This window comes from Crinia signifera, chromosome 11 (genome assembly GCF_055691185.1).
Source record: "Crinia signifera chromosome 11, ASM5569118v1, whole genome shotgun sequence".
In the NCBI taxonomy this organism is placed as follows: Eukaryota; Metazoa; Chordata; class Amphibia; order Anura; family Myobatrachidae; genus Crinia; species Crinia signifera.
In genome coordinates this window covers 64,822,071-64,966,249 of record NC_139227.1, presented here as the reverse complement: position 1 = coordinate 64,966,249, position 144,179 = coordinate 64,822,071, and the positions used below count along the sequence as shown (strand labels likewise).

Sequence of the window (144,179 nt, the reverse complement as noted above, 5' to 3'; positions counted from 1 at the left end):
CATTACATAATATACCACACACCGTATTGCTTATTACACATTAGGCCAAACACCATAATGCCCCTTACATATTATGCCACACAAATGGGTTTACCTGCATGCTTGTTGCCAGGAGTTACATGCTCCTTGCCACAGGGGGTTACATGCTCATTGCCACAGGTATTACATGCTCACTTTGCCAGGGGTAGTTACATGCTAATTGCCCAGGGGGATTACTTGCTCATTTCTGGGGAAGGGGGGGAGATTACATGCTCATTTCCAGGGGATTACATGGTCAAGCCAGGTCTTCTCCTTTGCCTTGGCGCAAAGTCTCCCACTGTAGTGGCGTAAATATAGAAGACACGGGGATACGAATGCTATGGGGCCCGGGAGCTTTGGGGGCCCAAGGCAATCCCCTACACCCTCTTGAAGTTCTTTTTTATTTATATTTTCTTGTAATTGTCTAACTCCCCACCACCCTGTAATCTGTCACCTGTCAAGTGCCCCTGTAAAGGGGGAGTGGGGAGAAAGTGAGATGGGGAAGTGTGAGGACCAGAGAGACATAGGAGACTTGGAGCAGAGAGAGAGATTAATTGGTGAGAGAGGGTTGAGAAAAAAGGGTACAGGGAGAGAGGCAGAGGAGAGAGGGTGAGAAAGAGATTAGATGGGGGAGCACAGAATGGAGGAAAAAAAGGGAGAGAGACTGGGGTGAAAAGAGAAATAAAGAGGCAGGGGGAGAGAGAAACAGAGGAGATGTGTGTATGGAAGGGAAAGGCAGGGGTGGGGAAAACAGGGAGTAGGGGGAGAGCCTAATTAACCCCTTCTGCACCTGCATCCCCCTCCTCAGTACTACTGTGTTCTATTCCCTCACCAACATTAAAAGCTGTGTACCTTCAGCTCAGAGATCTGCTCCCCCGCTGATCACCGCCGCCAGGCCTCCCTCCTGTACAGCAGCAGTCGGGCCTCCTGCTTCCAGCTGACCACAGTCGCCAGGCCTCCTTATGCGCTGCCGGGTCTCTTCCCCTGTAGATTGATGCAATTGGGCCTCATGCTCTGCCGCAGGTCTCCTTCTCCTCCTATGACTTCTGCTGGGCATCCTGCATTGGCGCAGCGGGCCTCCTGCTCCATGCGATCATGATGCCACAGGGCCTCCTGCTCCGCCACTGGCCTGCTTCTCCCACATTGCCGCTGCCAGGCCTCATGCTGCCCTGCGCACTGGCACTGGCTCCCTGGTGCAGCCTGTATATTCAACCCAGCGCCGTTCTTCCTTCTGCGCCGCTGCGCAAAGTCCCCAGTTCCAGCTAATTCTACATTAACTCCTTGGGCCCCGGTGCACTGCACTGGCAGAAGTTCCACCCCTGTGTCCCCCTCTCTATGTCCAGTATCTGTCCCACCTCCTTTCTGTGCCCAGCATCTATCCCCCTTTCTCTATGCCTATCATCTGTCCTCCTATAAATTTCAGTGTGTTCCGCATTTTTCTGCCAACATCTCTGCTCTTTTATAGCACAAACATGGGCCTTATTATGCCAGTATATGGAGGTACAATAGCCAGCGGCAACACATTGCTCTGGAATATGAAAGCCACACTACAATGGGTGACATTTAATAGAATGAGAGTTTTTTTGCACTTTCAAAATCGCCCTTTCGCACTTTTTTAAAATCGCATTTTTGCAGCGGATTCGCATATTTAATGAGGTGCATGTTCCGGAAAGAAAAGTGCGATTTAGTGTGATAATGTGAGAATTTTCGCCATGAAAATGTGCAAATTTTTGCCATGAAAATGTGCAAATTTGAGGTATTGTGCGATTTTGTGTTTGTAAAAAAAAAAAAAAAACGGCGTGAGGTCCCCCCTCTTGAGCATAACCAGCCCCGGGCTCATTGAGCCGGACCTGGTTCCAAAAACACGGGGGACAAAAAGCATAGGGGTCCCCCATATTTCTGAAACCAGCCCTGGACTCTTGGACCGGTCCTGGTTCCAAAAATACGGGGGGTCCCCCGTATTTTGAAACCAGCACTGGGCTCCAACAGCCCGCAGTGTCATGCCACAGCCGGGGGACACTGTTTATGTGAGGGTACGAGGTTCCTCAATCACTCAGACACCGAGCAGATGAAACCAAAATATGGTTTATTTTTATCACAGCACACGAAAGTAGATGAAGACAGGAAAAAGAGGCAAATGGTAGCATAAAAACATCCGGGTAGCAAAGTCCTTGTAGCATCACAGTCCAAAGCACAAACTATCACTTAATCCACACAGCAGTGATAGCATATAAGTCCACACGATACCTAGACAGAGCATAACCTCTTAGTCCAGGACAGTCCATCAATTCTCCCTCCTGGCTTGTGTGCCAGTCATTTTAAAAACTTCCTATTTCCCACGCTTCTCCATACCATCAGTGGGCTTGCACTCAATCCCTATTGGTGGATTCAAGTCAGGTTTATCCCCCCTCCCAGGTACTGCTGCTGCCCCCTGCTGGGGTCGGTTCCAGAAAGTCTGGAAGTGGCCAAGATATGCATAGCAGAGTCAACACAATATACAAAACACAGTCTGATTACATTATGTGGTGGTCACCCCCTGTGGACAACCTTCCTGTTGATAGTAGGGGAATTTGATCACCCCCTGTGGTGATTGTCCTTCAGCTATCCCCCTCATGTAAACAGCAGGAACAATAATCGGCTGATTACATTATGGGCTGATCACCCCCTGTGGTGGCCGGTTCCACAAAGTCTGCTAGAGCCCAGAGGTTTACAAAGAATTGTAAACCCCCCTGTGGAGATTGCCAATGGTACAATGCTTACATGAATAAAGTCCTGGGAAATACAGACATTACATTTGAGGTGGGATTATACAGCCTAATAATATATGATCTGGAACTACACACACATATAGGGGGTATATAGACATATATGGAGAACAAGAGGGTACCGACGGACTAAAATAGTACATTAATTACTACACCTAATAAAATATAGTAATTACAGATTTACAGTGAATCTGATAACCTCACATTCCTTCCCCTACTATTGTAGTCCCGGTACCCAGCTGTTCAGGAACCAATAACAACCTGGAATAGCGGGATGCAGAGCCGAGAATCTGGGGTTTGGATATACCACCTGAGTCCCACAGGGTGACATCATACCAAACCCATCTTGTAAAAGGCGGCTGGTTTGCAGAACCAGCAAGGGCATGATTACAGTCTAAGTCATACATTGGAACTAACAAGGGATGTAGCGATTCCTCTTCTTCGGATTCTGGGTACCCCCCCTCTGCAACATTGTAACCTACTAATACTTTTGCCTCGGGCACAATGGGGCAGGGACCACTTTCCACCTCCCCCTCTTGCCCAAGGACCAGGGGCCAAACAGCAGGCCAATATAGGGGCTCTGGCCCTGGCACTTCCACCACCCCGTCATGTCCTTCCTCCCCCAAACCCAAACTAGGGGCATGGCAAATTTCAGTCCAGCATTTGGTCTCAATGTCCAGGGCTGAGGAGGGACCCTCCATCACAAACAATTCCGCTGGTGGCTGCAGGACAGGCTGTGTCAGCTCTGTCCCCTTAAAAGCCAGATGCTCACCTGCAGCTACTTCTGCGCACAGCTCCTTCTCCGCGATAGCCTCCTTCCCCAGCTGAGTATGCTGGGCAGCCCGAAACACGACATCATCTGCGACTGGTATGCTTGTGGCCTGGATGTTGTTGGATACTCCTCTAACCACGGTGATCTCCTCCTGGGCGCAGTCCTCATAGATCCCCTGGCAGTAGGTTAATAGCTCTGCATCTCCCACCTCAGCAAAAGGGAAGCAGTAGTGCAGCTCCTCCCGGGGTGCCTGGCTCAGAGGCCTCACTTCCTTCACGTTGGGGATAACCTCCCCCTGCAGAGAACCCTGAGCAGCTTCCTCCCTAGGATGGGGGAGAAGCAATTGCAAACGGTGCCTTTCATCACGCCCCCTGCGACACTGATCTTGCCATGCTGGGGTATCCAGGAGCCCCCGATCAATCGCCTCTTCCTCTGCCACCACGAAGCACTCCTCCAGACACTGCAATTGTTCCCACACACTCAACTGTGCACCGTAATGGAGGATCCATGCTCGATAATCAGCAAATGCATTTGTAGGATCTCCCTGATCGTGAAGGATCTGCTGAAGGATTTCCCCGCGAGTGCAGGATCGGATGGGTATACCTCGCAGCTGACCTTCTGCTATCAGCTCCTCCATACTCATTTCTTCAAGGGCAGTTAGGGGCCCCCCTGACAACGACCCTTCTCTTGCAGTAACACTTAATTCTGTGGCAGACCCCTCGGTTGTCTGCCCAGATTGCAGTAGCCCCCTTCTAGACCTTTCCTCTGGTTCTATCTGGGGCATCAATGTATTCTGGACTTGTCCTTCAGCCTCAGAATATTGTCCTCTTTGTAGCATCTGGGTAACTGTAGCAATCACTTCCTCTGTAAATTCTACAAACTCTGGCTCTCCCAACAGATTCCAAGAGGTGGCCTCACCTTTACAGTGCAGAAATGCATCCCCCAGGTAACACAACTTGTCCTGTATGCTGGATACTCTCCACCCGCTGACCATCTGCTGAGCGTCTTCCCAGTACTTCCAGATATAATGCATTTTCCTGACAATAAATAACAGATCCGGCTTCCCAGCCTGCCGATACACTGAAGAACCTCCATCCCTGAGCTCCTCTGCTACAGGGGTCTTGAGGCATCGATTTTCTTTCCTTGGAAACATTTTCCCTTTCCACAGGAATGACACCTGCTCACTTGCTGAACATCACCTTATTGCATTTTCCGTTTCCTTACATATGGTCTGATCCTCTGTTCTCTGCGCTTTCTGTGCTCGATGGTTGGTGTCTGAATGATCCCACTGTCGCTGCCGCCAAATGTGAGGGTACGAGGTTCCTCAATCACTCAGACACCGAGCAGATGAAACCAAAATATGGTTTATTTTTATCACAGCACACGAAAGTAGATGAAGACAGGAAAAAGAGGCAAATGGTAGCATAAAAACATCCGGGTAGCAAAGTCCTTGTAGCATCACAGTCCAAAGCACAAACTATCACTTAATCCACACAGCAGTGATAGCATATAAGTCCACACGATACCTAGACAGAGCATAACCTCTTAGTCCAGGACAGTCCATCAATTCTCCCTCCTGGCTTGTGTGCCAGTCATTTTAAAAACTTCCTATTTCCCACGCTTCTCCATACCATCAGTGGGCTTGCACTCAATCCCTATTGGTGGATTCAAGTCAGGTTTATCCCCCCTCCCAGGTACTGCTGCTGCCCATCTGCTTCTGCCCCCTGCTGGGGTCGGTTCCAGAAAGTCTGGAAGTGGCCAAGATATGCATAGCAGAGTCAACACAATATACAAAACACAGTCTGATTACATTATGTGGTGGTCACCCCCTGTGGACAACCTTCCTGTTGATAGTAGGGGAATTTGATCACCCCCTGTGGTGATTGTCCTTCAGCTATCCCCCTCATGTAAACAGCAGGAACAATAATCGGCTGATTACATTATGGGCTGATCACCCCCTGTGGTGGCCGGTTCCACAAAGTCTGCTAGAGCCCAGAGGTTTACAAAGAATTGTAAACCCCCCTGTGGAGATTGCCAATGGTACAATGCTTACATGAATAAAGTCCTGGGAAATACAGACATTACATTTGAGGTGGGATTATACAGCCTAATAATATATGATCTGGAACTACACACACATATAGGGGGTATATAGACATATATGGAGAACAAGAGGGTACCGACGGACTAAAATAGTACATTAATTACTACACCTAATAAAATATAGTAATTACAGATTTACAGTGAATCTGATAACCTCACAGTTTACATAAGGTCCCCGGCCGAAACATGACCACCGTGGCTGGTCAGCCTTGGACGGGGTACCTGGAGGAGTGGGGACCCCCCCAATAAATGGGTCCCCCCCCCAGGCTTCACCCTTCCATGGCTGAAGCCCAGGGCTGTCACCGGCGTCCATGGCCAGTGGACGCCGGCCTGATAGGGTTAACTCTGTCAATCCTAACATTGCTTATACAGGAGAACTACAAGTACCAGCAGACCTCCCCCGCAGGCTGGGACTTGGAGAACCACAAGTCCCAGCATGCGGGGCATTAATGGACCCGCTGGGACTTGTAGTCCACCTGTAAAAAGAATGTTAAAAGAAAACACACACAGAGAAGTATAACTTTATTACATACACACACACAAACCTCACTTTTACACCAACATACTTACCGATCCAGGATCCAGCGCTGGTCTCTCTCCTGCATAGACGGCTCAGCCTGCACTGACAGCGGGCTGAACCGTCTTTCTCCGGTACACATAACAGCCTGTGTAGCGCTGACTCCCTGCGCTACACAGGCTGAGAGCATCTTGGGCTTATGCGTCTCCATGGAGACGCATAGCTCAGCTAATCAGGGCTGAGCTATGCGTCTCCATGGATACGTATCGGCCAATCACGCTCTCAGCCTGTGTAGCACTGTCAGTGCGGGCTGAGCCGTCTATGCAGGAGGGAGACCAGCGCTGGATCCTGGATCGGTAAGTATGTTGGTGTAAAAGTGGTGTGTGTGTGTGTGTGTGTGTATGTAATAAATTTATACATTATGGTATGTATACTGTACTTCAACAACAGATGGAGGGCCGAAGGTTCCCCATCCATGCCATAGAGAATTGCATCCACAAACCCGCTTCTTATTGCATACTTGCTGATCAGATATGTACTTACATAGGCAATTAGTATCAAAAAGGACAACTCTCCCGATGAGACCTGTCCTCTGTGACAATGGACACATGTGCTGCAACCACAGGGGGTGCTGGGAAGGATGTGATTAGATACATTTCTGGAGAAATTGAGAAAAGAAGCCTATAGGCTTCTGTATTACAACGCCACCGAAAGATGGCATTAACCCCTTCAGTGGTGGATTTTTTTTAGAGAGCGCTCCCCACTGGGCGAGTTTTTTTGGGGGAGCGCTTCCGAAAAAAAACCACAACTGTAACCCCAGGTCCGCGCAGTGCTGCTGAACAGTCTTATCAGCCGCTGCCCGGCACTGCCCCTGGCAACCTGGTTGTGTACGGCGTGGCGTTACAAGGTCTCACCACACACACAGCTGGGGGAAGGAGGCAGGGCCGGGCAGCAGGAGCCGGGCAGTGGCATGCACAGGTGTAAACACCTCGAGTGAATGATTTTTCCTCTGTTCGGGCGCATGTGAGCGGATGTGTAAGCGCATACTTGCCTACTTTTGATAACTAGTTTGAGGGAGATTATTGTTGGAAATAGAATTTTGCACAGCGCCTTATTGAGGGGGCGTGTCATGCTCCACCCAAAGGGCGTGTCTAGTTCGATATATGGAGAGATTGTGAAAAGAGATTGTGAATGTGGCACCTAGAAGCGTGGGTGTGTACTGTTACATCTGAGATGAATCTTTTAAAATTATTTCTATTCAAATGTAGATGAGCCCCAATGAAGTTAGTAAGAGACTATACTTGCTAAAGTGCTGGGAAATGGTGCTGATGATTCAATGTAAATGTATCTATCTCTCATTCCTTTTTCCCAAAAAAAATGTATCAGTGTAATGTGGGCTAGGTGAAATGAGGGAGATTTCTAGACTAATGAGGGAGAGGGGGAGATTGCTGCTATTTCAGGGAGTCTCCTGCAGAATGCAGGAGGGTAGGCAACTATGCTTATATGTTGTCCATGTCGACATAGACACCAAAAGGTTAAAAAATCATGTTAACCATTTTACAGTCGACCTATTCCATGTCGACATATTGCTTGTAAAGACCTTTTTTGGACATAAGGCACATTGACCTTTTTCATGTGTCGACCTATGGCCTGTCAATCAATAGTGGTCAACCTATGACCCATACTCAGGTGACCCAGAGTATTTCATTTGATTGGATTTTCTTGCAAATGATTTGCTGCTGCCAGCTGAAGTATCGTCACCTTTAGTCTTATTTTAGCAGAGATAGCAATATTCTATTTTGTTAATTCTACTGGTCAGTAATAGGAAGCAGAACTAAAAAAAAAATCACTGAAGTAAAATAACACTTGCAAAATAAAAATGTCCAAAAGTGAACGACGAGGATGGGATTCGAACCCACGCGTGCAGAGCACAATGGATTAGCAGTCCATCGCCTTAACCACTCGGCCACCTCGTCATGTACATACAGCATCTCAGTGCTTTCTTATATACCCTGATCAGACCGATCCATGGAGAACGGAGAAATAATGTTTAAACTCGTATAGCTAAAATGTGTACTGCAGGGTCTGTGCGTTCTATATTCCAATCCAAGATAATTAAATCTATATACATTACATGCATTCACGGCCACTGCTGTGGAAATGTGCTCTTCCAGGGCTGCAGATGGCGCTGTGAGTGTGCTGCATTGTCTTCCCTGGCGGGCACTTAGCATTTCCACAGCTGAGCTTTCTGTTGCGTTTCATGAAGGGTTATGGGAAATAATGTAGGTAGGCGTCATCATGGCAGGTAGTGTGTGCCTGAGAAATGCGAATCCTGGACGCGTACACCGCTGCCTAGCCGCTACAGTCTGCGTTAGCCGTGTATGGGATTACTAGCCTCTACTTACACCTCGCCACTGGGTGTATGCGGGTCAAATGCTGATTATTGCACTAAGCAGGGTTACAGTAGCTGTTCTCTGTATAATAGGTGATGTCAGGGGAAGAATATTCACCATTAGGTGATGGGCATAGAGTGCAAGCTCTGTTGTGACCAGGATTATTCCTATTAGCAGCTGTACAGAGCATAGCTCAGCACTTCCCATTGAAAACATGATGCGGATGGATATTGTTCAGTTTATACAAGTAGTGTGTAAATAGAATTCTTATGAAGATTTTATGTGTGTGTGTATTTATATATCATATATGTATGCATATAATTGTCATGTTTTACATTTATAATAGAAATATAAACTTGGCAAAGCATTTTAAGGATTGTAAAGCCTACTTTGCTATTTGTACATATTTATCGTTATACTGTAATTGTTACTGCATTTTAATGGCTTTCATGCTGTTTTCTTTCAGACCCTGTTTAATAAAGCCCCACAAATGCAAAGGATAGGACCGGACAATACATAGGGGGCTGGAAACAGCGATTAGCGTCAGGCAATGCCCACTGCAGTGCGTTGCTCGTTTTTCCGCGTGGTCCTTGTCGCCCTCCTCCTTGTCGCTCTTCTGCAGCTCCTCTATCTATCGCTTCTCTCCAGCCTACATGGACAACAACAGCAAAGGTCAGCACATCCAGTGCTTGATGGCACTCCTCATACAGAGCCGCGATGGCAGAGGGAGCTGAAGGACTACCTCAAATCCATGTTGGCTACTGGTGGCATACTAGATGCAAGTGGACAGTATCGGCTTTACCGTAATCTACTGGCACATGAAGAGGGGCAGTCGAAACATCTGGATGTGTTATTGGCTTCCCATGCTAGCCTTAGTAACCTGTGGCATCTGCAGGAACTAGTACAACGTTGGGATGGAAGGATTTCATTGGCGCTCTTTGCCTCTAGTGCTGCTCAAGCAAAGCTTGCCACAGTGTTAACCTATAGTCTTGCCCAGCTGTGTCCAGCTGTGAGGCAGAGGGTATCCTTTCATCTTGTGTGCCAATCCGGAGATATGGCAATTTTTCCTGAACTAGAAGACCGTGCAGAGTATGCCCGTCTGCGTACATGCCAGGCTGTGTTTGCAAAGGCAGCAGGCATGGGCACAAATATAGTCAACTATGCTGGTAATGCTTCTTACCCCAACAACTTACTGAGGAATGTGGCTAGGTCAGGTATTGGAAGTGCCGCCTTTGCGCTAGTGGTGGACATTGATATGGTACCTAGTGAAGGACTCCGGTCAGGATTTTTGGATTTGGTTGCTCGAGGTGTAGATCCACATATGGTATTTGTGGTACCTGCCTTTGAAATTAGACACACTCGCCGACTGCCTGGCACCAAAGAGGAACTGCTCCGATTGTATCAGGTCGGGGAGGTGCGAGCATTCTATGAAGAATTATGTCCACGGTGCCAAGCACCTACTAATTATTCAGTATGGCTAAACTTGCCAGACAAGGAGAACTCTGGCAGACTGGAAGTTGCTTACATTGTGGAGTGGAGAGCTCCATGGGAACCTTTTTATATTGGGAATAAAAAAGTGCCAGCCTTTGATGAGAGGTTCAAGCAGTATGGATATAATAGAATCAGCCAGGTAAAGACTAACACATTTTTGTATGGATCCAAACATGTATAATGTTAAACAGATGCAAGGGCTAATCTTATAATGCATTGAGAACTTACTAATGGTGCTCATACACTTAGGCGATCAGATGTGCTCGGACATCGCAATGCCCAGTGTAGCACCTGATGTTGCATGCCATCTGAGATGGACATCAGGTGCTGGAAGAGGGGTGGCGTGGCGGCTGTGTAGCAGGGACTGGAGTGGTGGAGTTTTCAGACGGCAGGACTCAGCAGAAGCAGCAGATGACTTTGAAACACTGGATGGCCCTCTGATTGGCTGAGGCCTCTGAGAAAGAGCTCTCTCAGTCAATCAGCTGCCTCACATTCAGGCGGCAACTGATTGGCTGAGAGAGCTCTCTCTCTCAGCGGCCTCAGCCAATCAGAGAGCCGTCCAGTGTTTTATTGTCATCTGCTGCTGCTGCTGAGTCCCGCTACCTGAAAGCGCTTCTTCACACCCTCCACCGCAGTCCCCAGCTCCACGGCCAGTCAGGTACGTACCTGCTCCCCGCCACCAGCTCCGGTCCCCGAACCCGGCGCTGATTGCATTCAAGCTATCGCATGTGGTTAAAGACCACATGCGATTGCTCATGCAATTCGATGCAACATTTGACGGCGTGCCTGCGCATCGCGTCAAATGTCCCCTTTAAAAATGCATGCAATCATTCGATTTATCGGCCAGATGTGGCCGAATTCGAATGATTGCATGCAATATCTCACATATGTATGCGCAGTATTTCTGCAGTTTCAGATACATGATTTGAAGTGTAAATAATGCTATAACATAATGGGTGATGGCTTTGTAAGTGAGTGGGAGGAGCTTGAATTGTATTCTGAAGGGGAAGGTGAGCCAATGTAGGGGTTGTAAGAGAGGGCAGATGGACATAGTACGTTTGGAGAGGAAGATGAGCCGGGCAGCAGCATTGAGGATTGATTGGAGAGGAAAGAGGTATTTTACAGGGTGGCCAGAAAGTAGGAGATGACAGTAGTCAAGGAATGTCCAGAATGATTTACATGCTGCAGCGTTTGGGGGGTGGACCAGCAACCAGGTCCATTCAACAAAACAGGGGGGCTTCTTATACATAGTTTGCATCTTCCTGGTCCTGGCTGATCCAGTCCCTTATGCAGACATTCCATGGGCTGTGTGTTTGCAATGGGTATGTCATAAAGTAATGATGTCGACAGTTCAAAAAGTTGACACGTGGAAAAGGGCAACGTGCTTATAGTCAAAAGGTCAACACAAGCAATAGTTTTTGATGTTGGTTTTTTAGTGTCTGTCAACATGGACATCGTAAAAGTGTTTCACGTCCCCTCGCGTGGATCGCTTCATTTGCCATGCTTCGTGCACACTATTATAATCTCACTCTAAAACCAACTTTTTTTAAAACCCATGTTGACCTTTTTCGTGTGTTCACTTTTTACTGTCGACCAAAAGTGTTTGATCGAATTACTATTGACCGCATCCTGTTTGCGATAGTGCTGCATCTTCATGTATTGCTCAGAAGCTGGAAACATCTGAATCAGGCCCCATGTCTGTGATTGCATTGTTGCGCGGTAGTAAAAGGCTCTTCAGCATGTGCTTGCTGATACGATTGAGGATTACATGTGTAATTTAGGTATTACAGAAACAATATCCTCTAATATATTGTTTTCATTGTTTTCCCATTTAGGCTTGTGAGGTGAACATGGCTGGCTTCTCATTTGCAGTCTTGGACTCTGCATTTCTGCTGCATAAGGGCCACAAACTACCTGGAGACTTCCACAGTCAGAAAGAAGAAGAGAACAAAAGGAACCGTCTAATTTACAGAGGCTTCAAGGAAGAACTGAAAATGAAGTACCCCGAATCCACAAGACGCTGTTAGTGACTCCAGTCCTTACCTGTACCAGAGCCAGAACTATTAAAGAAGGGACACTGCACATGTTTTCCTAGGTTAATGAAGGTTAGTATCTCTAGGAATAGTCACCTAAGGACATGACACAAGGACATATGGGCAACAAATCTACAACTAGTTGCAGCATAGAATAAAATGTAATTTAATATATCTATTTATTGTTGTGTGACTATTAAAACATTGACACTGTATCCATCTGCTCTGAGCTGCCTGATCATTTATTAGTCACCTGACCAACTTTATTCCTGTAACACTGTCCTGTCCGGATGTTATAGTTCAGCAACAGTGTTAATACATGTTAAGAGAATCCTGGAATGACTAGAGTGCCAATGAGAAAAGATCATAGAGAAGTACATGAAAACGAGCTGGGATGATTTAGAAAACTTCAATATTAAATGAATAGTATAATGGGAAACAATTTAATTTAGAATACAGATAGCTGTCTGCATCAGATCACATCTAGTCTCCCCAAGTCTGGGTACAAACCTACAAACCTAAATGATGAATTGGCCAGCTGCCTGATAGGCCAATCAATCAGATGATTTCGACTTTGTTTTGTAAGCAATATCATTTGGACTGTTTCCTGTGGCCAGCATATCGGTCCGTTGTCTGTTACAGTCAGATGGAACCATGCTGCACAGCTGACACACTATGGGAGGTATTCAATCCAGGATCACGGCTGCCGATCTCTCCCGACAGCCGTGATCCTGGCCCATTTGGGTCTGATCGACTTCAGAACAACAGGGGATCAGCGCAAAGGGGGCATGGTCGGGAAAACGGCCGTGGATTGATGATCTGCGGCTGGGATCATGACAATCCACGGCCATTATCGACAGAACGGGCCCGACAGCTTCTAAAGTCAGACCCATACTGCCGTGATCTTGCTTCAATGCTGTCGCTAAAGGCAGCATTGAATAGGGAGCCGCCACTATTTCCCTCGTCGGCAATAGCAGTGGCAGATTTTATACCCCCCTATATCTGTAAATTTATTTATTTATTTATTTATTTACTTACAGTTTCTTATATAGCGCAGCAGATTCCGTTGCACTTTACAATAGTAGACAGTGATAAGACAAACTGGGTAACAAAAGACAGACTTGGGGGTTAGAGGGCCCTGCTGCAAGCTTACAATCTATAGGGATATAGGGGGGAAACATAAGGACAGGCATCAGTAATAGCATAGCAGTCCCACCAAGTTACAAGTCCAGAAGGGAAGCTATATAATACATAAATGACATTGTTCACAAACATATCTGGTGTACACATGAGCCGGCAGCCGGGACGATACATCGTTAGTCGGCTGTACAATTAATATATTGCCAGGTGTGTACCCAGTAGAATGGAAACAAATATATATCTGTCAATCTGTATTTCAGGTCTTACAATTCTCTTAAGGAAGGAGAAGTGTAGTGCACTACTTCTATTGTATCAAAATATACCAAGAGGAAAAGCAAAAATAAAGACTATCCAATTGGAAGCACTCAGTCTATTTCTGTATTCCCCCCCCCCCCCAATGTTTTACTTATTTAATTTTCTGTTGGAATGTCCGGACAGTCGGAATCCGGGTTGTTTTCTCCTGATTCGACAGTAACTTGACAGTCGCAATTCAATGTTCCAACTGTTGAGTGTCAAAGTCCATACATTTAATATACAAAGATACAGGAACCTAAGAGAAAGAACAGCAGTGGCTGGAGTTCTACTGTAATGTAATATACTCAGAGCCCTAGGGGGATGCTTACTAAAATGTGGGTTTTAAGAAGTGGAGATGTTTCCATAGCAACCAATCATATTCTACTTTTCTAAAACCTTCAAGAACAGGGGTGGAGTGTTGGTAGATCTTTTAAGATCATATTTTCCAAAACACTTAGCTGGTGCCCAAGTGTTGCCAATACTATTCCACAGGTGGCCTGTCAAATATTAACTGTCGGTAGCTCTGGAGGACTGGTTTGGCCACTTCCGTTCTAGAACATAATAGCTGGAATCTAATTTGTTGCTATGGAAAACATCTCCACTTCTAAAATTGCACACTTTAGTAAATATACCCCCTGATCTCTGTAAGGCCATGTGTGTTATAACTGTGTACTTTATCCTTTAGTGCAGGGGTTCCCAATCTTTTTCTAATCATGGCACCCTAGAGTATCAGAATTTTTCCAAGGCACCCCTAGGCCCCCAAAAATTATATATATCAAATTAAGTAGACTGTGTTTATATGTGCTTCTTAGGTTCAGTTATGTGGTAAAGAGCAGGATTTGGTTCTGATTGTACACATTTTATGATTGGCAGCCACCAGCACTGGTTTTGTCCAGAAATAATTGATCATAAATAATTTCAATTGGTCCTGGACAACCAACCCGAGGCACCCCTGCAAGTGTCCCAAGGCACCCCAGGGAGCCTAGGCGCATAGTTTGGGAACCACTGCTTTAGTGGCATCCTGCATTTCCTGTTCTGCAATTGGCGTTTCTATAATCACCTACTCACATGTATCGGTAAGCCTATTTCCTGGGTGTAGGCACATTGGATTATTTATATTGATATACCTCATTTACTTGTACATGTTGCATTATTTTCCTTTTTTACCTTTTCCTGTTTCCTCCTTTTCTGTTGTACTAAAAAGAAGCAGTATCTGAAACTGGAATAAAATGTGCCACCCTGCTTTACTAGCATTCTTTTATTTAGTATGAATGAAACGTCTCTGTAATGTAGCACCTTCTGATGGTAAGATAGGGAACCTCTTTTTTTTTTTTTAATTAAGTATTCTTTATTGAGATTTTTGAAAAAGAAAAAGAAAAAGACAAAACAAAACTCCCAGAGCCAGTATGGGGAGAATCAGACACATATTGCAAGTACGTATCACAATTGACACAGTCATAGACAATTAGGATAGCATGGTAGATACCAAAGTATTAAGGGTATTAACACTGTATTAAGAAGTGGTCATGGATTGAGCGACCGAAGGCGCCATTCTGAGTCACCCAACCCACCCCCAATGTTAGGAGAATAGCCATAGAAGTGACAGGATCGTACATCAGCATTACAATTGCTATTAAATATATATATTGTCAATTAGAGAGAAAGATACAAGGATATATACCATAATGGTGTCTGATCAGTCGGATAGAAGAATAAAAATAGAGTTAAATAAAATCAAACTTCCCAACACAAACCACCCCAGAACCCCCCACCCTGTATGGCCTAACCCAACCCTAGGCATACTTGGATCCCAATAAACTGCACCCTTCCCCAAACCTATATTAAACTACACTAACTTGAGAGGGATTAGATTAGTGGCCATCAGCTAAAAATTAAGCTAATCACGCCAAATAACTAACCTACCCCTCCCACCCCACCCACCCTTTCACCCGGCTATGTAAATATGGAAGGATATATAAAGGATAACTAACGGGGGTTAAGCTAATGGCCGTAATAAGGCCAGGATAAATTTTGGAGCCTAAACAATATGGGCCGCCAGGGGCAGCCGACTCGTAGTATATAATAGGGCAGACCTAAGCCTCGTGGAACAAACAGGAGAGTAATCAAATATTGCCCTGTTACACAAAAGCATAAAGCACAAATGTACCAGCATAAAATTAAGGGAATACACATGGGTATATAAGATGTAGCAGACGGATCAGGTTCTCAGTAGCAACAAGTCCATATACGTATATTCGTACACTAATCTGGCCAACGTCCAGCATAAGTATAGGAGAAAAACAGAAAGTCAGTAGTGACCCATTTTACATGAGAAGAAGCAGGAGAGCAATCAGCACATGGTTTATCTTGCGCCCGAGGATATATACATGGATTTCGGAGGTAGGCAGAGAAAGACACCTGGAAAAGGAAATCATCTTGAGCAGTCACACAAAAGGGGCCTGGAGCTTTCATAGGAGATGGTGGCCAGATATTCAGTGAAAGGATTTCAGGTATAGGGGTGTATCCATCCAGTGTACTGGATAGCCTCTGAGACGCCACCATTGTAGGAGATCTGGAGACAGCGTCCAGAGCATCTGAGGTTGCAGGTAGCATAGCATCAATCTTAGTGGATGTCACAACCTGAGCAGGCCATGCGTGTAGTATGGGGATTTCAGGTTCAGGAGAATATCCATCTTGCATGCTGGATACGTTTTGCATATTTGTAGTATTCAAGTCATTTGTAGGAGCCGTCATTATAGTATCAAGTTTAGTGATAAGTCTCTCAGTGGAGGCAGCGATAGCCTGAAGTATCTGCTGCATAAAGCAAGCCATCTGGAAGCTATTTAGCCAGCAATGCAGACTCTGCAGCACAGTATTAAGGGTGACAGCACCAATTGGTGGTGTAATACACAAGCAAAGTCCAGCACAATAATCAGACACCACTGTAGGAGTAATTCAGGGCATGTTGACGGTGGCTAGCACACCGCCAGAAACAGTAGGATGGTAGTGATGCAAATCATAGAAGCTGTATGTCAGGCCAGACCTGTGTGCAGATTCAGCCTCAGCAGCGTTATAGACATTTACTGCCACCAGGCAAAGTAGCAAGCGCGATTCTTAGATGAGGGGAGATATAAGATGGCGCCCAGCACCCTTCCAGCCACAACAGCAACTCAGTGGGCACCAGGTGTTTCCCTCCGCGCCGTTCAGCAGGAGTCTCCCGTCGGGCAGATGAGCGCTCCCCAGCAGGTGGTCGTACAGCGTCCACCACACCCGCCGCCTCACTCACCAGACAGCACCGCAGCGGGGGAGCAGGGAGATGACAGGAGGCAGGATGGCGCCCAGCAACCCGGAGCGCGGCAGGCCGGCGCGGCAAAGCAGCACACGGAGGGATCTGAGGAGACCAGCGGGCAGCACAAGTGACGCAGCACAGGCTCCAGAAGGTAGCGGGCGAGAGGCAAGTCACCGGGGTCCCTGGGGCAGGAGTATAAATAAGGATTTTTGCGGAGCTCACCCCAGTCGTGTCCTCTCACCTAGCAGGCCAAGCCATGCCCCCCTCTAGGGAACCCCTTTAGCAGCTTCCTAACATACTAGCTGGTTTATAAGGTTCTTAAACTTTGGCCAGGTACATTGCTGTATGCAAGGATAGCCAGAATATAATGACGCTGTTATAGATCTTTGGCAGATCTCTAACAGTAATTGCATCTGCTAAAATGTATGCTTATGTTTTTACCTGTCGTTATCATTACTGGAGTAATAGATTAGAATGTTAAAAATGTCCCTGTAGCGCCACCTATAGGGTTCAGCTCTAGTAACAAAAATAAAACTTTTCAAAAGTTTCAACGAATACAATAAACAACAAGAATTTTTTTTTTTCCACACTGAGCGAAGCCACATAACAAACCGTGAGAAGAAAGACTGAACATCCTTGCTTTCATATATATTCTGTATGGAAGACGTATTTCTAACTTCAATCTAAAAAATAACTAAAAAGAGAACCATAGCGCAGATGGTAAGACACCTTTATTAATGGATCCACTCACATGATATGTGAAATAAATAGCATATAATGGACACTGCAGTCCTGCATATGGATCTCTCACGTTTTCAGACCCAGAAGGTCCTTCATCAGAAGCTTCTGATGAAGGACCTTAAGGACACCATCTCACTGGACCCCGTGGAGAATCCTTGCTGTTTTATGTCCAGCTACCTGGAGGAGCCGGCATCCTGCTTCTAGCGGTCAGCAAGTATTTACCTGGGCAATCACCGGCAACTTTACACCTGTGTGGTGTTACATGCTTTTTGTTGTGTTTTTTTAATGTGAGTGCAATAAATCCCCCTGTTTTTAAATCTACAGTAAATCTACAGTATTGCACTATCGCATATCATTTGCAGGAAATTGGTAGGAATCTTGCAGTGATAACGGGAGAGATCCATGCAGGACCGCAGTGTCCATTATATGCTATTTATTTCATATATCATGTGAGTGGATCCATTAATACATTTATAAAGGTGTCTTTTACCATCTGCGCTATGGTTCTCTCTTTAGTTATTTTTTAAATTGATTTCATGAAGTTAGAAATACATCTTCCATACAGAATTTATATGTAAGCAAGGATTTTCAGTCATTCTTCTCACTGTTTGTTATGTGGCTTTTCTATTCTGTTTGGATCTACTTTTTTCATTTATGTTTTTTGTCTCCTGTTTAAAACTCTTTTCCTCTTCCTCACTGACTATTTTACAAGGATCAGAGTGCATCCAGTAGGGAACTAGGTACACACTTATACATTCAGACTCGAGAAGCGATTCTTCATACAATTAACAAATTACACTTGCGATCGAAAGTTCATACGAACATGTAGATTCATGTGTACACACTATTACAAGCTTCTATGTGATCTTCATCTCTAGAAACCATCTGACTGCAGCACGTAGAAACTTGGTACATTACATCTGTGAATGGGGCCCTTAGTACAGTTTTCTCAGTTGAGTGGAAGGAATGATCTGTTTTCTCTAGCAGTCCAGACGCTATGTGTGTCACCATGGCACCATGCATGCAGTCATAAATCTAGTAAAATTGCCAGTGTTCTCACCAGAGAACACTGGTCCACACAGATCTCTCAGGACACATCGCTGGTGCATCGCATGTGTGTCAGTGATGTGTGCTTGAGCGCATCGCTCAGCATGAGGCTCCCATCACATAATGTGTACAGGGATTAAAGTGCATATATGGATGCAGGAGTTCATCATAAAGAGAGAATGTTCCATCCGCAATCAGGATAGTTAAGCAGTTTATGAATTGTCTGTGCTTTATAATGCTTTGGGCACTATTATATTCTCACTCGATGTCCACTTGGATAGTAAAGTATGAACCAAGTTGAAAAGATTTTAGCAATAGGTATAACCGTGCCTGTACAGACTGCTGCACTGTATATCACCTAGGGATACCAACCCCAAATACAAGCAGCAAAAAAACATAAGCTGAGGTGTTTATGGTTCAGCGAGGAGCAGGAAACTACCTTTCTGTTTTTATTGCTTTTTAATACCTTTTATGTAATCTGGATCTTGTGGAATAAAAACTTTTTACTTGTTATCGTGGCTGGACCTGGACCAATTCATTTGGGGATCGGCACAACCTGGAGCGAAAAGAAACAGGTCAGTTGAAGGAGATATCTCTTTAACTAATTATCATTTAGTGAAATTATTATTGATTTGCTTCTTTCTGTTTTCCATCTTCATTGCGGATACCCACTCGTGGAGATTATATCCAAGCAGAAGCAAAGTTACAATTAGAGATAGCGCACCAGTGTTCACCATTCTTTGTTTTTTTCTATGAACCAAGTCGGTCTACACCAAAAAAAGTGAAAAACTTGTGTCGACCTTTTGACTGTCAACCTTAAGCTTGTGTCGGCATGTCAATGCCGACCTATAGTATGTCAACCATTTTCAGGTGTTGACCTAGTCAATGTCGACCATTAGTGGTTAACCTAGTGACTGGCCCCGTAGGCAGTGTCACTCCAGGGACTGTATACCACAGTGAGTACTGCAGCGATATACTTCTGCTAGCTTCCTCTGAATATACGGTATCTTATGAGTCTTTAAACTCCTATTTCCTTGCAACCTTTCCTGCCTCTCTTTACTCACACTCTATAAACTTTGTATTGTGCCCAAGATGGCTGCCTTGCCTTGTACACCTGTGGGTGGGATGAAATAAACGTTGTTCTGATGGCTATGTAAGGGCTCTTTTTCTAGACGTAGTACACTGCTACTTCCCTATTTGGTGTTTTCTCTTCTAGACAATGCCGGTTCCACGCAGGGAAACCTATGTAGTGCCTGCAAAAAGGTTGAACTATAACTTTCGTGGGTGTTCTATCCTTCCCATGGAATTTATTAACCAAAATGGCAGGTGATGGAGCGTCAGCCAGGATTCTGACGGCCAGTACACTGACATTGGAATCCCGACTGTAAAATGCCCGACAGTCGGTATCTCGACTGAGGGGCTATTCTCCCTCATTGGGGTCCACGAGCCCCATAGCAGGAGAATAGAACCTGTGGCAAGTGCAGCGAGCCCGCAAGGGGCTTCATTGCGCTGGCCCCCTGTCTGAGTACCGGCAGTCAGGATTCCGATGTCGGTACACTGACTGTTGCAATCCCGACCATCGACCAGGCATACCACGCCCTAAAATGGCTGCATTATATTGTTTGCGAATTCTGTTCATTGTTTTCAATTTGTTTCTTGCTTTCTGTAACACCAAAAATGTTTGTGATGCTTGTAAAGCATCGTTGGAGAACTGCTGGTGAAAAGGCTATATAAATAAAATTATTCTTCTATATTTCATAACACATTCCAGTAACATCCAGTACTAAAACTGGATCGACGTTTAATAAGATGAATTTTAGCTCTAAGGCTGAGTTGCAACATAAATATTCATGACCCTGTGCTTTAGACACCCATAGCATGAGCAAATAGTTTGCATGCCAACAAATCTTGTTTAGTTCCAGCACTCTGTGATCTGGGTGATACACCATAATACATACCAGAATGGCATAACAGCCACATAATGTGCCATTAGCAGTAATTGTACTACTGTAGCTAAAGGAACTAGATCATACGGGCAGGCTTGGCATACTAAACTTGGCAGAGCTGCCACAGACTGGTCATAATAAAATCCGAATCTGATAGCCTGCAGCTTATCCACAACACAGTTGTGTGCATTTTTGTTATCTAGATCAGCGGTTCTCAAACTGTGGGTCCTGACCCCAAAGTGGGTCCCAACCTTCTCAGCTTGGGGTCGCGACTCTATGTTGCTGACCATCAGGCTGATGATTTCTAATTTCAGGAAGTTATTTAAAGAGTCTGAAAAATCTGTTGAGTTGTCTGTTATTTTAAACTCCTCATATTATTTTGTGCTTTCACAATGCTGCCATGTATGTGCTGTCTGCTGACTACACTTGTGATGTGATGACCTTCTGCAGTAACTTGCTGGGGTCCTGCCATTATTTATATTGTTTGATGGGGTCCCAGAGAAAAATAGTTTGAGGAACCCTGATCTAGATCACCGGCTCTCAAATTTGTTTATTAGGACCCCACACAATTGGGGATATGCAGTGCTCCTGCCAGCTGACCTGTAAAAGTGAGCTGTGCGGACTGAGGACCTATGGTTGTGAACCAATTATCTAGTTTCCTAATTCCGGTCCTCATGTACATGCTCCCCCAACAACTTTAGTTTTTTCAGCATTTTGGTCTATGGAAACAGCTAGCATAACCCAGCCAATTACAGTGAGTCGCCTGTGCCTAATTAAATAATTCCTGAGAACATGAGGATTCTAGTTAGGAAATTCTGATCTACTGTGGATTGATTCACATAACCTGTCCAACATTGCCTGGAGAATTAAAAAACATGGGAATTGTTGGGGGTATTAGTTAAACCAGGCATGTCCAAACTATGACCCTCCAGCTGTTGTGAAACTACCCATCCCAGCATTCCCTAATAGCAAAACTGTGGCAAGGCATGATGGGACTTGTAGTTTCACAACAGCTGGAGGGTCATAGTTTGGCCATGCCTGATTTAAACAAAACAAAAAAAACATTAGGTCCTGCTTTAGGGCAATCCTCTTCATTCATGCATTCTTCATAAAATGAGAATTTTTCATACTGACAAGTTTTCTCTTTGAGAACCGCTGCAAATACAGTTTAAACAAACCTTGTCTATAGTTATTTGTCTTGCTATTTTGTTATGTTTCTGTCATTAGTAACATTTGCCTACATCCGACGGTGATTGGTCAAGGCTTCTTGACCATATACAAAAAAATATATGGGCCCCTTTATCAATGCATGAAAAACTCATTGTGAATGCTAAAACTCAATGGGCGGTATTCAATGACCTGAATCGTTGGTCACAGTGATTCAGATTTTACATTCGCCAGCCATTCACCGTTTTTTTACGTCGATTCGCCAAGCGTAGGGAGTCGCCGGGACTAGCTGTGTCACCCTATTCAACGTGGCTGAGAATCGCCGCCCCCAACGGCGATTCTCAGCCAATCCGGCGTTTCCCTAAACAGCTTCAGTACTGTTAGAAATTGCAGTGAAATGCAAGAAAAATGCAAATTACCCTGAAAAAACGATTCCAATACAGCAGACTGCAAAAGCTGTGTAATCTCCTCAAAGGCCAAACGAAGGAGTGAGGTGGGGAGGAGAATCATGGGTAAGTGAGGTGCACCATGGGTAAGAACAGTGCGTTGTGGGAGGAAAAAAAAATACCAGAAAAAATTAAATATATATTTGTATAGCACTTCTACGACCATCACATCACACAAGGGCAGCAAATAATAATACATTACACTTGCAGAGTTAAATTGAACACTTAAAACCAATTATTTCACAGGTTCCGATAAAAGTTCACCACAAAAAGATGACGAGGGACACTCGGTGAGGAACGGCGATATGAAACAAGAAATAAGAATCGCCAACTTCTCATTGAATACACTTTTGGCGATTCCCGTCGACTACCGGCGAATCCCCATGAAAATCCCTATACACAAAAAACGGCGATTTGTAGAGAATAACATTTGGCGATTGGTGCTTCATTCACCGGTCGTCATCGGCGATTAGAAGACGTTGAATAGGGTGATTCGCTTTTTCAGCTCAAAAAATCGCCGGCACACATGAAAAAAACACAGAATCGCCATAAAACTTGGCGATTCTGCCTCATTGAATACCGCCCATTGTGTAAGATTAATGGTACTCCAGCCAATTAGCTCTTGTCTTTTTTTCACATGACCCATACAAGGAGCTTATTGGATGGAGCAGCATTTTTCATATGCAATAAATTTTTGTCATTCACAAATTTATCACTGATAAATGAGCCCTTTAGTGTGCTACTGAATCGTCAGATTTACCATTGTTAATACACTTGCAATGTGTATACATGACTATCACCAAACTAGAAATACACTTGCAGGAGGCCACATTACTAAGGGCCTGATTCAGACCCACTCTGCCTGCATGCAAATGGGTGTGTCGCCGACCATCCAATTATAATTTTTTACCTGTTCACAAAGATTTTTATTTGCCTCGGATATGGCTGAAATATGAAGTGGGAGCAGATGTCATGTGAGTCAAGCGACACCCACTTTGCAGGCATTTGCATGGGTACGCCCAGTGTTTATCTGGACGCACACATGGTTTTGTGTGGGCACGCCCAGGAAATGCTGAGCAATACCACGCGACAGCTCCCTGCCCGCCACCTACATACCCATGCGAATGTATCTGCGAGTGTCATACTCGCCGAAGGCGTTTGCACAGCGGGTTTGAACATGTGTACTTTCACCGATACGGATGTGCAGACCCGCACCATCGGTTCCCGGAATGAATTCCCAAACAAGCGATCAAACCGGAATCACCCCTAAATTCCATTAATCTTTTTCTTCCCTGCACTATTTACTCCCGATCAGTGAGCTGGGACAATCTCCTCCCATGGAATAATAACCTGTCCTTGGCTGATTGCTGAACTTAAATCACCTTTTTATTTCTATGATTTCTCTTAATCGCTGGGGGCACCTTTAGGGCTATTTGAAATGGTTTGGCACATAGCTGCCTACCCTCCTGCATTCTGCAGGAGACTCCCTGAAATAGCAGCAATCTCCCTCATTAGTCTAGCAATCGCCCTCATTTCACCTAACCCATATTACACTGTTACATTTTTGGGGTAAAAAGGAAAGAGATAGATTTACATTGAATCATCAGCACCATTTCCCAGCACTTTACCAAGTACAGCAGCTCTTACTAACTACTTTGGGGATCATCTACTTTTGTATATGTCATTTTTAAAGATTCCTCTCAGATGTAGCAGTACACAGCCACGCTTCTAGGTGCCACGTTCACAATATCTTTTCACAATCTATCCATATATGGAACTAGACATGCCCTTTGGTTGGGGCATGACACACCCCCTCAATGGGGCGCTTTACAAAATTCTATTACCAACTATAATCTCCCTGAAACTAGTTTTCAAAAGTAGGCAAGTATGGTTTGGCATCACCAGGATTTCCACGCTAACCAATGGATTGAAGTGTAATTTTTGGACTGAACTACCAACAGCTAAACTTCAATTATGTTATATTCAACTCTTGCAATGATAGCAGGAGTCGGCTTCATTGGTTTAATACTAAAATGCTTTAAAATTTGGGGTTAAATTTAATGTGTGGAAGTAGCTAAGGTAAAAGTAATGAAAAACAGGTCTATTACACATTTATAATACTGACATTCACTGGACTATGGAAACAGTTTTTTTAATCAAATATGGGTACTTATGTATTATCTGGGCTCCCATGTTAAATGCACCCCATTTTTTCATACCCCTACAATCCAACTACGCATGGAGTTGATTTTATATAGTGTGGCGAGCGCATTATATAGTGTGGGGACGCGGTCTCATAAGAAAAACAAGAGCCCAGATATTACATAAATACCCAAATATGTTTTGGAAGGGTTGTACATCATAGGGTCAACAGTAATTGTGTTGACAGTATCAGGGTTAAACCCACAAGGTTGACGCATGGAAAAAAAATCGACATACATTTTCACTTTTATGTGTCAATTTGTAGATTTGAGCACATGGACCCCAAATTAGTGTACCACTGCACTCGCCATGCTTTGTTCCAAATCATACTACAAAAGTAAAGGGGAAAAAAAGGTAAACTCATGTCGACATGACATTGTTAACCTTTTGCTTGTGTTGACATAATGCATGTTTACCAACGGTGGTCCACCTATTGACTGTTGACTTAACCTTTTGAGTGGTATGGCCTGATATTTTCCGTGTTCAGCTGCGTTGCCGCAGCGGGCTGTCCTGGAATATTTCCAGGCATACTACCAATATGCAGGTGTGCGCCAGTGGTGCCTGCCTCCATTCACTACTTTGAGCATGTGCCTGTGGCAGGCCCTGCTCGGGAAAATTCTGGGCTACTCGAAAGTTCGGGTGCACGAGCTGCCCCGAACATCCCTGAGGGCAGCGGCAGGGGAACTCTGGCACAAGATCACCAGAATGGGGGAGGGGGGGGGGGGACCGTCTGCCCCGCCTGTGATGGGTATTTCTGGGGCTGGTCATACCAGCCCTGGTAGGTATGTCCTGCTGCAGATATATCCACCACTCAAGGGGTTAATGCAGTGGCGTAACAAAAAATGCACCTCAGTTAAGAGACAAGACCCCCTCGAGGAGCTGGCAGGAGGGTCTGTGTGGCGCGGGGGTACCTGTGGTCATAGAGGTCCCTGCGGTGCTAAGTATTAAATTGGCGGGTCCCTGCAATGACCTGGAAATAACTAGCGCTATCTGCCGGGCAGGGGAAGCGTGCGGCCAGTGCTTTCAAAATCAGAAGCGCTTCCCACTGCACCCACAAGGAGGGGGGAGTAACAATAGTGCCCGCAGACCCCCCGGCACCTCCCCGCCGTGGGTCGGCTAAAAGACCAGATTCCTTAGGAAGAGTTAAAAAATTATAAAAGGTGAAAAATGTAATCCCTTTCTGATCATCTGAGGTGCAAACCGGCCAATCACTGCTGCCAGAGAATGGTTATATGTAGGAATGGAGCTGGAACTTTTCTCGGACATTGCACAAATCCTCCAATCCATAGACTTCAGATTACATTTTTATATTGTATTAATAGTAACAAATGACAGTAGTTTTATATTTACACGGGGTTTACAATGCTTACTGTGTAACAGGCACTGTAATACAGGAATGCTATGTTACAGCAGCATTTACATACTTTAATATTTTAAACATTAAACATTACTTAAAGAAAAAACAAGTGCCAGCTGCATGTCGCACCTCGAATGCATACAGCTTGTGTACTTGTGCTATTAAATGTTTAATATGTGTTTTACATTACGTTGATAGGTATTTGACATGCTCATAGATCTGATGATGTGATCTATGAATGGCATTTTATCTCAATAACATATTCATCTCAGTAGGGTTTTGAGGGTGGGTGTTACATGTTAAAATACAAAAATTAATGGTAAAGTTCTAGTATAAGGTGAATTAGGGGCAGATTGGCAATGAATGTCGCAGAGAAGATTTCAGGTGGGAGAGGGTGACTCAGTGCCGGCCCTAGCCTAAATGACACCCTAGGCAAGATTTTGGCTGGTGCCGCCTAGCACCGCCACTAGTTCTGCCTCTGACCCTGCTCCCCTTTCCCAGCACCATCGAGCCTCATCATAGCAGTCATAATTTTGGTGCTCCTACCCCCAATATTTTAAATAGAAACAGTGCACACATTCGGTGCGCAGCCCAATCAGGGGTGTGTTCTTGCTGGGAAGGGTCATGGCCACACAATAGTACCCCCAATTCAAATTATGCCACACAGTAGTGCAACTTTATTCACATTATATCATGCGATGGTGTCCCTTATTCACGTTACATCACACAGTAGTACCACTTTAGTATATAAATACATTACTCCTCACATTATACCCTTAGAAAAAAATCCTGAGAAAATATTGTATTTTAAGCACCTCCATGGCCACACTGCAACCCAGCACAAAGCAGTGTGTGCTGAGCAGAGGAGAAAAGCTGCAGCTGATGCTGTCACTTAAGGGGAGGGGGCGCGGGGCCCCCACTGGGCCCTTCCATCAGACTTTGGCCTGGGTGATTTGTACCCCCTACCCCTTTCTCTCGGCACCCCTGATAATACCACACAGTAATGCCCCTTACACATGACACACATTATGAATGTCCTTATAAACATAATGCCCCTTAACATATGCCAACATTTATTTATGCCCGTCATACACATAATGACACACATAATGCCCCTTACACATATGTTGCACATTATTAATACCCTAATACACATGACACACATAATGCCTGTTACACATATGTCGCACATTATTAATGCATTTATACATGACACACATAATGCTCGTTACACATATGTCGAACACTATTGCACAACCAACCCACCCGCAGACAACACTAGCACACAGCCGCTAACACTGTGACCTTTGCCTCGGCTTGGCTCAGCTCCTGGCCAGGTCTGCTAACGTTGGGTGCCTTTTTTGCTGAAAATTCATCTTATTTGTATTGCTATGTGACCAGAACACATAAGGAGCTTCCGATGATTATGATATGCGGCATGCCTATATTCTGTGTGCGACTGTGGCTGTACCTGCATACGGAATGCTATGTTACAGTGACTTCCATGAATACACTATTGCAGATACAGCCTCACTCACACACAGAATATAGGCATGCTGCATATCATTTTAATCAGCAGAAGCTGCAGGTGCCCCTAGGAGTGCCAAACACCCTAGTCATTTGCCTAGTTCGCCTATGCCTATGGCCGGCTCTGGGTGACTGGTGGGGTGGGTGTGTTAGGATAGGGGTAGCTGAACATTTTCGTAATCTACCTGAGTGGAACAAAAAGCAGGCATGACCTCACTGCATTGGGTGTCGGGACAGTCTCACCAATCACACATTACCCCACACAGGAAAAAAACCTCAAGCATATTGCCCTCCACTGCAGTGAACTACATTGCCCCACACAAGAGCAAAACATAAACCATTGCCCGTTACACAAAAATGTAAAACCTGTATTGAATTGCCCCAGCCAGACTGACCAATCAGAGAGGAGCTCCCAAGTCCAGAAACAGCCTCAGGACGGCAGCCAGCTGCAGTTATTGCCATGCTCACCAGTCTTGTTTCCAGCATTGGCAGCACTCTTAACTTCGCTGGCTCTGCACCCAAATCAAACCAGCTCTCCACCTGCATCACACATGAAAGCCTCAGCTAATAGGAAAAAGGCTATTGCTGTCACAGTGACCCCTTGTGCATAACAGCATAAAATACCCCTCTGTGGAGAATCCCACCCTCCATGGAAGATGAAGCTGGAAATTGCCTGCGTCTCTACGGGTTGCGGTCTGATCATCCCTGTGAAGTCTGGACCTCGATTTTCGGCCAGGAAGTGGGGCACTCTCCCATGTCAGATGCCATGATTTTTTTCAGGTGTTACTCAAATTAGCCTAATGTCTATCACCTTTACACATCATAATTACAGTACTCTCTCCTCCCTTTCTATCTACCTGGCCTCCTTTTTCCTTTAAAAACATTTCAATAAATTGCTTATGCTGGTTATTTGTGTATGTTACACATAGTTGCCTACCCTCCTGCATACTGCAGGAGACTCCCTGAAATAGCAGCAATCTCCCTCTCTCCCTGATTAGTCTAGTAATATCTCTCATTTCATCAGCACCATTTCCCATTTTACCAAGTATAGTAGCTCTTGCTAACTCAGGGTTGCCGACCCTCCCGGAATTTCCGGGAGTCTCCCGAAAATCGGGTCCCCCTCCCGGCCCCCCGGAAGGGTGGGCAACCCTCCCGGATTCAGGGGGGACCCCCGCTGTCCCCCGGATCGCGGCATTAAAATGCCGCAATCCTCGGGTCTCAGAGGAGGGGGTGGAGCTAAAATGGCACAATCGCGTCATTTTAGCCCCGCCCCCTCCACGGAGATCCGTGAATTTGCTGGTTTAACATTATGGGGGCGGAGCTTAGTGATGTCACTCTTAAGCCCCCGCCCCCTGAGAGGCTGCTGAAACTCTCCTCTCCGGGCTTCTCCCGGAGAGGAGAATAATAAAGTCGGCAACCCTGTGCTAACTGCTTTGGGGCTCATCTATATTTAAATATAAGTCATTTTAAAAGATTCCTCTCAGATGTAGCAGTACAGACCCACACTTCTAGGTGCCACATTCACAATCTCTTGTTACAATCTCTCCATACATGTAACTAGACACGCCCTTTGGGTGGAGCATGACACACCCCCTCAATGGGGCGCTGTGTAAAATTCTATTACCAACTATAATCTCCTTGAAACTATTTTTCAAAAGTAGGCAAGTATGATGTTACATACATACTGTTCTATTAGTTTTCTACCGTTATATTATATTGTTCTTTTAAGACTTTTGATATAACTTTACGATTAAAAAAAAATTCTAATTATGGCACAAGTATGGACAGAAATGGGTATGATTACATACAACAGGGGTTCCCAATCTTTTTTGATTCACGGCACCCTAGAGAATCAGAATTTTTTTCACGGCACCCCTAGGTCCCAAAAAAATTAAGTAGATTGGGTTTATATGCGATTCTTAGCGGCAGTTATGTGGTAAAGGGCAGGATTTGCTTCTGTTTGTACACATTCTATGATTGGCAGCCACCAGCACTGGTTTTGCTCATAAATAATTAACCATTAATAATTTGAGTTGGTCCTGGACCACCAACCCGCGGCACCCCTGCATGTGTCCCAAGGCACCCCAGGGAGCCGCGGCACACAGTTTGGGAACCACTGACATACAATAAGACATTTCATTCTATTTCATTCTATCCTAAATGCAGGTCTGGTACAATTTTTAAGGCGTAAGCTGCATGTATTAAAATTAGAACTATAAACTGGTACATGAAAAAATATCTTAATCATTTAATATGGATTTATAATAATGTCATCATTATATGCACACAGCATGAAGAAAGTTGGTTAATGCTAAAATATAGTGACGTCACATCACTAGGAAAACAGGTAACAGGGCAGATTATTAAAACCTACAACGTTGCTTGGAAATTAGGGACAGCAGAATTTATTAAAATACCAATACAAAACATCAGTATAAATCATTCCCAGCAACCAATGCGCAGGAGGACTGGAGTAGTACAGTGATTAATCCCACAATTCATTGCTCGGCTTCGCACTTGACTCCAATATGTCCGCTTATGTCCAACTCTATCATTACCAAGAAGCTGATTGGTCTTACTGTTGGTCTAGCAACAGTTTCTATGGTAGTTGTCCCACCCCTAGAGGCTGTTTCTATAGTAATGTAACTTCTGATTGGCCCAGCCCACATCATGATCTGTCAGTTCTGAGCTATCGGAGGGAGGTCCTAAGGCGTCATTCGAAGTGGAGGAAGCGAAAGGGAGAAAACAAATAAAAAGTGAATGAGCTAAGCCGGAGTCCCGGGAGGCGGGAGATAGCGGCCGGCAAAGGGTTAATATACATTGTTGCTGATGCTGGGGTATGAAAGAGCTTTCTGCTGGCGAACGGGGCGTGTGTACTGCATGTATAAGTGCGACTTGTATGAAGTGTTCTAACTATGGTAGTGATTGCATACTAGTGTGTGTGTGTGTGTGTGTGTGTGTGTGTTTATAAATAAATATATATAACTAGTAAGCTCGCTTGAAGCAAATGCTTTGAAAGCTGGTCTGCTGTGATTGCCTCTGTGTTTCTGTATGTGTGATTGCCTCTGTTTTCGGTATGTGTGAAAGAGATGTAGTTTCACTCGTCGCCAGCGGATGGCAGGTTTTTTTGGAGACACACGAACTGAAACTAGACCTATATATAGATCAGTGGTCAGGGAACTCGGTCCTTATTACCCCACACAGTGCATGTTTTGCTGGTAACCCAGCAGATGCACAGGTGTACTAATTACTCACAGACACATTTTATAAGGTCCGCAGGTGGAGTTAATTATTTCACTTGTGAATCTGTGAGGAGACCTGCAAAACATGCACTGTGTGGGGTAATGAGGACCGAGCTCCCTGACCACTGATAAAGATGATCACAGTAATGTCCAGCACTCCAAATGATAAACAATAGTTAGTCCAGGAGAGGTGCTCTTCCACCATAAGAGAAAGCATAGGTATGTGCAACAGGCTGGCACTCCAGAACAAACCCCTAATAAACAGCCACAACATTTTGTGGAAGGTGCAGTACAGATAGACCCACATGGCCCATCAATCTGTCCTTTAGGGTGTTAAAGGTAGGATGCAATATTTCTTTAAATGTGTAGTATTACTTGCGTTAGAAGTTTTTTGTATCACTTCTCTAGGTTAATGAGTTAACCTGTGCAGGTTGCCTGTCGCTCAGTTGATATTATGAGATACCTATTTTGTATAAGAATGTAGCATCATTTATACATCAGTTTACTTTATTGCCTTTCTTTCACTGTCTCTAGAACCACGTCCTCCACAATGGAGGTTGAAGCAGATTCCGCTGCAGAGATGAATGGTCAGGAAGAGGCAGACAGTGATGGGGAAGACAGCGTTAGTCAGTCTGACTCTGAGGAGGAGAGCTCTGGTTTGTTGCTTTTTGATACTTATGTCTCTTAAATTCTGTATAGCTGACATATTCCTCTTCCGCTTGGTTCTGCAGCAGTGCACATCTGTCAGAGCTTGCTTGCAGGGACATCAGAACATATGGATTTAAGGAGTAGTTACCCAAGGTTTTTGGGAGGCAGTAGAAAATCCTGCCTGGTGCTTTCCATCAATCAGAGTCCAATATTCTCTGCTTCCCAGCCTGCAGCCAAACAGTGAATAGCTATCAGAATGCTGAGTAGTGGATGTCTGTCGCTCAGACAATTTTAAAATTGTATGACATTGTACATGGCATACAATGCCATACAATGCGATGCGACGCAACGCGATTAAACACTGTATAAGCACCCTAATGGGTGCTTACAATGTGAAATGCACCCCCACGCCACCCCCCCCCCCCCACTATAAACGTGAACCCAGCAGCGAGCCCGCGAGGGGCGGCGGTGGTACCCGTCCTCCGACCTTTTAATACCCCCACTATCCACGTCGGCGTGGAGTTGAGAATAGAAAGTGTGGCGAGCGCAGCAAGCCACCGAGCCCGAAGCGTGACGAGGGGACGCGGATACCTGTGAAGCCCCCGAGGGGACTCCGATACCTGTGAAGGTATCCGCGTCCCCTCGCGGGGCTCGCCATGCTTTGGGCTCGGTGGCTCGCTGCGCTCGCCACACTTTCTATTCTCAACTCCACGCCGATGTGGATTGTGGGGGTATGAAAAGGTCGGAGGACGCGTACCGCCGCCCCTCGCCACGCTTTGGGTTCACGTTTATAGTGGGGGGGGGTGGCGTGGGGGTGCATTTCACATTGTAAGCACCTATTAGGGTGCTTAAAAGCACCCTTTATGGTGCTTATACGATCTTTCATCGCATAGGGGGCAAAAATCGCGTCGCATCGCATGCCATGCGATTAAAACATTGCGCGATGCACATCGGGGGCGCCGCTATAATACACAAGTACCCAATTTTTACATCAATATTGAGGCCTCTTGAGCACAAAAACCTTATCTCCTTGTTATTTTTTTCCCCAGTTGCTGGTTTGTTTCATGAACAGGTTCTCAAACTCGGCCCTCAGGATCCCACACACTGCATGTCTTGCAGGTCTCTCATAGAATCACAAGTGAAATAATTAGCTCCACCTGTGATCATTTAAAATGTGTCAGTGAGTAATGAGTGCACCTATGCACCTGCCGGGTGACCTGAAAACCGTGAATATTGTGGGGTTCTGTGGACCAGGTTTCAGAACTACTGATCTAATGCATTGCTGCAACACCCCTTATCCCTTTATTGTGTCTTATTTCCAAGCTTTTGTTTTCAACCTTTGCTGTTACTTAAAAACAGCTCAGGTTCTGAGTTGGATTTAAGTGGGTGAAGAAAAGGCCTGAGATATTTCTGTGCTTGATTTGACTTTGCAGTGTCTGATCATCTATTTTATTGGTTATATATTAAGCATAATCTATCTCTAAAATATAATTCCTTTATGCATTTTGGCAGAGATGGATGACCTTGATTGTGAGCGTCGCAGAAATGAGTGTCTCGATGAGATGTGTCACTTGGAAAAGCAGTTTTCAGAGCTGAAAGAAAAGTGAGTATTGCAATCCCCTGCCCCCTTTTTTATTTTTTATGTATTTTCCAGTGTTCTCTCATGTGTGGAGTAGCATCCAATGCAGTTGCCAGACTTGATGCAAATTGACATTATCATGGGTCACTGCTTCCATGGTGATTGGTTAATAGCACCTGAACTGGGGCAATAATTTTGAGTTGTTTGTCTTATTCAATAAGGTAAGGGAGGGGAACACAAGTAAGGAAATCTTTTTAACAATGTAGCAAGATCAAAATGATTAGAAGGGGGGCACGGAGGAGAGTAAGTGAAAGAGAGAGTAGAAAGATAAGAGAAAATAACAAAAGCTCTGGGCCAATGTATAGTCAAGTGGACAAGAAAGAAGTCTTCTCTCTTCACTTGGCCAACCCGTGAACGAACACACACACCAAGGAATAGGTGAGAACAATCATGAAGGATACTGATTAGAGTCTCCATTTTATATATACAATTCATACTTGAGGTTCATGAGATAATAACATATTGGACTTCATGAAGAAAGTTATTATCTTGAGGCACGACAAGCAGATATGTGTCATAGGGCCTGGAGAGCCACCATTTAACCAAGGCAACTTTGTTGTAGAACAGTAGATAATATGGAGTCTTGTGGGCACCATGTACCAACAAATCAACAGTTTATACAAGTCGTCTGGTTTGTGTACAAACTGAAGACCTGGTGAGCACCTCAATTAATGCCCATGGCTGTATGTCCATGGTTTCCTCAATGTTTTTTTTCTCAGTGAACTTACTGGGGGCTTTGACCAGTAGTGAAGAGTTTATATAGTAGATATGAGGACCCCGGAGACGACCAGTGAAGTCAGGAGGTTTCAAGAGTTATCCTGTCAGATGGTAGCTGGTGATCATGTCAACACCACAATCCACAATGCTTACTTGAAAGCTTGAGTGATAGCGCTGTTGCGTTATGCATCAGGACACGTCTCTTATAAACAAATGCCTCTTGCTTCAGTAGTTATCTGACACCGCATGGGATCACTGGCCTCAACCATCCAGCAGGATGGTGCTGCAGAAGCCAACTGTATGATAGCCCAGGTCATCTCCAACAGCGGAGATCCCTGGCCTCTTCCCTCCAACTATATGAATTTGACTTGCCTTCATTTTCACAAATGGAGGCAGTCGCCGATCACCAAGCAGAAGCAGACTGTCCTCATGTGTTGCAGGACAAATCTGCGTATGCACAGAGCAGGTTCAGCCTTTTCTGTGTGGAAATTGAGTTGGTGTAACACTTATGGTATTAGATTTACAGTGTCTTAGTCTATAGTGGAAAGGTTGACGTACATTAGGTCGACCTGGTCAAAAGATCGACAGTCAAAGGGTCGACATGAGTTTTTTTCTTTTTTTGTTGTTGTCTATGTCAACATAGGTTGTACTGCCTGCTCGCCATGCTTCGGGCACTGTGCCTCGCTGAGCACGGCACACTATTATAATCTAACGTTATGCCCACGAGGATGGTACAGTATGAATTAGTCAGTTTTTTACCCCCCCCAAAAAATGCACGAAAAACCCATGTTGACCTTTTGTCCATGTCGACCAATAGTTGTCAACCTATATTCCTCAGATAATATGATGGAGAAAACCGTTTTGGGAGTTTATTTACAGTTAAATTATTTGTGTTTTTGATATTCCTCTGCTTTCTGTATAATTTTGGTCTTTGTTATTGGAAACTGGGGAGGGAATGGTGAGGAATTCAGGGCTAACCTTTTCAAGTGCTGGGAACAACGGTTATTATACTATGTATAAACACCAATGAGCGCTCAACTCATCAATTGCTTAAAAGCTCAAATTAAGGAAACCACATTTTATATAGATTGTGCCATATAATATACCTTATTAAATGTTACTTTTTAAGTATAATTGATTCACCCTCTCTTATCATTTGAGCGCTGCTATTTGTTTTTGTTTTTAACCCTGTCAAGTGCCTATCTCATATGGAGAAATGAGGCTAATGGGGAGTACCAATAATACACTTTCCTTTTTTGAAGGTTATTTAAGGAAAGATTAACTCAGCTGAAAGCCAAACTAGAAGAAGTGGCGTCTGGTAGAGCCTTGGAATATATCAACCCTTTAACAGACCTACAGAAGAACATGAAAATCCGTATTGAAGTTGCAGGTAACCTTATCTCAGACACTAGGCTATTACTGAAGTTCAGAGTTTCTAAATATTAAATTGTTATATTACCTCAAAAAATCAACTAAGGGCACACTCTTTAGTAAACATGCGGATTGTATTTATGTCTTTTGCCAGCTCATTCCATTATGCCAAATCGAAAAGGACATACAGCCCAGATCCCAGATAGGTGATTCATGGAGCCCAAAAACAAATGTTTTGGTCACAACAAGACTATTGTTTTGCCCAATGTTGGCTGTTCTTCAGGGGGGATGCAGTTAAGATCCCGGCGGTCGGGATCCCGGCGTTCAGAATCCCGACGGCGGAATCCCGACCGCCGAAATGCCAACACTTTCTCCCTCCTGGGGTGTCCACGACACCCCTGGAGGGAGAATAAATTAGTGTGCCGAGCGTAGCGAGGCACCGGGCCCGCTGCGTAGCGAGCCCGCAAGGGGGGGCGATCCACGTCCCCCCCTTGTCGGCATTTCGGCTGTCGGGATTCCGGCGTCGGGATTCTGAACGCCGGGATCCCGACCGCCGGGATTCAATGCTGAATCCTTTCAGGGCAACCTTTTTCTGTTGTGTTGTGCAAAAACATAATGAGAGAGAGAAGTATTTGTCTTGGTGTGGTGCACCAGAGAGAAAATATAGTTTTCTTATTAAAGTATTCAGATTAACATACGTGGCTATGTTAGGTGCGGCAGGTGCGGGCTAGCAGCACCTGGGAGACAGTCTCGGAACCACGCGGCTGTCACTCTATAACTCTATTGCATATATTATACCGCAGTGTGCTACTAAAACTGCAATGCAAATTTATATAAATTGTAAAAAGAGCTATATAGCCACATATGTTAATCTGAATTAGTGGGTCCCTGCAAATACCCATATGCTATACACAGAGGTCACCTGCTTCAGCTTTATCTAATAGGTCCCCGATGACTGTACTACAATCAGCATTCTTATGGGGCCTACACACGGGAAGATTTAAGGGCATTTTCTAATTGGTCTGACTTAATTTGACTAGATTGCTGAGAAAATGGCCCTTCATCGCACCGTGTGTAGGGGCCATAGATCGTTCGGCACAATCTCTACATGTGTAGGCCCCATTCCTTTGCACAGTTCTAAATGTTTTAAATATTTTGATTGTCAAAATAAAACCTGCATCTGTTCCTTCCAGGTATTTATAAGGGATTTTGTCTAGATGTTATAAAAAACCGTTACGACTGTGAGCTGCAGGGTGCTAAGCAGCATTTGGAGGTAAGTGGCACTTTCTTCTATTCTGGAATCCACATCTTTCCTCTGTAGAGTGAGCCATCCTGACTTAGCTTTGTCTGTATCCAATTGTTTCATTTTTTTTCTTGAATGCTATATGTCATTTCATTTGGGACATGTAACCCCAGAATCTGCATTAGTATGCTGTTCTACTAAGGATGCATCTCCTCCCTGCTATTCTGTGCTCACTTCACAAATGGGGACATGCAAGAGATGAAAGATGCTTAAGCTGGGCACACATTATTACAACCATCATATAGTGTGTACCCTCAAATTCCCCAAATTGATTGATGATCTGGGTAGTTGTCCCATCTGATGTGCTGCACGTCCAATGGGACAAAGCTGCGGACAATGCAGTGTTGCTACATTATGCATGCAACGATAGATTGTGTTGCTGGGTTACAGGCAATTCAGGTGTGAGTCACATGCAAGTTGGTAATGCCTGTGATTTAACACACTGTTTAGTGTACTTTTGCTTTTGACAGTTGATCCAAGATTTCGGTATTATAAGGAATATTATCCATTTCAGACATAAACAAAAACCCAGGTATTTTCCAGGGCATGGCGATTTGACGGGTCCTGGTTATGTCTGAAAGGGTCAGACCCGGGTTGGCAGTCCCAGGTCCAATACCCTGCAGTCAACCAGGGTTATTCCCAGGACCCACAGCCCAGGTGAGTGGCCTGGTTTATGTGTAAAAGGCTCGGGTCTTGTTGACAAGGGCCATTCCTAAATGAAGTTTATTGGCAGCCACAGTAGCACTTGGAGATGACATCATCTCCAAGCATCCAATACTAGACCGAGGACCTGAGTCACTGGAAGACCCGTGTACAGTATCAAGGTTGGCAAATCGGGAATAACCCTGGTCCATCGTTCAGCTGGGAATGGGGGGCAGTGTTCGAGAAAACCCAAAAAAAGTGGGTCCCGGGGATCCTTCACTTCTAAAAATTGGGGCCCTTCCTGACCTTTTCTGGGTCCCAATAGATATTAAGTTTCTGTTTCATCTAACAACTTAAACAGAAATAAAGAAAGAAAGGTAAACAGTTTTGTAAGGCTTTATTACAATAAATGTCAACATGACACAGTTACATAAAGCAACAACATCCAAGTTTACAGGTGGGGTTATTCAGGTTCATTTGCATGATTGATTGTCTAATGGACCAAACCATGTGCACTGCAGGTGGGGGCAGATGTAATGTGCAGAAAGAGTTATACTGGGTAAACACCTACAGATTTTTCTGTCTAATCTTTCTGGTGGGAACAAAAATCTGGAAATATATAGGAGAGAATGACAATCAAAAATGTTCTCCTAAACACTGGAAAATAGACAATGGTCATTCAGACAAATTGGTTAAATCAATCTGATAACAAATTTATTCAAACAATTGTTTTCTCTTTTCCAGCATTTGGGAGCAAATGTTTATTGTCATATGCTCCCATACATTTCCAGATTTTTTGTCCCACCAGACAGATTGGACAGATAAATCTTTAGGTGTGTCCCCAGCCTTAAGGCCCCCATACACTACAAAGATATATCTGACATTGAAATTGGAGGCAATTTCCCCTGAACTCCCCCTGGACTTTTCTGGGAGTGATTCCAGATGATTTTGTACTTTGGTGTCATTTTTGCATAAGATAAATCTCATGCGATTAATTAAAGGCCCCCATCCACTATGCGATTTGGTCCCGATTTTCATCCGATTCAGATGGATCGGGCAGTGAAATTGGGCCAAATCGCATTTCTAGACACCCCGTCCGACCCGATGCGCGGTCCCGTGTGCATCGGAGTCAGGAGGTCGGACCGGCTGCACATAAGATTTGCAAAATCTTATGTGCAGCAGGGCAGGGGACGCTGCGAGGCGGGCAGGGGTTGCGGACACTGTGAGGTGGCTGGCGGGGGACGCTGCATGGAGAGAAGGCGCGGGGGACACAGAGGTGGCGGCGGACGCTGGCGAGGGTAACGAAGAGCCGGGCAGGGAGCTGTCAGTGCTGCCAGAAAAAAAAAAGCCCATACAAATGAATGGGCAGCCTGTGATTGGCTGAGCGCTCTCAAAGTGAAAGTGGTCAAAGGTGGCTATCATTGGTGCTGAACCTCATTAAAATAATGCAACCTATCATCTATAGTCTGTTATCCCATCACATAGGGGACTTTAGTCTGCAACTCACAGAGTAGATATCCTCGTTTCCAATCATTTAGATTTTTTGAAAAACTGTTAATACAGCATATATTTGATCTGTAGGGCGTAGGTAATAGTTGGGACTGGCCTTACATCAGTAACCAGGATTATTGTTGGTAGTCAATAATGGCTGATTAACAATATATTCTAAAATATGCCTTATTTGTTTGATACTGTAGAAATCCTACTAATATCTGCATGTAGATTTCTCTAGATTTGTTTAATGTGTAGTTTAGGTCTTTCTTTATAGTTACTCTGTATGCCCTATGTGAGATGTGAGATAACCCTTTGTATTCTCCCAATTGACTGCTGTGTCCACTCACCTTTTTAGTAAAGGGATATACAGGCCAATTGTCACAGTTTCTAGGGTCTTTGCTGCTGTTCTACTAATACCCCTTCCAAGCATACGCTAACATTTTCTACATGAATGCGCATCAACCCGAGTCTAGCATATGTCTGAAAGGGTCTACCCTGGATTTCACTCCTGGATCCCAAGCACCTGCAATTGACCCGGGTCTCTAAAATCCCAGGATTGAACCCGGGAGTAAATTTCCGGGTAGTGTGTCTGAAAGGGGTATAAGAGGATTAACTTTTGTGATTTTGAATACAGGCTTTCCCTCTCCAAAATGATGTGTGAAGTATTAGCTAGATGTATTTGTAAATCCAACACAACATTGCCCAAAAACATATTACATGGGGCAGGAATATGCTGGCATGAAAACCGTACCTTGTTGAATGGTTGTATCACACTAAAGGTCCATATACACTGGGTGGTTTTTTTCCAGTGTGTATGCTGACCAATGATGGGGAAAATTGCTGGCCTAAAAAATGAGCAATACACACTTTCGCCCGTTTCAGCAATTTTTTTTTTTTCCTTGGGGGTGGATGACTTTTTTTTTAGCAGGACACTATGGAAAACCATCCATCCCCTTGCTCATCTGCGGGTAATAGCAGCAGATGAGCGGCCGGGCCAGCGATGATGGGGGCTGCACATCACCGCTCATCGCTGCCCCATACACACTGAAAGCAGATGAAACCAGTAAACTGAGCGGCTTTCAGATCAAAGTCGCCCAGTGGTACTCCTTTCACCCTAATTCTTTCTTACTTTTTCACATCAAGGAAAGAGGACTATTATAAAACTTATCACGAACGCAATATTTATTTATATAAATATGAAGCCTCCACAGTGGAATATTTGTTAGCAGCTATTCTTCCTGTAGGATCTCGGCTGTGTGTACAAGTAGGTCTGGCTGCAGAGTGTCACTGTTGTCTCCTTTTTGCAGAGTGAGAAGGTCCTTCTATTTGACAATATGCAGTGTGAACTCCTGGAGCGTATCCAAAGACTGGAGGAGGATCGTCAGAGCATAGACATCTCCTCTGGTATGAGTGCACCTGATAAAATAAATAGTTTACTTTGTGATACAATAGTAACTATGGATAGCCTGAATTTAAATACCTACCTCTAGTGCATGTATGTTATGTACAATACTCTTAACTCTGTGGGTGGGTGTGTGTGTATATGTATATGTGTATGTATGTATGTATGTATGTATGTATGTATGTATGTATATATGTATGTATATATGTATGTATATATATATATATGTGTATGTGTGTGTGTATATATGTATATATATACACACGCACACACAGTTGTGCTCATAAGTTTACATACCCTGGCAGAATTTGTGATTTTCTGGCCATTTGTCAGAGAATATGAATGATAACTCACAAACTTTGTCACAACTGTGTTTTTACTCTTTTTAAATCATAATGACAACAGAAGCTACCCAAATGATCCTGATCAAAAGTTTACATACCACAGTTCTTAATACCGTGTATTGCCCCCTTTAACATCAATGACAGCTTGAAGTCTTTTGTGGTAGTTGTGGATGAGGCTCTTTATTTTCTCAGATGGTAAAGCTGCCCTTTCTTGGCAAAAAGCCTCCAGTTCCTGTAAATTCTTGGGCTGTCTTGCATCAACTGCACGTTTCGGATCTGCCCAGAGTGGCTCAATGATATTGAGGTCAGGAGACTGAGATGGTCATTCCAGAACCTTCACCTTATTCTGCTGTAGCCAATGACCAGTCGACTGGGCCTTGTGTTTTGGATCATTGTCATGTTTGAACACCCAAGTACGTCCCATGCGTAGCTTCCGGGCTGATGAGTGCAAATTTTCCTCCAGTATTTTCTGATAACATGCTGCATTCATCTTGCCATCAATTTTGACCAAGTTTCCAGTGCCTTTGTAGCTCACACATCCCCAAAACATCAGCCATCCACCTCTGTGTTTCACAGTAGGAATGGTGTACCTTTCCTCATAGGTTTTGTTGACTTCTCTCCAAATGTAACGTTTATGGTTGTGACCAAAAAGTTCATGTCACACCAGGGGGCTTAGTCGACAAGACTGAGACCTCTGGTGGGGACCTGGACCGGTACCTGAACCGGGGAGGTTGGAGAGGACCCTTGCGCATAGATTGCGCGACAGTGCACCCAGAGCCAATAAGCAGTCAGAGGTAAAATACAACCGGAGTTTATTTGCAGATGGTTGTAATAATAACAGACAGTAAAGTATGCAGGAGTAATGACAGTTCATAAAGATTGCAATACTTTACAGATATGATGAATGGTATCGATGGTGGAACATCGGATCCGGATATCGGATATGGAGATGACTGTGGGTCCGGAATGACGGACGGAAGATGACTGTGGGTCCGGAATGACGGACGGGAGATGACTGTGGGTCCGGAATGACGGACGGAAGCAGGCGATCCGGAATATCGGATTTAACGATGAGACATCGATGGTGGATGATGCTGGAGCATCGGAAGGACCAGAGTCCCGGAGCTAGGCTTGGTCGCTGGGCTGAGAGGCAGGATCACAGGCGGTGGAATAACCTGGACTTCACAGGAGATGGAACAACCTGGAACACACTGCAGCATGGAAGACAACACCAGCAGATAAACACACTTGTACGGAGACAAGGACAGCTGACCATACACTGGAGACAACTGAAGCACTAGCAATGGTTCTGAGAGCTCCCAGCATACTTATCCCCACTGGGTGGCCAGGATTGGCCGAGGAAGTATGACAGGGAGATCAGAACCAACAGGATTGGACAGCACAGACATGTGACTGGGAAGAACATGGCAGCCCCCATGTCTGCTATGGCGGGAAAGTGTGTTTGTGCACACCATGCTGGATACTGGGAGCAATGGCGGCGGACAGGTGGATTGCCGTGCACTGGGGACTGTCACTGGGAGACAGGACGCCGGCAGAGATGACGTCTGGACCGCAAGCTGAACCTGCGGAGGCACTTAGCTGGTAAGAAAGTCTGTCTGAGAGCTCGGATCGTGACAGCACCCCCCCTTTAAGGGTGGCCCCAGGACACCTTTTAGGCTTGCGGGGAAACTTGGAGTGGAACGCCCGGATGAGTCTGGGAGCATGGACATCTATGGCATTGGTCCATGATCGCTCTTCGGGGCCGTAGCCCTTCCAATCGATCAGATATTGCAGACGACCATATCGGATGCGAGAGTCCAAGATCTTACTGACCTCATATTCTGTTCCACGCTGGGTGCAAACCTTAGGAGCCTTGGGGAGCTTGGAATGAAAGCGATTCAAGACCAGCGGCTTGAGCAGCGAAATGTGGAATGTAGCTGGCACTTTCAAATAGGGCGGCAACTTGAGCTTGTAAGCTACTGGATTGACGACTCGCTCAACTGGGAAAGGACCAATATATCGGGGAGCGAACTTCATCGATGGCACTCTCAATCGAAGATTCTTAGTTGACAACCAGACACGATCTCCTGGACGGAGGGCTGGCACAGCTCTGCGTTTCCTGTCGGCAAATTTTTTGTACCTGCTTGAAGCCTTCAGAAGTGAAGAACGAATGAGCTTCCAGGATTTGACGAATTGCCGGATGGTCGTGTCGACCGCTGGAACAGAGGACACAGGTTGCAGAGTGAAGTCAGGAACTCGAGGATGAAACCCATAATTGGCAAGGAATGGAGTGACATTTGATGAAGAATGATATTGGTTATTATGGCAGAACTCTGCCCATGGAAGGAGTTGAGCCCAGTCATCTTGGGAAGAAGAGACATATGTGCGGAGAAATGCTTCAAGGTCCTGATTCACCCTCTCCGTTTGGCCATTGGTTTGAGGGTGGTAGGCTGTGGAAAACTTTAACTTGATTTGAAGCAGGGAGCACAGGCTTCGCCAGAACTTGGCTACGAATTGGACTCCTCTATCGGAGATGATTTCAAGAGGCAGCCCATGGAGCTTGAATATCTCTTTGATGAAGAGCTGGGACAGCTTGGAAGCTGACGGAAGACCGGTGAGGGGAACGAAGTGAGCCATCTTGGTGAACCGATCAACAATCACCCAGATGGTGGTGAACTTGTCAGACTCTGGAAGATCAGTTACAAAGTCCATAGAGATATGCGTCCAAGGACGATGTGGCACTGACAGTGGCATCAATTGCCCAGGAGGAGACTGACGACTGGTCTTGTGCTGAGCACATTTAGCACAAGAGGAAACAAAGTCCTGTACGTCCTGTTTGAGGGACGGCCACCAGTAGGACCTGGTGATAAACTCGTAAGTTTTCTGAATGCCTGCATGGCCAGCGAATTTTGAAGAATGCGCCCAACAGAGCAACTTCTTTCTTAGAGCTGGCTTTACATATCTTTTCCCTGTAGGGGGCGTGAGATTTGAAACTCTCGTTGCGGAGAATGCCACTGGATCAATAATAAAGTGTTGATGTGTGGACTTAGACTCACTTTCTTGCTCCCATGAGCGGGAAAGGGCATCAGCTTTTCGGTTTTGTGTCCCTGGACAGAACGACAGCTTGAAACGGAACCTGGAAAAGAAAAGTGTCCATCTGGCTTGACGGGGATTTAAACATTGAGCAGACTTGAGATACAGAAGATTCTTGTGGTCTGTGATAATTGTGATCTCATGAACAGCGCCCTCTAGAAGATATCTCCATTCTTCTAATGCCAACTTGATGGCGAGGAGCTCTTGATCGCCGATGGCATAGTTACGCTCTGCAGGCAGGAACTTACGGGAGTAGAACCCACAGGGATGAAAACGACCATCGGGCGCTTTCTGCGAGAGGACTGCCCCGACACCCACGGAGGAGGCATCAACCTCGAGAATAAAGGGCAAGGTGGTATCAGGTTGTCTTAAAACAGGAGCGGAAGTGAACCTCTGTTTCAACAGATGGAAGGCTTCGATGGCTTCTGCCGGCCACTTCGCTGGATTAGACCCCTTTTTAGTCAAGGCAGAGATGGGAGCCACAATAGAAGAGAAGTTACGAATGAATTTTCTGTAATAATTGGCAAAACCCAGGAAACGTTGAATACCTTTCAGCGAAGAGGGAATTGGCCAATCTTGGATGGCCTGCAGTTTTCCTGGATCCATTTGAAGACCGGAACCGGAGACAATGTACCCTAGGAAGGGTATAGACTTCACCTCGAAGACACACTTCTCCAGTTTACAGTAGAGATGATTAGCTCGCAGCCGGGACAGAACCTCTTTGACCCAATAACGATGTTCTGTGATGTTATTGGCGTAGATTAAAATGTCATCGAGATATACAACTACATGACGATACAGAATGTCCCGAAAAATCTCATTGACGTAGTGTTGGAACACGGCTGGGGCATTGCTGAGCCCAAAGGGCATGACGAGGTACTCATAGTGGCCGTCTCTGGTATTAAACGCTGTCTTCCACTCGTCTCCCTCTCGTATGCGGATGAGATTGTATGCACCCCTCAGATCGAGTTTCGTAAAGATGGTTGCACCGCTGACACGGTCAAACAGCTCGGTGATGAGGGGCAACGGATATCGGTTCTTTACTGTAATGTCATTGAGGCCGCGATAATCAATGCAGGGACGTAGGCCTCCATCCTTCTTCTTGACGAAGAAGAATCCTGCGCCAGCAGGAGAAGTCGAAGGACGGATGAATCCCTTTGCCAGATTTTCCTTGATGTAATTGGTCATGGCTTGATTCTCTGGAAGAGAGAGAGGATAGGTTCTACCTCTGGGTGGTTCTTTGCCTGGGATAAGTTCAATAGGGCAATCCCACGGTCTGTGAGGAGGTAGGACATCAGCGCCAGACTTGCTGAATACATCTGAGTACTCTTGGTAGGGAAGAGGCGGAAGGTCTGCTGCATCGGCTGAAGAATGACGAGCAGGGAGTACCTTTTGGAGACAGGTACCAGAGCAGGAAGGATCCCAGGAAAGGATTTCCGATGTCTTCCAATCAAGATGAGGATTGTGAAGACGGAGCCAGGGTAAACCCAGAACCAGAGCATGAGTGGCTCGGGGTAAAACCAGGAAGGACAAAAGTTCAGTGTGCAGGACTCCCACTTTTACTGTAAGTGGCAAAGTTCTGCGGGAGACTGTCGCATCAGGAATCCTACTGCCATCCACAGCAGTAAGGAAGACAGTCTTGGAAAGACTTTCAGTGGGCAACCCCCACTTGCGGACCAGTTCTGCAGTAACGAAGTTGCCAGCGGCACCGGAATCAAGAAGTGCGGAGACAGTCTTGAAATGCTGACCAACTTGTAGGGAAACTGGAAGAACACAATCAGTTGCTGATGGAGAGGACTTAATTACTCCTAGCCTACCCTCTCCTTGACGGGCTAGGAGGAGGAGTTTTCCTGACGCTTTGGGCATGCAGAAATTTGATGTGCAGGATCGGCACAATACAGGCAGAGTTGTGCCAACCGTCGACGTCGACGTTCTCCTGGAGACAAACGGAAGCGGTTTATCTCCATTGGTTCTTCTTTGGAATGGACCGCAGGAGCAGTGGGTAAAGAAGGCGGAGGAGTTGGCACTTTAACTGGAGCGCTCTTGTGACGTTCTACAGCCCTTTCTCGGAAGCGTAGGTCTACTTTGATACACAATGAAATAAGGTCACTTAGACCTGGGGGTAAGTCTCTGGTAGCGAGTTCATCCTTGATACGATCGGATAGGCCATGCCAGAAAGCTGCGTATAAGGCCCCATCACACCAAGAGAGTTCAGACGCCAGAATCTGGAACTGGACCAGATATTGCCCGACGGAGCGGGATCCCTGTCTGAGACGGAGGAGTTCAGTGGAGGCAGATGCTGATCGCCCAGGCTCATCGAAGATACGCCGGAATGTTGACACGAAGTCCTTGTAATTGGACAGGATGGCATCAGATCTTTCCCATAAGGGAGACGCCCACTCTAATGCTGCTCCACACAGGAGGGAGATGATATAGGCGATCTTGACCCTTTCAGTAGGGAAGTTGCTGGGTTGCAGCTCGAAGTGAATCTCACACTGATTGAGAAAACCTCGACAGGTCTTGGGGTTCCCATCATACTTGGTGGGGACAGATAGATGAAGGCGAGGTGCAGCAGCCATTACAGGAGGATGAACGGGACTTGGAAGTTCTCTGACAGGCTCAGGGCCACTGAGAGTGGTCTGTAGCTTATCCAGCCGGGAAGACAGATCTTGCAGACAATGGATCACTTGGCTCTGCGCAGCCTCTTGCTGATCCAAGCGAACAGCCAGTTGCTGTACAGGGCTGGGTGGAGAAGCTTGGTTTGCGGCTGGATCCATTTGGCTAGTGCTTACTGTCACACCAGGGGGCTTAGTCGACAAGACTGAGACCTCTGGTGGGGACCTGGACCGGTACCTGAACCGGGGAGGTTGGAGAGGACCCTTGCGCATAGATTGCGCGACAGTGCACCCAGAGCCAATAAGCAGTCAGAGGTAAAATACAACCGGAGTTTATTTGCAGATGGTTGTAATAATGACAGACAGTAAAGTATGCAGGAGTAATGACAGTTCATGCAGATTGCAATACTTTACAGATATGATGAATGGTATCGATGGTGGAACATCGGATCCGGATATCGGATATGACTGTGGGTCCGGAATGACGGACGGGAGATGACTGTGGGTCCGGAATGACGGACGGAAGCAGGAGATCCGGAATATCGGATTTAACGATGAGACATCGATGGTGGATGATGCTGGAGCATCGGAAGGACCAGAGTCCCGGAGCTAGGCTTGGTCGCTGGGCTGAGAGGCAGGATCACAGGTGGTGGAATAACCTGGACTTCACAGGAGATGGAACAACCTGGAACACACTGCAGCATGGAAGACAACACCAGCAAATAAACACACTTGTACGGAGACAAGGACAGCTGACCATACACTGGAGACAACTGAAGCACTAAGCAATGGTTCTGAGAGCTCCCAGCATACTTATCCCCACTGGGTGGCCAGGATTGGCCGAGGAAGTATGACAGGGAGATCAGAACCAACAGGATTGGACAGCACAGACATGTGACTGGGAAGAACATGGCAGCCCCCATGTCTGCTATGGCGGGAAAGTGTGTTTGTGCACACCATGCTGGATACTGGGAGCAATGGCGGCGGACAGGTGGATTGCCGTGCACTGGGGACTGTCACTGGGAGACAGGACGCCGGCAGAGATGACGTCTGGACCGCAAGCTGAACCTGCGGAGGCACTTAGCCGGTAAGAAAGTCTGTCTGAGAGCTCGGATCGTGACAGTTCAATTTTGGTCTCATCACTCCAAATGACTTTGTTCCAGAAGTTTTGAGGCTTGTCTCTGTGCTGTTTGGAATATTGTACGTGGGATGCTTTGTGGCATTTGCGTAGTAATTGCTTTCTTCTGGCAACTCGACCATGCAGCCCATTTTTTTTTCAAATGCTTTCTTATTGTGCTTCTTGAAACAACCACACCACTTTTTTTCAGAGTCCTGTATTTCAGCTGAAGTTAATTGTGCATTTTTCTTTGCATCCCGAACGATTTTCCTGGCAGTTGTGGCTGAAATTTTTGTTGGTCTACCCGCCCGTGATTTGGTTTCCACAAAATCCCTAATTTCTTCTTCCTACTTCATGGCAGCCACAGAATAGGTTCATCCCTCTCTCCCTTGTGTAGTAGACAGGTAGTTTTTCCCTAGGACACGCCCTCTCTTCTCACTCTCCTATATGAGCCAGCTCCTCCCCTTTGACACTATAAGATAGGTCATGTAGTTTTTTTTTTTCCCCCTTACTAGTAGGCGTTATGCTGCTGGTCCTGGGCAGTGAAGGGATGGTGGTGCCTATATCCCTCATGGAAGTCCTAGTCTGTGGTGTGGATATGGAGTGAAACCCCTTTCCAATCTGTGGTGTCCCCCTCCCATGTGGCCGGGTGCCGGTGAGTGTCCAGCGGCGGGTCCGTGCGGCAGCATGGCGCTTGCGCGGGTAGCGTGTGTCTATCCTTACACATGCTGTGCCAAGTGCTGGAAGGTGGGTGGGCGCATGGCTATGACGCACCTCTCACCCTTTCTGGTGCAGAGGGGGGTGCGCTGCGCATTCCAAAAGGCGGACGTTCCCTATATAATGCGCCTGGAGGGTGTTACAGGCGCTGGCAGAGCTGGTCTGTGTTAATAGCAGTGGTTGGTTCCTATTACCGGTGGCCATGGAGAATACCTCTCAAAAAGCAACAGTATCGCTGCCCATAGTTAGTAGTTTCTCTTGTTTATTGTAGTTTGCCTTCTGCTACTAAGAAGAAAGCAAAGAAAAAGACAGCTAACACATGTCTGGCCTGTGATAAATCCTTTTTGTGGGTGAAGAGTCACTTTGTCAGGATTGTGTTAAAGAGTCCACTACTACTGCTGGCACTTCATCACAATTGACTGAACTTATGGCATGGATGAAGAGGAACTTTGTCAGAAAGGAAGAGTTTCAGTATGATAAGAGGTCTAGGTCACAGACAAGTTTGGAGTATGATATAGAATTTGATTCCAAGGAGGTAGGCTCTGATGAGGAAGGCTCCTATGTTTCTAGTGTGAAATCAGGTGAACTGGTTGAGGAAGAGTGTCTCTTTAATTTGGAGCTCATGGAAATTGTTCTTAAAGATCTTTAGAAGACCTTAAATTACAAGCAACCAGTAAAATCTGAGTATGATGCCCTATTTGAAGATAGGTCTAAGAAGGGGAGATGTTTCCCTGTCCATAAAGTGGTGAAGGAAAAATGGGCCAATGCAGATAAGCGAATTGTCTCAGCCAAGTGGGTGGATCGCATGTACCCTATTTGATAACCAGGAATTCCTTAAGTGGTGTAATATTCCCAAAATTGATGTGGCACAACCAGGAGGACCATTCCCTTGGAGGATGGCGCCTCACTAAAAGAGGCCATGGACCAGCGATGGGGAGTGTGTTGAAGAGACTACACATCTCCAGCTCGGTTTCCATGAAATCAGGAGTTGCTATTGCTTCCTCAGCTAGAGCACTTAGAATTTGGTGTGCATCTCTACAGGAAGACCTACAAGAGAAAGTGGCCAGAGAGCAGATAAGCAAAAATTTGGCGCAGATACAATTGGCAGTAGATTATATCTGCGAGGCCTCACTAGATGTGCTGGACTATTCGGCTAAATCTTTGACTTCAGGAGTGGTGGCAAGGAGAGCCCTGTGGCTCAAGTCCTGGGCAGCAGACTCCCACTCCAAGAACAAGCTCGCCACTCTCCCATTTGACCTTTTTGGGAGTAAACTAGACCAGATGATACAGCGAATGTCTGGAGGCAAATCTGTGAGACTACCACAGTATAGAAGAAGAGCGGCAAATTATTTCCCGAGGCAAAGCTTTAGACAAGCTAGGTCATATAGGCCTGGCAGGCCATTTAGGGAGAGATATGCGTCTGGCACATCTAGAGTGTTTTTTCGCCAATCTGTTAAGCGAGGCACCCAAAAACAGCGACAGTCTATATCCTGTGCTAAGGTCCCAGTAGCAGACTGCTGAAGTTTGCTCAAATTGGAGGCAGACTGTTCGGGACAAATGGGTGTTGGAGGTGGTCTCCAGGGGTTATCGGTTGGAATTTCTTTAAAAAACAGTTTCAAGGCTCCCCAGCCCAGGGGCAGAGAGGGAAGCTCCAAAGTTAAGCATAAAGAACCTAGTAGACTCAGGAGCAGTCAAAGTGGTTCCAGAAGCAGAGAGAGGTCTAGGCTTCTACTCACGTCTATTTGTCATAAGAAAAAGTTCTGAAGGACTCAGAACCATCCTAGACTTAAGGTATCAGAATGACAGAATTTGGAAAACGAAAGTTTCACATGGAAACAGCCAAGTCCATTCTAATGGGCCTAAGAAGGAATGATTATCTCATTTCCATAGACCTAAAAGACGCATACAGTAGTTCCATGTCCCTATTGGAGTGCAAGACAGAAAGTACTTACGTTTTTGCGTGAGAAGAAGCCATTTTCAGTTCACCTGCCTTCCATTTGGACTCATGTCCTCACCAAGTGTGTTTACAAAGGTTCTGGTAGTATTAATCGAATGTTTTAAGACAGCAAGGTGTCGCAATATGGGCCTTTCTGGATGATCTTCTAATCTCGGCACAATCAGAAAGCGAAGCTGTCGCCGCAACAGAGGTCGTTATATAATTTCTCCAAGATCATGGCTGGCTGGTCAATTGGGAAAAGAGCCATCTGGTCCCCATGCAAAGAATCCAGTTTTTAGGTATAGTCATAGACACAGTGAGATTCCAGATTTCCCTAACGGAGCAAAGATGCAAGAAGATTCAGCAGCTGGTTTGCAAGGTACAAGAGGATGGAAGAGTGTCGCTCAGAATGGCGATGAGTTTACTAAGGATGATGTCATCGACAGTAGAGGTCGTTCCTTGGGCCAGGTGGAATATGAGGGCATTGCAGTGGCATCTCCTAGAATACACCAAAAACCAAGTACGGTTACAACGTCAAATCAGACTGCCACAGTCCGTAAAAGATTCCCTGTATTGGTGGTGAAGTGGTCAGCTGGTGGCCAGAACATTGTCCTTGTCAAGCCCACACTACATAGTAGTTACAACAGACGCAAGTGCTATAGTTTGGGGGCACATTGCCTGGGCAAGTCAGGTCAAGGTGGCTGGTCCCCTCAGGAAGCACAGCTATCCTCAAACCACAGAGAACTGAAGGCGGTTCGTATGGTAATAAGAGTCTGCAGTACAGATATTGTGAGATCTCACCTTCGGTATTTTCGGACAATGCAACCACAGTCTCATCTATCAACAGGCAAGGAGGGACAAGAAATTGGCCTCTGCTGGAGGAAGTACGGAGCATCATGCTATGGGCAGAAGAGCATATCTTGTCAATCTCTGCTCTCCATGTACCAGGGGAGGACAATCAGCTGGCAGACTTTCTAAGTCGAAATCGCATTCTGCCTGGAGAGTGGGAGCTGGAAGACTCCGTTTTTTTCAGCTGGTGGTTTGCAGGTTCGGCCAACCACAAATATATATCATGGCAACAGCAGCCAACAAGAAAACCCTTCAGTTCTTCTCCTGGTTTCCAGCTCGAGGTTCCTTAGGAGTAGATGCCCTGTCTCACAGTTGGCAGTTCAACCTGGCATATGTCTTCCCACCATTTTTACTCATTCAGAGTATTATGGAAGATCAGAACAGACACAGGTGATAGTCATCCTGCCATATTGGCCCAGAAGAGCTTGGTTCCCCATGGTGAGGAGCATGGCAGTAGCAGAGTCGTGGTTTATTCCAGTGTCTCCAAACCTGTTGAGACAAGGACCAGTAAAAGACCCTCGAAAATTGTGATTAGTGGCTTGGAAGTTGAACATAAGCAATTGAGTGATAAAGGTCTTTCGCAAGTGGTCATTGACATTCTTCTACAGGCGAGAAAGAAGGTATCCTCAGATATCTATCATAGGATCTGGAAGATCTTCGCTGTATGGTCTGAGGGCAAATTCGAATTTCCAAAAGCCAGCATCTCGCATGTCCTTCAGTTTCTTTGTGAAGGTTTCAACAAAGGTCCGGCAGTGGCTACTTTGATGGTTCACATTTCCGCATTAAGTGCCTTATTGGATGAGAGACTGACTGAGCACAGTTTGATAAAAAGATTTTGTCAAGCAAATAAAAGAATCAGACCATGGGTCAGGTCGGTGATTCTCCAATAGGATCTCAATTTAGTACTGAATGGACTCATGTCGGCCCTGTTTGAACCTTTAGACAGGGCCAACCTAAAATTCCTAAGCCTGAAGACGCAGTGCAGAACGCTGCACACTGCGTCCTGCTTACCGCCAGGCAGACTGAGCAGAGCAAGTGTAGCGGTGCACCTTCGCCGCTGTCACTCATAGCAGATAAGCCGCGGCGGCTTATGCTTATTGCTGCTCTCCCCGCCGAACACTGAGCAACCCAGGCTCACGGCAGTATAAGGAGAACAGAACAATACACTTACTCCACTGCCGCCACCAACAGTATGCACCTCTCTTCCACACTTGTATCTGCAATAAAACCATTCCCGGATCCGAGATGCCAATTTACTGTGTTAACACTGCCATATACCGATAGGGTTAGAATAGCAGTCCAATACATCTATTAACAACCAATAAATTCTGAAGGGAGACATACCCTGGGGCCCCACGGTGTGAGGATTCTTTATCCTTTTGATTTTTTCACTGTTTTGTTTCATGTATATGTGTTTTATATTTCATTTTTTTTTTTTTTTAAAGATAATTGAATAAAAGTGAAATTTTACTATTCTCTAAGTGCACCACACAGAGACATTCTTTTCTCTTTTTTGTGCCAGTAACTCATTGTGTCCTGTGGTAACACACCCCCAATCAGGTATACGTCACGTTGACCAAAACTAATTCATAAGGGATCCACCATTAATTAACCCCAGATATTGTCTGTGCGACTAGTCACCCCCCGAAAAACCCTTTGTCTATCTTTTTTTATATCCCTTTCCTGTTTTATACAGTTCAATTGCCTTTTCCCGCAGATCCTTTGACAATTCTTTTGCTTTCCTCATGACTCAGAATCCAGACGCGTCAGTGCAGCACTGGATGAAAGATGGAAGGCTCTTTCAGGAGACCATAAATTCACTGACAATTTATATACACACACACACACACACACACACACACACACACACACTGATTACAAGCAAACAGATCACAGGTGAGGATGGTTACCTTTTAGTAGCCATTTAAACGCATTTGTGTCAACTTGTGTGCATGTTATCAGGCCAAATTTCCAGGGTATGTAAACTTTTGGGTAGTTTCTGTTGTCATTATGATTTAAAAAGAGTAAACACATTTGTTTGGAATGGTCATTGTTACATTTTTGAAAAGGGGCACTTAATCCTTGCTGTGTTACCTTGGTTTACTGTTGCGCTCAGTCTACAGACATTTACAACAATGGACTTAAGGGGAGTATTCAATCCCTTGCCGTTATTAGCGACAGGGGAAATAGCGTTGGGTGCCTATTGAATGCTGTCTTTCTTGGCACCATTAAAGAGGCATCTCAGCAGAACGGACCTGATTTTAGAAGCAGTCGGGTCCGTTTTGCCTAAAACGGCCATGGATTGTCATGATCATGTCCGTTTCTCACGGACACACCCCCTTTTGGGTATTCGGCAGACGGGACATTGAATTCCTCCTGCCGAATAACGCGCTGAGAACGGGCCAGGGTCACGACTGTCGGGACATCCCGACAGTCGTGACCTGGGATTGAATACCCCCCTTAGTACGGTTTTGGGGTAATATAGTTTGTTCACACTTTTGTTTATATATTCTAAATAAATGTTATTCTCTAAATACAGTATGTCCTCCATAACTGTGCCCCAGTGAATGGTTTTATTCCCCCTGTTACTAATTATTTCCTTTATTAGAATGGTGGGATGAAGAATTAAGATCCAAACGAAACCGCAAAAAGTGGGATCCGTTCCGATCTGAGAAGAAGAGGAGAGTCCCCTTGGTTTCTGGTATCCTATGAAACATGCACAATGATAGTGAGCTGTATGGCTCACTGCTACTGCTCATACACCAGTTACAAAGCTTCTTGGGGAGTAGTCTTGTTAACATACTGTAGATACATAGAATTTAACGGCAGGAACCATTTGGCCCATCTTGCTCTTGTTATAAAGTTTTTATGGGGGGGGGGGGTATTTATTTTCCTCTATACATTGTACTAGCCTCCTTCAAATTAATCCATCCAATCTCTTTATAACTCTAATGGTGTGTACACACTGTGAAATTTACCTTTCAATTTTGACTGTATAGTCAACATTGAATCAGGATCGCATATACATCGAATGGAGATCGAACATGGTTTTAAGCTTTCGATCCCAATTCGATGTGGATGCGTGTTCGTGTTCAGATGAAATCGAAAAGCCAAATAGACAGTGCAGCAATGACTATATAGTGCAAATTAAATGTAGATAGTATGGATTGAATGTAAATAGCACATGAGTTAGCAACAATTAAATAGCAATAGAATCTTCGTGAAATAGCAAAGGAATCTCACCATTACCCTGTAATGCAGGGGGTCGGCAAACTGGCCCTCGAGAACAACCAACAGCTCATGTTTTCCAGGCCACTTGTTGATTTGTAGAATTGTGTCCGTTAGGAATTTACTGCACAACATTTGAAAATGTGACAGTTAGTAGTGACGGTATTCTGATGGCTCACAGATAATATTTAGGTAGACAGCCAATAGGTCAACATGCACTAGGTTGGCGAGTTTGTAAACCCTGTAAGGGGTTTGCCTGTACTTGACCGAAATTGAATGTATTTCTCCACACAGATGAAAAGTATTTCCTCTGCCTCCGCCATGGCAGCCATCAAGAATGGGGTATCTCCCTGCTGGGTAGTGCTTTGGAAAGGAAAAAAAGACCTCTGGCTCCTATAAGAAGGCTCCTCCTCCGAACACCAGTGTCTTTTTTTCCTTTCCGGGTAGTGCAGTGCATGTGGACACCAGCTCACCTTTAGGTAGACTGTCGCTCCCTGCAGCAGCTCTGGCTTCATGCAGAGGAGGAAGGAGTGTAAGCTCCGTGATGCCGAATGCGGGCCCCATGGGGTAGCTATGCGGCGGCGTCCGGGGGGAAGGAGACGGTGGCAGGCACGGTGGTTGTCGGCACACGCTTCCCCTGCCCCAGCTCTGTGCTAAGGGCGGGCGCCGAGTAGTGCGCGCGGCGTGTACACAGAGGAGGCGCGTCATTAGGGCGCGACTTCCGGTACGCGTCAGGTCTTAGGGAACAGCCGGCGTTGTGCCACGCTGATCTGAGGTCTCGGCAGCAGGAGAAAGCGTCTAGCAGAGCGGGCGTGGGGAAGTATTGCTGCAAGGAGGTGAGTGGCAGCGGCCGGTGTCTTGGCTCAGCGCGGTTATTGTTGAAGCAATGGTAGTACATAGGTGAAGGTGTTGGCTAAAATAGCAGTATTCTAATAGATTGAATATATTGTTCCAGAGGCGCACTACTCATAAATGGAGGAAGACAGACAGTCTGGTACAAAAACAGGGTGAGCAGTATGTGGTGTAGGGTGTCCACAGGGTGTGATGTTGCGTAGTAATTGTAGTGACTGATTGATATTTTTTTAGGTCAGAGTCTAGTAAGGATAAAGGGAAGAGCAAGCAGAAGAAGGTGGTGCTCAGCAAATGTACAGCATGCGATAAAACGCTGCCGGATAAGCATATAGGAACTGTATGTGAAGGCTGTAAGGGGTCTCAGATGTTTTCCCCGGCTCAAATGTCGAGCTTAGTACAAATGCTGAAAACAGCCCTGGCTGATACATTTGCACCTAAGGAGGATACGGGCAAGACGCCCATCAAACGGAAAAGTTTTGTGTTAAATGAGGATACTGAGGATTTACCGGGTCAGGCGGCCGGCCCTAGTATACTTGGAGGGGGCTTGGATGATGAAGAGGAGGAGGATCCAGGTCTGGACAGGTCTGAATCAGACTTTAATGCCGACATGGTCGACAACCTTTTGGTCCGGATTTATAAGGCATTAGATATTGAGGACAAGCAAGAGGATGTGAGCTTGCAGGAGATGCTTTTTAAAGATAAAAAGCAGAAAACTAAAACTTTTCCCCTGTCTCAAACTCTGAGGGACATAATAACTGAGGAATGGAAGCAGCCGGACAAAAGAGTGGCTATTCCGGGGAAGGTTAACAAAATGTACCCCTTTGACAAGGCGCAGGTACTCTCATGGGAGGAAGCACCGAAGATAGATGCAGCAGTGGCGAGGCTGTCAAAGAAAACGACACTGCCACTAGAAGAGGCCAACGCCTTTAAAGATCCAATGGATCGTAAAATCGAGTTGGGCCTAAGGAAGCAACATCTAATTTCGGGGGCTTCTCTAAAAGCAGCGTCAGCAATGGCGGTAACTTCCAGGATAGTAAGAGGTTGGTGTCAGCAACTCGAGGGAGATATTTTAGATGAACTGGCAAGTTCTGAACTGTTAAAGGTGGTACAGGATGTGCAGCTGGCAGTGGAATTCATTTGTGAAGCGTCTATGGACGCGGTAAGACTGTCAGCCAGAGCAGGGGCAGCGACAGCTGCTACAAGAAGGGCCCTATGGTTAAAACCATGGGCAGCGGACGTGCAGTCCAAGAATAAACTCCTGTCCATGCCATTTCAAGGGGACTACTTGTTCGGCAAACAATTGGACGAGCTTGTGGCTAAAATATCAGGAGGGAAGTCGGTTTGGCTTCCTCAAGATAAAGGAGGCAGACGAGTACCTCCAGCCAAGTTCGGGAGATTTCAGCCTCAAGACTATAGAGAGTCACGGGCTTATAGGCCAGGGAGACCCTATAGAAGGGGATCCTGGGTATCAAGGGGCAATTTTCGTGCCCAAAGAAATAGAGACAAATTCTCCTCCAAGAAGGAGTCACAGTGACGTCAGGTCACAAACAGTAGGGGCCAGGTTGCTGAAATTTGCAAGCGTCTGGTCCGGGACCACTGGAGACAAGTGGGTCCAAGAGATAATATCCTCCGGGTACAAAGTGGAGTTCAACAGAGTTCCCGGAGAGTTTTTTGTTCAGTCTCCAATTCCCAAAAACAGGGAGGAGAGAAAAGCCTTATTGACAAGTTTGCAAGAAATGCTGGAACAGGAAGTGATCAGCATTGTGCCAGAAGGGCAGGAATTTCGGGGATGTTTCTCCCGTTTTTTTGTAGTAAAAAAAGCAACAGGAGGATTTCGTACCATACTAGATCTGAGACGACTCAATCAGTTCATAGAGGTGAAATCTTTCAAAATGGACAGTATCAAGTCAGTAATTCTGGATTTAAGTCGAAAGGACTTCATGACGTCGATAGATCTCAAAGACGCCTATTTGCACGTCCCAATTTGCATAAGCCATCGAAAATATCTGAGGTTCAGGCTGATGGGCAAGAGTTACCAGTTCAACGCCCTACCATTCGGGCTGGCAACATCCCCAAGAACATTCTCCAAGGTGATAGTTGTGTTGATAGCCGCACTAAGGCAGAGCGGGATAAGATTAGTTCCTTATCTCGACGACATTCTAATAGTCGCAGATTCCGAGGAGAAGGCCCAGGAACACACAGACAGAGTGGTGCAGTGTCTGGTGGAACACGGATGGCTGGTGAATTACAAAAAGAGCCAACTAATCCCCACTCAAGAAATAACATACTTGGGAGTAGTAATAAATACAAGGGAGCAGAAAATCTCCTTAACAGAGGTCAGAAGAGAAAAGCTAATTCACCAAATAAAAAACCTAAAAAGAAGACGCGTTGCATCCTCACGAGATTGCATGGAGGTGCTAGGCCTCATGGCATCAGCAATAGAGGTAGTTCCTTGGGCAAGATTCCATACAAGGAAACTGCAGAACTGTTTTCTTCTACAGTGGAACAAAAATTCAAAAGATTTGTCCCAAAAAATAATCCTGTCGACAAGGGCCAGACAAGACTTGGACTGGTGGACAGCAGAAAGCAGGCTGACAGCAGGAAGATATTTTGGCACAAGGCCACAGGTTATGCTGACCACGGACGCCAGCGAAACAGGCTGGGGAGCAACCTGCAATTATCAGGTGGCCCAAGGAAAGTGGCAACAGAACTGGAAAGAAGCTCACTCCAATCTGCGAGAAATGGAGGCAGTGGTCAGAGCCTGCAGGTGGTTCCAAAATCAACTACAAGGTGCAGAACTAATCGTGAGGACCGACAACCAGGCGGTAGTGGCCTATGTGAATCGACAGGGAGGTACACGAAGCAGAGCATTGATGGAGGTGGCCACCAAACTGTTCGAGTGGGCAGAAACATGGGTTCTGAGCATCACGGCAGTTTACCTAGCAGGAAAAGAAAACGTGGTGGCAGACCAATTAAGCAGGGTGGAATGTCTGCCAGGAGAGTGGGGTCTCAACCAAAAGGTGTTCGAAGATCTGGTGCAAAGGTGGGGACGTCCACAGGTAGACCTTATGGCGACGGCAAGAAACAAAAAAGTACCCAGATTTTTTGCCAGGTTCTGGGAGCCGCTGGCGGAACAAGTAGACGCCCTGTCGGTGCCCTGGGACATAGAGAGGGCTTATGTTTTTCCCCCGATACCAATAATTCAGAAATTACTAAAGAAACTGCAGAGGGAAAAGATCGAGGTAATAGCGATCCTACCGTATTGGCCTCGCAGAGCTTGGTTCAATACAGTCCAGAAGTTGGAAATAGACGATCCGTGGAGGTTACCCTCAACCAAGGACCTACTAGTACAAGGAGAGGTATGCAAGGAGCAGCCGGAATCGTGGAAACTGACGGCTTGGCTGCTGAAATCAGGGGTCTGAAAGCGAAAGGCTTCAGTGAAGGAGTAGTGGAAACCTTGCTGAAGGCAAGAAAGCCGGTAACCATGAAGATATACTATAGGGTTTGGAAGAAGTATGCGTATTGGGCAAAGGAGAATAAGAAGAATCCTCGCAGTGTGGTCACCATACTTTCTTTCCTGCAAGAAGGGTTACGGATGAACCTCTCCCCAAGTACTCTGAAGGTGCAGGTCTCAGCCATGTCATGCATACTGGATTGGGACATAGCCAAGAACAGATATGTACAAAGATTCATGCAGGCTGTAAAGAGAATTAAGCCGAAGGTAAGAAGTCCGGTACCCTTGTGGGACTTGAATCTAGTACTAGGGGTACTAACAGAATCTCCGTTTGAACCACTACAAGAAGTAGCCTTAAAGTTTCTGTCGTGGAAAGTGTTATTCCTAGTGGCCATGACCTCAGCTCGTAGAATTTCAGAACTCCAAGCATTGTGGATAAAAGAGCCGTTTTTCAAAATGTATACGGATAAAGTAGTCTTAAGGACAAACCCGTCGTTTGTACCAAAGGTGGCGTCGGAGTTTCATATCAATCAAGAGATTGTACTGCCCACGTTCTGCGCAAATCCGGCGAACAGTAAAGAAAGCAGGTTACACTGTCTGGATCTGGTCAGAGCCCTGTCCATTTACAAGCAAAGGACAGCAGAATTCCGTAAAACCGACAATTTATTTATATTACCAGAGGGAGAAAGAAAGGGGCAAAGAGCCTCTAAACAGACTTTATCAAGGTGGATTAAAAGCTGTGTTCGACAAGCATATGTCGTAAGACAACAAGAGCCACCAGAAGGTTTTAAAGCACACTCAACGCGGTCAATGGCGTCGTCATGGGCAGAGAAAGGATCTGCATCACTGACAGAAATTTGCAAAGCCGCAGGGTGGTCCTCAGCGCACACGTTTACACAACATTACAGAGTAGACGTTTGGTCTTCCGCAGATGCTAAGTTTGGGAGGAAGATCCTGAGCGCAGCAGTAGATTGAAACATGAAGAAACGTTTTATTGAGTTATGCATTATATGGCCGGTGGCCTGTTCCTAAGTTATACGTGAGTATGCCCTCCCTAGGAAATACAATACTGCTTGGGTATGACCCATTCTTGATGGCTGCCATGGCGGAGGCAGAGGAAATACCGGATTATTACCTGGTAATGGGTTTTCCTCTACTCCGCCATGGCAGCGGTATTTCCCTCCCTTGAGTTGAACGCTCAGGAAAGGGGGGGTGTATGTGGAATAATGATGTTCGTTTGTTTTAAAGCTGAAGAATATAAGACACTGGTGTTCGGAGGAGGAGCCTTCTTATAGGAGCCAGAGGTCTTTTTTTCCTTTCCAAAGCACTACCCAGCAGGGAGATACCCCATTCTTGATGGCTGCCATGGCGGAGTAGAGGAAAACCCATTACCAGGTAATAATCCGGTATTTTATTGTACTTTTAAGAAAATTTTGTATTAAAAACTGTTGAACAGTGATTTAATTGTCTGCTATTTTGGTGGTGAATAAATCCGACTAGGGGCGCACTTTGTTTCTTACTATCTATTCCTTCCCTTCTCCCCCACTAACAGGGGGGACTAACTTAGTTGCTGCCCACCTACTACATCATAGCGAATTGAAAGGGTATCCCCTCTCCATATCTATCTATCTATCTATCTATACATACATACATACATACATACATACATACATACATACATACATACACGTCAATAGCAGTGCAGACCCCTGGGCATAGCAATGTATTGGGGCTCCTACCGAACCTCCAGCGTTAGGGGTGGGGGAAACTTTGATGTCCTGTGGGTGGTATGGGTAATATCAACCGCTCCAGCATGTGGGGCCTGGATCAGTAATTTCCACTAATTACCCCTTTACTGCACAGTTGGTGGGAGATGAAGTGAGAGAAGGGGGCATTGGGCTGAATGAAGGGGTCCTGATACATAACTTCTAGGGTGGTAGACAATGTTTAATATGCAGAGGAGGGGTGTATAGTGGAGTGGGCTTATTATTCATAATTTTCTGCTGGGAGGACAGCTTGCTTGACTGCAGATATCTCCAGTTCCCAGAAATAGATTTCTTAGATTTTAATGGAATTAAAAACTAGAGAATCCCACCTACCAAATGGTATTGTGGACTAGGGGATCAGAGTTCAGGAGGCAGAGCAATCTGCCAACGAGTATATACAACTACATACCAGGAGTGTGGAGCTGGAGCAGTAACCAGCTGCTGGAAGGCTGATATCTCTGTACCCATGGAAAGAGGGGACCCTCAGCTTTCAGCCCTTAGGCTCCTGGGGGGGTTTCTGTGTACTCAGAACACCCCCCCCCCCCCCCCCCCCCCTCCCTGCGTGCGCCACTGAGAATACAATCTATTTGTCTGTCTGTGTGCTATAATACTTATCACTAATGCTCGATGTCTGTGTTGCTGGGGTTGTGATCGTTTGGTCTAGAGTATGTTGGTCGATATGCATTAGGTCGGCACCATTAGGTCGACATGGGTTTAGGTCGACGGGACATTAGGTCGACACAAGCATTAGGTTGAAAGTCAAAAGGTCGAAATGGGGTTTTTCACTTCTTTATTTTTTTACCGAATGTCTACATGGACACAGTTTAAAATGCACCGCATCCCCTTGCTTTGCTCGCAGTGCTTCGGGCACACTATTTTATTCTCCCACCACGCGCCTATGGGTATGGTAGGGCATGAAATACCGGCTGTCTGCACAAAAAAAGAGTGAAAAACCCCATGTCAACCTAGAACCATGTCAACCTAATGGTGTTGACCCAATGCTTGTCGACCAACATACTGTAGACCAAATGACCGTATACTGTATTGATGTACCTCATTACCATTTTGAAGTATTCACACACAACTTCCAAAACAGACCCACTGTATTTCTACTAAGTCATCCTTAACATAGTTGTAGGTCCATATATTGTGTACATGTTGCGGGATTTGGATATCCTAGAAGACTGGACTGCTATTAAGAAGGTAATTAAAAAGTGATTTCTTATATCTGTAATTTAGAGGTTGTATGTGTGTTAGGAGGGGATCTGATTCTTAGCGGTAAACTAAAGGTGCCCACACACTAGAACGATTTTTGGGCCGATTTCCGATAAATCAGTGATATATCGTCCTATGTTTACCGATAATCGGTCGAAAATCGGCCCGATGTGCGCTCCCGTGGATCTTTAGCTGAATCTTCTGATCTTACGTGCTGCACGAAAGATCAGAAGATTTAACAAAAGTTCCATAGGAATGCACACGGGATCTTAAGAAAAATCTTTGGTAAAGATGTGCGCTTGCCTGAAATCTTTTGTCCAGGACGGATATAAGATTTCAAGGCTAATTTATGCGCACATCTTACGATCGCAGATCTTTCTAGTGTGTGGGCACCTTAAGTAAGGTCGGAGTTTTTAGACATACGGGATGTTGCCCCTTGCAACCAGTCATATTCCACTTATATATCTAGCACCTTCTTGAGGACATTTTGCTAGAATCTAATTGGTTGCTATAGGCGACATCTCACACTTCTAAAAACTCCCACCTTAGTATATTTACCCCATACTCTCCAGAAGTACCACATTTTAAAATACTTTTATTAAAAAAGTAGATTCATTTGTGTGACTGGTGTTTTCTTTTAATTGCATTTACTTGTCTGTTGGTGTTTTGCTACCTTGTAATAGATACTGCTAAATAGTATTTAAACACAGAGTATGTTTTCTTTCCCGTTTTGTTACTGCAGGCAAAAGCATCAGTTTCTCCACAGAAACGGAAATCAGAGGGTGAGTTGTTTTGGGGAAGGGGAAATCTTTCTGAGCTTATCATGCCTTACTCTGCATTTTTCAGCCTTAATCTATCCACCTTATCACTTTGTGTTAGCATTTGTCTCCTTTTGATTCAGATCATTTGCCCTGTCCAGGTATTAAAGTTGAGAAGCAACACTTCAGTGCTCGCTGTGAAGATGGCTGTCTATACTATGAAGGAGAAAGCTTCACCAAAGGAGAGGCCATCATTCTAGACATGAAAGATGAACCACCATCACAGTAAGGATATCCACATTTCTCTTTTGTACATGAGTTCCCCTGGTACCACACTTTTCTATGATCTCTTAAACCAACTCAATTTTTCTTTTTTTCTTTAATGGATACTAATATTTCCTGCTTTTTTATGCTTGTAACAGGGGAATATATGTACTGAACATAGATTTGTTATACTCCCCATCGCCTGCTGGGAACCTCTGTTTTCATAGTGCCAGGCCGATTTGGTCTCTCTTTCATGCCTGATATTGGCAGCTGTTCTTTTGTATTTACTTCTTTACTTTCAATGGCCACAGGTAGTGACCAGGATCTGACACCTGGTAAACCAGAGCCCTGAGGGAGCTATGTTTTCCTTCTTTCTTTCCTCAGGCAAAGTGAGGAGCTTGACTTCCATAAGACAGGCCCAGGCTCCTCAGGAAAATGGAAAACCGGCTTAGGCAGCTAATCTTCATGCCGTTGGTTTGGTAGACTGGCTGGCTACCTTGAAACCCTCAGTCAGTGCCTACTTCTATTCTGGAACTGGGCGTTTAATTTCACTTTGCACATTTCCAGTCTGTGAAGTTCAATTTCAAGTTACTGTTGCACATGGAATAAGTCATTATCTGATCAGTAATGTGTTCAGATTATCTCCAAAGGTCTCTCTATTGGTGGCTGAAAGGTGACACCTTCAGAACAGGTCATCACTTTAGTGCTTCTAAATAGACAATTGCTACATTCATACTTTAGTACTGCAGACAGGGTCTTTGTCATTGGTTTGACAACAAGCGTTCCCTTCACATTATAGAGACCTGCAGTGTACAGTAGGTCGATATTCAATCCATATTTATGGTGTTCATTCCCATTGTGGAAATCTGGGTAGGTTTTCTCAGTAAACAGGCATTCACCTCAAGGAATAGTCCCTTCATCTGAAAAGTCTTTCCACAGATTGTTGACAAAAGGTTCATTCAAATAACATCTTGGTGAATTTACAACACATAGAATTTCTAATTCAAGTTACAGCCAAAGTAAGGTTTATTTTGACCATTTTTCAGACCATGCTCTAGCCCAGGAAGCCATGTTTAACTAAAAATTACCAAGAAGGACCTGAATCTTGTGTAAAATGAAGATGTTTCCTTTCTTTTTGTCTGACTCGCATGCTGCTGGTCTTGCACATGAGTTCCGAATGGGCATTTGAAACAGAGCTCTCTGTTTTCTTTCAGATAAAACCGTATTTTACTGGTAGTGCAGACCTTAGTTATACACGTACAGACCTGAAATCTTACCATTTGTTGTGTGCTTCCAGACAATTGAATCCAGATAAGTTTTTAGTGCTACCCGCTTGTTGGCATTTTTGCAATCGAGCCTGGCCTCAAATTGTCGACTCTTAAAGTCCACATCTCTGCACTTTCTGTTCTTCATGTTCAACATCCTGCTGTACAGCCGGAGTATAGAGGTGGAAGTAGTTAAAATGTCAACATTTATTTAAATGTCGATAGGCAACATGTCAACAGTTGTAGAATGTGTGCTAATAAAAACTATTTTTATATCGTTTACAGCCTGTCTAAATCACAGAACAACATATCTGTAATGTCAGCGCCGATGGCAGTGTGCAAACAAATATAACAACACTTGAATTACTCTGTCAGATGCCATAAGGTGGCTGTCAGAGCTTACAAAACTTGAATCCCCCCCCCCCATAGAGGGGGTGAGCAGCGTTAGCCTTTTATTGTATAGGATTCTAAACCTTTCACTGCACCTATACAGTTTAAAAAGTCCATGTCTTTCATTGAGTATTGTTTTTTGTCTGCAGGGCTGTGATCACTGCAGTGAGCACAGGGGAAGTTTGGCTGAGGCGGGGAGACAGCAGCAAAACGAAGATTTATGTTTCACAACTACAGAAAGGCAAATATTCAGTGAGAAGAGCAGGGAAATAAATGCATCTGGATGGAAGGTCTCTACACAGCCCCTGTGATAAAATAATATAGAATGCTATTTGTACAGTGATAAATCTGGATGATGAGTGTATGTGTGAGCAGCGCAGCACATGGTGCTTGCTGTTGCTGTGTGTGTTTGCTTGGGAATTGTAAATTAAATGCTTTAGGTTGGTATAGAGAAATATGAAATGCAGAGAGGAGGCTTGAATTTAGTATAGAAGGTGAACATTTTCTTCACATAGTATATAATTATTTTCCTATATTTTTAATTTTTTTGCACAGATTCAAATAATGTATTTTTATAACCAGTAACTTCATAGACAATAAAGTATTTTATTTGGGTCTGCACAGTTGCATGTCTATGTTTATTCAGATGATGAGACAACCTCTTCAAAAAATGCTGTTTGTCTATGTCTTGTGGGTATTATCAGACAGGGATTGTTTTTTATTTTTTAATCTTCCGTTCAGCTTAAAAATAAACGATTGGTGGCCAGTCCGAAAACCTCACATGATTCCATCTGCAGGAGTCCGTGGCTTGGTGACTGAACTTCTTGATCTGTATTAATTGAAGACAAAATCCTGTCTGACCTTGCTGAAAGATCAGTTAGGCCAGCCAGTGTGATCTGTAAATAACCCTGCATTACGGGCCAAATTCATGCTTGTGTGGAACTATGGGGAAGATTTATTAAGCTCGGTGAAGGGATAAAGCGTCTGGTTTTTATCACCGGCCAATCAGCTCCTACTTGTCATTTTTTAAACATAGTCTGTAACTTCACAGTTAGGAACTGATTGGCCGGTGATAAAAAACAGACACTTTATCACTTCACCGAGCTTAATAAATCTGCCCCTATATGTGCAGCTGCGTTATTTTAGGTTACGGAACTGCTAATCATTACAAGGAAAGAAGATCTACACTCACTGAATATAATAAGGAAAAATAAACCTAAGTTTGACCTATGGCTGCGCAGACTGGCTACAGCAGTAGCGACACTAGCACCATGACACTTTGGGTCAAAAGAGTTAGGAAAAACACAAGGAAAAGAAAGCCAGTGTGGTTTGCGAAAGATGTATCAAGTATTGTGAAAGCAAAAAAGTTGGCCTTTAGGAAATATAAGCAGACACAGAATAATAAAGACAAAGAGGTGTATCTTGTTAGACAGAAGGAGGTTATGGAGGTAATCAGATGTGCCCAAACACAGGCAAAAATGGCCCAGTCAGTGGGTAAAAGGGGGTCAAACTTTTTAGGTATGTAAGTGGAAATCTTTTTGAGGGAAACCATATAATAGCAGTGTCAGGACTCCCAGGTTTTGTGAGTCCGTTTGCTTATCAGGAGCTAAGGGGCACACTGAGGGACAAAAGATAGCAGGCTTGATATAAGTCTTTCTCATAAGAAATGGTAGAAATGTACCTGGTGGCAATGTATCACAGTCTCGAAGGAACAAGTGCCTGGAAGTATGGAACGAGAGTCTAGTGGTTCAGGTACCTGGAAGTACGGGGTTGTAGCCACAGGGAACAGGTTCCTGGAAGCACGGAGTAGGATCATTGGAGCACAGGTGCTGGAAGCACGGAGTGGGATCACTTGAGCACAGGTGCCCGAATCACAGAGTAGGATCACTTGAGCACAGGTGCCCGAATCACAGAGTAGGATCACTGGAGCACAGGTGCCCAAAGCACAGAGTAGGATCACTGGTGCAGGTACTCACTGGGAAATATCAGGAGCAACAGTCTTGGAAGCACGCAGGTGTGGGAACACTGGTGCAGGTACTCACTGGGAAGCACGCAGGTATGGAGACGCTGGTGCCGGAACACTGGGAGATATCAGGAACAACCGTCTTGGAAGCACTCAGGTATGGAGACGCTGGTGCAGATACACACTGGAGAGCACAGGTCGCAGGTTACCTCCTTGGAAGTGATAGCGAAGCATTGGCATCTACTTAGAGTCAGGTGAGGGATAAAATCCCCCGGGCATGTCCCTGATTGGACGAGCTGGGAAGTCTGAGTGAAATCCATTGGGTAGCCACGGAAATATGGCAGCGCCCTGTAGGACACAGGACCATACCAACATGGCGCCTGGGAGTGGAGGCCAGCAACACTAGGTAGGAGAGGATAGGCGCGGCCGATGTCAGGACAGCAGGACCCCTCCGGCCGGTACCAACATGGAGGGAACGGAGGCCCTGCCAGCGGAACGGGACCGGTAAGTGCCGCTTGTATCCAATGGTCGTGACAAGCAGATCATATAAATAATTATTTCTGCTCAGTATTCACTAGTGAAAGACCGGGGAAGAGGCCACAGTTAAGTTGCAAGTATATTCAGAAAAAGAGGAAAAAACAAGTATGTTTACAGAGGAAAAAGTCCTAACAGAACTTTTAAAACAGAAAGTGGATAAATCAATGGGGCCAGATGGGATACATCCAAGGATACTCAAAGAGCTTAAAAGGGTGCTGGTACAACTATTAACAGAATTATTCAACCAGTCACTAGCTACTGGAGTAATGCCAGAGGACTGGAAAAAAGCAAATGTAGTCCCACTGCACAAAAGTGGAAGTAAGGAAGATGTTAGCAACTACCGACCAGTGAGCCTACATCAGTAGTAGGGAAATTGATGGAAACAATCTTAAAACAAAGAGTTGTAGAATATCAGCATGGATTCACTGAGGGGGTGATCAGAATCGGCTTTATTGGACAGGTATACTTGCGTATACTAGGAATTTGGTTTGGATTGCTGTGCAACAGCCAGGGTGGGAACAAGTAAAACAGTGACAGTACAGATATATATCACCCGTACAGAGATGCACTAAATGTATCCTGATGAGGAACATACTGTATATTTAGTGAGCTGTACAGCACCCAGGCAGCCATTCAACAGCACCACTTGGTGATTGCAACAGCCAGATAGGTAGACCGTAAAACAGGACAGATATAGTACACGTACAGATAAGCACTAGGTGTATCCTGATGAGGGACACTGACATGGGGAACATATATTTACTGGGCTGTACAGCACCTAGATAGCCACTCAGTGATTGCAACAGCCAGATAGGTGGCAAGTAGAAAAAACGTACAGATATAGAACACAACAGGGGAGACATAGGGTATATATTTTGGCTAGCGGCACAGATCCTAGGGTAGCCTCAGCTGGGGGTTGGGGGTGTCAGTGCTTCCATTCCAAATCTCATTGACTTTTTTGACTGGGTGACTAAAGTAATAGATCGAGGGTGGGCCATAGAGGTAGCTTATCTAAACTTTAGTAAGGCTTTTGACACTATCCCGCATTGCAGACTGTTAAATAAACTTGAAAGCTTGGGATTGAATTCTTAGATAGTTAAATAGATAATATATTGTTTGCAGGATAGAAAACAGAGTGTTGTTGTAAATGGAGTGCTGTCACAGGAAGGAACGGTTACCAGTGGAGTACCCCAGGGATATGTACTTGGACCAGTGCTTTTTAATATCCTTTTTGTTGACATTGCAAATTGGATTGAGGGTAAAATATTCCTTTTGCAGATGACACATAGGTACGCAACAGGGTAGACACCAGGAGGGGTAAAACAGATGATTGATTATCTAGGTAGATTAGAGGAATAGTCAAGAGTATGGCAACTACAGTTTAATGCCAAAAAATATTCAAATTCGTGCACATGGGTCTCAAAAATCCAAAAACTAAATATAGTATAAATGGCACTATAATGGAAACTACTGAGGAGAGGGATCTAGGTGTCACTATTACAGGTGACTTAAAGGCAGGTAGGCAATGTAACAAAGCAATGAAGAAGGCAAGTCAGATGCTTGGCAGCATAGGGAGAGGTACCAGCAATAGAAAGAAAGTAATAATGCCACTGTATTGGTACAACCTCATCTAGAGTACTGTGTTCAGTTCTGGAGGCCATTAGAGACTGTACAAAAAAGAGCAACTAAAATGGTGCATGTCCTAAATCACAAAATGTACCCGGAAAGATTAAAATATATATATATAAAATATGTATAGTTTAGAGCAGTTAAGAGAATGGTGTGTGTGTGTGGGGGGGGGGGGGGGGGGGTGGTGCATTATAGGTACAGGAGGGAAACATTCTTCGCAGAAGAGGAGCAACAGAACACCAGGACATGCACTGAATCTAGAGGGAGGAAGATTCAGGGTAAATTTGAGGAGAAATTATTTCACAGAAAGGGTGGTGGACAAGTGGAATAGCCTCCCATCAGAGGGGTGTGGTATAACACACCGACAGTCGGGATTCCGACTGCACAGCGGGGGGGAGCGCAATGAAGCCGCTCGCCACCTATTTTATTCTCCCTCTATGGGGTCGTGGACCCCCACGAGGGAGCAGTCGGGATTCCGACGTTGGAGTAATGACTGTCGGAATCCCGACTGTCGAAGTGACGTCCGGCACCCCCATCAGAGGTGGTAGAGGCAAATACAGTAGTACAATTTAAACATGCTTGGGATAGACATAAGGATATCCATACAAAGAAATAAGGATCAAATATGGTTTGAGGTAACATGTTTAAAAAAGGGACAGACTAGATGGGCCAAGTGGTTCTTATCTGTCGTCAATTTCTATTTTTCTATGGCACAGTGCAATCCTGGCACATGTGCAATCTACTGATAATTGCAAAACATGAATTCGGCCCATAATGGTCATAAAGTCTGATCTCTCTAGTTTTACATCATTATAATAACTGAATTACCAAAATGATTCAGATGGTAGAGGTTTATTAGATGCATTAAACAGCAACTTCATAGTATACATATGATAGCGTGCTTACTGTCTATCATACTTAGAATGTAAAATGGGCATAGTGTTTTGAGAAAGCATGCCTTACTGATTGGCATACATTACTGATTAACAAATTAATAAACCCAAATGTTTTTGTAGCATCTTATGTAGACATATTTAGATGTTGGAAGCAAAGGGACTTGATGAGACAATGTGAGGAACGAAATAGGATCAAAGGATTAATACTCTCTACTGGTACTTTCCTTTGATGTTTGGAAACTATTATTTTAATCAAGACCTACGCTCTATGGTAACTGTTACTAGCTGAACCATCTCCCTCTTTCTGGGTTCTACTACTAGCTTACATATTACCTGGCCCTGCTTCTTTCCCTTGCTTGCTTATCATTTGCCAGCAAATCGGAGGCAGCAACATTGTGAAATCCATTGGTCCAAATCCATTGATGATGAAGAACATAGAGCACCTGTCTTTGTTAGTGGACCATTGATGCACAGCAGGCTTGTGTGAGTAAATTGTATTCCTGACCAGGAGAACAATGCCTTGTTAGGATCTCATCACATTGTGTGGGAGTGGAGGTAAAAACTCTACACACAGTCCCACAGGGGAATAAGGGAAACAGCCAGTGGGGGCCCACCTCTATATCTAGGCATCAGATTGTGCACTTGAACTACACATTATATATATCACCTTATACTTATATTATTTTGGTACATTATTGTGCATGCACTAGCAGTATTTACTATAATTTACCATACTTACTCTTTAATGGTTAGCCAAACTTCTTTGGAAGCTGGCCACACACCCTCTGAAGACTAGCCAGACCCTTAAACATGGGCTCCAATCACTGCATTCCCTAGTGGGCCTTTCACACCCCGGTCCGACATTGACTCTACAGGAGCAGTTCAAGTTATGTAGTGAAGGAAAGGTCTACAACCGGGCTGGCCAAACCGGTCCTCGAGATCTACCAACGGTCCACGTTTTTCAAATCACATAGCTGGTGCACAGCTGTAGTTATTACTAACTGTCACATTTTCAAACATGCTGCATTCATTCCTACTATAGATCCACAGGTTGCCTGAAAAGCATTACCTTTTTGGTAGATCTTGAGGACAGGTTTGACCACCCCTGGTCTACAATGTCAATGGAAGAAAAACTGATCAACAGTGTTGAAAGCAACAGAAAGGCCAGAAGGATGGATAATTGATTGCCACTGTGGGCATTATTCAGATCTGAGCTCAATACAAATTTGTTTGGCAAATGGGCAAAACCATGCGCACTGCAGGTGGGGCAGATGTAACATGTACAGTATAGAGAGAGTTCAATTTGGGTGGGTGTGCTGAAACTGACATCTAAATTGCAGTGTAAAAATAATGCAGCCAGTATTTACGCTGCACAGAAACAAAATAACTCACACAAATCTAACTTTCTATACATGTTACATCTGCCCCACCTGCAGTGCACATGGTTTTGCCCATTTTCCAAACAAATTTGTACTGAGCTCAGATCTGAATAAGGCCCTGTGAGTACATTGTCCCAAACATAGGGGGTTATTCTGATTCACTTGGAAAGGCACAATCCCTCTCTAATGGACAAAACCATGTGCACTGCAGGTGGGGCTGGTATTTATTGTTCTTTTATTGAAGGCTCAGTATTAAAACTATCCTTCTAAACATGATATGTCTTTTTCTTCAATTGTTTAGTATATAAAACCCAAATTATCTGTCTGATAATACAAATTGAACAAAATTGTTTATTGTATATCCCTCCACTACTGACAATATGAATGTTCTCCTTGTGTGGGATTCTTTATCTACTCTAAAACATGATAATATAACCAGTTAAATAATCTTTCTTCACACTATGAGATGTTACAATAGGCTCAACGTATACTGTAATTGACTGTATACGTTTTAAGCTAATGAAATCAAATGCTGTTTATGATGTCAATTACTTAGTCATCCTAGACTGCTGTGAAGTTTCCACCTTCCAATATTCAAAACTAAATGTAAGGACCCCCATTTACTTTCTGAACAATTTACAGTTACCAGACATAGCTCATAATATAAAAACTCTGGCATTACTTACTTTATTAAGATTTACCTTGTATTTGTTGTAATAGTATTAACAATAGAAGGCAATCCTGACCAACCTAATGAGTGGGGAATGAAAAGTCCAATTTGAGCGTTTTTGCAGATTTTAGCTAACCACACCCTGGGGGTGCAAGCTTAAAAGCCAGCAGCCAGACGCACGTGAAAGGAGTTACATTTAAACATCGGTGCCCTCTAGTGGCTGCTGGTGAGAAAAATGTGAATATGTCCACCTGTGACTTACCTTCAGACTGGCCGACCCTGCATGTGTGAGATCTCGCAAACATTACAAGATCTTGTATGCAGCAAGACCCCCATGAATACCCCTGCAGATTAACAGCTGTTAATATGAAAACAATACACCAAGTAGTTGGTTTGTAAATAATCAGGAAAGTGATTTTTCTCAGTTCTCTGCTCTCATACAAATAGTACAATGGGCCTGATTCAGTATGTGTTGCTGTTTAGCAAGGAGTTTCCAAACGACAACATACAGTGGCAGGCTGTGGGGGGCCACCCAACACAGGGCAAGGCCACCCCATATGCTGGATCCGGCCCCACAATGCACCCATAACATATTGCTGGCACATTGCTATTGTACGAGTGCTTGGCTACACAGTGCAGTGCTTGCCCTGTTTGTATAAGTGACAACTAGGGGGTAATTGTTTTATCCAATGCATTCTATAAAGTGAATCTGGTTGCTATAGGCAACATATTCACTCACTTGCTATCTTAACAAGATTTGATTAATCTCCCTCTATATGTTAATTTATTTTATATGTTTGTAATATATATACAAAACTGATAGGTCTTCTAAGAGGGCTGCAACACTGTCAGCATCCCCGGCCTCCACAACGGCTGCTTTCAGAAATTTTCTGGGCTGCTTTTCCTCCCGATCTGGCCCAGCCCATATGTGTCTCATGTCTCCACTTTGGCCCTTTCTCAGATCTGATCGCAGTACAAATTTGTTCTCAAAACGGGCAAAACCATGTGCACTGCAGGTGGGACAGATGTAACATGTATAGAGAGAGTTAGATTTGTGTGAGTTATTTTGTTTCTGTGCAGTGTCAATACTGGCTGCATTATTTTTACACTGCAATTTAGATTTCAGTTTCAACACACCCCACCCAAATGTAACACTCTCTGCACATGTTACATCTGCCCCACCTGCAGTGCACATGGTTTTGCCCACTTTGAGAACAAAGTTGTACTGCGATCAGATCTGAATAAGGGCCATACTGTAATAGTATTGGGGCCTAAATTATCAAGTGTATTGTTGCAGCTGACCCCACCTTTAGAATCCTATTTGATGGAGGTTTTGTTCCAAAAAGGGAATCCCTGCCCTATAGCTCCCTTTGCTTATGCATGTGCAGTAACAATGCTCTGTCAAACCGGGTAATGTACACTACTAATTAGCAGCAATATGGCTCATGGGGACAGCTGCTTTTTGGTACTGTTATCATTAAACACGGCGAGTCAATGCTTACATTTCATGGGAACTCCAGCACTATTAATAAATAGATCCCCTAGTGAGAAACCGCATTACAATTGTATGCAACTATTTTATCTGACTAAACATAGTAAGTCTTTGTTTGACATATGCAAACAATCATGGTGTATTATTACAGCGGTTAGAAAGCAGCAAATTACACATTTCCATAGGAAGAACTCTAAAACCACTGGATATTTAGACAAAATGCTGACTGCAGCTATACAGGGAGAGAAAAGCTCTTCTGATCCCGCAGGCCATATGTAATGTGTCTAGGCGTGTAATAAGGTATGACTCACGTGTGTACGTCAGTACGGAGTTTGTTTTATCAGTCTCAATAGGAATGGAATGTCAAACCAACCTCTCTCCCAATATCTATGTGAAAGTGAAGAAGTCTGACTGGTTTTATTTTCCAGAATGTTGATCTTGTAAATGTCAGACTTGTGCCCAGAATTTGCATGTGCGAATGCACCCAATAGACACATGCAGGGTAAACGCTGGCCAGCCAAATGCTTACACTGCACTTCTGTATATCTCAGCTGGTCTAGTCCCTGCTCCCAGCACAACTGTATATCAAGCTTAGCATTTCCTTACCCCAGCACAAAGTACTTTCTCCAGGTGTAAATCTTGTACCCAGCAGCTTGGTCAGCACTAGACATGTACAGTAGCTGCTTCTACACAGAGCTGACATACTGTACTCACTGTTGCTGCAGGCAACAGGAAATCCTATAACTGGCACTGAGCCAAAGCTGCCTGTGGCTATTATCCACAGCACCAGGCTCCTGGGTTCGCACAATACAAAAACATTTTGTAACGTTTTACAGAATGACCCATTTTTGCTTCGTGCACAATGCCCTGATGCTGCTTTCTTTCAGTGAGTCGCTAATTGTTATAGCCAGGCTCAAATTAATGAATTTCCCAAGGAGCATAGCATGACGTTTGTGGTTCTTACATACCGCCCAGAGGTAAAAACAAAAACCCATAGACATATGGCACTTTGACATAGAAGAGAGGCCTGTAGCAGTAGCACCCCATGCAGTTATAGCAAATCCACCTATGAATTTAGTTTTAGGCTGCTGTTTTGTGCACTGCTTATAGGCAATTTTTGCAGATAGACAAAACCATGCTGCACTGCTGGTGGGGAAAATGTAACGTGCAGAGAGACTAATGCCCCACAGGGCGATGGGCGGTTTGTGCTGAGCGATCTAGTTAAGCACAGATTATTACTCAGCACTAGCGATGTGTGCTGAGCGATCTGTCACTGACGTGTTCCCAATAGAGAGAACGCGGGCGATGATTAGATATTTCAAGCATGCTTGAAATATTCAGCCCGATCAATCGATATGCAGATATATCTACAGACGGATCGGGCAGTGTTTTCTCTGAACTGACATCAGAAATGGGTGGGCGCCCATTGAGCTGTCGATTGCCTGCGGCTCCCAGAGCGACTGTACGGGCAGGCAGCGAATTGCCCATACACACAGGACGATGCACCGACATATCTTTAAAAATGTCGGGTATTAGCTGTGTTGCACAGCCAATGTGATATATCTGTGAACGACGCCGTTCACAGATATATATCGCTCATACACACTGGCCGATGGTGCATTGATATATCGGCCAGGATGTATGTGTACGCACTTTAAGTCTCTCTGTATATGTTACATTTAACTCTCTCTGCACATGTTACTCTATGTATTACACTATGGGCCTAATTCAGACCCGTTGGCTGCAATTTTCTGCACATAGTTTTGTCCATATGCAAAAAAGGGTCTCCAAAAGGTGCCCATCCCTGCGGTCTGCTTTGCCTGGTAGTCTGCCCATGCGCGGTCAGTGCTAACCCGCCACTGACCGCCCATAGGCTATTATGGGCTACCACCATCTCAGAATGGCGGTAGCCCTGGGACCCACTGCGATGCTGCCCAATGTTGATACTTAGGGCAGCATCGAATCCCCCATAGAAACCTATGGGGGATGAGGCTGGTGGCGGGGCAGGAGGGATCACAGAAGAGATCAGAGATTCCTGCTGAGGTCCCTCCGTGATCAGGGGATACTTAATATTTGTAGCTAACCACCAAAAACACCCGTTTAATTAGCCGCAAATATTACGTTATAAATGGGCCCCTTATAAAGAAAGTGTATCAAAGCTTGAGTATGCTATGGCCTACCTGAGGGGAAACCTGCCCTGTGCTACATCACCTCTGTGACACTCTCATTTACATCAGTCATTTATGTAAAGGGCAATGAAAGTCAACACTAAAAAGTGAATATATAGCAAAAGTTTTGTATTATTAAGCTACTATATAGTATACAATGCAATAACTGAAATAATTATACATACTATAAATATGTCCATCACACTGTCCCTGTGCAGCAGCTTGTTCCCATGTTACATCTGACGTGCTTCTCTATGCACAGAAAAATGGCCTGTAGATGGGTGAATGCATACATTTGGGAAGGTCAGTGACGGTAACAGAAAATTAAATCCTCACCTTATGCCATCAGAAAGCTTTGGTAGACACTTCACCTTACTCTAGTAGATATAATTATTTACTTTCTAACAGAGTGAGTGAACAATAATACAGTACAAGCGTTCCCTGAAAACTCACCTCTTCAGGCAAGCCTATCATATTTAGGTACCACACACCTAACCCTCTGAGGCACTTATGTATTATATAGCTTCCCTTCTGGACTTGTAACTTGGTGGGACTGCTATGCTATTACTGGTGCCTGTTTCCCACCTATGTCCCTATAGATTGGAAGCTTGCAGCAGGGGCCTCTTACCTCCAATTCTGTCTGTTGTTATCCATTTAATTTTATCACTCTCAACAATTGTAAAGCACAACGGAATCTGCTGCGCTATATAAGAAACTGTAAATAAATAAAAAATGTTTGATTACATGCGGTTCCTTCATCATATGTGGTACAACACCGTGTATCCTGCCACTCTGGAAGCAACTTATTAGTCATTTGAAGCAGGTTAATGGATCTCTGTGAAGTGCACCCAGGTAAGAAGAATGGCTGATAACAGAAATAAAAGGCTGCTTGGAGTCTGACCAATGTTTCTGTTTCTAGGATGCAGAAAAGACAAAACCAGCCACGCAGATCTCTTTGTGTGCAGTTACCTTTACTTTATGGTTGTGTTCTCGATCACCCCAGAACTCCCTGTTTCACGTTATGGCAGAAATTGACTGTGTCAGTCCTTCTAAAGAAGATAAATGGGGGTTCTAGCTATTTATCATAATCTTCCTATCATTTATCTAGATGTGGTATGTTATGTAGACATTCAAAATTATAACATGCATATTATATTGACAATAATCATTATTAACAGTTTCTTATATAGCGCATACATATTCTGCAGCACTTTGCAGAGAATATTTTTTCACTATTTTAACCCTATCCTAACACTAACTCTACCCTAATAAACTTAGCGCTAAATCTAGAACTAAAATGTACTGTAAACATTATGTATGCCAATATCTTACAGGTCAAAATTCTGAATGATGACCATCTGGCCTGACACCATTTATGTGGTATGTTCTATGGTTGACCAGGGCAACACCGGCCCTCCAGATGTTAATGAACTACACATCCCAGGATGCTTTGCATTAGTTTTGCTATGTGGCCATGCTGAAACTAATGCAAGGCATCCTGGGATGTGTAGTTCATTAACATCTGGAGGGCCGGTGTTGCCCAGCCCTGTTCTATGGTATGAGAAACACTTCTACTGGTCCTCTGTAGAAGGTTTGTTAAATCTCCCCTATGTTCTAACTTTCTCCATCTGTCCTCTGCTCCGTCTGCCCAACATTGCTCATCCTATGTCCCGTTCACTGCTTGTTGATGGATGGAATTAAGATTGCTGATTTAGGGCCGAGTTCCAAGTGGTGCCGGATAACTGCCTGACAGTCGAGATTCTGATGGTCAGTACTCCTTCATTGGAATCCCGACTGTTTAAATGCCTGACAGTCGGCTATTCTGCCTTGTGCGGGTCCACGACCCGCATAGAGGGAGAATAGAACCTGTGTCGAGCCCGCAAGGGGCTTCTTTGCGCTTGCTCCCCTGTCGGAACACCGGCAGTCGGGATTACGATGTTGGGTTACTGACCGTCGGTATCCCGATTGTCGGACCACCATACCACAACCAGTGCCAAGATGGACACAAACCTAACATTTATGTTGTTGAGTGATTATCGTGGTCTGTGCATGCGTATCAGTCACACGGTGTCATTTTTACATTACCATCGGTGATTACAATGAGAAATTAATTACATTGTTATTGATAGTCAGGGAGCATATGTGGGAGGTAACGGGAGAGTGGTAGCTCAAATGCAGGTTTGTTCCAACCACTTTGGGGGACAGACTGTGATTGCAATACCACACTCAGACAAAATGGATCCATCGTCTCAGTTTCACCTTCCATTTGGAGTGACCAAAATTCTAACTGACCTCGATAAACAGCCATTCTGTGTCCAGTGCTGCCTCTGTATGCAATTACTTGGATTTAAAATTTTACAAATCCCAGCAGTTACGGCATTTAAATATTTTCTCACAGCAACTGCTCACACATTTACAGCAGTTGTGGCATTAGTGTTTATTTCGGAATCAGGCCATAGATATAAGTCATTGGTGGGAACATGTATGTGGGAAGGACTTGAAGGTTGCATCAGAACCTCTTGATAACATCTCTTCCCTTACTTTGGTTATTTGTTTAATCACATTTAAAAACATAACTAATAAATAACTAATAGAAATATTAACTATGGGACTATAGATATATTAATATAAATGTGCGGCAAGAGGTGTTCCTAAAATGTTCACAAGAGAAGGGCGGGACTGTGTGCTACCTCTGGTCAGCCCCTATATTTTTCCATAGTAGACTCCTGGCAAGTGCCGAACTCCATTGTCCTGGTGATTCCTGTAGTGTGAACTGCATGTGCACTCCTGAAACATTACGACTGGTGAATTCTGCAGCACTGATCTCCGGAAACATGGCACCTGCGCTATTCTCCTAGGAATACCTACAGCGCTGATGTAGTTAAGTATGAAATGGTTGCAGGGTGTGCAGCGTGTGTCATCGTCCCCCCGGTCCCAGGACCACATGTGCGCAACACACACTGCACCCCCTATAGATCCTACTCAAGTAGTGATCTAAAAAAAATAAGGCAGCCACAGAACAGCTTTGAAGTTTAACACCAGGTCCATGGGTATCGGCAGGGGTTAAAGTGGGGGGACGATGGCTGGGTGGTTATATTTTTCAGTAGGTGCTGAAAACCGTAGCACTGTCCTGGTCGTGGTCTCTGCCTAATATGTCGGTGGTGGGGTAGGGGGGTCGGGGGGGGGGGGGGGGGTACTGGCAGGGGAAGTGATTACCTCAACCTTTACAGTCCCACTTTAAGCCCTGGGTATCAGTCTGTCCAATAAGTTGATAATGAAGAGTACAATGGCCATTATAAAATACCCCACTGTTCACTGCTTTACAGTTCAACTTGTTGAAACAAAATCCTGAAGTATTTAATTCCAGAAAATCTGAGCCCAAATTGTGTTGATCCTAATAAATCACAAATACTCAAACAAGTAATGGCAAAGAGAAGTCTCGAATCATTGTGCAGAGTGGATCATGTAGTGGTACAATGCACATGTTATAGGGCTGAGTATATCTGCTAGTCCAGTTTTTTTTCACTCCTGGAATCTCCGAAGCTTCACTAATTTCACAAGTCTCTGCAGAACAGGCATGTTATGGAGACAGGCAGCGTGAGGGACTTATTCAGATGGGGAGGGGAAATGGAAACAGTGAGAGAAGGATCTGCGTATACACCTTGCAACACCCTGAAGGTTAGTCACTTGGGAACACCCACAGGGGAGGGGGAAGAAAGGGTGAGAGAGATTCTGGACTCTGTGTCCCAAGGAAGAACAAGGTAAGTGAAATATATTCATTTTATTGTCCTATATTCACGGATCACCAACATATCTGTAGTGCTGTACAGTGAACTGACTGGTAATAGAGACAATGTGTGCTGAAGAAAGCAAGTGTATTTAAGTTACAACTGATATATTATAATGCAGACCTTAAAGTCTATAGCAACGTATGTGTGTGGTATGTTACATATAACTGGGAGTACAGCTACAGAACAGTATTTATAGTTACAGCATCAGAGATCCATTTACTTACAAAACAGTCATTCTGTGTTTCGCCAAAGTTGAGCTGGGAAGTCATATAATCTTTCCTGATTTAATTGCAACGTGACACTATAATCCTTTCCTTAAATTCAGATCTAGCATCTTGTAGAAAGAAGGAAACACACCGGAATTACTGGCATGGACAGTGTTCCTGACCCCAGCACCACAAGGTACTATAATTATCTGCTTATTACTTACCCTCATTGTGTATATCATTCTAGCACATGCTCATTATCAGTGTGTTACCATATAGTGCCAATACACAGGGTAGCAGTCTATGGACGCTCAGCAGAATCTGACAAAGGTATGCTCTGAATCAACTTAGTAATGTTGCTTAGAATAATTATACAGCTACTAGTTAAAAAACCATTAAATCCTGCTGCTGGAGACTCATTCAGAGCTATTAGCACGACTGCAATTTTTACAGTTGGACAAAACCGTGGGGTAGATGGAACATGTGTAGAGAGAGTTACATTTGGGTGAGGTGTGTAGAATAAAGCAGCCAATATTTACCATGCACAGAAACAAAATGACTCCCCTAAATCTAACTCTCTTTGCAGTGGATCATTTTGTCCTTTTGCAAAAATTGTAGCCTTGCTAACAGATCTGAATCAGACCCCTGTCATGCTGCTTGTATGTTTGTAGTGTTATACACACACACACATATATTTATTTGTTTACAGTCTCTTATTTAGCGCAGCAGATTCCATTGCGCTATACAACCGCTGCGGCGGTTATGAGGGAGACAAGCCACCTGCCTTGTCTTTGGGCGTAAGCCTGCAAATATAAGTCAGTCTCCACTGACTTATATTTGCGAGCCCTGGAGAAAACATTCTATGGTCAACCATCAACCATAGCTGCCTACCCTCCTGCAGGAGACTCCCTGAAATAACAGCAATCTCCCTCTCTCCCTCATTAGTCTAGCAATCTCCCTCATTTCACCTAGCCCGCATTAATTGTTACATCTTTAGGGAAAAAGGATTGAGAGATAGATACATTTGCATGCTGCCCACCAGTGTTCTCTCACTTGCCCTGCTGCCCACCAGTTTGCACTCACGTTCCCTGCTGCCTGCCAGCTGTCTCTCACTTGCTCTGCTGTCCAAGAGCTTTTCTCTCACTTGCCCTGCTCATCAACCACTCAATGGTTGCCAGGGGATATGGCGGCACGCGGGGGGGGGGGGGGGATTCAGCAGGGCGGGCACACTGAGATTCGGTAAGCTGTGAGCTTCACAGTTTACTGAGAACCATAATCAGGCTCATAATGCCCACAGTAGTGGCGTTGCTTACACACATAGGGGGAAATTTACTAATAAAGAATCATATAAAATAGGCATATTCGTATCCAAAAATACGCCTATTTTATACATATTTGTATTTTCGGGATTTACTATTACGAAAATACCGTATATACTCGAGTATAAGCCGAGTTTTTCAGCCCTTTTTATTTGCTGAAAAACCCCCACTCAGCTTATACTCGAGTCAGTGGCTTTAATACTGTAGCCGCGGCTTAGGGAAGATGGCCGCGGCTACAGAAACATGGCCGCCGGCCTCCTGCATTGAGGACATGTATGGTGCAGGAGGCCTTGCCATTACAGAACAGAGCACGGCATCGGCGCGGCGAAGTCAGCGGCTGCCGCCGCGCACCCCCTCCCCACGTGGAGCCTGTCAGCGGCACCCTCTACCTCCCTCTTGAGCACTGCGAGCAGGGCAGCGGCAGCGGCGAGCAGGGCAGCGGCGGACACACCAGGAGGACAGCGGCGGCTGTGCACCCTCCTCCCCCGCCTCTCTGTGGAGCCAGACAGCGCGGCAGCTGCAATCCCCCCAGTACAGGGGATGGAGGTCAGTCACACTTTAAGTGAGGCTAAAAGTCTTGTGGCCTTTTACACCAGTGTCCCTACTGGCATTAATGCCAGGTGGTTGCTGTCATGTAATGTGGGTTTGGAGCCAGTGCTTGGAGATGGGATCATCTCTCAGTGCTGGCTATATTTCATTGGTGAGAATGGGCCCCGGGTTTCTGTGACCCGGGTCACCCATTTACACTGCACCGTGAGCTGGTTTGAACAATGCCTGTGGTGTCCCATGCAGGGGGAAAAACCTGTGGTGTCCCATGCAGAGGGAGAACCCTGAGGTGTCCTGTTATTATGTAGGGGGAACAGCCTGTGGTGTCCTGTTATTATGTAGGGGGAACAGCCTGTGGTGTCCTGTTATTATGTAGGGGGAGCAGCCTGTGGTGTCCTGTTATTATGTAGGGGAAGCAGCCTGTGGTGTCTTTGTATTATGAAGGGGGAGCAGCCTGTGGTGTCCTTGTATTATGTAGGGGGAGCAGCCTGTGGTGTCCTTGTATTATTATACAGGGGACTTTACCAGTAGCTGCTGCATTTCCCACCCTCGGCTTATACTCGGGTCACTAAGTTTTCCCAGTTTTTTTAGGTAAAATTAGGTGCCTCGGCTTATATTCGGATCGACTTATACTCAAGTATATACGGTACGTCAATTCCTATTCATGGCACATTCATACTTGTATTTACAAATACGAATGTATACGCCTTTGAAAAGAATACGAATAGGAATCACCATTCAAAAGAATGGTGATTCCTAATTTACTAAGCGGCCGTATTGAAAATAGAATATAAAAAAATTGAATATAATTATTGTTGTCAGTGTGTTTATTTTACTATTTGTATTGCTGTGGAACTACAAGTTCCAGTGGGCCCTTTAATGCCCCGTATGCTGGGACTTGTGGTTCTCCAAGTACTTGCATGCGGAGGAGGCTTGCTGGGACTCATAGTTCCACAGCAATATACAATAGATTAATCTTTCTTTTACACTACAATCAGCCCGGTACCCACAGCCCAGGGGTACCAGGGACAGCCCTATGCTTCAGCCTGGGAGAAGAAAGGTGGGTGGGGTGCAAAGTGTCCCGAGAGGGCGCCTAGAATGGGTGGCTTTGCTAGAGCTGCGGTCTCGTGAGTTTTGGGAGTCAGGCCCAAACAAAAAATATGGAAAGAAAGAGGTGTGAAACCGCGCTTTTACCTAATAACATGCAACAGGTGAAGATAAAAAATAAATTTAATAAAAATATACACTTTAAAATATATCATGTAGACATGGCATTGCTGTACTGATAATAATATAATGGAGCCAAGATAGTCACCCAGTTTTCCCAAGGATTATTGTCTCAGTGTCCGTTCCTAGAAACGCTTCCTGGTAATGTCCCAAGTGAATTTTGCCGGTAGTGGTAGGACTGTTTAGGAGTGATGTTATCCTCCAGCCCAGGGAGCACCAGATGGTATAGGGCTCGACCTGGTTTGTTGTTGATACAATGTCCTGGTTGTGTACGGCTACTGGGATTTGCTCTGGAAGCTGGTCCGGTCACAGTGGGAAGGCTGAGTCTGGGTTCCAATGGTGGGTGTCTGGGCTCCAACACACCAACGCGTTTCGCTCTTAAGGCTTTTTCAAAGTGATGTCTAGTGTACCTTGTACCAGTATTTTATACCCTCGGTAATAAGGGGGATGGTTAGCACCTGTTGCATGTGATTGTCAATTAATTGTCAAAATAAAAAAAAAAAGGTATTGGCTTATATATTATAAAATAGGAAACAGAACTGTACATAATCAATAAGTTTTTATCCAACCTACTGCCACCCCAAACACCAAAGTCCCTATTTGAACTTTGAACAATGGTGCAGCCCCACCTCTGCAAGTGGCACTGGCAAGGAAGTCCAGGAGCAGAGCATTTTGTGGCCCCTGGAATGGGTCATGTTGGTACTGTAGGTCCTGTACAGTATGCCACATGTTTGATAGTCAATATGCAATGTTCTGTACTATACTGTACTTTAACTGCACCAAGAATACTGTACTGTACTTACAGTGGCGGTGACGCCTCTCCTGCGCCATCATCCTGCTGATCCCTGGAAAAATAAGAAACAGTACAGTATAATGACTATTTGAAGAGTCCTCTCAGATGTACAGTACTGTAGCAGTACACACCCACGCAGGGCCGCCAAGAGAAATCCTGGGCCCCGGTACAACAATTTCCTGTGGCCCCCACAGACAGAGCTCCTCTGAGGACCTGTTGTTACGCCACTGCTTCCAAGGTGGATACAGGGACACAAATTTACGCCGTAATGCCTATTACAGTACACATATCACACATCCATTACATATTATACCACATGCCATAATGCTCATTACACGCTACTGTATGCCATACACATAATACCTACAGTATTACATATTTTACCACATGCCATAATGTCCATTACACATTATTCCACACACCATAATGCTCATTGCATATTAGGGGGTTAACATGCTCGTTGCCATGGGATTAACCTGCTCTGCCAGGTGTTACATGCTCTGCCAGGGGGTAACATGCTCATTGCCAAGGATTTACAGTACATGCTCTGCAAGGGGTTAAGATGCAGACATCCAGAGTTAGATCTCAGCCCCAGCAGCATGCAGGGAGGCAGCAGACACAGATAAGCCAGCCACCCACCTTCCACCCACCTTCCACAGTGACCTGGACATGGGTTGGGAACCGGGGCTGCTGGGATGGGAATGTGGGGAGTGGGGTGGGCTGAATTCTGCGGAGTGGGTGGTATTAACGCAGGAGTTGGCCTCTCTCTGACCCAGCTCCTCCCAGCACCCAGAGACTCCCAAGTCACGTGGCAGGCCCTGGAGATGGAGAGCGGAACAACGCTCAGAAGGACCTCTGTGATACGGCTGCCCCCACATCTGCACTCCCAATGCCACTGCTGAACAGCTGACTCTGGTGCACTCAGACCCGGCGCACTCACCAACAATTTTTTTTTAAAAACCTCTGTGTCCAGATCAGGGCACCCCTGACAGGTCCAGGCACGGATAAATTGTACCTGCTCCCCCTGCCTCTCGGCACCCCTGCACCCACGCTTCTACTGTAGGTGCCACATTCACAATATCTTTTCACAATATCTCCATATACAGTACAGTATGGAACTAGACACGCCTGTGCAAAATTCTACTAGCAACTACTGTATAATCTCCCTGAAACTCATTTTCAAAAGGAGGCAAGTACAGTATGCTGTACAATAATCAGCACATTAAAAACAAAAATGAAATGGCAACAAGTAGAAAATATACAGTAGCACTCAACATTGTACAGTACTTACTTTCCCTTAGGGAGTCCAGTAGTTGGGGCTCCCGACGAACCAGGTCGCTCAACCTGCGCTGGAGGCTCCTGACAGGCCTGTCCCTCCGGAATCTTTCCCTGATGGCCTGGCTTGCCCCCTGGTAGGCCTCCACAACCTCACGATTGGAGACCAGGGGCCTGTCCCGCCAAGCCACCAGGGTGAGGAGCTCCCCTGTCCCGAAGGGCCTCGCTCTCTGCCTGCGGTCCGCCATAGTGCAGCAATAACCACTGTAACGGCGCTCTGCCCACGTGCGTCCTGTGCGCCGTGTGTCCTGTGCGGAACAGCGTCGCATTTCTGTGCGCCCGCAAGAGCAGTGAGTACAGTAGTTTATCACTGGCCAGTGATAAACTACAGTACTTTATGAACAGTACAGCTTGCCGGACGCAGCATTATTGTATTAAAGTACAGTATTATACTGTATATTGTAAAAGAACTTTAGAACACTATACTGTACTGAGACGTATTAGCGTCCGTGCCGCTCCGGTATACACCACAAGCGCCCATGACCAGTACAGCTTGCTGGACGCAGCACTATTGTATAAAAGTATTATATATTGTAAAAGCATTATATTTTATATAATACTTATACAATATACTGTAAACTGTAATACTATAATATAAAAAGTTTGACGCCGTAATCGAACACGGGTCTCCATCATGAAGAGCCGTGCAGGTATCAACTACACTACACAACAGTGCTGTGTCCTTCAAAGTAAAATGATCGCTATACGAATCAGTAACTTACAGTACTGTGAATGTCATACTGCAACACCATACTGTATTGTGGGTAACTTTAGAACAATATACTGAGACGCATTAGCGTCCGTGCCGCTCAAGTATACACCACAAGCGTCCATGTACAGTATATTTACGACTAGGGTTGGCTGTACACTATCTACAGAATACTGTAGTACAGCTTGCTGGACGCAGCACTATTGCATAAAAGTCTTATACTGAATATTGTAAAAGAATTACAGTATACTGTTTATTAGTGAACTCAGTGACTCTGTTTATTAGGTGATTATTTCCCTGGAGCGTCAGAGATGCTCCTGCGAAACAAATAAAATGCAGCTCCTCTCCGTCAGCATGATGCACTCTCCGCCAAAGAGACGGGATAACGCTCGTGCTGGCGGCGTAAGAGAGGTGCTGACTAGGCTTGCAAGGGATAATAAAGTTCCTGTACAGTAGTTCCTGCGCCTCATGCACGCGCTGCAGCACAAATTTTACGCATGCGCAAATGAGGTTTTCAAAAGTGACATCTGGTGGTTAATCTGTGGTATTGCACGCCACGGCGAATCGACAAAATTTTAAAAGATATTGCGAATGCCGAGCGCCACGGCGGCCATGGCGGAAAAAATCGCCATAGGCGGCAACGATGAGACCCGCTACATCTTTACTTTCTTGTGACTCTCAAGGTCGAATGTCTTGAGCAACATATGATTATATTAAACCGGTGCAAAAAAGGAAAGGAAAGGAAAAACTTCTCAGTGTTAATGATAATATGTAGAATTAATCCAGCCGTGCCAAATCTGGTTAAATTTAACTGACGTGTTTACATCTTAAATATAGATACCTTTCCTGTTTAATAGTGTAATTAACCAGTGACTTCCAACTATTATAGTCCGGGGGGTCCTTGGACATCCAAGTTCTTCCCACAATCACTTTTGCCAGTGAGCATAAGTCATTAATGTATATTTTTTCACTGCCCGTTGCTTTATCTCCTACTATCCCTAACAGACAACATCTTGGGGTTAAGAGGTCAATAGAGATCCCTGTATCTACTATAGTACATTTAACTTTTTCCCAGAATTCTGCTACTCTGTAACAGTTCCAAATTAGGTGAAAAAAAGTTCCAGAGTGGTCATCACATTTGGGACAATTTGTTTCAGAACTCCCAGAGAATTTCGCTAAGATTGTGACTGAGAGATATGATCTATGTAGAATGTACAGTTGTGTCAATTGAACACGTAGCAAATTTGTGGCTTTGGTTATTGCTAATTTAGCCCTTCTCCATTCCTCATTATTTATACCCCCCAGATGTTCTTCCCATTTTTCTTTTAATCCCCTTAATCCATCATTATATATATTTTTGCCTAGTATTTTATATAGTCTTGATGTTAACTTTGATTTATTACTTGATTTCAATATTAATTTTATTGGAGACTCTCCAAATGATGGGATTTTATTTTCATTTTTGGCCTGTATCGCACTTCTTAACTGGAGATAGCGAAAAAAAAGGGTCTGCGGTAGATCAAATTCCTCTTTCAGCTATGTAAATTATTTGAGTCCTACTAGGCCAAAAATTTGGCTCAGTTTAGTCACCGCATGGGGGTACCATGCTTCTTTAATTTGCAGAGTCTCCAACTCACTATTTGTAAAATAGTCTGCCAAAAAATAGTCTATATCCATAAATTCTATTTCTAATAATTTATTTTCTTCTTGCCATATTCTAATTGCTTGGACTATTAAGGGGGGGTCTGTCTTGATCTTTTTTCCCTGTAAAATTCTCTGCATTGGGCTAATCCCTGGAGTCGAAAAGGAGATTAAAGTATCTACTATTTCTCTGCCTTGTTCTTCTTGACAAAGCCATGGCCTAAAATGTGATAACTGAGCCGCTATGTAGTACCTCCTAAGATCAGGTAGGCCCAATCCCCCATCTCCTCTTTCCCTCATCAAATTACTCATTTTAATTTTTGGGCGGGTGTTATTCCAAATAAATGAGGCCAAAATACTGTTTAATTTTCTAAATAATGGTTTTACAAGGTAGATAGGTGATTGATTAATTACGTACAGAAATTTAGGACCACCAATTTTACCAGGTTTATTCTTCCCGTTACTATCAAAGGAAGTCTCCTCCATGATTTTATTTTTTTACCTAGCCAATCAAACAGCGGTTGAATATTGAGCTTCACAAAATCCTTAGGTTCCCAAGACACTATAATACCCAAATATTTAAAAGATGTAACCCCACTTTATCGGGGGACCTGCCGGAAAGATAACAGATTTGGTCTGATTAATTCTAAATCCGGAGAAGTTCCCAAACTCCTCAATTAAATCCAGCGTCTCCATAAGAGATTTTGAATAATCTGATAAATAGATCAAAAGATCATCGGCATATAATGAAATCCCATCTCTCCGCTTTCCAGAAGGCACATCAGCGGCTTTTATATATTGTCTCACTTTACACGCCAATGGCTCAATCGCCAGGGCAAACAAGGCAGGGGAGAGTGGGCACCCCTGCCTAGTTCCCCTAGTAAGGGAAAATGCCGGCGAGGTCCATCCATTAACAGTGACCCGTGCACTCTGGGTGGTATATAAAAGTTGAATCTATTTAATATAGTTTGGTCCCAGCCCGAATGATCTTAACACCGCCCATAAATATGACCATTCTACAGTGTCGAAGGCTTTAATTGCGTCAATTGATACCACCACCGAACTGTTATCGTCCTTCCCACCTGTCTGTAAATAAGTATACAGTCGTCGTATATTTATAGAGGTTTCTTTCCCGGGCATAAAGCCAGACTGGTCCGGGTGTACTAACTTATAGATATACCGATTCAGCCTATTCGCCAAGATTTCGGCCAATATTTTTGCTTCGGAGGGAATCAAAGAAATTGGTCTATACGAGTCCAGTTCCTTAACGTTTTTTCCTGTTTTTGGTATTACCACTATTTTGGCCTCTGTCATTGTCAATGGAACAACACCCTCCTCAAATGAATTTTCAAAAGTCTCTAAAAGCAGAGGAGCTAACGTTTTAATGTATTTTTTGTAAATCTCTATTGGGATCCCGTCTACTCCCGGGGCCTTACCAGTGGGGGAATCTTTATTAGCTTGAACTATTTCTTCAATTTTTAATGGGGCCTCCAGGTCTGTATATGCCTCTCTTAATGGGAGATGAATCGATTTGAGATATTCCTCGATTTCTATAGGGCTTTTATAAGAGTGGGTAGTATATATCTTAGAAAAATATGACCTGAAGGCTTCTCCTATCTCGAGAGTCTTATATACCACTTCCCCTTCGTCTTTTGTGATCATACTAATGGTTTTGGATATTTGTTCTACTTGTACCAGGAAGGCAAGGTGTTTACCTGATCTATCCGAGCTACAGTAATTTACCTGTGATTTATGTTGCATAATCTTTAGATTTTCCATTTTTGTTGCGTCTAGCCAGTCTTTTTGTGCCTTTTGCCAAACCTGGTAGGATTGATCAGTATTCTTTTCCAAGAATTCTTTTTCCTTAACTAAGCTGTTATCCGCCATTTCCTGTATCTTGGCTCGGCTCTCTCTTTTTAGTTCAGCGATACTTTTCCTGAGGGTACCCCGGAGATAGGCCTTGAAGGCATCCCATAATATGGGTGCCTTCACTGACCCCTTATTTAATTCCCAAAATTCTATCCACTGTTCCTCCAAGTCCATTTTCGCCCCAACTATGTTTAACCAATTTGCATTAAAGCTCCAAAATCTACATCCTCGATCACAGTCCAGGGAAATTTCCAAGTATACCGGCGAGTGATCCGATATGCCCCTTGGTTTATACTCTATCTTCTGGACTTGAGGGATGAGGCCCTTGGAGACTAAAATAAAATCATTCCTAGAAAAAGCCTGGTAGGATGTGGAGAAACATGAGAATTGCCGAGTGGAGGGATTTCGTAACCTCCATGGATCTACCAAACCTATATAAAATGTACAAAATCCTTGTTGCTCCTAGGTTTACCCGTTCCACCACTGCTCCATCTATCTAATTCATGGTCTAAGATGTTGTTAAAATCACCCATACATATAACCGAAGCATTGGGGGACGTAGCCATGAACTCTGCAGCTTTTACCAAAATGTTAAATGAGAAAGGAGGAGGGATATATATTGACAGAATTATAAATTGTACTGCATGAATTACGCAATCAATAAAAATATAAAAACCATTTGGATCTACCCAACTTCTATTACAGATAAAGGACAGAGATTTTTTTATCAATAATGATACCCCTCTTGCAGAGGAGGAAAAGGAGGCGTGGCAGGCATATCCGACCCATGGTCTTTTCAATGCCATCTGTTTCCCACCTTTCAAGTGGGTTTCTGTGAGCGAGATAATGTCTGGCCCATATTTTCTTAATTGATTTATTACTAAGGACCGTTTTATTTTTTCATTTAACCCCCGGACGTTCCAGGTTAATACCTTCACTGTCATCTTTCAATTAGGGGACACCACCCAACCTCCCCCTTCTCTGCAGGAAAGATCGTCCACAGATTACCACCAGTAGACAGGCTTAGCAGCTTTGTGCACTCAATCAATGGTAACTCATCAAATAACAGACAACAAAGAAAAACATATCCCCCTCCCCGTATACCTCCCCAACCTAGGCATACTTTTGCCCCAAATCCGCCCCAGCCCACACACTTAAAAAAAAAAAAAGGTCACACTCCACACACTCCCCTAGGGGCGTAATGAAGTTAAAAAAAAGGTAACTTCCAGCCACCAATGTGCGGGGGAGCTCCCTGGTTAAATATATCATAATTCACAAAAAAGCCTAGCCATCCGCCACTGACCGTGGCCCTGGAATATGCTTGTCTAGCCACATAGCAGCTTCATGCGGGGTTTGAAAAAATAGGGATTCATTGTTGTATACCACCTTAAATTTGGATGGAAATATCATAGAATATTTCAAGTACTTCGCTTGAAGGCGTTTTTTAATTTCCAGATATTTTGATCTATCATTCTGAACTTCCAATGCAAAGTCCGGGAAGACAGAAATTGTAGTCCCGTTGTATTCTAATGGGCCATTTGTGCGCAGTAGGCGCAGTGTTGCATCCCTGTCTTGATAGTTTAAAAATGTAATAATTAGAGTCCGATGGGCTGAGCCGGGGGGGAATGGCCTAGCTGGAACTCTGTGCGCACGTTCTATTGCGAATTGTTTTGAGAAGGCATCTTGTCCAAATTTACCAATCAACCACTCCATTACAAACTTAGGCACATCTGTTCCCTCTGCTTTTTCCGGGATGCCAACAAAATGCAAATTGTTTCTTCTGGTTCGCCCTTCAATATCCAACATTTTGGCCTTTAAATCAACTATTTGTTGAGACATTTTATTCACTTTTGTGATCCAATGAGTGTTACTGTCCTCCAATGCAGAGATACGTGTCTCAACAGTGATGATTCTCCCTATTGTACTCTTAAGATCTGTCTTAATGGTGCATATATCAGATTGAATCCCTGTTATTTGTTCTGATAACCTCTGTTCTGAGATATTTATCGCCTCTAGGATCTGCTGGAGTGTGGGATCGGGAGTTGCTGAAGGCTGTTTACTTTTCATTGGGGTATTTTGTGGGGTAGTGACTGGGGATTGTTGGGTATTCCCTCCTTGTGCCCGTGCATATTTCTCCAACCGAGTGGCTGCTGAGGAGTTGTTTGTTTTTCCCATATTGTAAGGTGGGGACCGGGGCAGCTGCCTACTAGTATTTTTCCCACAGATATGGCCGTCTTATAAATTCCCAATTTGCAGACAGGATATCGCAAGAGTGTTAACAACTCTGTTTTAAACCCTCTGTGCTGCTGCTGCTCAGATGTATTACCAATTGAAAGCAAGGATAGTATAGTCCGGGTGAGATTTAATAGGATGAGAGATTCAGAAAGTGAGAGATTTGGTGAGAAATCTCCAGTTTTTTTAAAGCGGCAATCATTTACCCTGCAAGATCAAACTGATTTTGCAGTGTAAATGATTGCCGCTTTAAAAAAACTGGAGATTTCTCACCAAATCTCTCACTTTCTGAATCTCTCATCCTATTAAATCTCAACCTCCACTTCTACTCTTTTATTTGTGTGGTTCTCTTGGGCGGTATGGATGGGCTGGAGGACACAAATAAATTAAAGAAATATAAATTGAAGAAATATAAATTGAAGAAATATTGTAAATAAAAGAAACAAGGACCAAACTTAAATAGACTAACAGGGTGGGGAGTGGTGGAACTAGCGATTCGTAGGCCCAGGTGCAAGCTGGTGTGGTATGACACACCGACAGTTGGGATTCCGACAGTAATTTCTCCGACGTCGGAATCCCAAATGCACAGCGGGGGGAGCGCAATGAAGCCACTTGCGGGCTCGCTGCGCTCGCCACGCTGCGGGCATGGTTATTCTCCCTCTATGGGGGTCATGGACCCCCACGAGGGAGCAGTCGGGATTCCGACGTCGAAGCACTGACTGTCGGAATCCCGACTGTCGGGGAGCCGTCAGGCACCCATGCAATCATATGCATTGGGCCCCTAGCAACCCATACCGCACAACTTCTAATCCACAGCAGGAGAGACATCCCCACCTTCCCCGTCTCCAATATGTTCACTGTGCCCTGAGCTGTCTCTTACCTCCTCCTCCTAGACAGGGCCTGTGCTGGGCGTGCTGCACAGCTAGCTGGAGTCTGGACTCAGAGCCGCAGGGTGCTGCTGCTGCGGGCAGGTGTGTGTAGCAGCTCCCACGTGGCTATTATATTATGTGCATGTTATAGTTTAAGCCCAAGAAAGGAACAGATCGCGTCCGCAGCAATGTTATTAAGGGCAATAAAGGAGGACATAAAGGAGGACACTTGTTGAGGGAGGACAGAACTTACAAAGGAAGGACTGTCCTCCCTAAAGGAGGAAGGGTTGACACCTTACTATAATGTTAGGGACCTGTCCGTCGAGGTTACCTTGACGATTGATGGGCAGGCTAATAATATTGGAAAATTTTATGCAAAAACCTCATATGGCATATCATAAATTATTAACATTGTAATAGCTGTATAGTACCTGCTCTCTTGTCTCTAGACTTACGCATTATGCCCACAGTAGTGCTCCTTATACATAATGCCAACACAGTAATAGTGCTGCTTACACATGATGCCCACAGTAGTGCTCCTTATACATAATGCCCACACAGTAATAGTGCTGCTTACACATGATGCCCACAGTAGTGCTCCTTATACATAATGCCAACACAGTAATAGTGCTGCTTACACATGATGCCCACAGTAGTGCTCCTTATACATAATGCCAACACAGTAATAGTGCTGCTTACACATGATGCCCACAGTAGTGCTCCTTATACATAATGCCAACACAGTAATAGTGCTGCTTACACATGATGCCCACAGTAGTGCTCCTTATACATAATGCCAACACAGTAATAGTGCTGGTTACACATGATGCCCACAGTAGTGCTCCTTATACATAATGCCAACACAGTAATAGTGCTGGTTACACATGATGCCCACAGTAGTGCTGCTTATACATAATGCCAACACAGTAATAGTGCTGGTTACACATGATGCCCACAGTAGTGCTCCTTATACATAATGCCAACACAGTAATAGTGCTGGTTACACATGATGCCCACAGTAGTGCTCCTTATACATAATGCCAACACAGTAATAGTGCTGGTTACACATGATGCCCACAGTAGTGCTCCTTATACATAATGCCAACACAGTAATGGTGCTGCTTACACATGATGCCCACAGTAGTGCTCCTTATACATAATGCCAACACAGTAATGGTGCTGCTTCCACATGATGCCCTCAGTAGTGCTGCTTATACATAATGCCAACACAGTAATGGTGCTGGTTACACATGATGCCCACAGTAGTGCTCCTTATACATAATGCCAACACAGTAATAGTGCTGCTTCCACATGATGCCCTCAGTAGTGCTGCTTATACATAATGCCAACACAGTAATAGTGCTGCTTCCACATGATGCCCACAGTAGTGCTCCTTATACAAAATGCCCACACAGTAATAGTGCTGCTTACACATGATGCCCACAGTAGTGCTCCTTATACATAATGCCAACACAGTAATAGTGCTGCTTACACATGATGCCCACAGTAGTGCTCCTTATACATAATGCCAACACAGTAATAGTGCTGGTTACACATGATGCCCACAGTAGTGCTCCTTATACATAATGCCAACACAGTAATAGTGCTGGTTACACATGATACCCACAGTAGTGCTGCTTATACATAATGCCAACACAGTAATAGTGCTGCTTCCACATGATGCCCTCAGTAGTGCTGCTTATACATAATGCCAACACAGTAATAGTGCTGCTTCCACATGATGCCCACAGTAGTGCTGCTTATACATAATGCCAACACAGTAATAGTGCTGCTTCCACATGATGCCCACAGTAGTGCTCCTTATACAAAATGCCCACACAGTAATAGTGCTGCTTACACATGATGCCCACAGTAGTGCTCCTTATACATAATGCCCACACAGTAATAGTGCTGCTTACACATGATGCCCACAGTAGTGCTCCTTATACATAATGCCAACACAGTAATAGTGCTGGTTACACATGATGCCCACAGTAGTGCTGCTTATACATAATTCCAACACAGTAATAGTGCTGCTTCCACATGATGCCCACAGTAGTGCTGCTTATACATAATGCCAACACAGTAATAGTGCTGCTTCCACATGATGCCCACAGTAGTGCTGCTTATACATAATGCCAACACAGTAATAGTGCTGCTTCCACATGATGCCCACAGTAGTGCTGCTTATACAAAATGCCCACACAGTAATAGTGCTGCTTCCACATGATGCCCACAGTAGTGCTCCTTATACATAATGCCAACACAGTAATAGTGCTGCTTACACATGATGCCCACAGTAGTGCTCCTTATACATAATGCCAACACAGTAATAGTGCTGGTTACACATGATGCCCACAGTAGTGCTCCTTATACATAATGCCAACACAGTAATAGTGCTGGTTACACATGATGCCCACAGTAGTGCTGTTTATACATAATGCCAACACAGTAATAGTGCTGCTTCCACATGATGCCCACAGTAGTGCTGCTTATACATAATGCCAACACAGTAATAGTGCTGCTTCCACATGATGCCCACAGTAGTGCTGCTTATACATAATGCCAACACAGTAATAGTGCTGCTTCCACATGATGCCCACAGTAGTGCTCCTTATACAAAATGCCCACACAGCAATAGTGCTGCTTCCACATGATGCCCACAGTAGTGCTCCTTATACATAATGCCCACACAGTAATAGTGCTGCTTACACATGATGCCCACAGTAGTGCTCCTTATACATAATGCCAACACAGTAATAGTGCTGCTTACACATGATGCCCACAGTAGTGCTCCTTATACATAATGCCAACACAGTAATAGTGCTGGTTACACATGATGCCCACAGTAGTGCTGCTTATACATAATGCCAACACAGTAATAGTGCTGCTTCCACATGATGCCCTCAGTAGTGCTGCTTATACATAATGCCAACACAGTAATAGTGCTGCTTCCACATGATGCCCACAGTAGTGCTGCTTATACATAATGCCAACACAGTAATAGTGCTGCTTCCACATGATGTCCACAGTAGTGCTCCTTATACAAAATGCCCACACAGTAATAGTGCTGCTTACACATGATGCCCACAGTAGTGCTCCTTATACATAATGCCAACACAGTAATAGTGCTGGTTACACATGATGCCCACAGTAGTGCTCCTTATACATAATGCCAACACAGTAATAGTGCTGGTTACACATGATGCCCACAGTAGTGCTCCTTATACATAATGCCAACACAGTAATAGTGCTGGTTACACATGATGCCCACAGTAGTGCTCCTTATACATAATGCCAACACAGTAATAGTGCTGGTTACACATGAGGCCCACAGTAGTGCTGCTTATACATAATGCCAACACAGTAATAGTGCTGCTTACACATGATGCCCACAGTAGTGCTCCTCGGTGGCTCGCTGCGCTCGCCACACTTTATATTCTCGACTCCACGCCGACGTGGATAGTAGGGGTATGAAAAGGTCGGAGGACGCGTACCGCCGCCCATCGCGGGCTCGCTACGCTCGCCACGCTTCGGGTTGGCGTCAATCGTGGGGTGCCGTTCACAATGGGGCCATTTGGGGTCTGGGGACAATTTTACATTGAATCCAATGTAAAATAGGGTCCCAGGGACCCTATTCACATTTCATTAAATGCAAAAATCGGGTCCATCGCGTCGGTCGCATCGCATGCGATTTTGTAGCATGCGATCCGACCGATGCGATTTTTCCGACCCGATCAAAATCGGTGTGGCCGTTCTAGGAAAAGAGTACCGTGCTCCTTATATATATATATATATTATATGTATAATGCCAAACATGATGCCCACAGTAGTGCTCCTTATACATAATGCCAACACAGTAATAGTGCTGGTTACACATGATACCCTTGGTAGTACTGCTTATACATAATGCCAACACAGTAATAGTGCTGCTTACACATGATGCCCACAGTAGTGCTCCTTATATAAAATGCCCACACAGTAGTAGTGCCGCTTATACACGTAATGCCCACAATCTCTCTGAACATGTTACATCTGCCCCACCCAGGGGCGTAACTAGAACTTAGAACTTAGTCCCGGCGGCTGTCAGTGTCCCCGGCGTCTCCCCCCCCCCCCTGCAGCCGGATGTCCTCCCGGCTGGGACACCTGCTGGGGGAGGAGGAGATTGATGGAGGAAGGGAGGGGGGGTCGCGCGGGCAGCGGGCGGCGATAGAAGCCCATAGGCTTCTATAGGGTATCCACCCACCCAGCGGAGACGGGGCAGACAGGTAATGGTACATAGGATAATGCGGTAAAAATTTACTCACTGCTTTATCTGATTGCTTGTTCTGTGGCCGGGACTGGCGTCAGCAGGTCCTGGGTCCTTGCAGTGCAGGTCAGTGCCAGGGGTGCATGCACCTTCCCCTGAGCAGCAGTCAGGGAGACCTCCACTGGTTTACAGGAGCGGCTAAGCTGGGGAGAGGCGCGCGGCGAGTAGGTGCTGAAAGCGGGCACTTGAAGCAGGAATCTCTCTGCTGCTCCCGCGCGGCCGCCGCTGCATAGATTCCTGCTGTCGTGAGATGATGATGTCACCATCATCTCACGAGTGTCTCCCGTCCCCTGTCTCCACTAGGCTCCGGTTGGGCACAGTCACAATGAGTTCAGCCTGTTCAGGGACCAGGCGATACCCCCTTCCTCTTATTATCCCCTATCACTACTGGCGCAACTATGGAAGTGCGGTGCAGTGGGGGACTGGGCCCCAAGTGGTCGGGCCCCATAGCAGCTGCACCCTCCATAGTTACGCCACTGGCCCCACCTGCAGTGCACATTATTTTGCCCATTTTGAGAACAAATTTGTACTGTGATCAGATCTGAATAAGGCCCATAGAGTGAGAATAGAATAGTTAGCCCAAAGCATGGCAAGCAAAGCGGTACACTTATACAGTGTCCATTTCTGGTTGAAGGGGATGCACGTGCGTCTCATGTGCGCGCATCCTCTTCTGGCAGCTGGCGGGGGCTGGTCACTGGCGGATCTACCGCCAGCCCCTGCCTGAATGAGCAGCCCTCCATCTGTATAAAGAAAAATAACATAAGTGTCCAGTGCTTCTGGTGTCCCAAACAACAAGCACCAAATGTGGGAAATATGACCATATAGGTAGATCGTCCCTTTATGACCATCCAGTTTATCCTATATATAGGATGGATTCCTGAAGTAGCTAGGCGATATGTATCCTCTCCTTATAAGGCATGTAACGACAATATAAAACAAAACTGCAATAGTCTTGATGGTCTTGTATAGGTGAAATGTAATAAAGATGTACACTTACAATAAAGAGAAGATTAAAAATGCAGGGCGACAGTCTGGGGGTGGTTCGGGTGTCTTTTTTTATATGAAACACTGATGTACAGTAGCAGAAGAAGCCTCTCTTTCCACACTGAAGTATATGCAGGGCAGTGGCTGAGTTGACCCTTAGGTGTAGCCAGACACTGTACACCAGTCTAGTTATGGTCCTGTATACAGTGCAGGTTTCCTTTGATAAAGCTGTACCTTGATACAGCGAAACGTGTCAGGAGCAGACCCCTTGGCACCTCTCAAAGCTATTATCGCTACCATTTGGCCCAGACCAGCCGCCTCCAGAACAGATCACTTGGTATATTAATTTCCGCACTAATATTCGGGACTCCATCCGACCACCTGAAGACTCCAGCATTTGCTCTTCCTCACCAAGGATTAATTATCTTCTTGTGGACACTTCCCTGCGGTAATTATACCCACTTTGTATTCTGGACACTTTATTGGATCCAATTTTTTGGCGGTGTACTAGGAATGGACCAACATTAGTTAATAGGTGCCTAGCCCATTGCATATGCATTATTAATCATTTCTTGTGCTTTTTTATTGTGTGTAATAAACCTTGTATAATTTTTTATCTGATATTGTCTAGCGCTACTATCTTCTTTTTGTATCTTTGTTTTCCTCTAGGGGCTCTCACCCCCTTCCCTAGTAGCAGCTCCACAAAACATCCCACCACAGGCGCCTAATAGGTTGGCCCCACAACCACCCTTTTTCAGCTGTATACAGTGCACACAGACCGAAGCAAGGCAATATTGCCCTGTGGGCCAGACCAGAACCCTCATATGTGATGTCATGGAAAGGGGGCGGGACTTCTGGGACCAGGCTCAGGAATGATTGCCTGTAATGTCTTTTTAGTACAGTTTGTTTGCCAGGACCAATGTTTATTTTCTACATGTTGATACAGATGGCAAGCGCTGAATGTTGGGACTATGTAAATACCGGACCCCGAAAAGACCCCGGACCGCTGGGCCGGACATCAAAATCTGCAGTCTGGAGCTTGTAGTGTCCGGTCTGGGGGGTGTCCTGTCCAGGGTTGTCTTGTTCGGGGGGATGCCTGTGATAGCTTTCCCCAGGGACGTGAGGAAGGGGAGATTACAGCCTCCCCGTGTGGTCCGGACCATCCAGTTATTTTCTACATGCCCAGACCATACAGGAATGCTTTATTCTCCCCCTCCTCCTCTCCCTGGTGACAGCTGTCTCACGTAAAGCCCCCATGGACCGGACACTACAAGCTCCGGACTGCAGATTTTGATGTCCGGCGGTCCGAGGTCTTGTCTGGGTCCGGTTTTTACCCATACCCCTGAATGTCTTATAGGCACATATTGTATGCTACTGACTGGCTTTGCAGTGTACAGTGCATGTAAGGACTCTCAGTAGTATTATACTGTATTATCATCTAGCTACAGCAGTATCATGTGGACTCATTGTGATACATTGTGTCTCTCTTTCTAGCACGACAGAACCTGTGTATGATTATCCATTACAAGAAACCGCCCATTCTCCTTCTTTCAGAGGCTCCCCAACCTCGGTTAGCATCTCAGAGAGGCTTCTTCTCACCCAGAGTGTCTGGCTACACCTAAGGGTCAACTCAGCCACTGCCCTTCATATACTGCAGAGGGAGCCACCTGGGGTAAGTGCCTTCCCAAGTGAAAGCTCAAGAGGTTATAAAGGAGAGTGCTTAGTAGCTCTAGGACCCACTGAACATTGAGCTGTTGTACCAATTACAGTAAGTAAGGATGGATGTCTTACAGCAGGCCCAGATTGGCATCACTTATATAAATAAAGGCTAATGCTTCTCCTCACATATATGGGGGGAATTCAATTGTTTTATGCACAGGCACCACTAGATGGAGCTGAAATGAGCATTACTGTTATGTTGTGCCATAATTTCTATGTACAGTACATATGAGTCGGCAGCTTTTGGGGAATAAAATACACATTCATCTTGGAAGAGGGCCCTGTATTTTATCATCTATAGTGGCTGGGGCTTATATGGGTTACCTGATGCCCTTCTGCATGTGTGGTCCTCTAAGCTTCAAATAGTGCCACAGACTGCTGGTAATCTCTGACTAAGATCTTGGCCCACATGTTAAACTATCCGGATTTCACTCTACTCAAACTTTAACTGCTATCCGGCACTCACTGCACACAAATAGTAATTGCTATCCAGTACTCACTGTACTCAAACTTTAACTGTTATCCGGCACTCACTGTACACAAACAGTAAGGAACCAATAGTATTCACCACAGTGCGCAACAAGCAGCAATATCATAAAAACAGTACAGTATAAAATTCCATTAACACATCAAAAAGTAGGCATACAAGTACAAAGTGACTGCGTGCATAAGCTCTAGAGAAAGTAATTACCAGATGGATATGAACTGTTAGGTGTACACCTTGATAAAAGATCCAGAGAAGGGATCCGAAACGTGTTGGTGGACGGACTGGCAGACGCCGCAGAGAGGAACTTGCCAACAGACTGTGGTAACACTTGCGTGACCCGGGATCCGTTTTGTGTGATTTTCACATGCCTGTTTGAACTGTTGTTCACCTAACAGTTCATATCCATCTGGTAATTACCTTCTCTAGAGCTTACTCTTTGTACTTGTATGCCTACTTTTTGATGTGTTAATCGATTTTATACTGTACTGTTTTTATGGATATTGTGTCACATTAAATACGATTTTATGCAATGATATTCCGCATTTATATCCTTACATGTACCATCCTTCTGGCAATGTGATACAGATTTTTCTTGGGAGGAGATAAGAAAGAAATCTGCATAAGGAAATCCTAAGATGGAAAGTAATTGTGCATTTCTAATACTAGCGCTGGTTGAGGAACTGTTTCACCTTTTTGTCACATATTGTACACAAACAGTAATTGCTATCCTCCACTCACTGTATGCAAATAGTAATAGCTATCTGGCACTCACTGTACACAAACAGTAATTCCTATCCAGCACTTACTGTATTCAAACTTTAATTGCTATCCGGCACTCACTGTACATGAACAGCAATTGCTATCCGCCACTCAATGTACACAAACCGTAATTGCTATCTGGCACTCACTGTACTCAAACTTTAATTGCTATCCGCCACTCACTGTACACAAACAGTAATTGCTATCTGGCACTCACTGTACTCAAACTTTTAATTGGTATCTGCCACTCAACAAACTTTAATTGCTATCCGACACTCACTGTACATGAACAGCACTTACTATCCACCACTCACTGTCACAAACAGTAATTGCTATCTGGCACTCACTGTACTCAAACTTTTAATTGGTATCTGACACTCATTGTACACAGTTAATCTTTTTCACAGAAAATGTGATTCACCCGATTCAATGTTCACTGTTCGCCGAAAGCAAACCGTGAATATCGGCCAGTTCTCAGTTTCATGCTCGCTGTAATTCACTGGTGTATTTCAATGGGGTTTTCACTATGTTTCGCCGAGAGAGTATTCAATGCTAGGATGGAGAACTGCTTTCTCCCTGATTTTTTCCATGATTCACCGTTTCGCATTCGACATCTTTTTAAGGTGACCTGTAAAGTGATCTTTTAAAATAAAGTTTTAAACATATATAGGGAGGCCAGATTAAAAAAAAACAAAAAAAAACAAATATATAGATATATCTAGCTAGCTAATATCTAATGGTTAAACAGGGTTGGTGTAGCGCTAAAGTTACCTGTGCGCGAAGGGGCTGCAGACCTAGAGTGGTCCAGACTCTGTTTACAAGTGGTTTGCAGATGGGGAGGTACTGCGCTCACCTTCTGGGTGTTTGTATGGTGTGAATTAAATACTATGCGAAGTCCCAGATTATTTGAAAATGACACTGTAATTGATTTATGCTTAGACACTAAGTGGTGACTACTGACACCTAAGTACAATGATGAGAGGAAAAAGCAGATGTGTGCAAATACATTTATTGTAAAAAACAGGGAATTGGGGCTGACCACCATGCAACTTCCACTCAGTGAGTGGTGTCCGTTTGCAGGTGGATGTGGGGGCCACAGGTGGGGCAGCAATGTCCTGTGGTGGGTAGGGAAAAGGGTGGGCGGGTGGGTGAATGTAACAATTGCAATGAGTAGTCCCGAAAAAAGAGTCCAGAACCAATGCGGTATGTGGATGTCACCGGAGGTTGGCGTCCCAAGACACCCCAGTGGTGCATCCAGACATACCTTGAATCTGCCGCTTTGCGGGTGTTGTTGCAGGTGCATCCACCACAGGACATCGCTGCCCCACCTGTGGTGGTGGTCAGCCCCAGCCCCAATTCCCTGTTTTTTACAAAAAATGTATTTGCACACATCTGCTTTTTCCTCTCATCATTGTACTTAGGTGTCAGTAGTTACCACTTAGTGTCTAAGCATAAATCAATTACAGTGTCATTTTCAAATAATCTGGGACCTCGCATAGTATTTAATTCACACCATACAAACACCCAGAAGGTGAGCGCAGTACCTCCCCATCTGCAAACCATAGCTAATATCTAGCTAATATCTATATATCTAGTTTCATTCATAGAATTCATAAATGTCATGTCACAGGGTTGGCTTTACCTAAACGGGAGCTTTATCTTTATTTGGTAATGTTTTTGAAAGCACAGGTAATAAATAATTTCCCTCTCTCTCAGTATGTGACTCTACCCACTTGATGGATCAGCGATGTCTAGATGTTCAATCTCGAGGTCTACCACTAATGGTTGAATGCGTCAAGTTAGATGCCTAAAGATGGTTGACAGAGTCTAGATCGGCATCAACAGAAGATCGGCGCAAGCATAAGTTTGACAGGAATGTGGTCGACAGTGACAAAGTTGACACGAGTTGTGAATTTTTTTGTTTTAACCGACTTGTTCATACTTTCATACTTTAGCATCCCAGTGGACATAGACATAAAGGGAGAACAAAATAGTGTGCCAATTGCAGTGAGCCATGCAAGGGGACGTGGTACAATTATGCAATGTCCATATCGACTTGTGTTGACATAGACAACAAAAAGCATGAAAAACGTTTTCTTGCGTCGATCTTTGTTACTGTCAAATGCTGCCGACTATATTTAGGCGTCTAACTAGACGTGTTCGACCATTAGTGGTCAACCACGTGATTGTAAATTATCATCAATCTATTATACCATAACTGTATGTGACACATAGACCTAAAGCACACAACTATTTCACTTTTTGCAGACATTCCTGGTAAGAAGATCGAACACCCGGCAGCAGCTGGTCCTCTGTGTGCGCTTATCAGATGACTGTGTGCCAAGCTTCATTCATCAGTCATACATACATGATGAGCCTTCAGGTAAGCTACCAAGAAAGGTTTCAAAATTGTCAGATCAAAAATACTACACAAGATCATTTGCATTGCTAGCCACACATATAATTACGTTAGTACTTTATTGCTATGGAAGAATCAGATACATAATTCTTAGGCTTATTGCATATATATATATATATATATATATATATATATATATATATATATATATATATATAGCAAGGGTTGGGGTCCGGCACTCCACCAAAGTATAAATTGCCGCGGTGCCTTCCACAAAGTAGTTAATAGCAGATGTATGTACCGAGGTACTGGGGCGGCACTCGTCGGGCTTCACTCAGAGTGAAAGAACTGCACACCACAATGCAGTGAGTTCTAACGTTTCGATAATTTAATATCGTTTTCAAAGACCGTTTTCAAAGTCCGAAGCATGGCGAGCGGCCGTGCATTACTTCACAGGTATACGCGTCCCCTCGCGGGGCCCCCTGCGCTCGCCACGCTTCGCGCTCGCCACACTTTATAAAATCAACTCCATACCGACGTGGATAGTGGGGGACGTGTACCGCCGCCCCTCACGGGCTCGCTGCGCTCGCCACGCTTCGGGTTGGCGTTCATAGTGGGGTGGCGTTAACAATGGGGGGGCATTTCACATACTCATGACCCATGAGGGTGGGTATACAATTAAAAACTGGGTGTGGGGGGCATTTAACATGGTAATAAGGCATCTGGGTGCCTGTACAATTAGAAATCGTGTGAAATTGCGTCGCATCGCATGCGATGCGATTTTTCATCGTACAATGCCCTGCGATGGAAATCGTGGGCGCCGTGATAATACACAAGTACCCGGGATTTTAATTGTAGGTAAATTGACCGCATCCCAGCAGAGCATTGTGTCCCTCCTGGACAGGGTCATGTTGGGAGGTATGTAGTTTCCCTCTCAGTAGTTCCCCTTAAGCAACCCCCATTAAGTTAGTCATTCTCCGTTAGTCCCCCCTTAGTTTGTCCCCCCTTAGTTTGTCCCCCATTAGTGTTATTTTGTCCACCATAGCTTTCCCCGCTTTGCAGATAGCATGGACACATCCGTGCTGTCTGAATTTCACATGCAAAATGAAGATGGCGCTGGAAGCCGGGACTTATATAGAGTTCCGGTCTTGTGAGAATCCAACAGCGGGAAGATTCCATTCAACCTCGTTTTTTACTCAGATTATTGGCGGTATGGAAGTGATCAGCTCGGGAATGCCTCGGATGAGGTAAGTTCAGGGGTGTTCGGATCTCTAGGATCCAAACGCACTCATCCCTTATTATTATAACCGCAGAGATTTATCAGTACGCACAGACTGTGCTTGTAGACATGTACTTATCTTATAGACTTTACTACCACTTCCAGTTATACAGGCTCTGTATGGTAAGGTTCACTGTTGCAGTGCACCCTACCCCCTTCCACCATCCAAGAAAATATATTTCATTTATACACCTAACCAGGGACACAAAAGTAATGATTGCACTTATGTTTATGGAACAGTGGTAAACTATTTTCTTTTCCTCATGCAGGTCTCTCTCTGGAACACTCAGAATTTACCTTTCCAGATCTTATAAGACTTGTGTCATACTACAGCACCGAGAGGTGATTATAACAAACACATCTATCTATCTATCTATCTATCTATCTATCTATCTATCTATCTATCTACCTATCTATCTACCCATACCCTCCAACATATGCAGATAAGAAATCGGTACACATTCAGTAAGGGGGCGTGGCCATGAACAAATGGGCGTGTGCATGGGAAAAGGGGTGTAACCACACCCCCTTTCCGAATGTGTACTGTCACTGTGCACCAACTACTACATATCATGCAGCTCATGTCACATGGTGGCTTGGTGGGCCATGTGACATGAGCTGCAGCCTGCAGCAGGTGCACATATGGCACACTATGGATACTGGTTAAGTGAGGAGATAATACATTTTATTATTCAAACTGCAGCTTGAGCCACCTACTTGCTGCATAAGACTCTTATGTGAAAGTGACAGGCTCCAAACATCACCTGTCACACGCGCCCGCCGCCGGGGCTAGCCACTGCACTCCCTCTCAGCCCTCAGGCAGCGCAGATTTCGCATACACAGTTACAGTCTGCGCATGTGGAGGGTCAATGTCCTTGGAGTGCACATGACGTCATGACGTCATGAAGCACGGGGTCGGTCCGCAATGCACTCTTGGGAATGGGGGAGAGGGGAGAGCTGGCGCAGGGAGAGAGGAGAGCTGGCACAGCTCAGACGGAGCCAGGAGGATTTTAAGATTGAGCACAGTGGGTAATAACTGATGGCTGCGGGGAAAATCGGTACATTCGGTACGATTTTAATTTGCCGGTACAGACTGTTAAAAAACGGTACTGTACCGGCAAATTCGGTACAGTTGGAGGGTATGTCTACCCATCCATCCATCCAGTGGTGTAGCTTGGTGCCACGGTGCCCGGAGCAAGGGCATGTTTTCATGCCCCCCCCCCCCCATTTGTAGTAGGTGGGGCTCTTGCACTGCAAAAAGGGTGTGTGGCCTAACATTATACCACACCGTAATGCCCATTGCACATTTTAGCGAACTTTGTAATACCCATTATACACATAAAGCCACATGCCGTAATGCCAATTACATATAAGGCCACACATGATGCCCATTACATACTATATAACAAACCGTAATGCCCATTACATACTATATAACAAACCGTAATGCCCATTACGCATTTGACACATTAGTGCTTATTTGTTATATTTATTTATAAAAGCTAAGCAATCATTACTTGTATAAATTGTAATACCAATGTATTTTACTACCTGGACTTCCATAAAAAAGGATGCTTTACACTGTAATATGGTTCAGCGCAGCAATGTTATTTAAGGCTTACATCTCACTATGACAAATGCTCATTTCAAAGCATGTCCACAGTCCTAGATACACTTAAAAATAATTGTCTTTTATAAGCATTGATGCTTTGTATTCGCTATGTATACCAAGATTTATTGGTGGTGTACCAATTTGTTTTTAATTACATGTGCTTTGATTTTCACATATGCATTTTTAACATTTAAGGCTTGTATAAATTTGATTAATGATTGTGTTTGGAGTCCCTGCATCATTGCCTACAATCCAGGGCCGGATTTAGGGGTCAGGCCGCCCCTAGGCACAATATTTTTGTCTGGCCCCTGTACCCGGATGGAGGACCCGAAAGCTTGGCTCAGTAGTGCGGTTTGCACACACAATGCCCACAACAGTAGTAGTACCGCTCACACACAATGCCTACAGTAGTGCTGCTTATACACATAATAACCACAACAACAGTGCAGTTTATACAAAGAATGCCCACCACAGTGAAGTACTGCTTGCATACATAACGCCCACAGTAGTGCAGCTTATACATAAGACCCCCAATAGTTCCGCTTATACACATAACACCCGCACTAGTGCCGGTTGTACACAAAAGAGCACCCCAATAGTGCCACTTATACACAAAATGTCTTTAGTAGTGCTGGTTACACAAATAACAACCCCAGTAGTGCCACTTATACACATAAGACCGCCAAATAGTGCCACTTATACACACAACACGCACAGAAGTGCCGGTTATACACATAATGGTCATAGTTGAGCCCCTTATACATGTTATGTCACAGTAGAATCCTTTTTACACATATGCCATGGTACATTAAACACGTGATTCCAATTTAGAGCCCCTCTCCCTCATGCCTCCATTCATCATTCCACCTCCCAGGAATCATGTTCCTGCAAACGCTGCAGAAGACAGGGAGAGGCGGAGTGCATGGGGTAGGCAACTGCAGCATTGCCAGTGTAATGTATAGTATATTAGCATCAGTGCATTTTGGCATAAAAGTTGGGTGCACCACTATTATAATATAATGCATTGCAGTGATGGCAGTGGAGACTATATTTATACCCATGAATAAAAAACAATTAGGCAGATCTACAGTATGGCAATGGCCTGATACAAGTACTCACCATCCTGTCATCCTGCTCTTCTACTATTGATGAGGTTCCCGGCTGTTTCTTACTGCGGAACGCCTTTATTAGGAGATGTCTTTTCCCTCCAACAGTCTGGTGCAGACTGCTTAAAGGCAGCTGCACTGGTGCGGACTGGGTGGCAGATGTCACGCTGCTACCACCCTGAACAGCCTTCCACAGATTTTCAAAGGGAGCCATGGTCCGTGAGAGGGGGCAGAGCCTTCGCTACTAGCTGGCTGCAGGTCAGTCAGCACAGCGTGGACATAAGGAGGCCGGGTCGGGTGCCCTCACCTCCGCAGGAGTCACGGTATGGGGCTGCTGCTCCCAGTTAGCAGCACAATGAAGCTGCATAGTTTCGGCTAGTGCAGGGCTGGGCAATTGCGGCCCTCCAGATGTTGAGGAACTACACATCCCAGGATGCTTTGCATTATTTTTGCTATGTGGCCATGCTGAAACTGATGCAAGGCATGCTGGGATGTGTAGTTCCTCAACATCTGGAGGGCCGCAATTGCCCAGCCCTGGGCTAGTGCGTACGGCTGCGGACAGCAGTGTGAGCAGGCCCAGCGAATGATGTAAAGCATGGGCTGATTTAAAGGGAGTGGGGGGGGGGGGGGCCCTGTCCATTATGAGATATATATTTTTATTTACTTTTAATTTTATGAAGGCAGCTGCACAGTCAGGGTCCAGCTGGATGAGGCTGCTATTGTCAGCTTCAGCGCCAGCGCTGACCAACGATGCTGGGCTGCATGTCTTACATGGCAGCAGGAGGCAGGTAGGGAGAAATCTCCATGCTCTTTGACACCCTCCCCCCCCCCAAACATGAAGAGGTGCTGATAAAGAGAAGTGGAGGAACGGTGCGCGGCTACATAAAAAAAAAAAACAAAAAAAAAACATACACCACTGTCTTTAGTTATTCCACAATCATCTGAACCGGCACCAGATCCCCATCGGAAGGAGAACTAGCATCTCTGGTTGCTCGGCAACCAGAGATGTGGCGCGGGCTGACAGGAGCCCTCTGTCAGCCTCCGCAATAGCCTGTGCCGCTGCCTGCGGCTTACACAGCGGGAGGACTCGCAGCAGGGAGTGGGCGAGCTGGGGGAGTAGGGGGGCGGGCGAGCAGGGCGGAGGAGCCAGCGCCAGAGCTCAAGCTGCACGGCTCCGGCGCCCTGTGATATTCCGTCGCCCGGAGCTTGGGCTCCACCCTCCCTACGCCCCTGCATCCATCTATCCATCCATCCATCCATCTATCTACACATAGAAGGTTTATGGCACTGTACAATGTGAAAAAAGCTTAGGGACCATATTGAGCCTGAAACCTTGTAAAACATTTGGGGTTATTCATCTATATCAAGAGTGCAATTTCTGTCCTACCTGTATGTATGAATTCATACATCCCAACATGACCCTCTCCAGGAGGGACACAATGCTCTGCTCCTGGACTTCCCTCTTTATGTATGATTACCCTCATTTGTGTTGAACAGGTAAATTGCTAAGAAAGGTGCTTCAACACAGGTGATGGCAATTATAAATTAAGAGGGAAGTCCAGAAGCAGAGCAATGTGTCCCTCCTGGAGAGGGTCATATTGGGAGGTATGATGAATAACAAAATACCCTAAGAAAAACATTGGCCCTGTGTCTACCTGCTTCATTAATTTCAGTGAGTTCAGCCTGGGACAACTAAAAGCTTGTAATTAACCAACCAGAGCATCGGTGAAGAGCTCCTTTTTAAAGGCATCAATGTGTTTGCCTGTCACTTTGAAAAGGGTGAGTGGTGCCAAGGAAATGGGGTGTTTTTGCCAGCTGCTCACACAAAGGGGAAGGTAAACCCCCAACAACAAAATTTTAGAGGAAAAAGGTGATAAGTGGAGCGCTCATATAAAGATTAGATCAATTGGGTATCACATTACTAGTAAAATACGGATTTATTATGAATTTAAATATTCAATAAAAAATAAACATATATATAATTAATGCCTATGCTTTGTTATAATAACATACAATCACATTAAAAACTTCTTTGAGAGAATTGGGATAGAAAAAAAAATTGTGAAATATACTTATTGCAGTCCGCTTGTTCCTATTGTTTTTCCTTGATTGAGTTTGACAATCCCCAAAAAGATGGCATACCTCCCAACATGACCCTCTCCAGGAGGGACACATTGCTCTGCTCCTGGACTTTCCTCTTAATGTAGGATTGCCATCACTTGTGTTGAACAGGTTAAATGGTAAGAAAGGTGCTTTACCACAGGTGATGGCAATCATACATTAAGAGGCTAGTGCAGGAGCAGAACAATATGTCCCTCCTGGAGTGGGTCATGTTGGGAAGTATGAGATGGTGTCCAGAATTAGAGGTGCTGGATTGGTAGGGTGTCCGTAAACCTGACTGGGTGAGGGCGGTTGTATTGTAACATCCACAGTTGGAGGAAGGCTCTCTTCTTTGCTGGAGTCCCAAAAATAAGCAGGTAATGGTTTCCCAGGTGTTGATTATCCAGATAGACCAATGGAATGGGGGTGGAAGATCAAGGTAGAAGCTGGTTCAAGGCGGGTAAAGTATTGTAAAAGTTCCCAAGTTCTGTCAAGTGAAGTGAAACTAATGCGTTTCATTGCCCCCTGACAACTTTTTCAAAGGTGCCAGTGAAAAAGTTGTCAGGGAACAACGAAACGCATTAGTACACTCCACTTGACAGAATTTGGGAACTTTTACAATACTTTACCCGCCTTGGACCAGCTTTCACCTTGATCTTCCACCCCCAGTCCATTGGTCTATGTGGGGGTCTCGGCCAGGTCCAGTTTTTTACCCATACCCTATAAAAAGACTGGGGAGATTTCTATTGATGACAGATGCCAGAAGTTCTAAACCTGCTGCTGCAGACTGCAAAGGATTTGCTTAAGGTGCCCATATACGGTACAATTAACGGGTGCAATGCGATGCGCGCCCCTGTGGACATCACATCACACAGCACAAAAAGTGGGTACTGCACATACTTTTTGAACTAGATCGCATCGCACCTCTCGCCACAATATATATTAATTCACCATATGTCACTTCAGAATAATAAAAGTTTTTAGAAATGTTTCAGGGTGCTAGACCCTGTCCTCCAGTGTCATAAGGCCCTAAAACGAGGTTCAGAATCCCAAAATGTTCCTAATAAATAATAAGCAGAGAAAATCCTGAAAACTCCCAGTGATTTTCCCAACCCTCAGTGGGTCTGTTACTACAGTTAGATATACATTATGGTAATGACAATAAAGAGGATGTACGATCTATCTAATGGGATAACACACATGGCAGGGTGTGAGTATGAGGTCAACAAACATAAGCTCAACAGTGAATAGGTCGCCCACATGTCGATGTTTTCCATGTCAACCTTTTCCTTGTTTTGACCTTTTGACCATGTCGACCTAATGTATGTCTACCTTTTTGATGTGTCGACCTAGACACTGTCTACCCAATGACCATATGTTGTGTCACCTCAGTCTCAGCCCCATAATGCCTTATCCTATGGCAGGCCCATCTCAGCCCTGTAATAATACCTGAAGCTCAGTCCTGACGATTAATGTCAACTCAATATATATATAAAACCAAGGCAAGTTTTCCAGTATTTATAACATGTGTTTTATTTATGCTGAGCAGCCACACCGACATCTGCAGAAGGTTCCGCTTAGAGTAGAATCCATGGTTTCCAGTCATCATTTTTTTTGTCTCTGTAACCATTCGTCTATACCAGGCATGTCCAAACTATGGCCCTCCAGCTGTTGTGAAACTATCATCATGCCTTGCTACAGTTTTGCTATTAGGGATTGCTAAAACTATGGCAAGGCATGCTGGGATGTGTAGTTTTACAACAGCTGGAGGGCCACAGTTTGGACATACCTGATCTATACTACAGTATATTTACATTAGAGAGCACATTTGTCACTATGCTTTCCCTGGTGGTGTTCTTCATCATCTTAGTACTACTTGCATTCATGCTTCTCGTGACATTAATTCCTGTCTTTATTTCGCAGAGATGTTCTCCCTTATATGCTCAGACTTCCTGCTGCTATAGAAAAAGTCACTTCTAGAAAAGAGCTGGAGGCCATTTCCCATTTAGGACATGGTAATTAAAAGTGTTTTATTTTTACATTTGCATACTTGCAGGGACACCTTTATGCACTTTTTGTCTTTCAGTATCTGTAGGAGGCTAGGGGAATTTTTTGGGAATTATGACTTCTTCAAGCTCACTTTTATTACTTAAAATATATTTCTCTTTTTCCTACTCTTTAGAGTTCTGGAATTCTTCCCTCAATGCCAGAGACACTACATTAGCCCCAGCTACTACTCCCTCTTTTGCACTTTCGCTGACACCACCACCATCTGACCTACCAGACTATATTAGCCCTTCTCAGCTACCTATACTGAAAACTCGTAGTCCTGAAGAAGTTTCCTTAGGTGGAAAAGATGGAGCACTCTTCTTTTTAAATCCTCTCTTCAAACCCATAGATTCTGGTGCACTCAAGCGTTCTCACTTCCAGAAAAGCATCAAAGTCAGGGTATCTACAGAGAATTCCGGCTCCCTCTCACCTCCTCTAAACCCACCTCCACCTGTACCATCTGAGGAATCTGTAAAAGAAGAAGACGAGATGGTGCCAGTGGAGGCATCAGACCAGCCTGAGTCTGGACAAACCCAAGAAATGTTAGAAAACCTAGAGTACAGAAAACCTCGGTCATCTCTAAGACAACGTCTGAGAAAGAGCCTTAGCAAAGGCAGCCGTGATTTTGGACTAAAATTATCACCAATGCGCTCCAAAGATGTAGAAGATTACAATGTTCCTATCTCGGCAAAAAAAACACAAGATGTAAAAGATGGAAATGAGAATTTTATTAATGGCGTGTCTTCTTTGGATGATCAGGATAGTGGGACCAATAGCAGTGTTGAAGATGGGACATCAGAGGATGGTGGAAAGTCTTCTCCTCAGCTTACTAGAAGGAAGAAGAAAAGTGGCCGATCCTCATTCCGGGCAGTTAGTGGAGCGTTCTTGTCACTTTTATCCCCAGAGCGAAAGATGATTGTATTCATAGAGGAAATGGGCAAAGATGTGTCTACAGAATTTGGGAAAGAGCTGAAAACTTTTCTTCAAAAAGTGGAAGATGTTAAAACGTTTGATGTAAAGTATAAAGGAGAGGAAGAAGGAAAATCGTACAAGAGTTTATTAAAGAAAGTCAGAGACTTTATGGATAATCTGAAGCAAATGCTGAGGGAAAGTGCTAAAATACATCTGAAAACACTTACATCTGATGAAGAGGGTGAGTGGACCAGCAGAACATCTATGGAGAGTAACCCTTCTAGAATGTGCATAGAATACATGTTCTTTCTGTTATGTTGGTTTTCTGTACATTACATACGGTGGATGGGATGCAACAACATCAAGGGGGGCATTTATCAATGAGTTTTAGCTATTCAAAACTCCTCCTATATGATAAAGGGTGCCCCAGCTATTTAGCTCCCAACTATCATTTTTCAAACACATGACAGTAGGAAGCTGATTGGCTTGAGCACCATATATATCATACGCAAAGAGTTTTATATAGTTAAAACGCATTGATAAATGGGCACCTAAATATGACAATCCTGTTTTCTGACGTTTGATTGCATTCTTCATATGCAAGGTGCTAGGTTCTGACATAAAACATTTCAGAGCTTGCACCCAATAGCCTATGGGCTTCTCTCCACAGCATTCCCTGAAAGGGATCTAACCGAAACCTTACCAGTGTCCCCCACAACTTATGCAGGTACTGCCCACTAGCCATGCATCTGCAGAAGGACTCCCAGGTATCCTGGAAGCCTACAAACCACAGAGGACAGCTCTTATTTATTACCAGTTTCTTATATAGCGCACACAGATTCCGCAGCGCTTTACAGAGAATATTTGAACACTCACATCAGTCCCTGCTCCAGTGGAGCTTACAATCTATATTCCCTACCACATCGACATGCACACACATTCATTCTAGGGTTAATTTTGATGTGAGCTAATTAACCTACCAGTATAACTTTGGATTGTGGGAGGAAACCGGAGTACCCGGAGGAAACCCACGCAAGCACTGGGAGAATATACAAACTTCGCACAGTTAGGGCTGTGGTGGGAATCGGTCCCATGACCACAGTGTTGTGCGGCAGTAATGCTAACCATTACAACATCTGTACTGGTGTAAAGGAGATCTGTCCTTTACTGAAGTCTACGAGCATACAGAGTTAATAAATGCTGTTATTCATGAGATCGCTGACAGAATATATCCCATTCATGATGCATCCCACCCTCTAAAATGTACTTTCAATTTACTCATGAATATGGGGTCCCCCTGGTGGTGTGTAGCGAACACATATCAATCTACAAACATCCTGTACGACTAGATTCATACAGTACCTGTTCATTAGTGAGGGAACTCTGCCTCTCTGCCATAGGGGCCCAGATATTGGGGATGCAACTATTTAGTATCACCTAAATGTAAGGGAGCAGCAAATACAGAGATGTACACTACTGACCCATAGTAACTTGAAGGTACAGGTGCACACATTGAGGGTTCAGTGCTTTAGCTAACATCTGTCTTTATTACTAGAACCAAAAATCACACAATTTATTAATACAATTAAAACATATATGGCCTTGCAGTGGTGAATATATTACACCTCAATAAATATTTAGTTCCCAACACAGTTGCTCTTCCTATAGTGCCCTCATGTATGGTATGATGGATAGGAGATTTTATATAGAAGTCTTGAATGAAAGTTGATGAGGCCAGAGTATAGTTACCAATTGGAAGGTACTGGTGTTAGAGTTATGTGGGGTACACACCAGGACGATATGGCCCAAAACAAGCCAATTTAGATACAATCTCAACCGATTGTATGTAAATTGGCCATGTTTTGGGCCATTTCGCTGCCCTTTTTGATGCGATCCAATTCCGATGCACGGCCCCGCGGGTCATTAGGTCTTTTCTGAGATCCTACCTGCTGCAGGTAGGATCTCAGAAACGACCATTGTAGTGGGTGTGGGTCGCGATCGGATCGCAATCACATCAGGTTTTTTTTTTTTGCCGGTCGGCGGCCTGTCGGCGGCTCCTTCAAGTCGTGAGCGGGTCGTACGTTCCTGTGACGACCCGCTCACGGGCAGGATCCTCCTGGTCTGTACTCAGCATTAATCCAGTGCTGTGTGGCTTGGAATAAGGAGCACTGTTGGCTTGTGTCCTCTTCCTCAGTAGTCCACTAGGGGGAACCCGGATGTTGCAAATCCTCCAAGGCTGTTTGGATTGTAGGTTTTATTGTGCTGAAGCAATTGCTGATCTCCTGATGTTTTGATAGCTTTATGGATTTCAGTTGAGGGCTGGGCCAGACACTGGTGGGATAAACAGACTTTGGGTGCAGGTTGATCCTTCCTTTAAAAAAGCTGCCATAGGATGCAGTGAAATGCATCACAGGTGGTTACTCCATGGACCAACCTGTCCTGCACCCAAAGAACGTTTATCCCACCAGTGTCTGGCCCAGCCCTCAACTGAAATCCATAAAGCTATCAGAACATCAGGAGATCAGCAATTGCTTCAGGATGCTAAAACCTATGATCCAAACAGCCGAGGATTTGCAACAACCGGGTTCCCCCCAGTGGACTACTATGGGAGAGGTCACAAGCCAACAGTGCTCCTTATTCCAAGCCACACAGGACTGTATTAACTCCAAATCTAGTACCTCCCAAAAATAATTGGTTACTATGCTCTGGCCTCTTCAACTTTCATCCAAGACTTCTGTATAAAATCTCCTATCCATCATACATACCTGAGGGCACTATAGGAACAGCAGCCACTGTGTTGGGAACTAATTATTTATTGAGGTGAAATATATTCACCACTGCAAGGCCAAATCTGTGTTAATTGTATTAATAAATCGTGTGATTTTTTTTAAGGCAATCCAATGTATCAATGAATAGTTGTCATTTAACCAACTACAAAGTAACACGAATATTATTGTGTAGCACTGCTATATTTGTGATATTATGTTTTTCACATAAGTGACTCTCCTTGTTTTAGCAGCAGCTTGGTGAAAGCGCCACCTGTATTTGCTCTGGCATCTCCCTTATTGAAGCAGGAGGCGTCTTGTTTAACTAGATGCCTAGATGTCTGCTTTCATGAACCGCCTGTGCGTTTTAAGATGCACCATAAATTACTCTTCATGACTATCGGTAACCTTCAGGTTATTCAGGATGGCCATCTCTGACCTGCAGCTGTGGTCAGTAGATCTGCTAGATGCAGACACTGACCTTGGCACATTTACAAAACGGAGGTGGCAGGTCTTCACTTTGAGAAACTTCTTGGCTGCAGTGCACACAAGAAGGGATTGATTTGCGATGTCGGTTGCACCCAGGAATTAGTAGCAAATTGAGTGACTTGAAGGCAGCATTTGTTGTGATAAGGGCGAGTGGTCGCATAAACGCATACGTGTCATGGCGTTCCTGAATTAGCAGTTGCAATGTTTCTCGCTACTGGAGAGCTTTCTGCGTCCAATGAGAGCAGCTCAGCCTGCGTGTCTACAGAGGAACTCACACTCTGAGATATGACCTGATTTGCAAGAATGGTACTGATGTATCAGCAGTAGTACGCCGTTGGACAGAAATTATAATATTGCGTCCCTATGCTCAGGTTAGCTTCTGTCCATATTAGCATATATTTACTATTGCATATGGCAAACGATAACAACAGCAACCGCAATCACATCACTGCCCTTTATAATGCTTTGTAGTTTGTACATACAGTATGTGCAGCCGAGACAGAGGACAACACAAGCTAAACTTTCTCATTTCTTTTACTACAGAACGTGTCCTCGAAAAATCGCTGCACCGACTTCTCTTGAAACCATTGAGGTCTCATCTGGTTTCTGAAATTCATAAAGGACTGGAAGAAAGTGGAGAGCTGGAAAAACTTGGGAAGAACATGCAAGCGGTAAAAAAGGGAGGTTCATCTCTTCTAGGTGTGAAGCTGAAGGCTCCCGTGCCCCAAGATCTGGAGAAAATCCGTCAGAAATTACTGAGAATGCAGGAAAAATATTCACCTTGTGACAAGGTGCGCCTGCTGCTGCGTGTATGCCAGGGGGTTTACAGGAACATGGACGCACATCAAGGTAAGAAATAGACAATTCCCCCCTCCTCCTCTCGCAGCACACCCCCCGCAATTCGCGGCATCCCCAGCAACTCCCGCGGCCCCACCCCGTGACACCCCCCTCCTGCGATTCGTGGCACCCCGCGACCCCCCCCTCCAACAATTCGCGCCAACCCCCCGGGCCCCCCTCCCGCGGTTCGCGGTACCCCCCACCCCCCGCGACCCCCCCTACCGCGATTTCCCCCCCCCTGACCCCTCCCGTGATTCGCGGCAAACCCCCCGGCCCCGCGCCCCCCCCTCCCACGATTCACTGCAACCCCCCGTGCCCCCCCTCCCACGATTCGCGGCACCCACAATGGATATGGTCACCACATGTAAAGGTCAATGTGTTTTATATATGTTTATATATGTTATACATATATTCTATATACTGTATATGTTAGGTCTTTTATTTTTTGTTTTAGTAATTGTATTTTATTTATTTTGTATGTGATAGCTGTACCTGCTGTATTAAGAGACTTAGGGGTATTCAATTATTATTATTATTTTCGGCTAGCCACAAAAACACTTTCCCTATTAAATTGTGGATGCTAAATGCGAACACATCCATTTGCATGCTAGCGAGCAGGCATCCGGCGGGTGGAGTGGTACTTGTTTCCTAGCACGGCGCCGATCGCATACCATGCCATAAGGTATGTGATATTCTGGAAAATGACCCGGAATGTACAATTAAATATCGCATAGCATCGCATGCCAGCAAATGGCATGCGATGCGATTTTTAATTGTACAACCCTGATGGGTGCTTACAATGTTAAATGCACCCCCATTGTCCACGCGTCGCGAGCGGACGCGGAATACATGTTCAGTAATCCGCGTCCCCTCGCGGGGCTCGCCACGCTTCGGGCTCGGTGGCTCGCTGCGCTCGACACACTATCTAAATTCAACTCCGCACCGACGTGGATAGAGGGGTATGAAAAGGTCGGAGGACGCATACCGCTGCGCTCGCCACGCTTCGGGTTAGCATTGATAGTGGGGGTGGCGTTGACAATGGGGGTGCATTTAACATTGTAAGCACCCATCAGGGTGCTTGTACAATTAAAAATCGCATCGCATGCCGCTATATTGCATGCGATTCGATGGAAATCTGGGGCGCCGTGCTAGGAAACAAGTATCGGCGAAGTTTACCTGTTCACTAAGCTGCGAGTATATGCAGCCTAGCGAACAGGTCTGAGTCAGGCCCAATGTGTATAGCCAGCGACATCCCCTCTGATGGGATCTGGCAGAGGAGCTGGCATCGGCAAATGCATATACCTTTGCTGATTGCCAGAGCGGGCATCGTCAGTGACATTGTGTGTACACATTACACGATGTGTCCCATATGGCAGTATATGCTGATTAATTAATTGATTAAAAATCTATTAATCCAGCCATGGAGTTTGAGTGAAAAGTTTACATAGATGTGCTCCTGTATCTTCCAGACGATGCGTGTGGTGCTGATGAGTTTCTGCCTGCATTGTGTTATGTGCTGGCGCTGTGCGAGCAGCCCCATCTACTGATAGATCTACATTACACTACAGAACTACTGCCTCATGAGGCGCTCATGGGAGAAGGTAAGAAGACCAGTCTCTGGCTAGTATGCTGCGGTCTTATGTGATATTACCCATTATTAGTGATGGTGGAGATAGCGCTGTTTTTCAACCACTGTGCCGTGGCACACTAGTGTGCTTTGAGCTGTTCTCAAGTGTGCCCCCAGATCTAGAGATGCCCAAACCAGTTTACAGCCACCCCCAGTTCAACTGTTATTTACTGGTCTCTTCTTTTCATGTAAAGGGCCAATGTATTGTATTTGTGTTACCAGTGGGGACCAGTGTGATTGTTTTTTTATATGGGGCCAATAGGTTTGTTTTTTTCCTGTGGGGGCCAATGTGTTTTGCCCTGTGGGGATCTCATGGTGTGCCTTGGCAATTTTAAAATCTTATTTAGTGTGCCGCAAGGTAAAAAGGTTGAAAATCACTGCAATAGACGGAGCAGGAAAGTCAAATACCTCTCATCCACACATATTTCTGCATACGTGCATACATAACTACCCCCACTAGCTCTTAAGTCTGATAGGTCCCCACATTAACTTTGGCTTTATATCTTTCGGTACCTCCAGACTTTCTGCATTATTACAGCATCTAACCCCCCCCCATCTTATTGAAGTGAATGCTATGAACATATGAACATCAGACAAAAAGAGGACAGCCATAGGCCCCCCCCCCCCCCCCAGCCAGAGCATACTGTCATCACTAGCTGTCCCTATTATGCAGCAGCAGAACCAGGCAGAACAGAACGTAGTGCAGGCAGAGACACAGTTTGAGCTACCAATGGAGCCTCCCAACAAGAGGAGTGAAAGGAGGGTGGAGAGAGCTGGAAATGACACAGGGGTCCCAGATTTTCCTCTTCCCCACCTGGGTGTCTAGGCATTATTAAACTAATAGTTTAAATCAAATATACACCATTGTTTTAAATGTAATATACACAATGCATACCTCCCAGCAAGACCTATTCCAAGAGGCACACAATGCTAATTACCTGGACTTCCTTAAGTTATGATTGCTGTCACCTGTGTTGAAGCAATGAAATCGTTCAACACAGGTGATGCCAATCTTATATTAGGGGGGGGGGGGGGGGGTCCATGTAGAGATCATTTGTCAGTCCTTGCATGGGTCATTTTGGGAGATATGAAAAAGTCATATAAACCTGCCCAAATTCTATTGGGGTCCCCTGTCTAAAGTGCCCCGGACACCCCCAAGGCGTAATCCGGCCCTGAAGACAACACTTTCAAAAAGTAAATAATTAACAGTACTCAATAGTATAAGTGTTTGCTCTGGAATAGCAACCAGTTCCTAGAACTCATACTAGGGACACATTGTGCCATAGGAGGGGCCTGTATTTTATCTCATGTTACAGAGATAGTTACAAAGTACAGGGTTAACTCATATCTCTCCTGCAAAGATTTCCATACATGAACAAGATCCACTCAGGTCAGGTGATTACAGGCTATTCAAAGAATATCATCCATATATAATATAGGAGCTAGTCATGTTATTAATGTGAGATGTAATTGCAATGTTACATTTAGGATTATCTGAAAAAAGATGGAAGTGTAGAACATTTTATATCTACAGCCAGCTGTCTCAAACACAAAGTGTTTATGAGTGTTATTAATAATGGTTTGCATCAGGGTTGCCGACCCTCCCGGAATTTCCGGGAGTCTCCCGAAAATCGGGTACCCCTCCCGGCCCCCGGAAGGGTGGGCAACCCTCCCGGATTCAGGGGGGACCCCCGCTGACCAACCGGATCGCGGCATTAAAATGCCGCAATCCTCGGGTCTCAGAGGAGGGGGCGGAGCTAAAACGGCACAATCGCGTCATTTTAGCCCCGCCCCCTCCATGGAGATGCGTGAATTCGCTGCTTTAACAGCAAGGGGCGTGGCTTAGTGATGGCACTAGTAAGCCCCGCCCCCTGAGCGGCTGCTGAAACTCTCCTCTCCGGGCTTCTCCCGGAGAGGAGAATGTTAAAGTCGGCAACCCTGGTTTGCATACAGGGTATAGAGCAAGGTTGCCTACCTGACCCTCTCCTTCAGGGAGAAAATCCTCTGTTCCTGGACTTCCCTGGTAATGTAGGATTGCCATCACCTGTGGCAATCTTTCTTTTACCTAGCTCCCCGCAGGTGATGTAATCATACATTACCAGGGAAGTCCAGGAACAGAGCATCTTCTCCCGGAAGGAGAGGGTCAGGTAGGCAACCCTGGTATAGAGTGGGATTTCCACAATTGTCCTATGGCTGCCTTGGTAGAGATCAGGATATGACCCAGCCGGTATCTATCACAGCTTAAGGGCCGCATTTATCAAACAATATTTGCATCTAAATCCCAGAAAACACCACTTTCCGGGGGTTAGCCGCAAGTATCACCCTGATGTACCAAAGGGGGACCGTAGCAGGAATTTCTGATCCCTGCTGCGATCCCCCCTGCACCACCACCAGCTGCTGTATAAACATCGGGCAGCAGCATTTTGCACCCCTGGGCTATCACGCGATAGCCCATTGTAGCTAGGGAAGCCAATCCCGGAGCATTTTTTCAATCCCGGATTTAGGGATTGAAAAATGCCCAATCCCGGGACTCCCGGGATTGGCTTCCCTAATTTAAAAAATGCACCCCGGCCGCCCCACATATTTACTTACATGTGGGGTGGGGTGCGGTGCGGCCGGGTGTGTGGGTGGGCAGCCGGCCAACCGGCCGGGTGTCTGTGGAGCCGGGCAGCCGGGTGTGTTGGCGGGCGTCAGGGGATCCGGCGGGTGGATGGGCTGGGAGCCGGCGGGTGGATGGGCAGGGAGCCGGCCGGGTGGATGGGCGAAGAGCCGGCCTGGAGGGTGGGTGGATGGGCGGCTAGCGGGGCGGGCAGCGAGCCGGGGGTGGGGGGGGCGGGCTTCTGGGGAGCCTGCCGGGTTGGTGGGCGGGGGCGAACGCATGCTGCACAGAGCCACACTGGCTCTGTGCAGTTGCTTGGCCTGCGCAGCGTGACCTCTGTACTTGTCACGCTGCGCAGGGATGCTTTGCCGGGGAAGGGAGAAGCCGGGCAGCGTCTGTGCACACGCTCAGACGCTGGCCGGCATTAGAATGCGCATGCGCAGTCTAATCCCGATCCCGGGATTGGCCACCCTAATTGTAGCCCCTGGGCTACTGATCACACTGCTGCCAGGGCAGCGGAGTCGATGGGGGGCCAGTGCTAACAGTGCATGTGCACTTATAAAACATTTCACAGTGTTGGAGGCTTTTAGTTACCTTGAAACAGGATATAGAGATCGAATCCCACTTAGTATCCTGAAACACTCTAGACCAGTGGTTCCCAACCCTGGTCCTCAAGTACCCCCAACAGTGAATGTTTTGTAGGTCTCCACACAGAATCACAAGTGCTATAATTAGCTGAACCTGCGGATCTCTTCAAGTGTGCCTGAATAAAGAGTGCACCTGCTGGGTGACTTGGAAAACATGCACTGTTGGGGGTACTTGAGGACCAGGGTTGGGAACCACTGCTCTAGACCCTTGATGGCTAACCTTGATGCTCCACCTGTTGTTGAACTACACATCCCAGCATGCTCTGCTTCAGTTTTGCTATTTGGTCATGCTGATGCAGAGCATGCTGGGATATGTAGTTCAACAACAGTTGGAGTGTCAAGGTTAGCCATCAAGGCTCTAGACAAACCTCTCTTCCATTTAGAACATTTTATATAAGTAATTCTAGTCATATATAATGAATAGTGGGGCTGATACAGAGGTGGATGCAAATTAGTCTTTGTACACAGCTGCTGTTAGAAACATCACTAGGCATATAGGGTCAGACGTATCAAGCTTCAAAAAGTGATAAAATGGAGAGTGATAAACAACCAGCCAATCAGCTGCCACCTGTCATTTTTTAAACCCAGCCTCTACCATGACAGCTAGTAGCTGATTGGCTGGTTGTTTATCACTCTCCTTTTTATCACTTTTTGACGCTAGAAACATCTGTGTATAAAGGTGCCCACTGCCAGCTTCTGTGATCTGCTGCTGCGTCCAAAGCCGATTGTACATCTAAGTAATAGGTTACTCAGGATATCCGACAAAGCTATGATGCCAAGGGCCACTGAAACCAAATCCAAGGACGCCATGACCTCCAGAATATTGGGCTGGCACACCCCAGTTTTATGCATTGTTATGCACAGATCAAAACCGCACAATTCCGTGAACATTGAATTAGCATCCACCATCCACTCACTGCCAATTCTCTTTATAAATCACCATTATATTATTATATGTAATTTGCTCACTTGCTTTATTTGTGCCCCTTATTGTGTCCATAACCAGGAGGTTATTACCTCACCAGTGTGGCTGCTGCACTCTCCGTCTTGTCCTCTCTGCACACTCAGCACCAGGATGCTGGACTGTCACTTAGTGAGTGGCATCGTAGGAAGCAAGGTCTGCCATCGCTCAATGACCTGCAGGTAAGTCAATCCTGCTATCGTGGCTGTGCATGTATAATATAATACAGCTTGCAGAAGACAAGATCGTGGTTTATAATGATGATAAAATAACCTGCTTTGTGTTATGTGCTGGCACCCAGCTCTGATGGGTAGTTCAGCATCACACTAAATAAAGGATCGCTAAGAGTTTGCTCATATTGGGGTTGGTTCAATGAGGGGTGAGTCAGCTCGTCCCAGAAGTATATGCAACAATTACAGTAGTACTAAAAATCTGTGAGGATTAGGGGACAAGGACAGGTGCCATTGCATGCATTTTCATTGAATTGGCCAGAAAGAGTATGATACAATACACAAATTGTTGCAGGGAAGTATATTGGTCCTAATTCCTACCTCAGAGAATCTGCTGTACTGTGAGCAAAGTCGCCATGGATGGTACTTTGCTCATGCGCAGAAACCATACTGAGCATGTGCTGTACAGGTCCAGTGTCATCGTATGCACTAAGGGCCTGATTTAGACATGTATACTAACCCGATGGTTACTGTATAAGTCTGAACGTGGGGACACTGCACATGTTCAGGTGCTTTATGCAGAACTGGCCATGTGCCCTCGCATGCATTGCCTCCTAAGCCTGATAAGGGCATTTGGGGGAGGGGCAGCAACTGGTTCTGTGCTTCAGAACAGAGACGTGACGTCTCCATTTTGTAGGTGTTCTTCAAAGTCAGTGTCTATGCCAGGTAATGCAGATTTACTGGATTCAGCTATGGACCTAAGATGAAAACCTGAGTAACCGGAAGGTTACACAGAGTGATCAGATAGTGGGTCTTGAGATGCAACAGTATATCACGGAAGCAGGCATTAGGCGTCTATTTACACCAGGGGCCTCCTACTGCGTTAGCGTATAACTGTATCTGAATCAGGCCCCAAGTCTGACGGCATGAAGAGATTGTCTGCAGCCATTGGTGTCAGGGATTGGTAGTAGATAAGGCACACTTTTTCTTCAAACTAATTGGTTTTGACAGGTCCACGCCCCTTTTATACAGGTTGTCCACGCCCCCATTTATACAATTTGATATCAAACTTGATATGATCGTATCACGTTTGATATCAAAGTGGTATAAATAATATTAACCCCCGTATTAAAATATAATTGGTTTGAGGCTGTAACTTCATACACTGATATTGACTATGTGAAATAACACATATATAAAGCTCGCTTAATGTTATCTTAACCAGCTGGAAGAATTTCTAAACATAATGCTAAAAAAGTTGTTAGAAAAATATGGTATACAACAGATATATAATTCGTAGAAATGTAGATCTTGTTTTATATCAAATTTGATTTGTGTAGGATGTCGCGCAACGCCGATCATCAAAACAGCCGGCTGAAAGCCAGGTATTATAACGTATTAAAGCCGGGGAGTTTTTGCGGCTTTGATAAATATTATAAAGCTTTGAAAAATAAATTTAAAAGATCCGATGTGAGAAAATGGTTACAAGAGCAAGACGCGTACACATTGCACAAACCGGCTAGAAAAAACTATAAAAGGAATATGATATGCGTATCGGATATAAATCAACAGTGGCAATGTGATTTGGTATCACTCATAGATCTGGCAAAGCACAACGACGGCGTAAAATATATACTAACCGTCATCGATATATTCAGTAAGAGGGCCTGGGCTGAAAGTCTGACTGCTAAGAGCGCGACGACTGTCGCTAAGGCTTTTGAAAAATTATTCCAACAGGGGGACGTACCGCGGAAACTACAAACCGATAATGGTAAAGAGTTTCTAAACAAAGTCCTAAAAAAGTTGTTAGAAAAATACGGTATACAACATTTCACAACCAATAATGATGTGAAAGCAGCCGTTATAGAACGCTTCAATAGGACTTTAAAAACACGAATGTGGCGATATTTCACGGCGAATAATACATACCGATATATAGACGTTTTACAAGCGTTCATTACCAGTTATAATAACACATACCATAGAACGATTAAGCGGGCGCCGAATGAGGTGGATGGCTCTAATGCGCTGGATGTCTTCAAGACGATATATGGCGATTACTTTAGAAGTAAGAAAACAAAGGCTTGTTTAGCGGTCGGGGACCACGTTCGTATCTCAAAATATAAGGATATATTTCAGAAAGGTTACGAACAGAGTTTTTCTGAGGAAATATTTGTAATACGCGGCGTGAACACTAAAGGACTTAAGCCGCTTTACACGTTGGAGGATCTCTACGGGGAGGCTATAACGGGTAGTTTTTACCCCGAAGAACTTCAAAGTATACCGAAAAACTATAATAGGATTTACAAAGTGGAGAAGATTTTAAAAAATAAGACGGTTAGAGGGAGGAAACACGTATTAGTCAAGTGGCGTGGATACCCCACAAAATTTAACAGTTGGGTCGCTGCATCGGAGATAAAAGATATATAAACAAAGAGGAAGATGGATGACAAACCCTTCTACATAACATTGCCGAGTAACGCCTCAGCCGATACATTTCCACAAAATAAGATTTCTGACTATACCACAAAGTTAGCAAGGCCTATAGACTTAAGTGGAGATTGGGAAGTAGCTCTTACAGAAATACAATACCCACACACCTGGAATACAATCGATGTGCGTGATTGTGTGTTGAAAATAACAAAGTGGGATGGGACGAGCGGTACAGCAACGAGGGTTTGCGTTAAACCGGGGTTTTATGAAACCATCGGGGCGTTACTGTTTTCTTTCAACGCTGAAATTGACCGACATAAACTGGATGGTTTAAAACTATTGTACGATCCGCTTGAACGAGAGATAATCATCGACAACAAGGCGATGTACAACATCACAGCCGGTCCTAAATTGTCGAGAATACTGGGGTTATACCCGAAAACTAAGTTTTTAAAACCGTGCGCCGACATCAACGGCGGGCAATATACGCTCTTCGTGTACACAGATATTATCGAACATCAGAGGGTCGGTGATAGTTATGTTCCGTTGTTGCGCACCGTTGAAATAAAGGGCCGTAACAACGAGATGGTCACTATACGGTATGAGAAGCCCGATTATGTTCCGTTGTGCAAGACGCATTTTGACACTATAGCCATAGAGATAAAGAATGATCAGAACGAAAACATGTCATTCAAGTTTGGGAAAGCGAACGTGAAACTACATTTCAGACGCCGCAAATCCGAATTTTATTAAAGACAATGGTGGCCGTTAAAAATTATGGTGACCCGGGGCTCTACGCGCAATATTATAAAACACAGGCCGGTAATGGATTACCCGGTTTTCACGGCAGCGCGTATATGTACGGGTGCGGTTTAGGTGGAATTTTTCGAAGCCTGTTCAGAAAAGCGGTACCGCTTTTCCGAAGAGGGCTGGCGATAGCAAAGCCCCACGTGAAGAATGCAGCACGCAACATCGCGAAAGACGTCATCGGACAAGCCACAGCGGCTGTTGTGAGCAAAATACACGACGCAAATCAAGCGAAGCAAGATGGATCAGGTTTAATCTATGCCAGGAAAGGGGCGGCTAAAAATAAACGGAAGCGGGCAATACGACTTCCGACATGGTGCAGACCCCTTTTAAACAAAAAACGAAGCAGACGCGGCTTAATTAAAAAAAGGAAACCGAAGCGAAGGGTCGGTGATATTTTTTAAGCATGTCTTTCATACACAATGAATCCATGGAATGCGCAAAATCTGAACTTGACCTTTTTGACGTACCACCGACGCAGACCAGCGTAGAGAAAAGCCTCTACGTCGAAGTTCAACCTTTGGCGGCATTATCCGAGACCGCGCCGCTTGAATTCTACATAGCGGCCAGCGGTGAACACTACTACGATCTGAACAACACGTTGCTGTACGTGACCTGCAAGATCGTACGGCCTGATAACACGGCTATACCTCAAGACGCCAAGGTCGCTCTTATTAATTACCCCATAGCAACTTTATTTAGTCAGGTTGATGTCACTTTGGGCGATAGGCTAATATCGCAGTCCAATAATCTTTACGCTTATAGGGCCTACATAGAGACCATACTGAATTATAGCTCAGATGCGTTATCCACAAAACACACAACTGGATTATTCTACAAAGATGTGGCTGGAGAACACAACACAAGAGCCCTGGATGGTGTAAACACAGGGTTTATAAAAAGGGCAAGAACAACGGCACAAAGTCGAACGGTTGAATTATTGGGGCCGCTACACTGTGACCTTTTTCATCAACATAAACTAATATTGAACGCCGTGGACTTGAAGATAAAACTCATCAGAAACAAAGATGCTTTCTGCTTAATGTCTGCTGAAGCGGAGGCCTTTAAAATTCAGATTGTTGCAGCGTCCCTGTTTGTGAAAAGGGTTCAGGTCTCACCCGCAGTCCGGATTGGACACGCCCAGGCCTTACTGGCCACCAACGCCAAATACGCGATCGATAGAGTGGGCATGAAGATCTATAGTATACCGACGGGGAGCCGCGTATTTAATTTAGAAAACCTGTTTTTAGGCCAGGTACCAAAAACCGTTATAGCCGCTTTTGTAGATAATGAAGCGTTTTCAGGAGCCTATGACAAAAACCCTCTACGGTTTGAACATAAAAATGTAAACTTCGCATCCCTATACCTGGATGGAACACCGCATCCGGCCAAACCATTTCAACCAGACTTTGAACACGGTAACGCGGTTCGCGAGTATATGTCGCTCATTCAGATCACAAATAAGCAGAAATCAGATTCGGGTATACTAATTGACCGTGAAGAGTACCTCAACGGCTACACACTATTTGCTTTTGATCTGTCGCCTGAACAGGAATGCGCGGAGCATCTGTCTCTAATCAGAACCGGAAATCTACGAGCTGAATTCCGGTTTGCAGGAGCACTAGACCGGACAGTCAACATAATAATATACGCATTATTTGATAATATCATCGAGATCAACCAGCGGCGCGATGTGCTGTATGATTATCTATAAATGAAATAAATAATTTTTATATTTATCGTATATTTACCAATATTCATCACCCCATCAGCGATATGAACACATTACAGATAAATTGTATACTGTACGCTAATCCGGTGACGCGCCTGTTTTTTAAAGGGACCTACCCGTGTGATATGCTTCCGAGCGGTAAACTATCGCAATACCCCTGCGCGTTTGTAATCAACACACACACCAGCGCCCAACCGGGGGAGCATTGGTTGGCCGTTTATTTTAACAACCAGCGCGAGTGTTACTTTTTGGACTCTTACGGTTTAGAACCTGACAATCCCCTATTCCCAAAGGCCATAATAAATTTTTTAAACTCAAATTCAAAAAGAATTTACCACCAAAATAAGCAGTTGCAAGGTTTTAACAGTACCGTTTGTGGGCAATATTGTATATACTTTATATTTTTCATGTGTAAAAATTACAAATATACAGATGTGTTGGTCCGTTTTAGTTTTGATACAAAACGTAATGATCGCTATGTATCAAACTTTGTAAGACGTCTCCCTAGAAGTCATTGTTTGAGTCGATATACGGGTAACTGTATACAGTCCTGTGTCACCAGTAACCAACATGTGTTTGATAAAAATAATGTGTAATACAAAATTGTTTGTGTAACTTGTAACTAATGTTGTGATTGAAATGCTGTATGTACATTGCTTATGGTTACTTTCTATTAAAAAATCTTGCTTATTGAACTTTATATCGTGTGATTGCATATTTTTGCAGACAAACTGGTTAGAATCAAAGAACAAAACAGCATTTTATAAATCATAACCATATTTTATTGGTACAGACAAAATGTATTTACAGCAAAATAATCACGAATAACACGATAAACTTTACAGTTAAAACAATACACTAAATACATGATACATTACAAATTAAACGTCATCGTACAAATTAAACACACAAAAATACATCGTATAAAAACATTATAAATTAGTTATATGTTAAAGGTTCAACCACTGCGAATCCTGAAACAGATTTACGGATCTTTTCCTCGGTAGTAAGTATCCGTGTGGCGTTGTTAACCCGGGGGAATTTAAAGCATTTATACGACTTTTTTTAATGTTGTGTATTGGGGAGGCTATATTTACATTGCCAATTTCATCATCGTAGATTTCAGCTTTTAAGCGATCTAACTGTAATCTGTTTGATGCATTACCAACTACAGTGGACGGGATATTCAACTCAGCCATAGCGCGCATAAATTCAATCCATCCGTTAGGCATTTTATGACTCGTCACGCTGTGATTTTGCGTGATACCCCTTATCAAGTCTAACACATTGGATCCTGGCACTGTGACACCTTTATACATAAACACACCCTTGCGGTCCCAATTCGCAATGTCTTTAGAGCGAACCATTTTACTCATTAGTATTTCACAGTTCTTTTTATACCGCGCATTAACACTGTTCAAGACATCGTGGTAAACAGCGTCGGTAGCGTCGTCTTGTGTAGGGTTAGTTGTATCCTCAACAGCATTTGCACCGGGTGATAAAAGCGTTAAAGTTGACATTTCTCTATCAGTTTGTTTACTCAACACCAGGTATCTCTGTAACACAGCTGTGTAGCGTTTTGCCTTTTCATACTCTGATAAAGCATTATTATGTAGTATACTTATGATCTCAGCATCTAGGCCTTGCGTGGCTGTTTTGCGTATATCATCGCTGTTTGGTTTGTTGTTTAAACGGTCTATCTGTTGCTGGGGGACCAGATACATTTTCTCAGCGTATTCCATCACCGGTTAGACAGTAGTCCGGTAATTAATGGAATGGCAAATCCTAGCAACGATCCGATAAACCCACCCGACTGTTTCACCAACCTCTTCTTTTTCCCAATGGCGCATTTCTTATTACAAAGCGATTTTATAAGGGACCTCTTCTTTTTAAGGTAGTTCAACTGGCGCTGTGACAGGGGTATTTTACCTTTAAGCGTATTGAGAGCAATCTCACATATGGCTGTCACCAAATCGTTTGAAGTGTTGGATAATATAGCGTTTCTTTGGGCCGGTTTGGCTTTAATGAGGGTTTTTAAAAGGGCCCAATTACGCCTTATCCTGGTCGACATGTTCACAGCTGTTAGAAGTGGTAATGAATGACTATAGGATGCGCGGTTATAGCTATTTAGAACCCCGCTTCTTAACAACATAAGCTACTGGTGTGTCGGGGGGGAATAAACCGCTTCGTAAACGATAATCATCAAGGGCATTGTTTCTTAAATCAACCAGTAAATAACCGTATGGAGGCTCCGTAGCGGACTCATAGGCTTCAAGAAAAAAACGATATTTTGATGGGTACATTTGTCTAGCCAGAATGCTAACCTGCATTTTATCCCTGGGGTTTTTAAACAGGACCATATATTTTGTGTTTAAATGTATAGTCCTGCTCTTTCTACCTTGACAAAATATGTTTTGCACAAGGTACATGACACTGAGATTACGATGGTGCACATACTTTGTGAACGCTTTCTCAACCTCAGAATTATTACTCGCTGCATCCATCAAGTCATCTATCACCGTTAAATTAATCTTATCAGGGGGAAAAAGCTGGTCGTCGCTAAATGACTCGGGCAACCCCTCTATAAAACGCATACCAGGGTGAGCACTCAGAAGTTGGTCATATATCGGTTGCCAACAGGTGTAAAACCAAACAATATTATCAGGTACATGCGTCATATGTGTGGATGCGTGTTGTATTAGCGTTTTCACAAAATAACTTTTCCCCGAATTGGAGGGTCCGGCTAAAATACAGGAGAAGGGGTGTTGAAAACGGATAACAAGATCATCAAAGAACGGTATACAGTATCCCTCATCTCTAATGGCGGAAACATAATGTGTATCACAATAAAAGATCTGAAGATTAGGTTTATAGACTCTCTCAATTTTCTCCCCATGAAATTGAGCAGATTTCCAAAGGCCATGGGATTTGATGGCGTTAAAGGTCATTTCCCGCATTTTTTTAACACAGCCGATAACCAAAATTACATAGGGGTCATGCCCTCAATAGAATATTTTGGCCTACAACACATGATGCCTGAGGAGGCCGCTGATGTTACAGAGTGTATACGAAAAAAACAAACACAAGGCGTTTAATTTTCAAAAAGAATTAATACGATATTGTAAAGAGGATGTCAGAATATTGCAAAAAGGGTGCGCAGCTTTCAGATCAGCCGTTATAGCCATGACAGAACAGGAGTTTGTAATAGCGGCAGAGAAAAAAGATGTAGCCGTTAAACGTCACGTTGATCCATTCCAACTGACGACTTTAGCGTCGGTTTGTATGGCTATGTATCGTTGTAAATATTTACAGGCAAACACATTGGCTCTTGTACCGGGTGATAACTATCACAAGACCCAGAAGCGTTACTCAACACCAGCCATACAGTGGTTAATGTACATAGAACACAAAGAAGGTGTGAGTATAAGACACGCTTTACAAGGTGGTGAGAAGAAAGTCGGTAGATACAGTCTGGATGGTTACGCCGTGATTAACGGCGTGCCAACAGCTTGGACTTGGACCCGTATGCTGCAGAAAACGCAAAAGTGCGTTTACACTAAACGTAACCTCACGGATAATTTTACAACCCTACCATTTGGTTATTAAGATGGATATCCGTTTTCAACACCCCTTCTCCTGTATTTTAGCCGGACCCTCCAATTCGGGGAAAAGTTATTTTGTGAAAACGCTAATACAACACGCATCCACACATATGACGCATGTACCTGATAATATTGTTTGGTTTTACACCTGTTGGCAACCGATATATGACCAACTTCTGAGTGCTCACCCTGGTATGCGTTTTATAGAGGGGTTGCCCGAGTCATTTAGCGACGACCAGCTTTTTCCCCCTGATAAGATTAATTTAACGGTGATAGATGACTTGATGGATGCAGCGAGTAATAATTCTGAGGTTGAGAAAGCGTTCACAAAGTATGTGCACCATCGTAATCTCAGTGTCATGTACCTTGTGCAAAACATATTTTGTCAAGGTAGAAAGAGCAGGACTATACATTTAAACACAAAATATATGGTCCTGTTTAAAAACCCCAGGGATAAAATGCAGGTTAGCATTCTGGCTAGACAAATGTACCCATCAAAATATCGTTTTTTTCTTGAAGCCTATGAGTCCGCTACGGAGCCTCCATACGGTTATTTACTGGTTGATTTAAGAAACAATGCCCTTGATGATTATCGTTTACGAAGCGGTTTATTCCCCCCCGACACACCAGTAGCTTATGTTGTTAAGAAGCGGGGTTCTAAATAGCTATAACCGCGCATCCTATAGTCATTCATTACCACTTCTAACAGCTGTGAACATGTCGACCAGGATAAGGCGTAATTGGGCCCTTTTAAAAACCCTCATTAAAGCCAAACCGGCCCAAAGAAACGCTATATTATCCAACGCTTCAAACGATTTGGTGACAGCCATATGTGAGATTGCTCTCAATACGCTTAAAGGTAAAATACCCCTGTCACAGCGCCAGTTGAACTACCTTAAAAAGAAGAGGTCCCTTATAAAATCGCTTTGTAATAAGAAATGCGCCATTGGGAAAAAGAAGAGGTTGGTGAAACAGTCGGGTGGGTTTATCGGATCGTTGCTAGGATTTGCCATTCCATTAATTACCGGACTACTGTCTAACCGGTGATGGAATACGCTGAGAAAATGTATCTGGTCCCCCAGCAACAGATAGACCGTTTAAACAACAAACCAAACAGCGATGATATACGCAAAACAGCCACGCAAGGCCTAGATGCTGAGATCATAAGTATACTACATAATAATGCTTTATCAGAGTATGAAAAGGCAAAACGCTACACAGCTGTGTTACAGAGATACCTGGTGTTGAGTAAACAAACTGATAGAGAAATGTCAACTTTAACGCTTTTATCACCCGGTGCAAATGCTGTTGAGGATACAACTAACCCTACACAAGACGACGCTACCGACGCTGTTTACCACGATGTCTTGAACAGTGTTAATGCGCGGTATAAAAAGAACTGTGAAATACTAATGAGTAAAATGGTTCGCTCTAAAGACATTGCGAATTGGGACCGCAAGGGTGTGTTTATGTATAAAGGCGTCACAGTGCCAGGATCCAATGTGTTAGACTTGATAAGGGGTATCACGCAAAATCACAGCGTGACGAGTCATAAAATGCCTAACGGATGGATTGAATTTATGCGCGCTATGGCTGAGTTGAATATCCCGTCCACTGTAGTTGGTAATGCATCAAACAGATTACAGTTAGATCGCTTAAAAGCTGAAATCTACGATGATGAAATTGGCAATGTAAATATAGCCTCCCCAATACACAACATTAAAAAAAGTCGTATAAATGCTTTAAATTCCCCCGGGTTAACAACGCCACACGGATACTTACTACCGAGGAAAAGATCCGTAAATCTGTTTCAGGATTCGCAGTGGTTGAACCTTTAACATATAACTAATTTATAATGTTTTTATACGATGTATTTTTGTGTGTTTAATTTGTACGATGACGTTTAATTTGTAATGTATCATGTATTTAGTGTATTGTTTTAACTGTAAAGTTTATCGTGTTATTCGTGATTATTTTGCTGTAAATACATTTTGTCTGTACCAATAAAATATGGTTATGATTTATAAAATGCTGTTTTGTTCTTTGATTCTAACCAGTTTGTCTGCAAAAATATGCAATCACACGATATAAAGTTCAATAAGCAAGATTTTTTAATAGAAAGTAACCATAAGCAATGTACATACAGCATTTCAATCACAACATTAGTTACAAGTTACACAAACAATTTTGTATTACACATTATTTTTATCAAACACATGTTGGTTACTGGTGACACAGGACTGTATACAGTTACCCGTATATCGACTCAAACAATGACTTCTAGGGAGACGTCTTACAAAGTTTGATACATAGCGATCATTACGTTTTGTATCAAAACTAAAACGGACCAACACATCTGTATATTTGTAATTTTTACACATGAAAAATATAAAGTATATACAATATTGCCCACAAACGGTACTGTTAAAACCTTGCAACTGCTTATTTTGGTGGTAAATTCTTTTTGAATTTGAGTTTAAAAAATTTATTATGGCCTTTGGGAATAGGGGATTGTCAGGTTCTAAACCGTAAGAGTCCAAAAAGTAACACTCGCGCTGGTTGTTAAAATAAACGGCCAACCAATGCTCCCCCGGTTGGGCGCTGGTGTGTGTGTTGATTACAAACGCGCAGGGGTATTGCGATAGTTTACCGCTCGGAAGCATATCACACGGGTAGGTCCCTTTAAAAAACAGGCGCGTCACCGGATTAGCGTACAGTATACAATTTATCTGTAATGTGTTCATATCGCTGATGGGGTGATGAATATTGGTAAATATACGATAAATATAAAAATTATTTATTTCATTTATAGATAATCATACAGCACATCGCGCCGCTGGTTGATCTCGATGATATTATCAAATAATGCGTATATTATTATGTTGACTGTCCGGTCTAGTGCTCCTGCAAACCGGAATTCAGCTCGTAGATTTCCGGTTCTGATTAGAGACAGATGCTCCGCGCATTCCTGTTCAGGCGACAGATCAAAAGCAAATAGTGTGTAGCCGTTGAGGTACTCTTCACGGTCAATTAGTATACCCGAATCTGATTTCTGCTTATTTGTGATCTGAATGAGCGACATATACTCGCGAACCGCGTTACCGTGTTCAAAGTCTGGTTGAAATGGTTTGGCCGGATGCGGTGTTCCATCCAGGTATAGGGATGCGAAGTTTACATTTTTATGTTCAAACCGTAGAGGGTTTTTGTCATAGGCTCCTGAAAACGCTTCATTATCTACAAAAGCGGCTATAACGGTTTTTGGTACCTGGCCTAAAAACAGGTTTTCTAAATTAAATACGCGGCTCCCCGTCGGTATACTATAGATCTTCATGCCCACTCTATCGATCGCGTATTTGGCGTTGGTGGCCAGTAAGGCCTGGGCGTGTCCAATCCGGACTGCGGGTGAGACCTGAACCCTTTTCACAAACAGGGACGCTGCAACAATCTGAATTTTAAAGGCCTCCGCTTCAGCAGACATTAAGCAGAAAGCATCTTTGTTTCTGATGAGTTTTATCTTCAAGTCCACGGCGTTCAATATTAGTTTATGTTGATGAAAAAGGTCACAGTGTAGCGGCCCCAATAATTCAACCGTTCGACTTTGTGCCGTTGTTCTTGCCCTTTTTATAAACCCTGTGTTTACACCATCCAGGGCTCTTGTGTTGTGTTCTCCAGCCACATCTTTGTAGAATAATCCAGTTGTGTGTTTTGTGGATAACGCATCTGAGCTATAATTCAGTATGGTCTCTATGTAGGCCCTATAAGCGTAAAGATTATTGGACTGCGATATTAGCCTATCGCCCAAAGTGACATCAACCTGACTAAATAAAGTTGCTATGGGGTAATTAATAAGAGCGACCTTGGCGTCTTGAGGTATAGCCGTGTTATCAGGCCGTACGATCTTGCAGGTCACGTACAGCAACGTGTTGTTCAGATCGTAGTAGTGTTCACCGCTGGCCGCTATGTAGAATTCAAGCGGCGCGGTCTCGGATAATGCCGCCAAAGGTTGAACTTCGACGTAGAGGCTTTTCTCTACGCTGGTCTGCGTCGGTGGTACGTCAAAAAGGTCAAGTTCAGATTTTGCGCATTCCATGGATTCATTGTGTATGAAAGACATGCTTAAAAAATATCACCGACCCTTCGCTTCGGTTTCCTTTTTTTAATTAAGCCGCGTCTGCTCCGTTTTTTGTTTAAAAGGGGTCTGCACCATGTCGGAAGTCGTATTGCCCGCTTCCGTTTATTTTTAGCCGCCCCTTTCCTGGCATAGATTAAACCTGATCCATCTTGCTTCGCTTGATTTGCGTCGTGTATTTTGCTCACAACAGCCGCTGTGGCTTGTCCGATGACGTCTTTCGCGATGTTGCGTGCTGCATTCTTCACGTGGGGCTTTGCTATCGCCAGCCCTCTTCGGAAAAGCGGTACCGCTTTTCTGAACAGGCTTCGAAAAATTCCACCTAAACCGCACCCGTACATATACGCGCTGCCGTGAAAACCGGGTAATCCATTACCGGCCTGTGTTTTATAATATTGCGCGTAGAGCCCCGGGTCACCATAATTTTTAACGGCCACCATTGTCTTTAATAAAATTCGGATTTGCGGCGTCTGAAATGTAGTTTCACGTTCGCTTTCCCAAACTTGAATGACATGTTTTCGTTCTGATCATTCTTTATCTCTATGGCTATAGTGTCAAAATGCGTCTTGCACAACGGAACATAATCGGGCTTCTCATACCGTATAGTGACCATCTCGTTGTTACGGCCCTTTATTTCAACGGTGCGCAACAACGGAACATAACTATCACCGACCCTCTGATGTTCGATAATATCTGTGTACACGAAGAGCGTATATTGCCCGCCGTTGATGTCGGCGCACGGTTTTAAAAACTTAGTTTTCGGGTATAACCCCAGTATTCTCGACAATTTAGGACCGGCTGTGATGTTGTACATCGCCTTGTTGTCGATGATTATCTCTCGTTCAAGCGGATCGTACAATAGTTTTAAACCATCCAGTTTATGTCGGTCAATTTCAGCGTTGAAAGAAAACAGTAACGCCCCGATGGTTTCATAAAACCCCGGTTTAACGCAAACCCTCGTTGCTGTACCGCTCGTCCCATCCCACTTTGTTATTTTCAACACACAATCACGCACATCGATTGTATTCCAGGTGTGTGGGTATTGTATTTCTGTAAGAGCTACTTCCCAATCTCCACTTAAGTCTATAGGCCTTGCTAACTTTGTGGTATAGTCAGAAATCTTATTTTGTGGAAATGTATCGGCTGAGGCGTTACTCGGCAATGTTATGTAGAAGGGTTTGTCATCCATCTTCCTCTTTGTTTATATATCTTTTATCTCCGATGCAGCGACCCAACTGTTAAATTTTGTGGGGTATCCACGCCACTTGACTAATACGGGTTTCCTCCCTCTAACCGTCTTATTTTTTAAAATCTTCTCCACTTTGTAAATCCTATTATAGTTTTTCGGTATACTTTGAAGTTCTTCGGGGTAAAAACTACCCGTTATAGCCTCCCCGTAGAGATCCTCCAACGTGTAAAGCGGCTTAAGTCCTTTAGTGTTCACGCCGCGTATTACAAATATTTCCTCAGAAAAACTCTGTTCGTAACCTTTCTGAAATATATCCTTATATTTTGAGATACGAACGTGGTCCCCGACCGCTAAACAAGCCTTTGTTTTCTTACTTCTAAAGTAATCGCCATATATCGTCTTGAAGACATCCAGCGCATTAGAGCCATCCACCTCATTCGGCGCCCGCTTAATCGTTCTATGGTATGTGTTATTATAACTGGTAATGAACGCTTGTAAAACGTCTATATATCGGTATGTATTATTCGCCGTGAAATATCGCCACATTCGTGTTTTTAAAGTCCTATTGAAGCGTTCTATAACGGCTGCTTTCACATCATTATTGGTTGTGAAATGTTGTATACCGTATTTTTCTAACAACTTTTTTAGGACTTTGTTTAGAAACTCTTTACCATTATCGGTTTGTAGTTTCCGCGGTACGTCCCCCTGTTGGAATAATTTTTCAAAAGCCTTAGCGACAGTCGTCGCGCTCTTAGCAGTCAGACTTTCAGCCCAGGCCCTCTTACTGAATATATCGATGACGGTTAGTATATATTTTACGCCGTCGTTGTGCTTTGCCAGATCTATGAGTGATACCAAATCACATTGCCACTGTTGATTTATATCCGATACGCATATCATATTCCTTTTATAGTTTTTTCTAGCCGGTTTGTGCAATGTGTACGCGTCTTGCTCTTGTAACCATTTTCTCACATCGGATCTTTTAAATTTATTTTTCAAAGCTTTATAATATTTATCAAAGCCGCAAAAACTCCCCGGCTTTAATACGTTATAATACCTGGCTTTCAGCCGGCTGTTTTGATGATCGGCGTTGCGCGACATCCTACACAAATCAAATTTGATATAAAACAAGATCTACATTTCTACGAATTATATATCTGTTGTATACCATATTTTTCTAACAACTTTTTTAGCATTATGTTTAGAAATTCTTCCAGCTGGTTAAGATAACATTAAGCGAGCTTTATATATGTGTTATTTCACATAGTCAATATCAGTGTATGAAGTTACAGCCTCAAACCAATTATATTTTAATACGGGGGTTAATATTATTTATACCACTTTGATATCAAACGTGATACGATCATATCAAGTTTGATATCAAATTGTATAAATGGGGGCGTGGACAACCTGTATAAAAGGGGCGTGGACCTGTCAAAACCAATTAGTTTGAAGAAAAAGTGTGCCTTATCTACTATTGGTGGCCTGAGTTTCCAAAAACAGAAGTGTGTTGCCTTCGCTTTGGTGGAAAGATGAGGACAGCATCCTGTCAGAAGTCCGAGATTTCTTGGCCACTTGGTAGGAGTTGCACAGCAAGGGATCCGATGCTGAGTCCTAGAAACCAACACTGGATCATGAATGTATGCAGGAGGCATCTACTTACATCAGACCCCTCCTGCTGCCTTACCATACTAGTGCATCAGTGCTGCCTCTAAGTAAGCAGCAGCAGCAACGCATCCTTCAACCACATCTGAATTAGGCCGAATGTGTGCATGTTGTGGCTAACATAGAAGGAATGCTTGGAAGAAATACAAACTTATGGCTATAAACCAGAGATGATCATTTTTTCTATAGAAGTGGTAAATACAATTATTCACAGGGGGTGAGTTTCCATTGTAATGGTAGGAAAAAGATGTTAACAACAATTCAACTCACTCCCTTGCTGCCCAATCTCGCCCAGATCTCAGGATTTTTGTACACAGTCCTATGGAGCTTCAAACAAAACACTGCAAGTCCAGAGGTACCGTAAGTGGGTACTTGAGTCTAATTGAATTGACCCCAATGATAAATCAATGAGAGACATGGTCAACCGGTACTAAAATATTTAGGGAAAATGAACAGGTTTAGTAGATAGTAAGGGCCTTATTCAATGCAGCCAGCGAAGGGCTTAAATGGCAGGGATCGCCGAAAACAAGCGATCCTCGCCATTTAACCCCCATGCTGGCTGCTCACCCTATTCTGTGTTCCGAGGGAATCCTTCCTGTCAGAGGACGGCGAAGATTCCCGAAACAGTGAGGCTCACGGCTAATGCAGGAAGCCCGCTGCATTTAGCCACAAGCCTCGCTGTTTTATCGGGCACACACACCGTTTCCCCATTGCTACAAAAACCTAGCAAGGGGGAAACGGCATGTGCAGGGGGTCAATTGAAAACTAACCCTGCGAGGTGTGACAGCGAGCAGCCATCACTGATTCAAATGATTGAATACACCCCTTAATATAATGACAAATGTTAGTGACTGCAGGACGAGAAGTAATATCAGATAATAAAAAGGAGAGAATGTAAATGCTGTGACCTACATGAGAGAGAAGTATGTAATATTAGTTTGCCTATTTTCAATTTTGTCTTCTAATTCCAGAACTTTCTACGTGTTGCCCATCAAGATCCAGTCAATGGCTGCACTACTAAGACCATCCTTCTCAAGCCAACACAAACAGTGGCTGACCTTACCCATCTCTGTGCCCTCAAATTTAAGCCTGCTGACCCAGAGGGTTACTCCATTTTCCTTCACTGTGGTGGGACTATGGAACCGCTGCCTTCCAATGCTTTGCCACAGGACATAAAAGCCCAGCTCAAAGAGACTGGATCCAGCTTCTTCTTTTGTTACCAACATTTACCAGAGAAGTACTCTACAGAACAGACCAATACACATGAACTGAGCAGCAATCTATGACCCTGCAAGACTTCTTTTTAAATGTAAAAATGGGTTACTGTGACTAATGCTTGCATTTGCTATTGCTGCAGTGTGTGACAGTCTCCAGGTTAATATTAGTAGTTCTAAATATATACAAAGTGTTTTGAGAAAATGGCTATTGTGTAGACTTCACATTAGCGCATACACAGTATGAATCCACTGTCTCCAACTTGTGCAAAGGAACATTTTCACAAGGGATGCCAATCCTGGGGCATTTCTTTCAATCCCGGAATTCGGGATTGAAAAATGCCCAATCCAGAATTCCCAGGATCCTGGGATAGGCTTCCCTAATAAAAAAAACCTACCTCGGTCGGCCCGCATATTTACTTATATGCATAGGCGAATCTAGAATTATGGTAATGGGTGGTCCCAGATCTAAACATAACAGTAGGGGGACCTTTGCGCGGCGTAGCCGCGTGGCAAAAAGGGGGTGTGGCCTCATGGGAAGGGGGCGTGGCATCACAAAAAGGGGTGTGGTATTACACTTTAGACCATACACAGTAATGCCCATTACACATTTTAGCAAACTCCGTAATACCCATTACACATAAAGCCACACGCTGTAACGCCAATTACACTTAAGGCCACACACCATAATGCCCATTATATACTATATAACAAACCGTAATGCCCATTACATATTTGCCACATAAGTGCTGCTTACCTACGTGCTCATTGCTAGGGGGTTCTTGCTTGATGGCACCATAGTACCCATTACACATGATGCCGCACACCATAGTACCCATTACACATGATGCCGTACACCATAGTACCCATTACACATGATGCCGCGCACCATAGTACACATTACACAAGATGCTGCACACATAATGTCCCTTACACATAATGCCCCTTACACATGATGCTGCACACATACTGTAATGCCCCTTCCACATGATGCTGCACACCGTAATGCCCCTTACACATTAAGCCACACATTATGCGTAATGCCCCCACATACCGCCACTTGTAGTGTCCCTTAAGCAATGCCACTTACTGTAAATTTTTATATGAGCCTTCACTGCTGCTGCAGGGAGAGATGGAGGGCGGTGCAGCTGCATCTATGGGGAGAGGAGCAGAGCGCAGAGCAGAGCATGCTCCCACTTCCCTCCTAGTGTCCCCTCTAGCCGAGTGGACATTTGAAATATTGTGCGCACTGTTGTTGTGCGTGACGTCGGGGGAGCACGCCGGGCGCCGGCACCACATGATTGAAGGGGGGGCGGGCTGAGGTGAAAGTGGGGAGAAGAATTGGAGCGGAAGCTGCAGGGGTGACAGTCATTGACAGCTGGGCAGAGAGCAGGGGGCTGCCCGGCTGTATTCAGAGCACTGCAGGTCACAGCTGTTTGAAATAATACCCCTTTCACAACAGAAAATGCAGGGATTTACCCGGGAATATGGTCCCAGTATCATGAGGGACATTCCCAGGCTGACCCCTTATACACCAGCCTAGTCCCTGCATTTTCTGGTGTGAGGGGGAGAGACAACCACTCCCCTCTCTCTACCCTCCTTTAACCAACCAGCTATATCTTCGGAACCAAATGACCCATTTACATGAGACCAGTATCATATTGAAGAACTTTTGAGTTGGCTTCCAGTGGTGTAACTATAGCACCGCAGCCCCCGCGACCGTGGGGGGGCGCTATGCATGTGCGGGCGCCGGGGGCTGCAGTGCAATAGTTACACCCCGCCGCCCGCCGCACCAACCCCCGCAAACCCCCCCATCCCCAGTCTTTACCTGTGTTCAGTACGCGCTGGTCCCGGCTCCCTTCTTCTGCTATGAGGACCACCACAAAATGTCCGCCCCCATTTAGCAGACAGTTCTCTGAAACTGTCTGCTGTATGGGGGCGGACATTTTTTGGTGGTCCTCATAGCAGAAGAAGGGAGCCGGGACCAGCGCGTACTGAACCTAGGTAAGACTGCAGGGGATGGGGGGGTTTGCGGGGGTTTGTGCGGTGGGCGGCAGGGCGCCCTCCCTTTAACGGTGGGGGGCGCCCAGAATGTAGTTACACCGCTGTTGGCTTCGAATGATTTTGGTCCCGTGAAACTGGGCTGTTTGGTTCCAGAGAAATCTGACCTTAAAGAACATAAACAGTCATGAAATTACATTTAAGAAATGAAGAAAAAAAAAAAACGTTTTAACCTCAATATCCCTGGAACCAATTAACCCATATGGATCCAGCCTGGTATCAGATGAAGGCCCAGCAATTTGGGTTTGACTGAGATCAACCTCGAGCTTCAGTGATGCCGAAGGGGGAACTGGCAGCCATTGAACTGGGTGGGGGTCGGAATTAGCGGGTCCCATGTTATCCTATAGGGAAAACGTTCCAGCTTTGCCTGGCAGTATCTCCGGTTCCCAGGGGGCTAGAGACACGCGCTGGGCTCGTTGGAAAGCCGCATCCCTCAGCTACAAAATAGGCTAATGGGTGGTCCTGTGCTCCCCCGGACCACCCCCTAGATTCGCCTATGCTTATATGTGCGGTCGGGAGGATGGGCGGTGAAGCCAGAACTCGGGGGATGGCTGTGAAGCCAGGAGCCGGGCTGGTGGTGCCGGAAAACCAGGAGCCGGGTGTTGCTGTCAGGGTGGGAGAGCAGGCAGTGCGCCCAGGACGGGGCTGTGCAGCTGTGTGCCGTGCCTGTGACCTCTGACCTTGTCAGGCTGTGCAGAGCCAGGATGGGAGAAGCCGGGCAGTGTCTGAGCACTCGCTCAGAAGCTGCCCAGCATTAGACTGGGCATGCCCAGTCTAATCCCCAAATCCGAGGATTGGAGTTTGAAATCCCAGTGTTTTAGGGGCCAAATCCCAGGATCCCACCGATTCCAATCCCGGGATTGGTCACCCTAATTATCACTAAGCCATATCGATAATGAGGTCTTCTATTCATCAGGAAATAGTAAGAACAAAACTACCGGCACATAGCAAGTGTCATATTACTTGTTATATGAAGTGGGGCCAAGCTATGAGTATAGACTGTTATGTCATGCAACATACAGTTCAGTCAAGAACTGGAAGACAGATGCCAGGTGCTCAGTATGCTCTCACATGGGCAGTGCTTGGTCATAGGCAATACTCTTATTAATATTATTATTCTTATGCTATTTTGCACATATTTGACTTTGAACATGTAGAGCTCATAATGATATTGAAACTCAACTTTATTACATGTATTTGGTGTGTTCCTATTAATTGATGCACAATTGCAGTTCTAAGAGGAAAGTACATTATTATGATTTTGTGTATTAATTTATCTTTATTCTGCTTAACCTGTCCCTGTTGCTATTACATACTGCTATTTGAGGTCTAATTACCATGTAAGCACTTGCCATAGACAGATGGGACTCTTGCAGGCTGTACTACACTACACTATATTAAACTCAGTGTTTACAGATTTCTGCAAATAAGATAAGTATTTTAGAAATAGGAGTTTATTAGCAGGAAGTGAAATGGAGATCACTGGATATAACTAGATTACTTTAATTATGCCAGGTCAAATTATAATGTATAGCCTGTAAATATGAAAACCTTTGTCATGATAGGCAGGGGGAGGGTTAGTATACATACTCAAAAGGTGTAATCCTGGCCAGGTGGAATCCTGGCCATCGCTGCCGTCAGTCTTCTGACCCCCAGTTTTCCAAGCACCGGGACCATGATACAATCCCCTGTGAACAATGTCATTTACAGGCATTTAATGTTGGCCCTGCAGCACAGCCAACACCAATATATCATGCATATATATCGGTGTATCTGTGTGAACAGTCGACCACGCCAACCGCACAATAGGTACAAATGACGTCACAAGTGGCGGAAATATTTAAATGGAGCGGCTGGCCTGACATAGTGGGCTGTCACTGAATGTGTATATACAGGGCTACACTACACTATGGCCCTGATTCTGGTCTCATCACTCCCCTGGGTGACTATTATGCGCATGTGCAGCCGCTTTGTGCGAGTGGGCATGGCCAATTGACTATTCGTCAGCCTGTTCGCACCTAGCAGTGGGGCGGCGAGGCTGGGTAGCATCCATGGGAATGCCCAGGTTTCATGGGCATCCCCATGAAAATGCTGGGCGTTCCCATGGTAATGCGGCCATGATATGGGTGCAGGGGGGCGGGCAGCTAATGTCACCGGATGTCTGCCCAGCACGCAAGCTGTAAATGGATGTCTATGCAAAACATCTATCCGCATGCGGGTGGGCGTTCGTGTGGCCGTGTGTTTAGATGACCTGCAAAGCTGTGAATTTTGCAGCTTTGCGGGTCAATCAGAATGACCTCAAATGTCCACCACCTTCATTAACCCCAATTGTTCCTGGCTGTACCTCGACATAATGCCTACCTGCTGTTGTAACTTTTCTGTGCCTACATTGTGTATCTTCTGCATACCAATTAATCCTGTGTTACCTGCATTCTCTTATCTGTCGGTTAATAAACCACTCAACCTGGTAAGTTCTAACAACCATTGGCTCAGTCCCACTCATATTGAACATGATTCATGCGATTACATCTGCTAATACGTCTGGAGAATAGAGTGAGAATAATAAGTGACACTAGAGTAGTTCAGAGTTGTATCTTTAGTATAGCTGGGGTGAAGAGTGAAGAAGAGGGAGTTGCTAATAAAAAATTGGTCTTTTTATATGCTGTATACTTTATGGAATACAGTATTGATATTTAGAAGTACAGATGGTCTACAGCAGCGGTTATCCTATTCCTATGTCAGGCACCATCTAGTGGCCACCGGCATACAAGCACATGAACTCCTCCCATAGAGGTGAGGAGCAGTGTTAGCCTTTTATCATATACTGTAGGATGTCACAGGTGCTTGCAATAGTAGAGCTACAGAAGGTGTTCTGGGGTATAAAAGTAGCCAATGAGGTAGTCAGACTATAGTACCCTCTGTACCCACATGCCATGACAGTGGGAACCAAAGCAAGGCTAAAGAATCATGTCCAGAGAATGAGAAACTTGAGGTACTGAAAGAGCACGAAGCCTCCATAGCATTGTGCACATGGCCCTGCTCACAGGCTTACAATTTTAGCTCATATAAACATTGTTTCATCAAGATTGCCTGTGTAAAAAGTGCTTTCTGGGAGGAATGGGCATATTTATCACAATACATATAATACCTCCCAAATGTTCAGTTTTAGCCAGGACAGTACCATTTCCTGGGTCTTGCCGCTGTTCTGCATTGCGTGGGCAGTTGGGGGTGATCACACACCACTGCTCCGCTATGCGAGCAGAGGTTGTGCTGGGAGCGCTATGCATAGCCCTAGAGCTCCAAAACAGGGAATGCCATAAGGCCACGCCCCCATACTCATGAGAACACACCTCTTTTTGGGAAGCACGGAGGGGGAAATTTACTAAGATGGGAATAAGACTTCACGTGTGATGTTGCTATGGGCAATCAATCAGAATCTGCTTATTTATTTAGCACCCTTTAGAATAGGGGTGGCCAAACCGGTCCTCGAGATCTACCAACGGTCCATGTTTTCCAGATCACCTAGCTGGTGCACAGCTGTAGTCAATACTAACGGTCACATTTTCAAACCTGCTGCATCCATTCCTGCTCTAGATCCACAGGTTGCCTGGAAAACATGCACCGTTGGTAGATCTTGAGGACAGATTTGGCCACCCCTGCTTTAGAAGATAGTACACAGGATCTGATTGGTTGACCATAGCAACATCACATGTGAAGTCTTATTCGCATCTTAGTAAATTTCCCCTGGAGTGTCATGCTCCAATGTCCACTAATGTTGGTACTTATGGGCATGTGATAAATTCACCCAAAATGACAATGTGATATTTGGGGTGTGATTCATTAGGTCGGTAATGTCTAGGTCGACACAAGCAAAAGGTTGACACATGAGAAGGTCGAGTTTTCATTTTTTTTTAAGGTGTAATTGTTAACACCTGAGCACGTGGACCCCTAATTAGTTTACATCGCCTGGCTGGCTTTGCTCACCATTTTTCAGGCCACATACCTTGCATTGCTACTGCTCTGCTCGGCACACTAATCTAATTTGGATATTTTTGTGTTTCGAGCGTAGCCATGGCAACTTTTGCTTGACCTAGACATTTGTCCATCAGGCTGGCTCAGCTTGACAGGAGGACCTCTACCAATATATTCCCCTGATGGGCCCTTAATCTCCCAATTCAAAACTTATCCAGAGACTCTTCTGCCTTCTACACTGGCACATTCTCCCTTACACCGATCATATCCATGCTGCAAAGGGGTTAATCTGTAAACTCCGCCCAGTGAGGAGGCGCTGTGTAGGCTTTGGGACTAGGAAGTGGCAGTAAGTGCATGGCTTTGTTACTATACTGTAGCATCATAACAGCATATTTGTGTTCTTCTATATGGGTCCCTTTGGAGATATGTTACTATTTTCTCATTTCTATTGTGACTGAAAGCCTGTATGTGGGAGTATAAGAGCAGGGGCGTAGCTAAGGGTTCATGGGCCCTGGTGCGAAAGGTCAGCTTGGGGCCCCCCTACATACAACAAAATTAAAATCTTGGTCTGTTTATATTTTAATACATCAAGTATATTATGTCTACAGCGCGCCAAATACATATGCCCCCCAGTGCCAGATACATATGCCCCACAGTGCCAGATACATATATGCCCCAGTGCCAGATATATCCCACAGTGCCAGATATATATGTCCCATAGTGCCAGATACATACAGTATGCCCCACAGTGCCAGTTACATATGC

At 44.6% G+C, this 144,179-nt stretch overlaps 3 protein-coding genes and 1 non-coding gene across 8 annotated transcripts; 3 read left to right on the top strand and 1 right to left on the bottom strand.

Moving 5' to 3' along the window:
• Window positions 1–8,069: 8,069 nt before the first annotated feature.
• On the bottom strand, window positions 8,070–8,151 carry TRNAS-GCU (transfer RNA serine (anticodon GCU)). The gene has a single exon. It is a non-coding gene; the product is annotated as a tRNA-Ser (tRNA).
• Window positions 8,152–8,391: 240 nt separating this feature from the next.
• On the top strand, window positions 8,392–14,770 carry B4GAT1 (beta-1,4-glucuronyltransferase 1). 3 transcript variants are annotated; one of them, XM_083165739.1, is made up of 3 exons: window positions 8,392–8,457; window positions 9,035–10,198; window positions 11,895–14,770. In XM_083165739.1, the coding sequence occupies exons 2-3, from the start codon at window positions 9,119–9,121 to the stop codon at window positions 12,084–12,086; spliced, it is 1,272 nt and encodes a 423-aa protein (XP_083021865.1). In that variant the 5' UTR covers window positions 8,392–8,457; window positions 9,035–9,118; the 3' UTR covers window positions 12,087–14,770. The 3 variants fall into 3 exon arrangements, with proteins under 3 accessions (XP_083021865.1, XP_083021864.1, XP_083021863.1); XM_083165738.1 differs by having other exon boundaries at window positions 8,420–8,480; XM_083165737.1 differs by having other exon boundaries at window positions 8,448–8,554.
• A 15,133-nt stretch (window positions 14,771–29,903) lies between these two features.
• BRMS1 (BRMS1 transcriptional repressor and anoikis regulator) lies at window positions 29,904–64,188 on the top strand. 3 transcript variants are annotated; one of them, XM_083165038.1, is made up of 11 exons: window positions 29,904–30,057; window positions 31,025–31,146; window positions 32,651–32,741; window positions 34,757–34,884; window positions 36,059–36,138; window positions 39,612–39,708; window positions 52,986–53,078; window positions 60,816–60,880; window positions 61,635–61,674; window positions 61,794–61,935; window positions 63,719–64,188. In XM_083165038.1, exons 2-11 carry the CDS (start codon window positions 31,041–31,043, stop codon window positions 63,840–63,842), a joined length of 966 nt encoding a protein of 321 aa, XP_083021164.1. In that variant the 5' UTR covers window positions 29,904–30,057; window positions 31,025–31,040; the 3' UTR covers window positions 63,843–64,188. The 3 variants fall into 3 exon arrangements, with proteins under 3 accessions (XP_083021164.1, XP_083021163.1, XP_083021162.1); XM_083165037.1 differs by having other exon boundaries at window positions 29,927–30,085; window positions 61,812–61,935; XM_083165036.1 differs by having other exon boundaries at window positions 29,927–30,085.
• A 13,824-nt stretch (window positions 64,189–78,012) lies between these two features.
• Window positions 78,013–139,129, top strand: RIN1 (Ras and Rab interactor 1). The gene is made up of 11 exons (XM_083165531.1): window positions 78,013–78,064; window positions 78,420–78,496; window positions 97,628–97,805; window positions 101,367–101,481; window positions 103,006–103,078; window positions 109,478–109,569; window positions 109,737–110,756; window positions 114,313–114,618; window positions 116,076–116,207; window positions 120,486–120,622; window positions 137,139–139,129. The coding sequence occupies exons 2-11, from the start codon at window positions 78,465–78,467 to the stop codon at window positions 137,451–137,453; spliced, it is 2,400 nt and encodes a 799-aa protein (XP_083021657.1). The 5' UTR covers window positions 78,013–78,064; window positions 78,420–78,464; the 3' UTR covers window positions 137,454–139,129.
• The last annotated feature ends 5,050 nt before the right edge of the window (window positions 139,130–144,179 follow it).

What these genes read in the sequence shown, in the direction of transcription:
- B4GAT1 (XM_083165739.1), top strand. Translation starts at nt 9,119, where the DNA reads ATGCCCACTGCAGTGCGTTGCTCGTTTTTCCGCGTGGTCCTTGTCGCC. An exon ending in GATATAATAGAATCAGCCAG is followed by an intron (nt 10,199 to 11,894) that starts GTAAAGACTAAC and finishes TTTCCCATTTAG; the next exon opens with GCTTGTGAGGTGAACATGGC.
- BRMS1 (XM_083165036.1), top strand. An exon ending in TTTTCAGAGCTGAAAGAAAA is followed by an intron (nt 32,742 to 34,756) that starts GTGAGTATTGCA and finishes CCTTTTTTGAAG; the next exon opens with GTTATTTAAGGAAAGATTAA. An exon ending in GAGCATAGACATCTCCTCTG is followed by an intron (nt 39,709 to 52,985) that starts GTATGAGTGCAC and finishes TTCCTTTATTAG; the next exon opens with AATGGTGGGATGAAGAATTA.
- RIN1 (XM_083165531.1), top strand. Translation starts at nt 78,465, where the DNA reads ATGGACAGTGTTCCTGACCCCAGCACCACAAG. An exon ending in CATACATGATGAGCCTTCAG is followed by an intron (nt 101,482 to 103,005) that starts GTAAGCTACCAA and finishes TTCCTCATGCAG; the next exon opens with GTCTCTCTCTGGAACACTCA. An exon ending in GAACATGGACGCACATCAAG is followed by an intron (nt 114,619 to 116,075) that starts GTAAGAAATAGA and finishes TGTATCTTCCAG; the next exon opens with ACGATGCGTGTGGTGCTGAT.